Genomic DNA, 144,179 nt, shown 5'->3' on the forward strand with positions numbered 1-144,179 from the left:
CTAATCCATGACTGTTAACCAGGTACTTCCTCCCCACAGAGGCCGACACAAATCTCTAGGGAATTTACTTCATTTTTAAAAGTCATGTTCAATATGTTTCCATATTTGGAAACTTTAAAAATGAATAAGTTTAAAGAAAATTAAACTTAACATCTACTTGTGAAAGATGTAATGTTCAATATATGGGGTGAAAGAATATTTTATATTTAACCAAAGGGAGTATACATTAATTTAAACAGCTTAAAAAGTATGGCATCAGGAATTGAGTGCCACAGGCACTGTTAAGAGATACTATCTGTATCCATTGAGGTTCTTTAGAGAAACAGAACCAATAGAATATACATATAGGATAGATAGATAGATATAGATATAGATATATCATATATATAGAGAGAGAGAGAAAGAGAGAGAGAGAGAGATTTATTATGGGGAATTGGCTCACTTGATTATGGAGGCTGAGAAGTCCCATGATCTGCCATCTGCAAACCAGAGACCCAAGAAAGCCAGTGGTGTAATTTAATCTGAGTCCAAAGGTCTAAGAACCAGGGGAGCTGATGGTATAAAGTCTCAGCCTGAGGGAGGAGAAGATGGATGTCTCTGTACAAGCAGTCAGGCAGAGAGCAAATTTTCTTTTCCTCCACTTTTGTGTTCTATTCAGACCCTCAACAGATTGGATGATGCCTGCTCATGTTAGGAAGGGAAATCTGTTTTACTTAGTCCCATTCAAATGCTAATCTTACAGGGAAACACCCTTGTCTGGAGACACCCCAGAGATAATGTTTAGCCAAATAGCTGGGCATCTGTGATCTCATCAAATTGACAAATAAAATTAATCATCACACTACCCAATACCCTGAAAGTTATTGGAATGCTAATGGCCACATACAGAGATGGGCTGACCATCCTCTTTGTCAGCTTCAACTCCTCTATGGAAAAAGTCCAGTTTGTTCTCTGGATCTGTCTAGAGTCAAGTTGCAAGGTATCAGTAGTTTGGTGACTGTTATCTTTTTCTAAAGTGCAAGGGAGATCTGTAAGGGTAGGGGAAAAGGGAGACAAATGCTGCCAACCATGGCCAGGGCTAGCTGACTTGTCTGGGCATGTTTTCCCTTGGGGTCACTTGGCATACAGAGTAGTCAAGCTCAGGTAATTTGAGGAAAAAGATCTTCCACTCCACATGATTGCTAATTGCCCAAGGAGCAAAACACAGTAGACATAACAGGGAGATATGAAACTCCAAATGTTGGTGATAACTGTTCTTAACCTTCCTAAAGGAACATTAAGGAGGCTTTCATACTCTGGTAGGGGAACATGAGTGTGTGAAAAACGAAACAGCAGTTGCTGACAGAGTCACTTTCCACCTGAAGGAGCTGTGCCAGAATCAATTTCTAATAGGAGGGAAGGGTAATGAGAGTGCATTGTGGATTACAGTCACATTCTACATCACATTCTACATCTCTAAAAGCTTCTCTGGACAGATTGTAAATTACACTGACCTTAAAGAAAATGTTCACACTAAGGTTTTGGTTTTTATGAACATTCCACCCGGACAGTCTGACCTGGCTTTGGATAAAATAAGAAATGAGCCAAGAAACCAACTGAACCACATAGAGCCAAGGGTCAGGCCTGGTTTTATGATTGACTCTGGTTATTTTCTTGCCACCCATACATCTAGAGAGAAAGTATTATTTCCATAAGTGGTAACCTAACCCAAGGCCAATTGGGGATGGTTACTTGCTCTCCCAAACTTGCTTTCGCTCTTGTTTAAATCAGTGTGATTATTTGGGTCTTTCCTTCAGGTTTCAAAATTACTGTTGAGCCCATCATATCATCTTTTGTTTGTGAGCAGGCTATTGGACACCGCACTAAGCAGGGCTCTTGGTTGAAAAGAACAGACACCAATTCTAGCATGTATCAGAAGCACACTGGCTGGGGAAGAAGGCCTAACCCACCACAGAATCTGTTTGCTCATCACAGTACCATGGCCTCTGCAGGCACCATGGGTATCAGGCCTTTGCATCTTCTCCATGGGCTCTGCTGCATTGGTCATGCTCTCTATGCCACCGGACTTCACCATGAATTACCACCAGCTGACAGCCTCTCAAGATTCAGCATAGACAGGAGCACCTTATAAATTGTACGGAAGCCACATGGCCATGCTTGAGCTCAAGCTGCCAGAGGATGGGGAATACAGGAAGGGTATACAGAGGAATAGGAAGGGTATACAGACAGCCAAAACAACAATGCCCACTGTACATGAGTTAGAAAAAAAAATGAAAGTAACTACTCCCATGTGATATCTAAATTAAAAAAAATATATATATATATATACACACACACATTAATATATACTATATCATATAATACCATATTCAAGTATTTTTGGGAAATCAATCAACAAATATTTATATATAGTAGGTTTGGATGTCCCAGTGAAGATCTTATATTCAACTCCTCAGAAATTGAAGGCCAGCTGGAAATATTTTTTTTCAAGTTTTCACTCCTTTTTATTGAGGTATAATTATCATACAACATTGTATTAGTTCAGGGGTAGAACATAGGGATTTGATATTTGTATATATTGTGAAATGATCACCACAGTAAGTCTAGTTAACATCCATTTCCATACATAGTTACAGAATTTTTGTTCTTGTGATGAGAACTTTTAAGATCTACTCTCTTAGCAACTTTCAAATATATAAGATGGTATTATTAACTATAGACATGATGATACACATTACATCCCCAGGACTTACTTATTTTATATTTGTAAGTTTGTACCTTTTATCCCCTTCACCAATTCTACCCTCCACCGCATTCCCTGCCTGTGGCAACCACCAATCTGTTCTCTGTATCTATGAGGTGGAGCTTTTTTTTTTTTTAAGATCCAACCTATAAGTGAGATCACATTGTATTTGTCTTTCTCAGTCTGGCTAATTTCACTTAGCATAATGCTCTCAAGGTGCATCCATGCATCCATGTTATTGTAAATGGCAAGATTTTATTCTTTTTTATGGCTGAATAATATTCCACTGTGTACACACACACACACACACACACGCCACAGCCACCACAATCTCTTTATCCATTCATTTATTGTTGGAGACTTGGGTTGTTTCCATATCTTGGCTGTTGTAAATAATGCTGCAATGAACATGGGGATGCATACATCTTTTTGAGTTAGTGTTTTCATTTTCTTTGGTAAATACCAGTGGAATTGCTAGATCATATAGTAGATATATTTTTAATTTTTTGAGGAACCTTCATACTGTTTTCTATAGTGGTTGCACCAAACCACATTCCCACCAATAATGCACAAGGGTTTCTTTCTCTCCACATCCTCGCCAACACTTGATGATAGTTTAATAATAGCCACTCTAAGAGGTGTGAGGTTGCATCTCATTATAGTTTTGATTTGTGATGATTAGTGATGCTGAGCATCTTTTCATGTACCTGTTAGTCATCTGCATGTCATCTTTGGAAAAAAGACTATCCAGATCCTCTGCCCATTTTTAATTGGATTGGTTTTTTGTTTGTTTTTTGTTTTTATTTTGCTATTAAGTTGTATGGCTTGTTTATGTATTTTGGATATTAACCTCTTATCAGATATATGACTTGCAAATATTTTCTCCCATTTGGTAGGTTAACTTTTCAGTTTTTGATGGTTTCCTTTGCTGTGCAGAAACTTTTTAGTATGATATAGTCCCACTTGTTTATTTTTGTTTTTGTTGCCTTTGCTTTGGGGGTCAAATCCAAAAAATTATCACCAAGACCAATGTCAAAAAGGTTACAGACTATGTTTTCTTCTAGAAGTTTCATGTTTTCAGGTCTTACATTCAAGTCTTGAATCCATTTTGAGTTACTTTTTTTTTTTTTAAGATTTTTAGTTTATTCATTTGAGACAGAGAGATACAGAGAGAGAGGGCACTCATGAGCAGGGGGAGAGGCAGAGGGAGAGGGAGAAGCAGGCTTCCCGCTGAGCAGGGAGCCCAATGCGGGGCTCGATCCCAGGACCCTGGCATCATGACCTGAGCCGAAGGCAGACGCTTAACCCTCTGAGCCACCCAGGCGCCCCTTGAGTTACTTTTTGTGTGTGGTGTAAAATAGTGGTCCAGTTTCATTCTTTTGCATGTGGCTGTCATGTTTGTTCAACAGCATTTATTAAAGAGATTGCCCTTTCTCCATGGTATGTTCTTGGCTCCTTTTTCATAAATTAATGTGTGGGTTTATTTTTGGGCTTTCTATTTTGTTCCATTGATCTACGGGTCTGTTTTTATGCCATTATCATACCATTTTGATTACTATAGCTTTGTAATATAGTTCGAAATTAAGAAATGTGATGCCTCAGCTTTGTTCTTCTTTCTCAATATTGTTTTGGTTAGTCAAGGTCTTTTGTAGTTCCATGAAAATTTTGGGATTGTTTGTTCTATTTCTGTGAAAAATGCCACTGGAATTTTGGTAGGGATTACATCGAACCTGTAGTATGTTTTGGGTAGTATGGACATTTTGACAATATCAATTGTTCCAAACCATGAACACAGAATATCTTTCCATTTATCTGTGTCTTCTTCAGTTTCTTTCACCAATGTCTTAGAGTTTTCAGTGTGCAGGTCTTCCACCTTCTTGATTAAATTTAACCCTAGGTATTTTATTCTTGTTGATGCAATTGTAAATGGGATTATTTTCTTAATTTCTCTTTTGATAATTTGTTATAAGTGTATAGAAATGCAACAGATTTCTGTATATTGATTTTATTATATCCTTAAAAATCTTTACATGGGATTTGCACTGAGTCCACTGACAAGCCCCAGTGATTTGTACCATTTTTCCTGCCCTACACAGCTCAACCCATCCTCCACCCACTTTTTTGGGGGCCTTTTTATTAAACATTTGCTTCTGAGCTAGGTGCTATAGAGGGATACAATATAGGCAGAAGGGAAGATAGTTAATATTTACTGAGTGCTCATTTATTATTAAATTATCTAAGAACCTAGTTAACTTAACATCATCCTTATAACAGGCAGGAATGTTACCTAACAGTACACACCTAGTTTGAGGCCCGGCTCTACCACATATTGTGTGACCTTAGGCAAGTTATTTAACTTTTGTGTCCACCAGATTTTTCAACTTTAAAATGGAGATGCTTTCAGAGTTATTGGATGAAAAGCACCAAACTCTGTGACAGATGGTTAACTGTGAAATAATCTGGCTCATTCTTAAGTGCCTCCTCCAAGAAGGTCTTTCAATCTACTAAGGCTGATGGTGTGCCACCCTCCTTCTTTTACCTTGAGTGCTCCTTTTGTCTTTGGTTTGCACCTTCTTCATGGTGCAAACTACCTTCAATACAGGTAGTGAAGATTATTGGACAGCAGGGATTTTCACTGTATCCGTAGCAGCACCTAATAGCCCAACACAGCCATTTTCCCCTTTGATCACTGCTTCCTGGGTTAGTTCTAGATAACAGATGTATCTCATTTAGAGGGGTGGGGTAGGAAAATTACCTAGACTCTCCTTCACTGAGGGAACTGTTCTCATTGTGGGAGATACAGAGGAACTGAGGTGTTTTGAAGGAATAGCAGATTCACTTCTAGTTTGTGTTCATTCCAGGAGAAAGAGAGAGGTACTGCTAATATTATTTAAGCTCTCTTTATTTCTGAGCTCAAATAGCTGAATTTGCATAAATGAGAGCGTATGATGTAATGCCACTGTGTAGCCACAGGCTAAGGAACTTACCCCATCTTAGCTCACTAGTGACTCTCATTCAGGGTGGTACCATACACCCTAGCTTTTCAGTAAATTGCAAATGAGATCATTAGGGGATGAGACAGGGGGAACATATCCAATCTGTGGAAAATGTTCTAATGCTGCATTAAGATATTAAGAGCCCTATTCACAGAAATCTTGACTGTTGGAAAATGTAGTTACTTTTCTGCTGTTTTTGCCTACTTTCCTAATGCTGAAAGTAAAATTTATGTTCCGCCTTATCCAGGCAATGTGCCTGGTAGCAACGTGCAGTTTGCATTTCCCTTTGGTGTCCCATGGATGCTCTCTTACCACTGCCAGTGGTCCCAACTTCTTATGGGAGCATGGCCTTCCATGACCAGGGTACAGAGGGAGGGGGCTCTGTGTAAGTGCTCCTGACACCTGCAGAGTGATCATTATATTGTGTGATTCATTCTTCACTTGTTTGACCATGTGCCTATAGGCCACTAAAACCTGTAGCTAGGCCCCTGCTCCTTTTGCTGTAAATGGAATTTACAGTGCATCCAATCCCTGCTTTTTTTAAGCAGGCAAAATAATTTTTTTTAAAGATTTTATTTATTTGTCAGGGAGAGAGAGCACAAGAAGGGGAAGAAGGAGGCAGAGGGAGAAGCAGGCTCCCCGCTGAGCAAGGAGCCCGATGCGGGACTCGATCCCAGGACCCTGGGATCATGACCTGAGCCGAAGGCAGACACTTAACCGACTGAGCCACCCAGGCATCCCCAAGCAAAATAATTTTATAAAGTCCCTTTGAAGCGTAATCACCCTGGATATGTTTGTGAGGACAATGTTTTTAGTATTTTATCAAAATAAGCTCAAGCAGTTTTAGGATAGGGATGTTGTCTTTTTTATCTAGCTTTAGAACTCTTCATGACTTCTGGCATATAAGAGGTCATCAGGAATGTTTGTTGAATTTAATTGCAATGTCTACATCATAGATAATGGAGGTTGGGTTTTTAACATGGATTCCATGAAGTGTTGAAATTATATGAAAAAGTATATATGTATGTACATTTTTTGCCTTTGGGGGAGGATCCTGCTCTAACCTGGGAATACTGGTGACCGCTGTGAACCTTTTCCTCATATTTTGATCCAGGTGAGGGAGGCGGCAGTGGTGGAGAGAATGGAGGGAGAATTTGAGACAGATGATTCAACAGAGGCTGTGGGAGAGTCAAAGCTGAGAGATGCTGAAAGAAAATAGGCATATGAAGAAATGTGGGGAAAATTCTTGCCAAATCTGTCAAAATGTTACCCTGCCACATCACCCATAGATGAGGTCAATTTTCAGGGGCACTGGGAAGGGCTCTGGCTCACCTCCTTTAAAAATGTAGCTTTGGGGGATGCCTGGGTGGCTCAGTCAGTTAAGCGTCTGCCTTCGGCTCAGGTCATGATCCCAGGGTCCTGGGATCGAGTCCCGCATCGGGCTCCCTGCTCCGCGGGGAGCCTGCTTCTCCCTCTGCCTCTGTCTCTCTCTCTGTCTCTCATGAATAAATAAAAAAAATAAAATAAAATCTTTTTAAAAAATGTAGCTTTGGGGGGCACTTGGGTGGCTCAGTCGTTTGAGCATCCGACTCTTGATTTCTGCTCGGGTCATGATCTCAGGGTCATTGAGATTGAGCCCTGCATTGGGCTCTGAGCTGAGCAGGGAGCCTACTTAGGATTCTCTCTCTCCTCTCCCTCTGCCCCAAACCCCTGCCCCACCACTCACACACGTGCTCTCTCTCTCTAAAAAATAAAAATAAAAATAAAAATGTAGCTTTGGTGTTACTGTTATACAGGTTTCAGGTAATAGTGAGCTAGGTTATTCAGATCAACACTCTTGCTGAAAACACGAACAAAAAATACTGCTCAAATGGATTTAAACAAACACTACTACTTTAAAATAAGCAAAGACCTGAAAACACAATAAAGAATTTTCAAGTCAATATCTGGATGCTACCAAATGTTAAGAAGACTACTGTGTGATCAAAACCCCTAATGGTGTCTGTCAACACTGTTGTGACCACTAGGAGCTGGGTGGATACCAGGTAAGACCTGGGGCCCACAGAAACTGATGAGTATTACAGAACAACTTCCCCAAATTAATGCACATGCAGATTAAGGATAAACCAGATCTCAATCTGCCTCCCCTGCCCCTCAACCTCAGGGGGCTGTGGAAAAGCTTGCCTTAGCAATTAGTAAAGCAGGAGAATTAAAAAGAAAAGGAATAAAAAGTCTTCAAGAAGTTGTAGCCACAGACCACCCTCTTGTGGGTTTGTACAATGTGTACACTTAGGCTGGGTGAGCCAGAAACTTATAATCCATGAATTTGGTGTGAAGAGATCTCAATTGTTATTGCTCCCAGGTGCCTGGCAAAACCAAAATAAAGGCTCTGGGGGTAGAGAGAGGCACACCCAAACTAGGTTTTGGACAACCCCCATAAATAATTTAAGGACAATGACCAGTTAATTCTTCAATCAAAGATAACCAAGCATCAAGGGAATAAGAACCAGCAAAACAAGAGAGAAGAAATAGACCCATACAGACTTCAGCTATTAGACCCGGGTTTAAAAACAATTATGCCTATATGTTTGTGGAAATAAATGACAATGTTGAAAATAACTAAAAGGAGGCTATAAAAAGTTATACCCCATATCTAAAAAAGAACCAAACTAAAAATAAAAAGACAGTAATTGAGATAAAAACTCGATGATCATATTTGTGACATATTGACAATATAAGGGAGAAATAATGAACTGAAAGGTGGGGCAGAAGACCTTATACAGAATGCAGTACTGAGAGAATGAAAAAGAAATACACAAAAGTGTGTAGGAGATGTGGAAAATACAGTACAAAGTTCTAACGCTGCCATGCCAGGAAGAGATGAAAGAGATACTAGCACAGAGATTGAGAATTTCTCAGAACTGATGAGAGATACTTATTCACAGATTTAAGAGACTCGCTGGATTCTAAGCAGAATAAAACGAAACCCATGCCTAGACAACTCATAATGAAATTGCAGAAAACTAAGACATAAAGAAAATCTAGGAAAGCAACCAGAGAAAAAAGTTATCTTCAAAGGACCAACTGATAATGAACTTTTAACAGCATATCAGACTGATAGAGCTTTGATGTGCTCAAAGAAAATTAGTGCTAACCTGGAATTCTACACACATTCACACATTCGAAAATGAATTTAATCCTTTTTCTTAGTCTATGGTCCCCTCGAAAATTCTGGACAATCTGAGAGAGGCATGAAAAACCAGTATTGATTGATTGCACTTTAAAGTGATGGACTAGGAGAGAAGTTCTTCAGACCAGTATTTGAGAAAGTTACAGAACAAGGTCTGTAGTGGCACACAGAGTTGGTGGGAAAGGATAGGGGTACTTGAGAGGTTGAAAGTGGCTGTCAAAGACCAACCAAGCCTGCCTTATAATTTGCCCTACCATGAATATAGCTTGTTGGTGGAAAACACCTGCTTTCTCCTTTCAGTGATTCCTCATTTATTGATGCATCAAGGACCAGTTCCTTATCCTTACCTTACAGGTAGGACTGATACTCAGAATATTTGACAGTACTCAAAAGCCCCAGCACTCATCAAACAGAAAAGATTCCCAGGATCAGACCAGATGCTGGCTGTTGCGCAAGACCGGGGTCCTGGGACCCCTTGTATAAGTTGTTACCCCTTTAGTGGCTAGAATGTGGAGAAGCCCAGGGGAGGGACCAGAACAGCTAGGATGGTGGAGACATTCAAAGTAGCAGCTATCCAGCAACTCGTATTTCAACACATGTGTTGGCAGTACTATTACATACCAGCTGAATACAAGCTCTGCTTACAGCCCTTCCAATGGGCTACCTTAAGCAGCTCTCATCCCTCCTCCTTCTTGATCCCTGCCTCAACCTTACTCTTTTGCATGTTTATTTGTTTTTAAAGATTTTATTTATTTTGAGAGAGAGCAAGAGCAGGGGAAGAACAGAGAGACAAGCAGACTCCCCTCTGAGCGGGGAGCCCAATGCGGGGTTCAATCCCAGGACCCCAAGATTATGATCCGAGCTGAAGTCAGACGCTTAACTGAGCCACCCAGCCCCCACCCCGCCCCTGCTGTTTAAATCTTCCAACACAGCTGCTTCCTTGTCTAGTTCTACCAGGAATACACCTTAACAAAAAATCCATAGGATAACATCCTTTTGCGAAACCTGGTTCATACTTCCCCTGGAATACTCAGGGATTGTGTATTCTCTTTTGGCAAACTGTTCATTCCTGATATGACTGTATCATTTTGTTGCCCTTAAATAGGCTTTATAAAATGAAAATCCAGGTTTATGCAGAAAATAAGAGGTATTTCTTTGCTTTATAGTCAGATTCAAAATAGGCTTCCCTCAAATGACAAGCTCCTTTGCTATATATTTGCATTAAAATTTTTTTACACAGTATGTTTATAGTAGAAAAAAGTTAGAAAATACAAATAAAACCACCTGTAATATATGTGTGTGTGTAAATAAAATGTATATATGATCCAGTTAGCTAACATTCACTTTATATATAAACTTTTTCAAGATAAAGTTATATCTGCATTCTTTGTCAATGTAGATATGCCAAGATATAGCCATGTTTAGCAAAAGAAACAATTTCTTCTTCCTAGTGACGATACCTTTATTTGGATTTTAGTGATGGATCAAGCACTATCAATGTGAAGTTGTTTTGACATCAAATGAAAAGTCCTATAGGAGTGCAGCTCAATATGATTTGGATTATCACCTTCAGGTACAAAAGCATATCAGGAGCTCAGAGCCCAAGGACTTCATTTTTTTTTAAAACTTGGGCTTGAACTACATTTGAATTCAAATTCAGTAATGCCCTTAGATCAACTTGAACTGACAAATTCTTTAGAAGAAAGTGGAATAAGGCAATTTGATGGAAATTATACTGTGCAGTGCCTTGTCACTCCAGATATTTCACTTTTACGTTAAAATTTTTTTTCAATTAATTTAAAGGTAACTGCTACACACCAGATATCCAGGCTATTTGTCATTATTATTCATTTATTTATATCCAGCACTGTCATTTACAAGGACATAATTCTTAAGGAAACATAATTGCTCTAAACCTATCAACTTGCTTATGTAAAACTTTGTAAAATCTTTTCTCTGGAAAGAAAGTTAAGTATTGGTTGTCAGAAAATGTTCACCAAGGACCTCTGCATACCATGCATGCTTGGGCCTCTGCTCCTGGTCCCCTCACATCCGTCACGCTCCTTGCCCTAAACCCTAGGACCCTCAGGTTTGTATGGTATTGTTCAAAGAATAATGAACCCTCACCCAAAATTTGCTGATCAAAGGTGGCTTCCAGAGAAAAAGAGCGATGCGTGCTGTGAAATATGTGGGAAGAATTACTGCATTGATGCATGAAGTAAAAACACAAGTCTACTAATACATCCTGTATCCCTTTGCCCTCTTTATTTGACAAGAACACAGAATCACACTCAAAAGTAGGAAGAAGCTTAGAGTAGGAAGGGATTTCAGAGTTCATTTTGCCCAACACTATTTCGCAGGTAATGTACCTGAGGCCAGGAAAGGTCACCTCACAAGACAACCCTGAGACAGAGAAGTCTCCAGAGCCTGTTGGTCAAGACTTAACATTGGTGGTCTTAGCGCTCCGACTGTGAAGAATGGGGTATAGAATGTCCTGGCATGTGGAACACTGTGGAGGTCACTAAACAACGAATTCCCAAAATTCTACTATACTTACAAAGTCTAGCAATTCCAATTTTGCAGTCACCTCCTCCATTTCATTCAAAGCTCATTTTAAACTCTGCCTCCTCTAAAAATTTTTATTAAACATGAAGTTAATGCATTCTTTTAAAAGGTAAAATTTATACCCACACCAAAAACAGGACTAAAAATTTAGATTTTTATGCTTTCAGGTAGACAAAAGTGAGCATTCCTTTATCCCCAAGCCCACATCACATGGAGTAAATTTGTTTTAACAACTTTTAAATTCTTAAAAGGTGATCATATGAAATGCACAGCACATTATAGTTAATCGATGCTTTTGTAATCAAAGCTTTTGCCTCTAGTGTCGTGCGTCCATAAGCTTCATTCTTGGAAGATAACTCAGTGGTTCTTGGACTCAATTTAGTCTGCCAATGGTTGGTATGTGATTATGTGGTCAAAACTCTTCTTATTCACTTCATGCAGAAATCCAGCTGATAACCTTAACATTTCCTTTAATAGGGAAAGTAACTGACATGCAATGATGAATCGGTAATGGAGCATGAGGATTACCCTACTTAACATTCTTCAATGGTTCCCTAGAGCCTTCTCGATAAAGTCCAGACTCCTTAAACTGGCAATCATGGACCTTCAAGATCTGAGCTTCATCTATCTTCCCAGTACCATTTCTCAATCCTCCCCCTTCTTACTATCTGGCTCAGACATGCTAAACTACTTTTAGTTCTCTGGAAAAATTAAACTCTCTCTTTCCTCCACTTAAAAGGCTCTGCATATGCCCTCTTGACATTTGTCTGGCTAGTTCCTACTCACACTGCAAAGGTCTGTTTACTTCCATACATCATTTGGAGTGTTATTATGAAGTAATGTCAACTACACCCTAGATACAAAAACAACCAATTCACTTTCAGTGAGACATCAACATTTGCCTTTTCATACTACTCTTTTGGTAAAATAGATTATATTCACTACTTCCACTTCCTTACCATCCAATCATATCTTAATCCCTTGCAAACCTGCTTCCCTTCACATTACTTAACTGAAAACACTTTTTTGAAGACTTCCAGTGTTCTCAATCATTTAATTCATTGGCAATAGTTGTTTTTTTTTCCAAATACCAAACCTCCTTAAGTTTTCTAAAGCCATCTAGACTGCTGGTCACCCTATTATGTTCTCCTTCTCTTTTACTTTCGTGGCATAGTTTTCCTAGGTGTCTTATTCTGTTTCTTCTCTGTGTCATTTACTGGCTCAATGCCCTCCTAAACAAATACCAAGAAAACTGGACTTTTCGTGGTTCTCAAACATACCACATACTCTTTACCTCAAAGTTCTGCTCAAATTATGCCTCCTTTATGAAACTGATACCCCTGGCTAGATATTTTATTCCCAGAGTACTTTATTGGTACTTCTTAGGGTACTCATATTTGGTATATTATTTCATTATTTGTACATAACTGACCTCCTTTTGAAGAGAGAAACTAGGTTATTATTCATGTGCCTACTCACCACTTTGCTAAGTGATCTCACACACACACATACATGCGTGTGCACAGAGGGAGAGGGAAGAAGAGGAAGAGAGAGAGAGGTTTATTTTTTCAAAATACCAAGTAGACTTTTCCTCAAGGAATTATTTTTCACTTCAACTTTTTATGAAGAGGGGAATAGAATGGGGAGAGCAAGGTGTATACAGAGTACTGAGGCATTGCTGGCTGAACTTCCATTTGGAATTCCCCTCGACCCCTCCCCCCCCCCCCCCCCCTGGAATGAGGACCTGTTGAAACAGTTATCCTAGAAATCGACCAGGTAAGACTTTAAGATATATTGATCAATTGCAACCAACCTCTTGGGAAACCCTTTATCAATTTGCTAAGCTTGTCCATATTTCTTTTCCCCAGAGCTATTTTCCTAACTTTCCAGTCTCCTCTAAACCACAGAGCAAACAAGAGATTTAAACCCACAGTTGAAAACATAGGAATATACACATATATTTAATGTTATTTTATGTATTAGTTCATATGTGAGAATTTTATTTCTTTAAAATGGGATTTCTTTCAACCAAATCCAAGACTAAATTTTTATAAGTCTAATTTTCAGGCAGCACCTAGTATAGTGCTTTGGATATAATACAAATTCAGTACGTAATGGTTGAAAGAAAAATGAATTTATAGTATACAACCGCAGGACTTAATGTTGGTTAACTGCAGTGGGAAAAATGAGAAAAGACATAGTCAAAGTGAGTGTGACACTTGGGGGCTCAACTCTCATCAATACCAGCTAAATAAATCCTTGGGTGCCCAGTGGTACATAAGGATTTAAGTATCCCCAACTGAGTGCCTTGAAAATAGAGATGATGTCATTTTATTTTGGATTACTTGGCAATGTGCCAAGTCTGAAGATACTTTCTCAACTGCAAGAGTATCCAGGAAACAGAAATATTGGCAGCTCCACTATTCAAGTAAATTAGATATAGCTTGCATTTGTAAAATTTTCAACTAACTCTTGTGACCCTCAATCACTCCACAGAGTAAGCAAAGTATTCAATTATTAGTCTCAGCTTACATTTCATAATATAAAACTCCTGGCATTAAAATCCAGTTCCAGACCCACTCTTCTACTATTAAATATCACAGAATATTAGAAATGGAAAGATCTTTAGAAATTATTCAACCTAATTTTTTTTTTTTAAGATTTTATTTGACAGAGAGAGAGCAGAGCAGGAACAAAAGGGAAAAGCAGGCTCTCCGCTGAGCAGAGAGCCCATGGCCGGGCTGGATCCCAGCACCCTGGGATCATGACCTGAGCTGAAGGCAGAGGCTTAACTGAGCCACCCAGGCGCCCCAACCTAATTTTTTTTAATACGAGGAACTCTGAGGCCCATAAAGAGATCACATTAGCAGCAAAGCTCCCACTAAAAGCCAAATTACCTGATGCAGAGTCCATGTCTCCCTCTGAATATCACTTTCTACACACATAGACCCAATTTTAGCTTTTCTGAAAATACAGAGGTCTAAAAAAGCCAAGGCTTCTCTCAAGCCAGAGGTATTGGTTCATATGTAACAAGTTTTATTTGGCCCACGGGGTTTAAAACAAAATAAAATAAAAGCAGGAGTGTAGGAGGATGGTGGCAGGCAAATGCTCTTGCAGTTTTTTTCAACCCCTGTGGCTCAGGTCCTCATTCCAGAGCTCAACTACCTTAACGAAGAGGTACTCTGATGTAGTAGAAAGAGCACGGGACTTTGAGGACGTAGGAATCTGAGATGAAATCCGGTCTCCAGCACTTACTACGCGGCCTTGGCCAAAGCACTTCTTTGAGCCTTAGTTTTCTCATTAGTGAAATGGAGATAATTCAGATTTGATGTGAGGATTTGAGAGGAAAGTACTCCCGGCACACAGCCGAAGATCGATAAATATTTGTTAAATAAATGAATAACACAGTGGATGCTCAGTAAAGAGCGATCATGCATGGTGGGGTAGTCCCCATCTCCTGGGGGCTCCAGACTGAAGGCTCTTGGCCTCCTTCCAACCTCAGAGGCCTGAAGCTCAGCCCCGAGTCAGGCCATTTCTTCCCAGCCTCACTCGGCGCTTGGTCCAGGGCTCGCAGAGATCTCGCTAGGTCTCGTTCTCTAGCCTTGAGGCCTTGGAGCCTTGCTTCACCCTACCCTCTCTCCCCATCCCTCCCCTCAGAGTCGGAAGGAAGCCAAAGGCGCTCCTCAAGCCACAACTCCACTGAGGGGGAGCTCCCCCTGCCGTTAGCGTCCAAGGGGACTAAGCATTTCGTTTTTCTCATATTTTTTTCTTTGTTTTCTAGTCCTCGTCTTCTTTCAGGAGCCCGAGGTCATTTCGCTCGGCGGAAAGACCACACCCCACCTTCTCAAGCGGCCCCGGGTCGGCTAAGGACAGTTTAGGAGGCCGCGTTGCCTGGGAAACCGGAGAAGTCGTTGGAAAACGTCAGCCCTGCGTCGCGTTTGCGCAGGCGCTAGGACCCTGGCCTCCACTATCGCGAGAATTGCCTCCCGGAAGTTCCACGTCAGTCAGTCGGCTCGTCAGCGGGTCGGTGGGTCTCTGAGGGACTGCGTCGCCGGTGGCAAGTGAGGGCTCCCGGGCTCGGACCAACGGAGCGATGGTAGGTCCAGACCCTGCAGGAAGGAGCGGGGCCTCGTTGTCTGAGGCCAATTCTTGGGCTTCTGGACTGGGGGCTGCGGTAAGCAGCGGCCTGCGGTGCCGCTGCGGCCGCCGCCTCAGGCCTTGTGGGGTCCTGGTCCAGTTTGAGTTCTGTGATCGACAAGATCTCAGGTCTCTTAATTATAATTCTGCCTCCTGTTACCAGTGATCTGTTCTGGTCTGGAATCTGCTGTGCTCTCAGTAATGGACATTTTATAATGAAATATCCTTCATTCTTTAATGTATTTAAAATTTTTTGTATAAGATACAAAACGTGAATTTATTCACTTGTTTACCATAGAGTGTTTATGTGCCCATGCACTTTGCTAAACATTTGCCTCCTAATTCTTATAGCAGCTGGGAGAATGAGTTATAAATAATGTTTATGGAGTGGTTATGATAGGCCAGGCACTATTCTAACTGCTTAACATTGAATTTAATTCTCATAACGCTAAGATGTAGATAAAAGCATTATCCCTCTTTTACTTATGTCAGACCTCAGAGAAGTTAAGTAAACTTGTCCAGTATTGAATATTTGAAATGAGTGGTGGAGCAAAAATTTGAATTCAGCATAATTCTCTAGACCTTGATTATACCATCTGTCCTTAAATCCCCATATCCAAATATATAAGATGCTGTGGATATAAAGACATGAATAAGCAATGACTCGGCCCTAAAGAGCATCTACTCTATAAAGCAAAAAGAGATGTGTATACAAATATTAAAATTAGCTTCTTTAAGATCCCTTAGGAAAGGATAGTTCTGGCTAGGGTAATCCTAAAGATTATATTGGTGGCAATTTAAGCTGAGTCTTAAATGCATCCAGCTTTTGGAAAATGGAGGGAGACATTTAGAATTAAGGGTACAGTATAAATATCTTTGTATTTCAGAATATCTACTTCATTCAGAGTAGTCACTTAAATGTTGGGAGAAATACAGCAAAAGATCTCGGCTGTGTTTTTTAAACTGGAATTTGTGAACTGGGGGTATTTGGAGGTATACTAGGGTTGCTTAGTCCCCCAGCCCACCTTTCCAGAGCATCACTTTTACTCAGTAATCATTAAACATCCATATGGTAAAATATACACAATTTATAAGTGATGAATTTCCTCATTTGCTAGAGGAAAAGTATGAGATGTGCTGGCCTACGTGAAAGCCTTGATTGTGGTTTCTGGCACACAAAAGACGCTTCATGTTTGTTCACTCTAAATTAGAGACCAGTGGAAGGAGTTGAAATTTGTCATGCTAATTAATGAGGCAAAATTAAGAAAAGGATGAAGTAAAAGGTCCTGCTTCCCTGAATGGCCAAGGAATGTGAGGGTGGTGGTTTGAAAGTAGAAAGTTTGAGATGGAGAGGAAGGCATGGCAGTGGAAACACTTTTTTGGTGATTGTGAGAGAAGAGCCAAAGAACTCTGATCTTTTCAAATAAAGAGATATAGGTTATTGCTAAAAGCGGAGGAGGCATGTACAGAAGTAGTAACAAGGTTGGAAGTAGTAGATGAATAAAAGCCTTGTGAGGTGTTTGCTATGTCTCAGGAAATTATGTCTGCTGAAATTATCTACTGATCTTCGTTTTGTGTTGAAAAGTAACCTTAAATTTCTCTTCCATTCATGATCATCGTGGAAGATCACAAAAATAAAGATTCAGTGGTAACTTGCCAAGTAAACTTTTAGGTTGTGTTTAAAACCTGTTGAAGGGGAAACATACATTTTTTTAAAAGATTTTATTTATTTGACAGAGAGAGAGCGCACAAGCAGGGGGAGCAGCAGGTAGAGGGAGAAGCAGGCTCCCCGCTGAGCAGTTTGCCCAACACAGGACTCGATCCCAGGACCCTGAGGTCATGACCCGAGCCTAAGGCAGACTCTTAACCGACTGAGCCACCCAGGCGCCCAGGGAAACATATTTTAAATCAGTCTTCCCTGATCTGTGGCCAAGAGAGAATTAAGACTACTGACCTAGGCATCATTGTTTATAATGAATTCTTTTCTCTTAGAATGGTATCCTTGGGAGAATTGAGAATATACTTATTCACATCATTTTCTTGTCTGTTTAGATGAATCTAGATTGAAAAAAAGCAAGTTTAAACTATTAGCATTTTCTGACTTGAGAGTATTTTAATTTTTGTTTAAAATTGTTCTAATTAAGTTAGAATTAGGTTCTTGTATTAGATTACTGAGTAACTCACTAGTTAGGTTCCCAATTAAGTTACATTAGGTTCCGGTAACTGAAATCCATTAAAATGCTATAAACATTCCTGTTTGTCTCCAAAGGCCTTCATGGACATGGATATAACCCATATTGATCACACATCACATTCACCTACCATTTACTAGTATTATTGCCAAAATACTTTTCTCCAAAGAAATAAATTTTTTTTTTAAAGATTTTTATTTATTTATTCATGAGAGAGAGAGAGAGAGGCAGAGGGAGGAGCAGGCTCCCAAGGAGCAGGGATCCTGATGCGGGACTCAATCCCAGGACCCTGAGATCATGACCTGAGCCGAAGGCAGACGCTTAACCATCTGAGCCACCCAGGTGCCCAGAAATCAATTTTTTTATTGAGGTATAATTGACATAATGTTATATTAATTTCATGTGTACAACATAATGATTTAGTATTTGTATATATTGTGAAATGATCACAAGAGTAAGTAGTTAAGATCTATCACCATATGTGGTTACAGTATTTTTCTTCTTATGATAACTTTTAAGATCTACTCTTAGCAACTTTCAAATATGCGTCACAGTATTATTAACTATATATTATATCCCCATGACTTAATTATTTTATTACTGGAAGTTTGTACTCTTTCACCTCCTTCATCCATTTTGCCCATCCCCACCCCCTGCTTCTGGCAACCACCAGTCTGTTCTCTACATGTATGAGCTTGAGCTGTTTTGTTTTAAGATTATACATATAAGTGAGAGGGCACCTGGGTGGCTCAGTCGTTAAGTGTCTGCCTTCGGCTCAGGTCATGATCCCAGGGTCCTGGGATCGAGCCCTGCATTGGGCTCCCTGCTCGGCAGGAAGCCTGCTTCTCGCTCTCCCACTCCCCCTGCTTGTGTTCCCTCTTTCGCTGTGTCTCTGTCAAATAAAAAAATAAAATCTTTAAAAAAAAAAAAGATTATACATATAAGTGAGGTCATTTGGTATTTGTCTTTCTCCAACTTATTTCACTAGCATAATACCCTCAAGTACTATCCATGTTGTCACAAATAGCAAGGTTTCATTCTTTTTTATGTCTGAATAATATTCTTGTGTGTGTGTGTGAGAGATAATATTTTTGTGATCTTCCACGATGATCATGAATGGAATAGAAATTTAAGGTTACTTTTCAACACAAAATGATAGTTTTGTGTTGAACTAGATAGTTTCAGCAGAGATAATTTCCTGAGACAAAGCAAACACCTCACGAGGCTTTTATTCATCTACTTCCAGTGTATATATAATAATATGTATGCAAATAATATGTATTATTACATATATGCATAAAATATATACATATATATAATGAAATATTATGTATAATATGTATAATATACATTTTCTTTATTCATTTATCAGTGGACACTTAGGTTGTTTTGATGTCTTGGCTATTGTAACTATTGGTGCAGTGAACATGGGGGTGCACATATCTTTTCAAGTTGATGCTTTCGTTTTTCTTTGGATAAATACCCACAAGTGGAATTGCTAGATCATATAGCCTGTTCTGTTTTTAATTTTGAGGGGAACCTCCATGCTGTTTTCCACAGTGGCTGCATAGATTTACATTCCAAACGATAGTGCATAGGGGTTTGCTTTTCTCCATGTCCTCACTGACATTTGTTATTTCTTGTCTTTTTGATAAAAGCCATTCTAACAGGTGTAAGGTGACATCTCATTGTAGTTTTGATTTGTGATGATTAGTCACAGTGAACATTTTTCATGTACCTATTGGTCATCTGTAGTCTTCTTTGGGAAAACGTCTATTCAGAACCTCTGCCTATTTTTTACTTAATTTTTTTGCTATTAAGTTGTATGGGTTCTTTATATATTTTGAATATTAATCCCTTATCCAGATATATGTTTTGCAGGTATTTTCTCCCGTTCAGTATGTTGCCTTCTCATTTTGTTGATAGTTTGCTCTGCAGAAGCTTTTTATATGATGTAGACCCACTTGGTAATTTTTGCTTTTATTGCCTTTGCTTTGGTGTCAAATCCAAAAAAATCATCAAGACCAGTATCAAGGAGCTTATCGCCTATGTTTTCCTCTAGGAGTTTTATGGTTTCAGGTTTACATTCAAGTCTTTAATCCATTATGAATTAATTTTTGTAAAATTAACTATGATTTAAGATAATTGTCCAGTTTCATTCTCTCTTCTCTTTTTTTTTTTTTAAGAGAGGGAGGGGGGTGCAGAGAAGGGCAGAGGGAGCGAGAGAATCTTAAGCAGGCTCCACACCCAGTGCAGAGCCCGACATGGGGCTCAGTCTCACAACCCTGAGATCATGACATGAGCTGAAATCAGGAGTCAAGACACCCAACCGACTGAGCCACCCAGGCGCCCCCCCCTGTTTCATTCATTTGCATATTGTCCATTTTGCCTAACACCATTTATTGAAGAAATCATCCTTTTCCCACTGTATATTCTTGGCTCCTTTTTTGTAGGCTAATTGACCATGTATGCATGGGTTTATTTCTGGGCTCTCTATTCTGTTCCATTGATCTTTGTGTTTTTATGCCAATACCATACTGTTTTGATTGATACTATAGTTTAGGATTACTAAGACTTCATGAATAACGCTTCTTCAGAATATTTTCTGATAGGACACTAATGACATGGGCACAACATTGTGATTTAGTAGATATTTTATATTTACTTACTAGATATTCTGGTAAACCAGGGATTCTCAAAGTGTGATCTACAGTCTTCTAGGAGTCCCCCATACTCTTCCAGGAGGTTCACTATATTGATAATTTGCACTGTTGCTGTAAAACTAATAGAAGGTAAAACTGAACTGCTGGTGTAATGTCACCAAATTGAACTAATAGTATATTTATATTCTTCATTACCACACATTTTTTTTTTAAATCCAGTTTCACTTAAGAATGTCATTGATGAAACAAGGAAAAAATATTAGTTTTATTACATCTTGATACTTTAGCATACTTCTTTTAAAGATTCTGTGTAATGACATGAGAAGTATGCACAAGATACTTCTGTTGCATACTGTTAAATTGCAGGCTTACTTGAAATAGTGACCGACATACTGTGTTTGTTCAGACTTGATTATTTGGCACACATTTTCTAAAAACAAATAAGTTAGCTGGTCCCGGGCAGTATTTGTTCCCAATAATAAAATTGGTGCTTTCAAGTGAAAATTAGAATTTTAGAAAACTTCTATCATTGAACTGGGTAAATTTCTAATACTTGAAGATGTATCCATTGAGGTAGATGGTGATATTAATGAATGTGACTTTTTGTTACTATATAATGAAATGTGTCAAAATTTTGGAAGATCTGCATAATTCACTGAACCAAAATTTTCCAAATAACCAATGCATGATATTACAAAAGATGCATGGGTCAGAGATCCATTCAAAATACATAATAGGCCAAGAGATTTTTATGTAACAGTATAAAAAGTTCATTTATGTGGTTTCAGATTTCACATTGCAACTAACCTTTAGGAAACTACCACTTGTCAAGTTTGGGTCTGTATGAAAGAATGTTCACAACTATTTAAAAAAAGTTACTAGAGCACCTGGGTGGTTAAGCGTCTGCCTTCAGCTCAGGTCATAATACCAGAGTCCTGGGATCAAGTTCCACATCAGGCTCCTTGCTCAGCGGGGAGCCTGCTTCTCCCTCTGCCTACTCCTCCCCCGCTTGTGCATTCTCTCTCTCTCTGACAAATTAAAAAAAAAAAATCTTTAAAAAAATAAAATATCTCTCTTTCCAACGACATATCTTTGTGAGGCCATTTTTCCCCCATATACATCAACCAGAACAACATATCACAACATATCGAAGGCCAAAGCAGATATGAGAAACCAACTGTCTCTTATTAAGACAGAATGTTAAAGAGTTTGCAAAAATATAAAACATTGCCACTCTTCTCACTAAATTTCCTTTGAAAATGTAGTTATTTTTCATAAAAATATGTTAAGTCAGCATGTAATGGGCTTATTTTTGTTAATTGAAAATGAATTAATACATAAATATTTTTAAGTTGTTTCAGTTTTAATGTTTCACATGATAAATATCAATAGATATAACCTACATAAGCAAACGCTCTTTAGGAAATTTTTTTGAGTGGAAAGAGGTCCTGAGACCAAAAAGTTTGACAACCATTACTGTAAATTTAAAAAATTTAAATACTCTTATGTTAGTATGAGTGAAGAAGTAGGTGCTGGTAGAGTTGAAACTGTGTCTTCAGTTCAGCAAAGTAAAAACTGAATTGTTTTGAAGGCCTGTTAATGCACTGTTTTTAGTTAAGATCTCAAACATGTTTTATTTGGCATAGCAATTTAATGTTTTGAGGATTTTTTATGTTGTTTCTCCTTAGCCTCTGCGACTTGATATAAAGAGAAAGCTAACTGCTCGATCGGATCGAGTTAAGAGTGTGGATTTGCATCCTACAGAGCCATGGATGTTGGCAAGTCTTTACAATGGCAGTGTGTGCGTTTGGAATCATGAAACACAGGTAGGAATTTTTAAGGACTTTTTAGAAACAGTGTGTTAGACTGTGTTTATAATGCAAGAGAAGACATAGAGTCCAGTAGGTATGCAGACTGCTTTCTCAAATAAATTAGTACAGAGTATTTTCAGGAAAGAGGAACTAACAGTTATGGGGGTATAGCTTGTGAGAGAAAATGTTTGGGTCTTGTTATATACAATACTTAAATGTTAAATTCTGATATAGGTTAGTATTTTCTTTGAAATGAAGGAAACTGCCACCAATATAAGGTCACTTGCTCTAGATAAAGTATTGTATAGTACATAATTTTCTATTCAGTCAGTATTCTTAAGAATTGGATTTTTAATTTTATTTTTTCCCAAATCCTTGATATTATGATATGCAGATAACTTTCAATCAACCATTCAAATTATAGAGTATGTCAGAGAAATATTTGTAGTCAGCTTTTGATTACACATACGAGAATATGCATTATACAGATTATCTGCCTTAAATGCTTGTTTTGCTCTTTTTTTTTTTTTAAGATTTTTTATTTATTTATCTGAGAGAGAATGAGAGAGAGCATGAGAAGGGGGAGGGTCAGAGGGAGAAGCAGACTCCCTGCTGAGCAGGGAGCCCGACATGGGACTTGATCCCGGGACTCCAGGATTATGACCTGAACCGAAGGCAGTTGCTTAACCAACTGAGCCACCCAGGCGCCCCATTGCTCTTTTTCATCTGAGTAAATCATTTATCCTTCAAATTGGTTTATCTCATATTTTCCAGTCTTTTTTGGTGGTTCTTAATCTTTTTCCTTCAAAATACAGAACATATAATCAGCACTACCCCATACAGTTTTGTGTCTACTTACACAATCATTATCTTCAACATCCAAGGTTAAGTACTTCATATCCAGACAAAATTCACGTTGAGTAATTTAAGATGGAAAAATAGGCTTGGGGGAACCAAGGTCAGGAATAAACCTAAAAACACCTTTACAGTCTTATGTCCCTATAATGGTACAGAACGACTGCACAATAAACCAGGACCCCATCAGTGACATTTTATAAACATTAACACTTTGTTCTCTGCTTTATGCCAGTGCTGATAACATTGTCTGACACATAGTAAGTACTCAATAATTATTTTTTGAGCTAATGAATAATATTCCATTTATCACTATTTCACTATCAGGATTTCTAACCTCTGCAATTTCAAATCTTGATCTTGTGAATCCATTTGTCTTAATGCAGATAGTATGCATGCTAACTGCTTTTTTTGATCTACTTCTGCTTTCACAGGTTTAATATCTTTGTGATTTTATGCTTATCAGATATGTTGGTGCCTCCGCCAACCCCCACCACACATCCTAATTCTTCCTAGGGATCCCTTCTGTCAACTCCATTTAGCCATTTCTCAGCTCTGTCATATCACTGAAGTATGTTCTAAATCCCAGCTGTATTTCCCTTACCTTTCTCTGGGTTTTACTGTACCGTAACTCTATCTAGTTCATCCACTTTGCCTCTGTTTCCCTATTGTGCTTTTCTGTGACCTCTGGCAGGGCCACCTACTTCCACTTTCAAAATTCATCTTGTTGGTAACTTCTAATTTCCTTCTTTCCTTCAAGAATGGAGGTCCTGGGATGGACAGTGATTATCCTAGTCCATAGTGCATATCTGACAGCCAGACTTATAGTAGATACTGAGTAAGTCTTTGTTCAATGGTTGATCTATTTTTGGTTGTCCCTCTTTTTTTCCCTGTATTTATCACCAAAAGAAGTTACTTGCCACTCATGTATATTAAGAGCAAAATTCTTCAAAGAGGCAAACAGTTTTTGGAAGTAATTCAAATGTACTTGAATTTCAATTAAGTCTTTGAGGTGGTGAGTGCAGTGGTTAAAAATCAGTATGTTCAAATTTGAAGCCATCCTGCTTAATTAAATGATGTGGGCAAGCCTCTTAACCATGTTAAGGCTCAGTTTACTTATTTAAAATGAAGATGATATTGTTGCCTTCCCTATATCACAGGATTGTCAAAAGGATTAAATCAAACTAGATAATATTGTGAGATTTATAAAGTCCCATCCAAGTGTTAGTCATTATTTTCCTAATTTACATTAAGTGTATATTGAGTGTGTAGCATTTCCTCCTCTTTAGATTGTTTAGCTTCTAGAATGTGGAAACCATCTCTCGTGTCATTTTTATCAGCCACAGTACTTAACATGGACCTGAACTGTGACTGTTCTGCAGCTGCTTTATTTGTACTGCTCAGCAGATCCCTGGATTTGTTGGCTCCTTATGAGCTTTCGTGGATTTGTCTGTCATCTTACAGATTGTATGTTGTGTTTGCTCTCAGTGTCTGTATTGTAGTCAACTGGTAGTTGTACAGGTTGGAGCTGATGCCCCCATTTATTGTCTTTGTGTGAAGAATCTGTGAAGTCTGGCTTCAGAAGCCAGAGTAGGCTCAACAGTTCTTATGAACCAGTCTATTCTTTTTTTTTTTTCTCTTAAAACTTTTTTTTTTTAGTATAGTTGACATACAATATAACATTAGTTTCAGGTGTACTAGTTTCTATCCTTTTTATTTAGTGCACATCGTTCATCAGTAAGATTGTGCTGTTTTTCACTACTCTGGTATAAAAAGAGAGATTGCAAAATGATAGTTTGATTCTCAGAAATTTAAAAAATAAAGCATCGAAGTGGGAGGACAAAGAGATGCATTTATCCCTGTTCTTTCTAAGACGGTCTTTTAGTTTTCTGCTTTTATCCTGTATATATTATTCCATTTTGAGCAGCTTGACAAGACATTTAAATCACCGTGTTTTCATGCTTCACTAAAGAGAGGTAAATAGCATTTATATGGAAACATATTGCTAAAGTGTTCAAAGGAATTGTATCTTGTTTATGAGTTTATTTTGTGAGTTGATAGGTTTAATTTTAAAAAGAAAAAACTAAGAGCCAATTCATTCAACAAATAGTTATTACACACTGGTTGTTTGCCAGCCACTGTTCTAGGCTCTGGGAATACAGTGTGAACAAGATTCTTGCCCTTGGGAAGCTTAGTAGGAAAGATTGACATTAAACACATAATTATGAAAGTGCTATGTTATGAAAGGGGAGTATAAGGTTCTGTGTGGGTTTTCAGGCAGAGGGAACAGGAGGAGCAAAGGTAAGGCTGGGAGTAGCCAAAGATGAGGCTAGGGAGATAGGAAGGGCAGGCTGGAGCACAGAGGATCTGAAATTCCATCTTGTGGACATTTGCTTTCTTTTATCCTTTGTAAGTATTTTAATTTTGAAACTGTTAAAGAAAAGATGGCCTGTTTTTTTCATTTGATTGTTGAGCTTTTGTGTTTTAGCCTGAGAATATTTTTAAATTAAGAGTGATCTAAATAATTGGATGTTTTAAATATAACACAGTAGTTTTTTCAGTTATTTTCTCATAACTCAAAGTGTATATTCTTATTAAATTTTAAAGACATTGGTGAAAACATTTGAAGTGTGTGATCTTCCTGTTCGAGCTGCAAAGTTTGTTGCAAGAAAGAATTGGGTTGTGACAGGAGCGGTAAGTAATTCTATGAATTTCTAATCCCTTCAATTCCTTAACTGGTCAGTGATTATGTGAATGATTTTGATTCTTGATTTGTTCATTAGTGTAATGTTTTGAAGCATGGACTTTATACCTTGACCCTATAATACACTTTTTTTTTTTTTAAGATTTACTTATTTTTAGAGAAAGTGAGGGGCAAGGCAGAGGGAGAGGTAGAGGCATACTCCCTGCTGAGTGCAGAGGCCCATGTGGGGCTCCATACCAGGACCCTGAGGTCACCGCCTGAGCTGAAATCAAAAGTCGGACACCTAACTGACTGAGCCACCCAGGCGCCCCTACACTATTTTGCACAGTTTATAACAATAATAATGATTTCTAAATTTCCACTTCTAGGATGACATGCAGATTAGAGTGTTCAATTACAATACTCTGGAGAGAGTTCATATGTTTGAAGCACACTCAGACTACATTCGCTGTATTGCTGTTCATCCAACCCAGCCTTTTATTCTGACTAGCAGCGGTAAGAAATGACTCCTTTTGGTCATGTGCATCTCTTTGAGTAATTCATTTTCATTCAGTGAGACTTGGAGTTCTTTCTCTGCTGTTACATGTAGAGTTCTAATTCCAAGCAGCCTTTAAACTATGTACATCCATTATCGTGCTATCAATGCTGCTTGCTTTCGTATTTAATGAAATATCAACTGTACTTGGGATTTGTATAGCAATTGTGCTCCGATTCCTGTCAGGGAAGGCCTGAAGGTCTAGATGATTAAACATCTGCTGAACAGAAAGCTAATTTACATGCTGGTGGGTGAGTTTTTGCCAGATTGCTGCATACCCTTGTCAGTTTTATCTTTATATTCAGGCTAGTTTGCTCCTTGGTATTATATCTAAAACAGTGGACTTTTGGAGGGTAATTAAAACAAGTTGCACTGATTTGGTAATAGCTCTTTGAAACATTTTTAAGTTAAAATTGAGAAGTAATTCAAAGCTTTTTTTTTTTTTTACCATTTTTATAAGAGGAATGCTTATTCCCTAGTCACTGTCATCATTATTCAGTCATACTTAGATTCTAATCAAACTTGTGTTACTCTTCTGTAATTCTGTAAAGCCCACTGAGTCTTTCTTAAAATTTTTCATGAAATTTTTGTATTTGCTAGTAGTAATTTTTCTATTTTATCTCCACTCTTCTGTAGAGAGTTAAGTTTATTCTTAGGATAAATAAGGATTTTGAAAATCTGTTCAGTTCTGATTCTATTTCTTTAAGTCATGGAATGTATGATTTCTCTTAGATTTGCTGCCTTTAGGCACAAAGACTGCATCTTAGTTCTGAATGAAAGAAATATAAATGACAACTAACTTGAGACTTTCTTTTCACCTAGATGACATGCTTATTAAGCTCTGGGACTGGGATAAAAAATGGTCCTGCTCACAAGTATTTGAAGGACACACCCATTATGTTATGCAGATTGTGATCAATCCTAAAGATAACAATCAGTTTGCCAGTGCATCTTTGGACAGGACCATCAAGGTAGGATGTCTACTATTTGTATCTGTTTTAATGGTGAAATATAGTTGTTTTAGATATTTTACTACTGGCTGCCCAGAAAGTTATTCTTGCTTAGAAGTTTCTCTTACAAGCTCATATTGAAATCAAAATAGGACTTCTCACTTTGTTAGCTAATGTATAGTACATCATTAGATTTTGATGTAGTGTTCAACGATTCATTAGTTGCGTATAACACCCAGTGCTCATCGTGACACGTGCCCTCCTTAATACCCATCAGCTGGTTACCCCATCCCCCCACTCCCCTCCCTTCTGTAACCCTCAGTCTCCCGGAGTTCAGAGTCTCTCATGGTTTGTCTCCCTCTCTGATTTTTTTCCCATTCAGTTTTCCCTCCCTTCCCCTGTGGTCCTCCGTGCTATTCCTTATGTTCCAGATATGAGTGAAACCAAGGACTTCTCACTTTGGTCCAAAGGGACATACTCTGTTTAGAAAAATATTGTGGCAACTTGATGCTCTTAATGGGAGGAGTGTTTTTCCATGTCAAAGCAATATATTAGAAGACTTTTAAACTACTGTAAACCCAGAATAAGAAAGATGCCAGTATGTCCTCTTACTTCTGTTTCCTCTCCTTTTTGTGTATTTCCTCTATTTCTTATTTCCTTTCAGTGTATTCATTATTGACATCTGCTGATTATTAATGATTTACATTAAAATTTCCTCTACCTCCATTCTCTTTTCCTTACTGCATTTCTCTGTACTGCTGCCAGGTATCTTTCTAAAACATGGATTTCACCTTTCTTTTCCCAATCTAAGGATAAAGTTCCACTACCTTACTGTTAAATATGAGGGTTTCCAAGACTAGCCACAGCTAATATTATGAGATATCTCCTATAACCCTGGTCTATCCACCATTCTCTAGAGATGCCATGAATGTTCATAAAACCTCATTCAACTGTTAACTCTGCTTGCAATACTGTTTATTCTCCCTTTTTTACTTTTTTCCCTCTGGAGAACTACTCACCTTTCAAGGCTTATTAGCACAATTACTTACTCTGAGAGGCTCTCTTCAGACATCCATTTCACCTCTAGACAGAGCCAATCATACTCATCCCATTCCTTCCATTCCTTTGTGTCTCTATTCCCTTCGTTTTGAATGATAACTGATGTGTCTCCAGAAATGTTTTATCTCCCAAAATGTTGATGTTTGGGGCAGAAGCTGGGTGTCACCCCCAGTTTCTGGGGGTGACAAATAAATACTCCCTCAAACAAATACTCGGTAGCAAGCAACACAATACCTTGCTTGTACTAAACACTTAATACATGTTGCGTGAGTGTAGTCATACTCCCTTTTCCATTACAATACTTAAAATGTCTTTATATACATAGATTTAAAATGGTATATTGCATTAACGTTTGCTTACGTGTGTATGCTTACATCTTATAATATTCCTTTAATTAATATAAAATGTTATATGTTATTTGTCTGATAATTTAGTATTAAATGATATCTGTCTAAATCTGTTAGGGTTTTGACCGTACTTTTTTTTCCATTTTGCTGGATTGTCCTTGCTTTTGACATAGGTTGGAAACTTTGAAATTAGTTTCCAACTTTCTTCACTAAAAGGTGTATCTTGAGACCATAAATTGTCTTATCTTTGGCTCTAGTAAAGTTTGTTGTATATAGTAGGTATTTACTGAAGTATTTACATTTGTTTATGCATCTTTATACTTCCCAGAGGGCCTCCTATGTAGGAGGTGCTCAATAATTATTTGTAAAGTTAAAGCTCAATACTAGTGCTGTGGTAATGTTTGACTACTTTTCCATACTTTACATTTTTTAGTTATGTGGTCATTTTCTCTTTTTAATATACCTTACTAAACCCACTTTCATTATCTTTATATTAAAATTCTCATAAAATCATTTCTTACCCCTAAAGTATTGTTCTTTAGACTATAGCCTGTGGATCACTGGGGTGTCTATTAAAAATCTCTTTAAAAATTTTAAATATAAATTTTTTTTATTTTTTTATTATTTTTTATTCTTTTAAAAATAAAAATGTTAAAAATTTAAAAATAAAGAGAAATCTCTAGGGATAAAGCCTGGAAATTGGCATTTTCAGAGAATACCATAGTTATTCTGCCCCCTGGAAAGTCAAGTAAAGTGAGAAAGAACAGAAATAAATGGGTGAAAAAAAAATGTACATTCTTTAGTTTTCCTCTCCTGGGCTTTGGCACTTTATATGTCAGAAGTGTGGTGGAGCTGCCTTCTGAAAAGCAAGGCGCCTTACTGATGGGCAGATGCTGTTGCTCTCTAAAGGTGTGGCAGTTGGGTTCTTCCTCACCAAACTTCACTCTGGAGGGACATGAGAAAGGCGTGAATTGCATCGATTACTACAGTGGTGGCGACAAACCATACCTCATTTCAGGTGCAGATGACCGTCTTGTTAAAATATGGGACTACCAGGTACAGTTTTTTCATAATGTTACTTTGTCATATGTTAGACATGGATTTCACTGTTTCTTACAGGACAGTTAAAACTTGGGTTATTGAACTCTGTTCAAAGCATAATAACTTAAGGCTTCAGTATTTGCCTCTAAATAGTAGTCCCAGAGTTCGCCATAAAAATGAAAACAAATGCTTATCAAGATTTTAAAATAAAACGCCATTATGTTTATTTTTCACTCAATAGTAGAAATTAGAAATTTAAACATTTTGACTAAAATGAAGTATTACACCCTCTAGTATTCTCACTGGTAGACTTCTGTCTATATTTGAAAACTAGCAGATAAATGAATAATATCATGACACAGCCATGGTACAGACATTTTGGCACATAGGTTTTGTAAACCTAGTTATGACTTCTTGTTACTATGTTTTTTCTCTCTCAGAGACAGATTGAGTTTCTGTTTTCTGTTTCTCACATCAGAATTTCCATAAACAGTTAATAAAATGAGGCCTAGAAAACCAGTGTTACTTAGAGGCTTATTCACATTTGCGTTTAAGTACAGAATAAAATTATTAAAGATACTATCTTAGAAGTTTGGGAGAGAAAATATTCATATGAAAACCAGATCTTTTGAGGTGTGTGTGTTTTCTTCTTTAAATGTGATAGTTACAATTACATTTCCCTATATTATTAAAGAATTAGAGAAAATATGCAGATAAGATAATTGTGTTTCAAAAATTTCTGTATCGAAAATTATTTAGTTGCAATAATCACTCTCATTTATAATGTATCTGTGCACTGGAAAAATTAAGGATGAGTTACTTGTTTTTCACTAAAAAAATATATATATATTTTCTGTGTCTTGATTACAGAATAAAACATGTGTACAGACACTGGAGGGACATGCCCAAAATGTGTCTTGTGCCAGTTTTCATCCTGAGTTGCCAATCATCATCACAGGTTCAGAAGATGGTAAGTTCGAAATGTATGTTTATTCCTGTGCTTGTAATTACTAAGTGGATATTTAAGCTAGGTAGTGCCCTCCATTGTAATTGGAGGTTTCTGAGAATTTTGCTCTTTTTATTAGAGTAGAATACTTGAGCTGTAAGAGAGCGAAGGGGCATTGTTATCTTCATTATCATCATCATCCTAATGTGTTTTGACTTTTATTAAATAAGAGGACACCCAGAAGTCCTAGAGAAAAACTGTGAAAAAGCCTGTCGGTGCTTTGGGAGTCTAAAAACCTGGGGTCATATTCAGGTGCTTCCACTTCATGCATATGTGGTTTAGGCAGATTATGAAATGGGAACAGACATATCCACCTCATAGGATTATAGTGAAAAGAAAAGATCGTGTGTAAAGCATCTGCAGGTACCTAGTAGGCGCTATGCTGAGGAAATTCATTATTTTACATGGAAAATCACATTTCTTAGTTTCTTATAGTTTTCTATTAATTTATTTATGTTGCTTTATAAAATCACCTATAGATAAAAAAATTAAGCTGCCAGGAAGCTAATAAAAAAAGACTTCCCTATGGCCGGTTCACCTGACACAGTTCATTGTTAGATGTTCAAATTAAAAGGGAGTGTTCACATTGTTCTTTTTAGGAACCGTGCGTATTTGGCATTCAAGCACGTACCGCCTTGAGAGCACTTTGAATTATGGAATGGAGAGGGTGTGGTGTGTGGCCAGTCTGAGAGGGTCCAACAATGTCGCTTTGGGCTACGACGAAGGGAGCATCATTGTTAAGGTAATCTCTAATTATACTCTCTGAATAAATGAACATAGTGGAAGCAGTTTTCCTTGTATCTTAGTACAGTCATCTTCTAAGTCGCCAATTTTATTACACTGGCTCTTCTTTCATTAAGCACAAGAGATTAAGCACTAGAGATTTAAAGTGGAAGAAAGGAGCCTTCTGTTAAATGAAAATAGAAAATGTTTATTTTGCGGTTTTATTTTCTTTTATTGCTAAAAGCCATTTGTCATTCTTCCAGCTTGGTCGGGAGGAACCTGCCATGTCCATGGATGCCAATGGAAAGATAATTTGGGCCAAGCATTCAGAAGTCCAGCAAGCCAACCTGAAAGCAATGGGAGATGCTGAAATTAAAGATGGAGAAAGACTGCCACTAGCCGTCAAGGATATGGGCAGTTGTGAAATATACCCCCAGACTATTCAGCACAATCCTAACGGGCGGTAAGCCATCACCAGAATCTCTCCTGAGCTTCTGTGTATGTTAGAGCAGGGTTTGCATATCCACAGTGTATACCACTTTTATTCTGTGGTGGGCTTCCCTCATGAGCTTTTGCCCTGGAATCCTCAACACAGCTGCAGGCAGCATGCCAGTTGATCGAGTTGGCATGCAAGGTGAAAGCATATTTGCCTTTCTGGTTTTGTCCCACCACACAATTTTGAACAGTTAAATAGTTTTGTATTTATTCATTTTAAATGTACTGGGTTTGTGTTCTCCTTTGAGGGCAGGTATCATATCTTACCCTGAGACTCAGTAGGTGCTCTAAATACTTGCTAACTTAAGACGAAAAGGTGACTCTGAAGTAAGTAAATGTCCTTTGAAAAAACTGGGAGATTGGTAGTAATTCTGCTTATTTGTAATTTGAACCATCATTTTTGTTTCTTAAGATTTAGAAAGCACCAAACATCTTGAGTTTCAAGCATGAGTTTAAACCCGTGCACCTTTAAAAGTTACTTTACAGTAGATGTGGGCATCTTATAATTCTGTGCTGAGTATTGAAAAAGACAAGCTGTGTAAACCAAATGTACTACTTGTTCAGTAAATGATATCCATAGTTACTTGTAATATAATTTTCTTAGGAAGATTAAGAATGCATTATATATTTTTTCACTTAATGTCATAAAACATTTTTTTGCTGCAAGTTTTGCATTTTACCATTGGCAATCTAATAGCAGCCAATACAATATATAAAAAATTAAAGATTTTAATTATCAGAGAGAGAGAGCACAAGCAGGGGAGAGGCAGGCAGAGGGAGAGGGAGAAGCAGGCTCCCCACTGAGCAGGGAGCCCAATGCAGGACCCCAGGACCCTGGATCATGACCTGAGCCGAAGGCAGACACTTAACTGACTGAGCCACCAGGCACCCCAAAGCAGCACCCTCTTATGGTGTAAATGTAATGAGCAAAGTGCTAGGCATCTTGGTGCTCAACAAATACCAGTCAAGGGGTGCCTGGGTGGCACAGTCAGTTAAGTGTCTGACTCTTGATTTTGACTCAGGTCATGATCTCAGGGTTATGAGACTGAGCCCCACATCGGGCTCCACGCTAGGTGTGGAGTCTGCTTAAGATTCTCTCTCTGCCCCTCCCCCTTAAAAATTAGTTGGATTATTAGAATCTTTTTTTTTTTTTTTTTAGATTTTTTATTTATTTTCTGACAGAGAGAGACACAGTGAGAGAGGGAACACAAGCAGGGGGAGTGGGAGAGGGAGAAGCAGGCTTCCCGCGGAGCCAGGAGCCTGATGCGGGGCTTGATTCCAGGACCTGAGATCATGACCTGAGCCGAAGGCAGATGCTTAATGACTGAGCCACCCAGGTGCCCCTGGATTATTAGAATCTTGGCCCCTGTGCATCTCCAGCCATTCTTATCTTCCTGCCCCAAGTCTCCTTTGTTTATAAGAGAAAGCCACTGCAATAAGATTTTCAGCAAAACCCCATCTTTATGTTTTTGGAATTGTTGGGTAGAATATTTATGTCTTGCTCTGTGTTTGAAGAATTGTGTAACTTTAAAAGATACTAGATTCAATTGTAACAGTCAACTGAAGTAGCATTTGTTATTAGAAGTATTTTATTATGAAGATGAAGCATTGTTTCATAACTTCCACATTTCATTGGTCCTACTTCTCTCCCTGGCTTCCATAATTTCCAGGTTTGTTGTGGTGTGTGGTGATGGTGAGTATATCATCTACACAGCAATGGCATTGAGAAACAAGAGCTTTGGGTCTGCTCAGGAGTTTGCATGGGCCCACGATTCTTCAGAGTAAGTTTTGGCTTGTGCTATCCAGCTGGCCCTGATTGCAGATGGGTGATCTATGTGCAGCTGTATGAAACATGTTCCGAACGCTCAGTGTTGGCTGTGCTTCTTCGTGTTCAAGGACAGTTCTCACCAGTGCTACCTTTGCCCTCTCTGTATTCCGTATTCAGCAAATTCACTCCAGCTCATCTAATAATCCCATTAAACTGGGGGCCCAGCACCCATTTCCTTGCTGGAGCCTGTGGCAGGGCCTGGTGCTTATGGATGGGCTCAAGACAAAGTAGGCTCTCCCTGTGACCTGTGTCCTGAGGTGCTGCCAAGTCCTAAGCCAACTGGGAGAGAGTGCGGTCTGATGTCTTTTTTTTTTTTTTAAGATTTTATTTATTTACTTGAGAGAGAGAGAACATAAGAGGGAAGAGGGTCAGAGGGAGAAGCAGACTCCCTGCCGAGCAGGGAGCCCGATGCGGAACTCAATCCTGGGACTCCGGGATCATGACCTGAGCCGAAGGCAGTTGCTTAACCAACTGAGCCACCCAGGCACCCGGTCTGATGTCATCTTGATGAGAATTTCATTGAATCTTTTTTAAAACTCATTTTCTGTGATGTTACCCAACCCCCATTCTTAAAACAAATTCTGTCTGAATTTAGAGTATTCATAAAATACTCTCATTAAAAAGAGGAAAAATCATTTAACTCTGAATTATCATACTAGGTGCTAATTCTTTATAATTCTTTATAGTAGGTACTGGTTACCGAGTGGTTCCTTCTTGATTCCTTTTTGGTGCGTGTAATATAAAATATTGGGGCTTTGGTTTTTTGTGACCGCACAAATGAATTACATCTTCATTTTTCTTAGTTTTGTTTCCTCCATATTTTGTATTGCCCCTGCCCTCAATAGTAAGTAACCTGAGCCTCAGTTTTGCATATAAGGTGCATGTTTTTAAATTTTTTAACAAGATATACTGAGAGAGAAGAATTTGTTTCGATCTTTTCATAAATTTCCTAAATACATTCATATATGCAGTTCCAAATACTAAAATGTACTTTGATATCTTTAAAAAAAAAAAATTATAGTTCATGGATTGCCTTATCACTCTTAACATACCTCTGTTTTGATAATTTGCTTTTTTTTTTTTTTTAAGCTTTATCCAGCTAAGGCCCTATTCAGCATCTTTCCTATCTTGATAGGAATGCTCATCAGATCACCTCCTTAAATACTCTTGATTATCCAGCAACAGCCACAGTCCCTCTTTTCAGGAGGCCTGAATATACACAATGTTCTAAATTGTTGCCAAAAATGGCTGAGCCACATATAAAAGTTTTTATTTTTAAGTACCTTTATTGAGTTGTAATTTATACAAAATTAAATGCACTATTTTAAATGTACATTTCAGTGAATTTAGGCAAATATATACAATCTAACTACTAGCACAGTCAAGACAACATTTCTGTCATCCCCAGAAAATCCCTTTGTTTTCCCTTAACAGTCATTTCCTTGGCTGCAGACAAACACTGATTTGCTTTTTGTCACCATGTGGATTAGATTTGTCTTAGAGTTTAATATAAATGGAGTCCTACAGTATCCACTCTTGTGTCCGGCTTCTTTTGCTCAGCATAATGTTTCTGAGATTCATCCTTATTGTTGCGTGAATCAGTAGTTGGTCCCGTTTTACAGAGTAGTGTTCCACTGTATGAATATACCATAGTTGATTTAATCACTCACCTTTTGAGGGATGGTGGGTCTTTCTCAGTTTCTAAGATGTTTGTAAACCCTAATAATGTAATAGTGTAAAACCCATAATTCATTACTCAGATACATTTGAAAATATTTCTAACATTTGATGCAAGTATGGTTTGGTATATAATATGCTATGTTTTCCCTTCCTTTCCCCCCCAGATATGCAATTAGAGAGAGCAACAGTGTTGTAAAGATATTTAAGAACTTTAAGGAAAAAAAATCATTTAAACCAGATTTTGGAGCTGAAAGTGAGTGCTATTTATTTATGACACAATTTTAGAAGTTTTGCAGCGGCTCAAAAACATCTAAGCCAAAATCTTTTTTCTTTTTAGGTATTTATGGAGGCTTCTTACTGGGAGTCAGATCTGTAAATGGCTTAGCTTTCTATGACTGGGACAATACAGAACTCATACGCAGAATTGAAATTCAGCCCAAACACGTGAGTTTTCCCTCCATTGTTACTTTTGGAATGTGCACCTTTGTGAGGAGCTCTGGGTCCCTGAGGCAGAGAAATGTCCTTGTACCCAGCTGTCCCGGTTCCACTGTGTTGGACACAATACCATTTACTTCAAGATTGCTTAGAAAATCAGAATTGTAGTATATGAATGAGGCAGTAGACATTGGGTATTTTGAAAAGCATCAGAAGCTATACAAATGCGAAGTGCTATTCATGTCTTAAATGGCGTTTGACAGAATATAAAAAGTATGCTTTGAAGACAGGAAGTCAGGGAGCTCTTAACTTGGAAAGGCCTAGGAGCTCCCATACCATTCAGAAAGCCTTCTCATACTTTACCAGATGATGGCTGTTTAAACTTCAGGTAAATGTCTCCAGTGACAGAGTTTTCTACCTTTGGAACTACCTGCTTCTTTGACAGTTTTCATTGTAACAAAATTCTTTGGAGACAAATCCACCTCCCTAGGGTCCTGGTTGTGTCTTTTACAGCGTGCAGTCTGAGTGGGCACTAGTGCCCCAATGGGGCAAAAATTGGTTACTGAGGGTGAGGAAAATTCACTCTTTATCTATAAAGCATATCTATATGTATATATATATGTTATGTATATATATACACCATATGTGTATGTATATGTGTTGCATATGTATAAGCATATGTACATACGTGTATATATATAGTATCCATGGTATTAAAGTTTTATAGGAGAGGTGAGGAAAAAAATGTCTAAAATGGTTCCTGGGTGGGCATGATAATGAAAAAAAAAAAGGCTGAAAAACACTTTTCTAGAGCAATAGGGACTAGGCCGATGCTCCTAAATTACAGCACGTACTGACAGCTTTCCTTCCTGTCTGTCTCCCTTGGGTCTTTCCATTTCTAGGCTAAATAGTGAGGCACTGCCCTGTCCACCCTCCAAATACATACATACACATACGTACATATGTGTGTGTGTATCTACATATACACACTATGCACTACATAAAATTGTTAAATGCATACTTATTATCCTAACGTAAGAAGACAAATGTTAGAAACAAAGTGTATGCAGTTTGTCATACCACTCAGAAATCCGACATTGTTTGTGTTTTGTTTGCCATGTTGTAGATTTTCTGGTCTGACTCTGGAGAGCTGGTCTGTATTGCCACTGAGGAGTCATTTTTTATCTTGAAATACCTGTCGGAAAAAGTCTTGGCTGCACAGGAAACACATGAGGGAGTTACTGAAGATGGCATTGAAGATGCCTTTGAGGTAATTGACCAACACAACTTCAGCTTTGTTTTTAAATGATTTGTATTCGTATAACAGAACTTCACTGATTTTAATAAGTTAAGTTTAGGGAAAGTAAACATTTAAGGAATTCCAGTGAAATCTAAAAATTAAAGTCTTGACTGAAAGATCAGAGTTTGAAAGTATGTATGTTTAAAAGAAATTTGTACTTTTGATTTTAGGAAGTCTTTAGATTCATTTTGGTATCTTTCAATAAGGAAATTAGAAGGTGTTTGGTCTTCAGACAGTTTACCCAGTGATTTACACGCTTTCAAATGGTAAAGTTAAATCATCTGTTGTGGAGATGGTCCTGAAAGATTTTATGAAATACCTCCTTTTCCAGTTTCATGTGTGTGAGTTTAGATCACCACTTTTTAGATCACAGCTCTGATGCAGCAGTGAGATTCTGCATTACAGATATACTCAGCCAGGAATCTGTTTTTAAATAGAGAAAGAAGATAGAAATTCCAAGGAAATATTTTTTCTTTTAATTTTTTATTGTTATGGTAATCACCATACATTACATCTTTAGTTTTTGATGTAGTGTTCCATGATTCATTGTTTGTGCATAACACCCAGTGCTCCATGCAGAACGTGCCCTCTTTAATACCCATCACCAGGCTTACCCATCCTCACACCCTCCTCCCCTCTAGAACCCTCAGTTTGTTTTTCAGAGTCCATCGTCTCTCATGGTTCGTCTCCCCCTCCGATTTCCCCCCCTTCATTTTTCCCCTCCTGCTATCTTCTTCTTCTTTTTTTCTTAACATATATTGCATTATTTGTTTCAGAGGTACAGGTCTGTGATTCAATAGTCTTGCACAATTCACAGCGTTCACCATAGCACATACCCTCCCCAGTGTCCATCACCCAGCCACCCCATCCCTCCCACCCCGCCCCACTCCAGCAGCCCTCAGTTTGTTTCCTGAGATTAAGAATTCCTCATATCAGTGAGGTCATATGATACATGTCTTTCTCTGATTGACTTATTTCACTTAGCATAACACCCTCCAGTTCCATCCACATCATTGCAAATGGCAAGATCTCATTCCTTTTGATGGCTGCATAATATTCCATTGTACATATATGGAAATATTTTCTTTCTTGAAGTAGGATTTTACTTTGCATTCCTTATTCTACCTTATCACCCCCAATCATATTCAGTTTTTGTTATTGACAGGATTTCTAATACTTAATAAGGTAATAATAGACTATTTTCTCTCTGCAGGTTCTTGGTGAGATTCAGGAAATTGTGAAAACAGGGCTGTGGGTAGGCGATTGCTTCATTTACACAAGTTCTGTGAACAGATTAAATTATTATGTTGGAGGAGAAATAGTCACCATTGCCCACTTGGATAGGTAACTGAGTATTGTTTTGCTTTTGTCTCAGGCATCCTAAATTTAGAATTATGCTTTTAAAACAAAACCTCTTGCTGGCTTGTAGCACTGATAGGCTTGATTTTTCAGTGTATAGTTTTAGTAGGTTGGCTATTGTTGATCAAAATTGCATCAAAGTGGAAAGATTTTGAGCAAGAGGCAGGTGTGTGTGTGTTTACCTACTGATTTGGGCCTACTCCTAAATTAGTTTCTATTTGAGCAAGAGGCAGGTGTGTGTGTGTGTGTGTGTGTGTGTTTACCTACTGGTTTGGGCCTACTAAATTAGTTTCTATTTGAGCACGAGGCAGGTTGTGTGTGTACTGATTTGGGCCTACTCCTAAATTAGTTTTTATTTCTGTTATAGGACAATGTATCTCCTGGGCTATATTCCTAAAGACAACAGGCTTTATCTGGGGGATAAAGAACTGAACATCGTTAGCTATTCTCTGCTGGTTTCAGTGCTGGAATACCAGACAGCTGTCATGAGAAGGGACTTCAGCATGGCTGATAAGGTTCTTCCTACCATTCCAAAAGAACAGAGGACCAGAGTTGCACACTTTCTAGAAAAGCAGGTAAGTTTTTTGGTCTGTTTTTTTATTTGCTTCTTTTCTTTTTGGGTTTTTTTTTTTTTTAACCAATTTAAAAGAATGTTAGTATAGATTGGAAAACTCTTTATTGCCGCTTAATGGCAATGGAATTTCTCCTGTAAACTTAAGTCACTTATTAGACTCTTCCTTGTCCTTTCTTAATGCCCCAGTACCTTCTTTTTTTTTAAGATTTTATTTATTTATTTATTTGACAGAGAGAATGCGCGCACATAGGGAGAGGGAGGAGAGAGAGAATCCTAAGCAGACTCCACGCTTAGCCAGATCCTCATGCAGGGCTCAGTCCCACAGTCCTGAGACCATGATCTGAGCCAAAAGCAAGAGCCAGATGGCCAACTGATTGAGCCACCCAGGGGCTGCAACTCTTAGTACTTTCTTTAAATGTTTGAAGCAATTATCAGTCTCTTCTTTCTGTAGACTTCTTTTCCATTCTGTCAGTATTTTCATTTCTTTTTTTTTTAAGATTTTATTTATTTATTTGACAAAGAGAGACACAGCGAGAGAGGGAACACAAGCAGGGGGAGTGGGAGAGCGAGAAACAGGCTTCCCACTGAGCAGGGAGCCCGATGCGGGGCTTGACCCCAGGACCCTGGGATCATGACCTGAGCCGAAGGCAGAAGCTTAATGACTGAGCCACCCAGGAGCCCTTGACTTAATTTTCTTTGAGGGACTAGACTAGATGATCTCTAAGCCCAGCTTAGTGAGTAGACTATGAACAGCTAGGTCTAGACCACTGTGCCTTTCTTTTGAAATGGCTTTTATTCACTCAACTTTCCAAAATCCTTTTCTTTTTGACATTGGTTTGCTTTTGCATTTCTGATTTTACTAGTTTTACATGAGTTTGTGTAGCACCAGTTATCTCCTACTGCTTAGAAAACAGCATTGTGGGACAGAATTTTGTCTGCTGGTTTGTTCTTACCAATTAATTTAATGAATGACTCCTTAATTTTTCTGTCTTCACATACAGACTGCACATACACTGTTACATCTCTTCTCTGTTTAGGGCTTCAAGCAGCAAGCTCTTACAGTATCCACAGATCCAGAGCATCGCTTTGAACTTGCTCTTCAGCTTGGAGAACTGCACATTGCATACCAGTTAGCAGTAGAAGCAGAGGTATGTACTAAGTCATGATTTTTCATAACTGATGCAAAGATTAGAAGGTACTTCTTTGTGTTTAGTGTAAGTTCTCATATTAAAGTTTTCTGAAATGCAAATCAGTAACTCTTTGGTGAGATTATTGCCTTTGATCATTTAAAAATGCATTTTGTTAGTCTTTACGTAAATTAAATGGCTTATATATATTGGAGATATATTCTTAGTATTCTGATTTAAGAAAAAGTGTTTTGGTTTTTTTTTTAAAGATTTTTATTTATTTGACAGAGAGAGACACAGCGAGAGAGGGAACACAAGCAGGGGGAGTGGGAGAGGGAGAAGCAGGCCACCCGCGGAGCAGGGAGCCCAATGCGGGGCTCGATCCCAGGACCCTGGGATCATGACCTGAGCCGAAGGCAGACGCTTAACGACTGAGCCACCCAGGCGCCCCGAAAAAGTGTTTTCAATAGCTTATACGAGATCTATTTTGTAAGAGAAGATGTAAGATACTAGATATAGTAGTCTGGGAACTCTAAGAGTACAGACAGACAAAGCAGTAATTTGCCAGTATCCCAAACTAGTGAGAAAGTTGTTGGTTTTAAAGAAAGATTTTAATATTTTGACACAATTTAGTGACATTTTAATGAATTGTTATCTATTGAGGGCCCCCCAGCTGTGGTTTAAGGCTAGCATTTATTGGTAAATTCATTTCAGATGTGCTAAATAAATTTCAGCTATGTTAAGATCATCCAAATGTGTAGCATTTTGATTTCTGAGAAGCTGCAAATGACAGATAATATTGTTAAATATTTAAGGATATAAAAAGCAATTTTCTGCTCTTTCAAAAAATGGTATTAAATCACTCATTAAAGTAACTGCAATCTAATTACCTTAAAATTCCAATTAGATAGTATTACTTTTAGTTTTACTGTGTAATTACAAAATCAAAATATAATGGATTGATGATTATACACGCATCATTAAAATTGATTTGTGTTTGAATTAATTTTGTATATGTGAATAACTTCCATTTTCTCATTACACATTTTGTCATTCCATTCTTATTTTGATTGATAGAACAACTTAATAGGCACAGCTCAGTACATGTATGAAATATCTCCCATTGTCAGCATCGTAATACTCAGGTTAACAGAAGAGTGTTGATGTTGACAATTCAAATGTTTATTTCCATAGATGTTTTAACTTGGAAACTCTTTCTTACAGTCAGAACAAAAGTGGAAACAACTTGCCGAACTTGCCATCAGTAAATGTCAGTTTGGCCTTGCCCAGGAGTGCCTGCACCATGCACAGGATTATGGGGGTCTGTTGCTCTTGGCCACTGCCTCCGGAAATGCTAGTATGGTGAACAAACTAGCAGAGGGTGCAGAGAGAGACGGCAAGAATAACGTGGCATTCATGAGCTACTTTTTACAGGGCAAGTAAGTATTTATCCTAGGTCTAAGAGAGGCGGGCATAGTAATTTAAAACACTGATTTCTGCACTGACTTTGAGGGTGGTTTAGAGAGGAAGAGTGAACCTGGAAAGAGAATGGACAGAGTTCTGGCCTAGCCCCTGGCTAGTGGGGGCAGTCAGAGGACAGTGCTACCTTGGTGGCATTCGCCTTCAGCAAGGGATGCTCTTTACACATTTGGTCTAAATGAGCAAAATGAGCTGTTTAGGGAGGCTTGGACTGAGAGAAATGTTAAACCCCTTCCTCAAAAGCCCTGCTTCTCCCTAGCTGAGCCATCTTATTTTACCATGGCAGGAAGCTATTGTGCTGCTCCCGTAGTACCCAAATGGCAGGTAGTTTTACCCAAATTGGGTAGTTCTGACCTGTCCATGACAAGAATAAAGGGGGTTGAGGATGTCAGGTAGTTCTAGAACTGAGTCCAATTGTAAAGCATAAAAATACCATATACTTCTAAAAGTTTAGCAGTTAGTGCAAACCAAATCATCTCAACATTAGTTGACCATATTATGAAATAAAACACAAAAGTCTTCAATAACCTTGCCCTAGTGACGTTTTTAAACCTCACACTTTATTATAGAAACTTAGTATACCCCAGTGTGTTTCTGTATGTATTTATAAATTTGTATACTTGTAGGAATAGGTCCGTAATTTAAAAGCCAAAAAATGTCCTGAAAATAGTTTCTTATAACTTATTTGATGGCAAGACCTGAACTCTGAAGTACTATTTTTATTAGTTGCTTTTATGCCACTCATTTTATCACATTTAGTATTCATGTATTATTGCAGAATATTAATGTTTATGACTTTTATTTGATGCTGAGGATGTTAGGTAATGTGTAGTATATGTACTGTATTACCTTTCTAAAACCCAAAACCCTGGTTTTTTTTTTTCACCCAAAAAACCTGTGAATTCTAAAACACATTATCTACTTAATCAAACTTAGAAAAAAAAGAAAATTGAAATTAAGAAAACAGATACTAGGACATTTTCTGGCTGGGCATCACTGGGTTGCCAGCACAGCCCACATTGGAGACACTGACCTCGATGATCCCACTTGTGAAACTGAGTTTCTGCTCCTGTATCTCCTGAAAGCCTTTAAAATGTGCTTATCTAAGCTGCCTTAGCTGGTCTTGAAAAGCCCCCTTAGCTGCTTCTTAGGAGTTGTTTAAAACAAGTTATCAGGAGATTGAAAATGATCACAAACCTGTCCTATCCTTCATGCTCATGGCGTCCTTTGATTTTGTAAACACACTGGTGATGACAAGTAAATGGTTCAGTGACAGAAATGAGCTGTATGTGTGGAAGTTGGGGAAAGAATACTGACTTTGCAACACTAAATCTACATTTCTTTGTCTATTCTTGGTAATAGTGCCTCTCCTTTTTAATCTTTAGGCTTGATGCTTGCCTGGAACTCTTGATCAGAACTGGCCGACTGCCAGAAGCTGCCTTCCTGGCCCGGACTTACTTACCCAGTCAGGTTTCAAGGTACAGACTTCTAGTTTTAGGAACAAATGTTTCAGATAAAAACTAGAGCATACTTACTCAGTCTCCCTTTGGTTCCATGTTCTCTACAATAGGGTGGTGAAACTCTGGAGAGAAAATCTTTCAAAAGTCAATCAGAAAGCAGCAGAATCCCTTGCCGATCCAACAGAGTATGAAAACCTTTTTCCTGGATTAAAAGAAGCCTTTGTTGTGGAAGAATGGGTGAAGGAAACACATGCTGATCTGTGGCCAGCCAAGCAATACCCACTTGTCACGGTGAGTCTCCAGGCAACCAGACCTCATTTATTGTGACTAGAGGGTAGAAGTGCATTCATACTTGGATTGAGAGCTAATATCTGGTATTTGGGTCAAGTTCATAAATGAATTATGATTTCAGAATATTTCATCATTGCTTTTATTCTGATAGCCAAACGAAGAAAGAAATGTTATGGAAGAGGCAAAAGGCTTTCAGCCCTCAAGATCTGCAGCTCAACAGGTCAGTAGAATACTGCATGAGATAATCTGGTTAAGATTTGTTCATTTTAAGTACCATCTCCCACTTCCTAATCCTAAACAGCTTCCCTTGGGGGAAAATTACCTGAACAAATTCCTTCATCTTTATCTGTGTCTCCACTTGGGCTTTCAGGAATGTGATGGGAAACCTGCTTCTCCTACTCCAGTTATTGTGGCCTCCCACACAGCCAACAAAGAAGAAAAGGTACAGACATCATACCTAGATTTTCCATGGGAACCCCAGGCTCACTTCTTCCTCCCCATGAATGGTTGCAGGATGGGCAGGCCTCTGCATTTCAAGTGATGTCATCACTTTCAGAGCAGGGGCTCTGAAATGAGAAAATGCCCCTTTTGACTATTGCTTTGGTTCCCTTTGGATCATGAATCAGAGGTAACTTCAGAAGGTTATCAGAGATAACAAAGTGCTATATAACTCTTCTTTGCAGAGTTTACTTGAACTGGAAGTAGATCTGGATAATTTGGAATTAGAAGATATTGACACGACAGACATCAACCTGGATGAAGATATTTTGGATGATTGAGCGTAATGTTTCTTGAGAACCCAACTTCACAGATCATTATTATGGACAGGTATTGATTGCCACCCTGACCACAGTGCTTTGGACTCTGAGAAACTCCTTAGATTTTTATATGAAAAGGCTGTGTGTGGCCCACTGGGAGTACAGTGCTTTTCTCATCTTAGGCGTGGTTTATGTGCAGCATCTAAATCACTGTTAACTTGTTAAGTAAACCAAATGTGGGCTTTGATTTTTTTTCATACTGTCATTAGACCGTATCTCATAAAATCTTTTGAATTAATGAAAATACTTGAAAGTTTCCTTTCTAAATAATTCTAAATAATGAAAATAAGCTTCTAGTTTTAGAAGGCTGAGCCAAACTACACCTCACCTACGGATCAGCTCACATTCATTCTCTTAACCCTTTTTCTTGCTCACGTTCACCCTCCCCCAAGTTTATATACTTGGGTTTTTATGCCTCACCCTGATTTTGGAATCTGAAACCCAGGTCCTCTGATCTCGTTAAGCTGGGCTCTGTTTAAACTGTTTGGTAATACAGAAAGATACAAGTACTTTTTTTTGGTCTTTGACACTGCACCTGTCTGATTAGGGACATTCATAACCAGGCACTCAAATACACTTCTCAATTATCCCCTTGCAGCCTAGGAAAATGAGTGGAGTAACAAGGTTTTCTTTGTATTTCTGTTAGAGGCACTGTTAAAAAAAACAATTTTATATAGGGAATTCGCATCAGTACTTTTAATTTTGACAGTCTTAAACATTCAGCTCAACATTACCAGAGAAAGCAAGTTATAATTTAGTAACATGAAATTTATTCTAAAAAATGTTTTCAGGAAGCTGCAGAATGGCTAATGAATGTTTCTTGGTAAGCTTGTAGTGTTAATTCTATATATGCTCCCTTCTGTGCTTCTGTTTTTGCAAAGACCTGTTTAAAAAAAGAAACTCTTTTAAGCAATAGGACACACACTATTTATAAAGTTTTCCATTTCTGCATTAGCAAAGTCCCAGTTTAAAAAGTCTTCCAAGGTTCACGATATTTTTTTTTTTCTGATTATAAAACAAGCATACTACATGGACCAAAAAAATAGTATCTGACACAGTTCAAGCCACAGTAGTTCTAAACACCAGAAGAATCCTAATATGGCTGCCAGCTCTCTTAGCCTATTTCCAGAAAAAAATTAAAACCTGACAGTGCACCTCCTGCTAGATCAAAATGAAAAACATTAGGTTTCAAGATAAATTTGGAGGATGAGTCAACAAACTAATTTTTCACTTTAGAGAATAGTTACAGAATATTTTCCCCAAAAGCATTTTGCTTTATCTGGCCTATCACAGAAAACCAAAATTAGTACCATAGTTTCTCTCTACTCCTAGGGGGTCATCACTGGTCATTTTTATCCTTAGAACTGCTTTGTAGCAAGCATAAAATAAAACGGGGAGAGAAGCCAGAACAACAAAACCATGTCTGTTCTGAGCATTTGAAAATACACAAAAAAAGAGAAATCCGTGTAAGCTCATGGTTCTGAGAGGTATGCACTTCCAAAATGATAATGCAACTAAGGCTGAGTAATATACAAGCACCACCTTCTCCCCTTCTGGACAGGAACATGACTACACTCTAGGACAAGAAGGTGCACTGGGAACATGTGCTTACCTCGTCCCTCCACCCTGCCCTGCTGGTGACTTGATCATCTCAAAGAACAAGGGGGCTGCTGCCCTACTATCTGAACTACTTGGACTCCAGCTGCAGCTCCCCCCACCCCCCTCCCATCTGTTTCTGTTATCAGATGAAGAAATATGGGACTCCAGTTCCTATTTGAAGATCACAAATTTTCTGTATATGTGAAATCTGTTTAGTTACCATTAGATATGACCCACTTCAGAATTCTTCCCAACTAATTATCACCATACAACAGCCAGTGTGGGAAAAGTCCCTTTACCTTAATTAAATGTAATCCCTCAGCAGCCTGCTCCTTAGCCTCCTGAGCTGACTGGCCATCCGGATGGAGGAGGTGATACAGCTGGATCAAGCTTGTGGCATCACCAACTCTAGAGTGAAAGGATTTACTGCTATCAGTGGGTTTTCTTCATTTGCTTCACAGTCCTATAAAAATGTGTGCCAACTTAAAACTAAATTACACTTCAAACTTTCCTTGGGCCAGAATTTTTTAAGCCTTTAGTTTTATATCTTCAAAGGCATTTTAAGAAAATCACCTAATTTAAGCTTCATATCCATACTGAGGTAGGCAGGGCAGGAATCAGCACAGGCAGTGCCCCATTTATGAAAATGAATATATTCTATATGTGACTGTATTCTTTTTGGGAACGGAGCATCACTTCTCATAGAAATAACATTCTTAATAGTAGGTGGCTGCCAGGTCAGCCCACTTCACCAGCAGATAATAACGTAATCCAACTCAGAGGGCAGGAATATTACCTTCATCCCACATAAGCTGGAGGCTGGTGATCAGGGGACGCTCAAAGCCACCTGCCTTCAAGTTCATTAGCAGTGACATCTCCTGCTAACAGATTTTCATTAAGACTCTGAATCTGTGAATAAATGCCTCCACAAGAGGCCTCGTAGGAGTCCAAGGAAAGACTCCAGGCCACCAGTCTATTCATGGGAACCATTAGTTAAAAATGAGCATCCTAGTGAAGTAAATCTGAAATTATGCTCCCTGAGTCAGAAGGAATGTCAGGTTCTACTTCAGCAATCTAGAATTCAGTTCTTCTGGTGTGTACTTACCTTTTTAGAAACCTCTAAACAACTTTTATCAGCATAAAAACCTCCTTGGCCTTCCCCAAACCAGTCAATCACTATCTTCTCACATAGTCAACACTTGCCCACCATTTGCAACCTCAAAGCTGAAGGGGTAAATATCCTTTCTAAAATGCTTGTGCTTTTGAGGTTGTGCTCTGTATAGTGAGTCACTAGCTTCCAGCTGGGGGGGTAAAGGGGCGAAGACATCCTAATTCAGTGTTTCCCCAGCTATCTCACTAATTTTCCCTGTTTTCCTATTAAACCTGGGCTGGGGGATAAAAAGTGGGGTGACAGTGGGAGTAGGTAAAGAATTTCTCAAGCCATGGTGACCTTAGAGAAATGCTCTAGGCTTATCCCAAGGCCCATCCACTCTTAAGGCCATCTTCTGGGAGAACTGAGAAACCAGGGCTGTTCATATAGTAAAATTTTTCAGGGAAAAATACTGAAACATGTTCATTACAAATGTATGTGCTTGTTATAATCTAACAAAGTCCAATAAACTTGGCAACAAAATTCCCCAAATAAATAAAATTCCCTGTGGAGCTTTGGCATGTGGTAACTGGGCTTCTATATTTAGATTCCTGTTTAGGGCTTCATTACATTCATGCTAAAGTATAATGCCTGCATCTTACTGAACAAGTTAGGTTAACACCCAGCCCATATTTGAAAATAAGAGCAAATAAATTTAGATGTTCAAAAAGATTTTAAAAGAATCTCATTTAAAAACCACTGTGAACTGGGTTAAGACTGATGAATCACAGACCTGTAGCCCTGAAACAAACATTATATGTTAATAAAAAAAAATTAAAAACCAACAGTGGGACTTGAGTCTGAAATAAACATGCAGAATCTCAGTTCTGCCCTGGGTTCCATTCATGAGGACGTGCACCCTCTACTGTCTAGTCTGGGATTTGCAGCACGCTGTCCTGGTCAGAAATCCCTCAAGAATAGTTGTATTTAATGCACAGCAGGAAAAATTAAGTACTCAAAACTCCCTCCCAGTATACAAGTAAACTGCTTCGGATGTAAAACTTACATGAGGTAATGAGTATTAATATAATATCCTATATTAGTACACTTTGACAAAGAACTTTAACGTTCAAGTTATACATTTCTTATTCTGTTTACAAAAATGTTACGTCTTTATAATAGAATCATTTCAGAATGAGTCCATCTCAAAAACTTTATAAGAAAATTTATTCACAGGAGATGTCACTGCTAAATCACCTGAAAGTAGGTCCCTTTTTTGGACTATCCTCATGACCGTCACCCAGCCCCTACTTATGTGTGATGAAGGTATATATCTGCCCTCTGAATTGGACTACACTACACTTGCTGGTGAAGTGAGCTGGCCTGAAGACATCTACCATTAAGAATGCTGCTTCTATGAGAAATGGTGCTCTGTTTCCAAATATGGAATGTATTTCTTAGATAATACCTGTGGAACCTTCTATTTCCAAATGCCTTCGGACCTTTATGTAAATGGCTTAGATCAGATGACATGGAGGATATGCTGAATCACAGCTCCTTATAGTCTGAAGGTGGCAGTAATCACTAAACCCTCCTGTAATTCAGACTTTTGAGTCAGTCAAGGACTTTTTGTAGAAAGTTGACTTTTTTACTACAGCCACGCTGGTTTCTTTTCCTTGTCATTTTGACATTTCTAATCCAACTGGTAGATACTCAAGAACAATTTTCTTTTCAGTTTCATCACAAGTTGTAAAGAACACTATTGTTTCAGCTAGAAACCTGGAAGCACACCAGTTAAAATACAATAGATACTCCTTGTTTCTTGCAACTTTGGAAAAAAATCTAATTTTTTTTTCAGTGCCTTAAAAATCTTGCAAAAGCAAGGGATATCAAAAGCAATAGTATTTTCATAAATTAAATGATGACTTTTACTGAAAAGCCCCAGTTCCCCCAGAAACCAGGCACCTGCCAGAGCTTATGTCTTTACATTTCCCATTTAATCCCCTTTGAGTGCCTGGGAAGTTCACTGATACCAAGGAACACTGGTGAGGCCCAGGATAAGTCAGTATCCCAGGTATATAATACAGATCCACAGCCACTTACTCTTTCAAAGAATCTCGCCCTATTTAAATAACACAAAAGCAAAGACTGAGAGAAGTGGGTTACGCTGGAAGAACCAACCCACAAATAAAAGAGGTAAGTGAAAGGTATTTATCACTGGACAATACACTGTCATCACTTAGTGTATACACAGAAAAAATAGCTTAAATACAGATTTACCATACTAGTAGTAAGAATTTCTTTTACTTATTAAGATCATACTTACAAATCTCTCTGAATCTGGTCAATCAGTAAACCATCAATCTTTTTCTTATTTACAAAATACCAAGCCATTCCACCAAAGTGTCTTGTTGAACGTAAAAGGTCATACTTTCCATGTTTATCTATGTCTTCATAGGTCTGATGATGAATCTATTCACATAAAATGCAATTTTTTTCAGGAACACGAAAATAAAAAGTGAGCATTACTGGATACACATTTACTTGCATGAGTGTTGCCCAAGAAAGGACCAGTAAACCAGGTCTATTTATACCTGCCTCTACTCTCATTAACCAATAGGTATGGTCTAGATCAATCCTGCACTTAGAAGTGTGCGGCAGCCCAGAACAAGTCTGCCACACATTTATAGCCATATCAATTACTTTTCAGCAGCCAGCCACTATTTATGAAGCACCTATTACATATATGTAGACCACTAGAAATAATGGACCACCATTATCTTGGTCACTAGGGGATTTAAAAAAAAAAAAAAAAAGTATTTTTTCACTCCTCCGTTTTTCCCCTATCCCATCAACTACCCCATTCCACCTTATTAACTAATGTTCCTTCAGTTCTTCCAGACCGATCCTGCAAACTGAGGACTATGATAAGGGCATTCCTGTGTTCAAAAGGCTTTCAAAGCCCTGCTGACTGAAGTCCAGATTCTTGAGCCTAGCATCTGAGGTCACCTGTGACATGGCCCCATTTACTTTTCTAGTTTAACCTTGAACACCTCCCATACATATACATTGCATGTACAAGCAAACCAGATGACTGGCCATCTGCAAGCACACTTTGTTTCCTGCTTGTTCACACTGTTCCTTCTCCCTGCCTGAAACACCTCTTCTCATCCAACTCCACAATGTTCCGTGCCCCTCCTGCCCTGCCCTCTTCAAGAATCCTATGAAACCTTTCCTGAAAGCGCTCTGTAGTCTTGTCTTAGCACCTAACATCTCAAACCTAAGGTGATAATTATCTGCACACTTATCTAGCACCCTTCCCCACAATCATTTCTGGACTGCAAGCTTTGACACAGCACACCCTGTCCTAGTTCATATCGTCGCCTATACTATCCGCAATACTGTATGTAGAAAGCACTACATGATTACTTATTAAACTGAATTGTAAGATGCATACATTACATTTTGGCAAATTTTACTAAATGACTCTTCCTGTATGATAAACTGAAAAGAGAAGCAGCTCTGCCATCAAGTTTGGGTCCTTAACACTACCATTTACTAGCTGTGCAACTTGCCACAAGCTACATAAACTCTCCAAGCGTAAATTCCCCCATCCTTAACTCAAAGGCTGCTGTGAGGATAAAATATCTGATGTACATCAGGTACTTAATAGATGTTCAGGTATTTCTCCTCTCTTCCCCTGTAAAAATCTTACTCATAACCATACTTAAGTCCATCTTAGAAACTATAAAATATACTCACTTTGATATATTCAGTAGAATCTGGCTCAAACTGGGCAACGCAGAGATTGAGGACATCAACATGCCGGTCCTGGCTATACATGGTCTAAAACCACACAGAAGAGTTGGAATTCGATGAGAAAAACAGAAAGCTCAACACCTGTCCTGATGCCATGACAGATGTGCTCATCCACTTCTGTGCTAAGTGGGAGGCAGAAATAACACAAGCTTCCTAATTGTCACACCTAGATTCAAATCCCAACTAAGCCAACTGCAAGATAGAGAACAGCAGATAGAGAACAGCAGAGGAGTCACCATCAGAAACACGTATGTGTGTTTATCAAAGCGGAACGCCCTACAACGCCAGAGCCAACTTGTTTCACGAAAAAACCATCACCACTGACTCTAGGAAACCAAAGTCACCTTACCTTAAGATTTTCTTCCTTGAAAATTATTGGTGTTAAAACTCTACGGCCTTCTTTTGGGAAATAAACTTGTATCATCCTGTCCCGTTCTTCCCAAGAGGCTTTGCGTAGCCTGCCACTTGGTTCTCTGACAACAATAAAACGCTCCTGAAATAGAAAACATAATCAAGGATGGGTTTGTGAAGACTTATTTCTAGTTCCAGTTTTCCACTAAGCACCATTATAAGAATAATTTGCAATCAAAATATAAAATGCAACTGGGAGATGCAAAATGCAGTCATATATGATTTCAATAATAATTTTAAACCTCAAACACTTGGCAAGATTTGATACTTCCTTCACTAATCACTGCTGTGCCTCTGACAATCAGAAATCTAAAATGAAAGTATTTACTAAGTGCCAACTACGGTCCTAAAGTGGGTTTAATGCATAAAATGGTTCAACTGAAAAAAGCAGGTCAGAGATTCATTTAAATCCATTTCAGAGGAAAGAAGTGCTATGAGACCTTTCAAACTGTTTCACTTCCCCATCCCAAAGTCTCACTGAAACAGACTTTACTACTTTGTGATCTACTTCTAAAGTCCCTGGGATAAAAGGAACAAACCCAGGAATGTGGAGTCTTAATTCTAGACCTCTATAATTCCCCAAATTCGCATGAGACATAAATGTGTCAGACTGTCCACCTGCCTCTGGTCTCTTCACTCTTCCAACTACCAAATTCTAGGCCAGGAGATTACTTCCCTCTGAATTCCACCTACTGTGCCATTTAACTGGCAATTTATCATGTGCAAGATTCTTGACACTGCTCAGATACTGTCAGCTGAAAAAGGGCAGGAACTGTGGATTATAGTTCTTTGCGATACCCAGTGACTTACACAGAATTCTGCACATAGCAGGTAACTGATACACATTTGATTAATGTTTAAATTAACCAGATGGTACTTTCTACTCTTCAGAGGTGTAAGAGTCTCTGAATGTGTTCTGAGGATATAATTAAAACTTTCATCAGGTACTGCAAATAGAAAAAAATAACAGATGTCTAAATTACACAATTATTCCTCAAAAGGACTGTGGCAATTTGAATTCTAAGTTCCTTTCTCCCTTTCAGGTTATAAAATGCTCCCATAAACACCCTTCAAAGCATTGCAACATATAGTAAAGCACCCCAGAGCAAAAATTTTAATTAAAATGAAACTCTGTGATCCCTGTTTATCATGTCAGGTGTACAGGTGGCTGATGTACAGACATGGACATTGTTCAAATCATGTCTTCTAACCATAATCATAGATGATAAAAAGATTAATGTGGGGTGGCCCTTCTCCCAACTGTAGCGTTACATAGTATTCTGCATTCTGTGGGCTGAATTGTAAATCGCTTGTTTCACTCTTAATTGAAAAGATTCAAACACAAAACTGATACATTTTATAAGTACCAGAGTGTTCTTTTGGAACTGGCCATCAAGGGAAGAGGAGCTAGAGAATAAAAACCACAACAGAAAAGCAAGTGGTGTCTGAAAATTATCTCCGGAAACCTGTCATTCTTTCTGCAGATTCTGAAAAGTGAAAATCCTTTGGGAAGTCTGGGTTTTTTTGGCATCCTCAAGAATTTATAAGAAAGAAACCATTTTTCTCAAAATGTTTCAGCTAAGGGAGTTAGTCTAACTTGGGCAGAAAGAATCCCCTTCTCCCACTGCCTTGAAGATTTCTGCCTATTTGTGGTTTGGGGGTGGGTTTGTCTGTAAACTCCTAGTTCTGTCTTAGCACACCTGTCTCTTTCTCTGCAGTCAATCTGGAATAAAGTGTGTCCATAATCTGCAGGGAAATGGTAACAGGATGATGTGGGGCTGATGTGCATTTCTCTTCTTCCTTATGCTGGGCTGGATCTTCCAGAGGGTCTCACCCAGTCACAGGAATTCTGGTTTGGAAGATTCAGATACAGCTGGGTCACAATAATGTTGACCCTCGTCCCTCAGACCCATCTCCACATATTTCAAATAAAGATCATTTTGCAATTAGACATTTACTCACCCGGTGTGGTATGCTGTATGATATATCAGTAAATACGTATTTGGCTGTTTCTGTTCCTTCCAAAATCTTATCTTCAGCTAACACGTCATTTATTGGTGCTCGTTCTTCCAGAACCGGTGGCATTTTTAATCGTACTTTAGCTGCCTCGATTGCCTTTCTTGTAGCCTAATGAAATAAAATATTTCTTAAGGAAAGCCGGAAGGTTGCAGGCCAGAAGGATCATCTGACAAAAGCAGAAAAAATGCCAAGAACTACAAAGAGAAGAAGCTCTAGCCCTGAATCAGTGAGTGAAAAGGCTCCTGGGCCCTGGCCTTTGCCAACTCTGTGGTGTGGCTGAGAGCACCACCTACAGGCTCAACTACTCTCACCGCAGCAAACGAATGCTCTGAGACCAAGGCAGGCCACAAAAGCTGCTTGAAATAGAATAAAGGATTTCACTTATTGTGTGTGTACTACGCACCATATATTGTTCAAATACTCTGTATTTGGCTCATTTGATGCCCACAACTACCATAGGAGCTAGGTGACATGGTTATTTCATAGAAGAGAAGATAGAGGCACACACACATGAAGTAAACTGCTAAGAATCTGCAGCACCAGAATTTGAACTCTGGCAACTCAACTCCAGAGCCTATGCTCTTAACCACTGACCACATTGCTCCATGCCATACTGTTAACAGTGATTACCTCTGAGAAGTGAAAATGGTACTTTTACTCCTCATGTGATATACGATTGCATATCTGAATGTTTTGCTATGACTGTAACTTATTTGAATTAGAAAAAGGAGCAATAATGCTTTACATACTCATACATCAGAGCATCTTCCACAAAGCACTCATACCCATGACTCCAGGAGGACCCTGGTGCCTAGAGTAGTCTGTGGTTCAGCAGGATCTCATAATCCCACCAAAGCATCATCCTCAAAGCAGCTCACAGCAGAGGTTTCTCCAGAAGGAAACTGAACCAGGCAGGACAAACGACAGATACTCAGGCAGGTTTGGGAGCAGAGGAGGTTGCATGGACATGTAGGCCTGACCCACATGCCCCAGTCTGCCTAAATTCAGCCATGTTCCCTGCTTCTCTCTGCCTGCCTGCTCCCATTTCTTTTCTCAGTCTGTGCTTGGAACTCCCCATCACGAGTGCCTATGGAAGAGCAGCTATGGGTATCTGGAGGGACCTCTAGAAATCCTGTTTAACCTCTTAAAGAAAGGTATTCTACCAGTATTTCTGCATTCACGTACCTCCTCCAACTGTGCCTGGGTCATTAGCTTATAGGTTGGTGGCTTCAGTTGTTGTATAGATGGCTTAAAAATCTTCTGCAAATTCAAGCCTGTCATCTTGATGAGTATGTTTTGGACTTCCTCATCCATAAATGTAGGTTTCTTGTTCTCTGAGCTACCAGATTCTGCTAAAATGGATTTTAGTAAATAAGATGGTAAAAATGACAAGCCAACAAGACCTCTAAACAGACAAGTTAACAATAGGAATGATTAACAAAATGTCTACCTCAATATGCATAATGTTAATACCTATGAAATCCTTCCATTCATTCCTTGATAAAATTTACTGAGCATTTACAATGATGAGAATATTGCCAAAAAGGCACTCAAAATCTAGTGGAGGAAGAAACATAAAAAAGTAATTAAGGGGCACCTGGGTGGCTCAGTCAGTTAAATGTCTGCCTTCAGCTCAGGTCATGATCTCAGGGTCCTGGGATTGAGCCCCACATCCGGCTCCCTGCTCAGTGGGGAGCCTGCTTCTCTCTCTCTCTCTCTCTGTCCTTCTCCTTGCTTGTTCTCTCCCTCCCTCTCAAATAAATAAATAAAATCTTAATAAAAAAAATAAGAAAGTAATTAAGGGGCACCTGGGTGGCTCAGTTGGTTAAGCGTCCAACTCTTGGTTTCGGCTCAGGTGGCAATCTCAGGGTTGTGAGATCAAGCCCTGCATCGGGCTCCACGCAGAGTCTGCTTGAGACTCTCTCCCTCTGCCTCTCCTGCTCTTGCTCTAATTTTTTTTTAAAGAGTAATTAATGTGGGGCACCTGGCTGGCTCAGTCAGTAGAGCACATGACTCCTGATCTCAAGGTTGTTAAGTCTGAGCCCCATGTTGGGTGTGGAGATTACTTAAAAATAAAATCTTAAAAATAAATAAATAAGGGGTGCCTGGGTGGCTCAGTCAGTTAAGCATCTGACTCTATTTCGGCTCAGGTCATGATCTCATGGGTCATGGGCTCGAGCCCCGCCCCCCCCCACGGGGCTCTGATTTTGGCGGGGAGCCTGCTTGAGGACTGTCTCCCTCTGCCCCTCACCCTACTCGCATGTGCACACATGCATGCGCATACACTCTCTCTCTCTCAAATAAATAAATCTTTAAAATAACTACTGTAATAGTATTAATAATAATAATAATTTACAGAGTTGTCTCCTAGATGCCAGGCATTACATACATTTTCAGGAATGTTTACAACAACCCACAAAATAGATATTGATATCTCAATTTCATAAATGAGGATACTGGAGCCTGCCTAAAGACCAACTAGCTGTTAAGTGACAGAGTCAGGATTTAAACCAAAGTTTGTTTCTAGAGACTAGATTAACTAGTCTACCCGGGTGCTCCCCAGTGCAAGTGCTATACACATATTCTTGGAGCAGAGAAGGCCAAGGCAGCAGGGTCAAGAAGGCTTCCCATGGGGCCTGAACAGGACAGAGAAAAAAAGGAAGGAAATTCCAGGCTAAGGGGCTGCAACTAGGAAACAAAGGCTTGGATCATGACGTGAGACTGAAAAGGCCATGTGGTGTCATGGAAGAGCCTTGGACAGGTGAGGACACCCAGATATCACCTCTGCCTTACATAGTTTGCCCATGCCTTTGCTTACTTCCTCTATTTCCATTTCCATTAGGAAAAGAAGGAGGGGGAAAAAAGCACCATTCCTTCCCAGCCACCTCTTCCTCTGCTAGTCTTATAAATGCTGGTGGCCCTAAAAATTCTGAACTATAGCCTTCTCTTCAGAACACATCAACTTTCTCCTGTCTCAAACCTTTCTTTTCCTATGGTTCCTTATCTTAGTAGCATGCAACAGGTCATGTGGGCCAGAAATCTTAGTCATTCCTGACTTCCTTTACCCTCCACATCTAGCCAACAGCAGTTGTTACAGTAACAGCAATGATAACATTCGTTAGATATTTACTATATGCCAGTACTTACTGAGCTAAGTACCTTACATATTTAGCACATTTAATCCTTACAACAACCCCGGAAATACTACAATTATCCCCATTTTACAAAGAAAGGACACTAACACACAACATACTCTCTATTATACCTCATAAATCTCTCTTTAGTCCTCCATTTCCCATTGCCACTACTCTGATCAAGGCCATCCTCATCTCTTCCCTTAACATCCTAACCAGTCTCCCTGACTCTATTCTGATGCCACTATAGACCGTTCTCCATAGAACAACCAGAGTAATCTCTTAAAAATGTAGTCAAAACAAAAGATTAACAAAACTAAGAGATGGTTCTTTGAAAAGATAACAAAATTGACAAACCTTTGGCTAGACTAAGCAAGGAAAAGAGAAGACCCAAATGAACAAAATTATAAATGAAAAAGGAGACATTACAACTCACACTACAGAAATACAAAGGATTCTAGGAGGCTAATATGAATAAGTATGTGGCAACAAGCTGGATATCCTATAAGAAATGGGAAAATTCTTTAAAACATGCAACATACCAAGACTCAGGAAGAAACTGAAAATCTGAACACACCAATTACTACTAAGGAGATTCAACCAGCAATAATAAATCTCCCAACAAAGAAAAGCCCAGCTGCAGATGGCTTCACAGGTGAATTTTACCAAATAATCCTTCTTAAACTCCTCCAAAAAACTGAACAGGAGGGAACACTCCCAAACTCATTTTACTAGACCAGTATTTTCTGATACCAAAGCCAGATTCTACAACCATACCACCCTGAATGCACCCAATCTAGTCCCTTACCAAAGCTAGAAAAGGACACTACCAGAAAACTACAGGCCAATATCCCTGATAATTATAGATGTAAAAATTTTCAGTAAAATACTTGCAAAGTAAATTCAGCAGCACATTAGAAAGACCATTTACCATGATCAAGTGGAATTTATCCCTGGGATGCAAGGATAGTTTGACATACACAAATCAATGTGATACATCACAATTAACAAACTGACAGAAAAAGATCATATAATCATTTCAATAGATGCAGAAGCAGCATTTGACAAACTTCAACATCAGTTCATGATAAAAGCTCTTAACAAATTATGTATGGAAGGAACACACCTCAACATAATATATGCAAAACCCACAACTACCATAAAAGACTAAAAGACTTCTCTCTAAGTTCAGGACTACGACAAGGTTGTCCCCTATTCAACATAATGCTGCAAGTCCTAGCCAATCAATTAGGCAAGAAAAAGAAGTAAAAGTAAACCAGAATTGGAAAGGAATAAGTAAACTTGTCTCTGATTAGTTGTAGACCATAGGATTTTGTATGTAGAAAATCCTAAAAACACCATCAAAAAACTATTAGATCTAATTGACAAATTTAGTAAGGTTGCAGGATACAAAATTAACATTTAAAAGTTGGTAGCATTTCTATACTAACAAATTATGTGAAAAAGAAAGCAATCCCGGGAATTTAGCTGGATAGGGATCAAACCATTCTGAACACCTACGAACTCAACAGGAGATCGAAGAAAAGAATAGCAACAACTCTCTGAACAGAAAAGCGAACACTTTCTGGAAGGTAGGACATGTGGAGAAGTGAATCCAAGGCAATATTCGGGAAGATAGACAATGGGGGAGGGGGCCTCCATCGGCCACTTCTGGCAAGTGATAGAGCAGCAGAGCACAAAATCGGGACTTGCAGAAGTCTGCTCCGCTGAGGGACGTCACTCTGGTGGCTAAGCGGGGAGTGGAACCCTTGCTGGGTCAGTGTGGTCTCAGGACCCTCGGGGTCACAGAAAGACGGGGGTGCCTGAGTGCGGCAGAGCTCCCAGGTATCGGAGTGGGGAAGCCGGCTGCAGAGACGGAGCCGAGGAGTGGGCTCTCAGCTCGGGGTTGCCATAAACCGTTATCCATGGCACAGTCGGGCCACTGCTCCTCCAGCAGGGACCCAACAAGCGGCAGATCCGGGGAGACTCCCATTCCTTCCCCGGGAGGAGTGGCGCAGGAGCGCACTGCAGGGATCTGCTGGGACTGGAGACTCCACACGGGGTCGGGTGTCAGAGATAGAAACACTCGGTCAGAGGCCGGGTGAGCACAGAGCACGGCGGAGACCGGGGAGATGGGAGTGATTGACTGATTTTCTCTGGGGGCTCACTGAGGAGTGGGGCCCCGAGTTCTCGGCTCCTCTGGGGCAGAGATTGGGAGGCCGCCATTTTCACTCTCGGCCTCCAAAGCTGTACCAAAAGCCTGCAGGGAACAAAAGCTCCCAAAAGCAAACCGGAGCAGATGACTTAGCCCGGAAGGCAAGGGTGGGGCAATTCCGCCTCCGGCAAAGACATTTGGGAACCACAGCAACAGGCCCCTCCCCCAGAAGATCAGTGAGAACCGCCAGCCAAGACCAAGTTTACTGATCAATCAGAACGGCAGAACTACAGAGCTAGGGGAATACTGCACATAGAATCAATGGCTTTTTTCCCATGATTCTTTAGTCTTTCAAAGTTAATTTTTTTAACTGTTTTTTTTTTAATTTTTCTTTTTCCCTTTTTCAACCAAGATCTTATCAATCCCTTTTTTAAAAAATTTTTATTTTTCATTTTTAGAGTCATATTCTATCCCTTCATAGTAGTTACCCTTATTTTTGTTACATATATATAAGTTGTTCTGGCTTTAAAATTTTGAGATACTTTCTTCTAACAGATCAAAATATACCCTAAGTCTCTAGTGTATGGCTTTGTTCTACTCTCCTGCCTGATCACATTCTCTTCCTTTTTTTAAAAAAATGCTCTTCTTTTTTCAACCAACTTCTTATCAATTCCTTTTAAAAAATCTTTTAAAATTTTCACCTTTACAGTCATGTTCCATCCCTTCATCGTATTAACCCTTATTTTTGTATATATATATAAGGTTTTCTTTCTTTAAAATTTTGGGAGGCACTTTCTTCCAACAGACCAAAAATCTAGTGTGTGGCACTGATCTATGCACCAGCCTGATCATATTTGATCATATTCTGTTTTTTGTTTTGTTTTGTTTCTGTTTGTTTTTATCTTTTTCTTTTTCCTTTTTTCTTTCTTTCCCTTTCTTTTCCCCCAGTTTCAGCTCTTTTCTGACTTGTTTAGTGTATATTTTCTGGGGATGTGTTACTTGCTAGCATTTTGTTCTCTCATTCATCTATTGTCCTCTGGACAAAATGACAAGACGGAAAAAACCACCTCAACAAAAAGAACAAGAGGCAGTACCGACTGCCAGGGACCTAATCGATACGGACATTGGTAAGATGTCAGAACTGGAGTTCAGAATGATGATTTTAAAGATACTAGCTGGGCTTGAAAAAAGCATGGAAGTTATTAGAGAAACCGTTTCTGGAGAAATAAAAGAACTAAAATCTAACCAAGTCGAAATCAAAAAGGCTTTTAATGAGGGGCAATCAAAAATGGAGGCTCTAACTGTTGGGATAAATGAGGTAGAAGAGAGAATTAGTGATATAGAAGACCAAATGATAGAAAATAAAGAAGCTGAGAAAAAGAAAGAGAAACAACTACTGGATCACGAGGGCAGAATTCGAGAGATAAGCGATACCGTAAGATGAAACAACATTAGAATAATTGGGATCCCAGAAGAAGGAGAGCGAAGGGCAGAAGGTATATTGGAGCAAATTATAGCAGAGAACTTCCCTAATTTGGGGAAGGAAACAGGCATCAAAATCCAGGACGCACAGAGAACCCCTCTCAAAATCAATAAAAATAGGTCAACACCCGACATCTAATAGTAAAACTTACGAGTCTCAGAGACAAAGAGAAAATCCTGAAAGCAGCTCGGGAGAAGAGATATGTAACCTACAATGGCAGAAACATTAGACTGGCAACAGACCTATCCACAGAGACCTGGCAGGCCAGGAGGACTGGCATGATATATTCCAGCACTAAATGAGAAAAATATGCAGCCAAGAATACTGTATCCAGCTAGGCTGTCATTGAAAATAGAAGGAGAGATAAAAAGCTTCCAACAAACAAAAACTAAAGGAATTTGCAAACACGAAACCAGCCCTACAAGAAATATTGAAAGGGGTCCTCTAAGCAAAGAGCCTAAAAGCAACATAGACCAGAAAGGAACAGAGACAATATACAGTAACAGTCACCTTACAGGCAAATTTACAATGGCACTAAATTCCTATCTTTCAATAGTTACCCTGAATGTAAATGGGATAAATGCCCCAATCAAAAGACACAGGTTATCAGACTGGATAAAAAAACAAGATCCATCGACATGCTGTCTGCAAGAGACTCATTTTAGACCCAAAGACACCCCCAGATTGAAAGTGAGGGCATGGAAAACCATTTATCATGCTAAAGGACACCAAAGAAAGCTGGGGTGGCAATCCTTGTATCAGACAAATTAGATTTTAAACCAAAACTGTAATAAGAGATGAGGAAGGACACTATATCCTACTTAAAGGGTCTATCTGACAAGAAGATCTAACAACTGTAAATATCTATGCCCCTAACATGGGAGCAGGCAGTTATATAAGCCAATTAATAACAAAAGCAAAGAAACACATCGACAACAATACAATAATAATGGGGGACTTTAACACCCCCCTCATTGAAATGGACAGATCATCTAAGCAAAAGATCAACAAGGAAATAAAGACTTTATTTGACAGAGAGAGAGACAGCGAGAGAGGGAACACAAGCAGGGGGAGTGGGAGAGGGAGAAGCAGGCTTCCCACCGAGCAGGGACCCCGATGCAGGGCTCGATCCCAGGACCCCGGGATTGTGACCTGAGCCAAAGGCAGACGCTTAACGAAGGCGCCCAGGTGCCCCGGAAATAAAGACTTTAAATGACACACTGGACCCAATGGATTTCATAGATATATTCAGAACATTCCATCCCAAAGCAATAGAATACACATTCTTCTCTAGTGCCCATGGAACATTCTCCAGAATAGATCACATCCTAGGTCACAAATCAGGTCTCAACTGGTACCAAAAGACTGGGATCATTCCCTGCATATTTTTGGACCACAATGCTTTGAAACTAGAACTCAGTCACAAGACGAAAGTCGGAAAGAACTCAAATACATGGAGGCTAAAGAACATCCTACTAAAGAATGAATGGGTCAACCAGGAAATTGAAGAAGAATTAAAAAAAATTCATGGAAACAAATGAAAATGAAAACACAACTATTCAAAATCTTTGGGATACAGCAAAGGCAGTACTAAGAGGAAAGTATATAGCAATAGAAGCCTTTCTCAAGAAACAAGAAAGGTCTCAAATACACAACCTAACCCTACACCTAAAGGAGCTGGGGAAAGAACAGCAAATAAAGCCTAGACCCAGCAGAAGCAGAGAAATAGTAAAGATCAGAGCAGAAATCAATAAAATAGAAACCAAAAGAACAGTAGAACAGATCAACGAAACTAGGAGCTGGTTCTTTGAAACAATTAACAAGACTGATAATCCCCTGGCCAGACTTATCAAAAAGAAAAGAGAAATGACCCAAATCAACAAAATCATGAATGAAAGAGGAGAGATCACAACCAACACCAAAGAAATATAAACAATTATAAGAACATATTATGAGCAACTCTATGCCAGCAAATTAGATAACCTGGAAGAAATGGATGCATTCCTAGACATGTATCAACTACCAAAACTGAACCAGGAAGAAAAGAGAAAACCTGAACAGACCTATAACCAGTAAGGAAATTAAAGCAGTAATCAGAAATCTCCCAACACACAAGAGCCCAGGGCCAGATGGCTTCCCAGAATTCTACCAAACATTTCAAGAAGAATTAATACCTATTCTTCTGAAACTGTTCCAAAAATATGAATTTTGCACTCGTTTTATGAGGCCACCATTACCTTGATCCCAAAACCAAAGACCCCATCAAAAAGGAGAATTACAGACCAATATCCTTGATGAACACGGATGCAAAAATTCTCACCAAAATACTAGCCAATAAGATCCAACAGTACATTAAAAGGATTATTCACCACGACCAAGTGGGATTTATCCCTGGGCTGCAAGATTGGTTCAACAACCGCAAATCTATCAACGTGATACAATACCTTAATAAAAGAATAAGAACCATAGGATCCTCTCAATAGACGCAGAAAAAGCATTTGACAAAGTACAGCATCCTTTCTTGATCAAAACTCTTCAGAGTATAGGGATAGCGGGTACATACCTCAATATCATAAAAGCCATCTACGAAAAACCCACAGCAAGTATCATTCTCAATGGGGAAAAACTGAGAGCTTTTCCCCTAAGGTCAGGAACACGGCAGGGATGTCCACTATCACCACTGCTGTTCAACATAGTACTAGAAGTCCTAGCCACAGCAATCAGACAACAAAAAGAAATAAAAGGCATCCAAATCGGGCAAAGAAGAAGTCAAACTCTCACTTTTGCAAATGATATGATACATTATGTGGAAAACCTAAAAGACTCCACCCCAAAACTGCTAGAACTCATACGGGAATTCAGTAAAGTGGCAGGATATAAAATCAATGCACAGAAATCAGTGGCATTCCTATACACCAACAACAAGACAGAAGAAAGAGAAATTAAGGAGTTGATCCCATTTACAATTGCACCCAAAACCGTAAGATACCTAGGAATAAATCTAACCAAAGAGGCAAAGAATTTGTACTCAGAAAACTATAAAATACTCATGAAAGAAATTTAGGAAGACACAAAAAAATGGAAAAACATTCTATGCTCATGGACTGGAAGAACAAATACTGTGAAGATGTCAGTGCTACCTAGGGCAATCTACACATTCAATGCAATCCCCATCAAAATACCATCCACTTTTTTCAAAGAAATGGAACAAATAATCCTAAAATTTGTATGGAACCAGAAAAGACCCCAAATAGCCAGAGGAATGTTGAAAAAGAAAAGCAAAGCTGGCAGCATCACAATTCCGGACTTCAAGCTTTATTACAAAGCTGTCATCATCAAGACAGTATGGTACTGGCACAAAAACAGACACATAGATCAATGGAACAGAATAGGGAGGTCAGAAATGGACCCTCAACTCTATGGTCAACTCATCTTTGACAAAGCAGGAAAGAATGTCCAATGGAAAAAAGACAGTCTCTTCAACAAATGGTGTTGGGAAAATTGGACAGCCACATGCAGAAGAATGAAACTGGACCATTTCTTTACACCACAGACAAAAATAGACTCAAAATGGTTGAAAGACCTCAATGTGAGACAGGAGTCCATCAAAATCCTAAAGGAGAACACAGGCAGCAACCTCTTCAACCTCAGCCACAGCAACTTCTTCCTAGAAACATCGCCAAAGGCAAGGGAAGCAAGGGCAAAAATGAACTATTGGGACTTCATCAAGATAAAAACCTTTTGCACAGCAAAAGAAACAGTTAACAAAACCAAAAGACAACTGACAGAATGGGAGAAGATATTTGCAAATGACATATCAGACAAAGGGCTAGTATCCAAAATCTATTAAAGAATTTCTTAAACTCAGCACTCAAAGAACAAATAATCCAATCAAGAAATGGGCAGAAGACATGAACAGACATTTGTCCAAAGAAGACATCCAAATGGCCAACAGACACGTGAAAAACTGCTCAATATCACTCGGCATCAGAGAAATCCAAATCAAAACCACAATGTGATACCCCCCACACCAATCAGAATGGCTAAAATTAACAAGTCAGGAAACGACAGACGTTGGTGGGATGCGGAGAAAGGGGAACCCTCCTACGCTGTTGGTGGGAATGCAAGCTGGTGCAACCACTCTGGAAAACAGTATGGAGGTTCCTCAGAAAGTTGAAAATAGAGCTACCCTACGATCCAGCAATTGCACTACTGGGTATTTACCCCAAAGATACAAATGTAGGGATCCGAAGGAGTACATGCACCCCAATGTTTATAGCAGCAATGTCCACAATAGCCAAACTATGGAAAGAGCCAAGATGTCCATCAACAGATGAATGGATAAAGAAGATGTGGTATATATACATACAATGGAATATTATGCAGCCATCAAAAGGAATGAAATCTTGCCATTTGCAACAACGTGGATGGAACTGGAGGGTGTTATGCTGAGCGAAATAAGTCAATAGAGAAAGACATGTATCATATGATCTCACTGATATGAGGAATTCTTAATCTCAGGAAACAAACTGAGGGTTGCTGGAGTGGTGGGGGGTGGGAGGGATGGGGTGGCTGGGTGATAGACACTGGTAGGGTATGTGCTATGGTGAGCGCTGTGAATTGTGCAAGACTGTTCAATCACAGATCTGTACCTCCAAAACTAATACAGTATATGTTAAAAAAAAAAAAGAAGAAGAAGATAGCAAGAGGGGAAAAATGAAGGGAGGGTAATCGGAGGGGGAGACGAACCATGACAGATGATGAACTCTGAAAAACAAACTGAGGGTTCTAGAGGGGAGGGGGGTGGGAGGATGGGCTAGCCTGGTGATGGGTATTAAAGAGGGCACGTTCTGCATGGAGCACTGGGTCTTATATGCAAACAATGAATCATGGAAGACTATATCAAAAACTATTGATGTAATGTATGGTGATTAATATAACATAATAAAAAAAAAAAAAAAAAAGAAAGCAATCCCACTGACAACAGCATCAAAAACAATAAAGAGCTTAGGAATAAATTTAGCCAAAGAGGTGAAAGATCCCTATACTGAAAACTAAAACACATTGATGAAAGAAATCAAAGAAGAGGAATGAAGGGAGGATGGTGGAGTGGGACGATCCTGAGCTCACCTCACCCCATGGCACATTGAGGCAACAATTACATATATGGCCACTAACTCTGAAAATAAACTGAAGATGGCTGAACAGATCCTCCACAGCTAGCCGTAGAATGAAGGCCATATCAAAAAGGGTAGGATGAGCAGAAACATATTCAGGAACCAAACCCCTGACTCAACTAACCAAAAACAAGAAGGACATCACAAGCACAGAGGAGCAAGAAGATCAGACCCCAAGACTAGACTCCTCCAGCCCTGGGACCCACACTGGGAAAAGGAGTCCCCATACGGTCTGGCTTTGAAAATGAATAGGGCTGATTTTAAACTCTGGGAGAGCCAGAGATTAAAAAACTGAGACACTGTCCATAAAGACCCAGCATGCTAAATAACTCACCCCAGACACAGCACAAAAGCAACAGTTTGAAAAGTACCTGGGGCACAGGTTAAAGAGATTTACTGAGTAACCTGAGGACATTTGCCAGAGAGACAGGAATCTGCAGGAAACTTCTTGGGAACAAAAGTGATGGTGGGCGCCATTTTCTTGCCCTCCCCAAGCCCAGATAGCCAGACACTTTTGGGAGCCAGTTTTAACACACTCCCGTCTACCCTGCTAGCGCCACGTGCCTTTCCTCAGTGTTGCCCTGTGGCTCGGTCTCACCCAAACCATCTGCCTTGGCAAGCACCCTGCCAAAGCAACTCCTGCCATGGGGACAGGGGGGAAGATAACCACACACACCAGCAGGCACTCAATTCCTGCAGCCAGGTCTTTTACCTGCCTGCACAGGGAGCAAACCTTGCCCTCTTCAGTGCGCCCACAGCTGTCACAGCAGCTAGCTGCAGACAGCCAGGCTACCCACCAGCAAGCCCACAGCAGCGGCAGCCAGGCCTCTCAATAGGAAAAACAGCAAACGCTGCCCGGTGTGCCTGCAGTAACCAAAGCAGCACGCTGAGCCAGCTGAGCTAAGTAAGGTGAGCTAACCCCACCCACCAGCATGCCCACAGCAACTGTAGCTCAGCCACAATATGAGAGTGCACACAGCCTACACAGGGGCACCTGGTCAGTGACAAGAGGGGATTGTGCTACAGGCCACCACAGGACCTCTTCTACACAAGGACCATACTTTCGAGACCAGGAGACACACCCACCTAACACATACAAACAAACAGTTAGAAAAAAATGAGAAGATGGGGCGCCTGGGTGGCTCAGTTGTTAAGTGTCTGCCTTCAGCTCGGGTCATGATACCAGGGTCTTGGGATCGAGCCCCACATCAGGCTCCCTGCTCCACGGGAAGCCTGCTTCTCCCTCTCCCACTCCCCCTACTTGTGTTCCCTCTCTCGCTGTGTTTCTCTCTGTCAAATAAATAAAACCTTAAAAAAAAAAAAATGAGAAAACTGAAGAATATGTCCACAATGAAAGACAAGACAAAATCATAGAAAAAGAGCTAAACAAAATGGAGATAATATGCTTAATAAAAAGATCAAAGTAACAATTATAAAGATATTCAACTGGACTTGAGCGAAGAACAGATGAATTTACAACTTTGACAAAGAGATAGAAAATATAAAAAATAACCAGTCAGAGCTGAAGGATACAATAACTGAGAGGACAAATATGCTAGAGGGAATCAAGAGCAGATTACAGAATGCAGAAGAATGGGTCAGTGATCTGGAACACAGTGTAATGGAAAGCAACCAAGCTGAACAGCAAAAAGTAAGAATAGGTTAAGGGACCTCTATAACATCCTCAAGCATAATAAATATTGTATTATAGGGATCCCAGAAGAAAAAGAGAGAGACAAGGGAGCAGAAAACTTATTTAAAAAAATAATAGCTAAAAATTTCCCTAATCTGGGAAGACATCCAAGTTCAGGAAACATGAAAATCCCCAAACAAGATGAACCCAAAAAAATGTCCACACTGTGATACATAATAACTTAAAATGACAGAATTTAAGATCAAAAGAGATTATTAAAAGCAGCAAGAGAAAAGCAAACAGTTACATACAAGGGAAAGCTCATAATGCTATCACCTAATTTTTCAGCAAAAACTTTGCAGGTCAGAAAGGAATGGCAGGACATATTCAAAGTACTGAAAGAAAAAAACTTAAAACCAAGAATACTCTAGGGGCAAATGGGTGGCTCAGTCTGTTAAGTGTCTGCCTTTGGCTCAGGTCATGATCTTGGGGTCCTGGGATTGAGCCCTGCGTTGGACTCCCTGCTCAGCAGGGAATCTGCTTCTCCCTCTCTCTCTCTGCCCCTCCCCAGCTTGTGCTCGCTAACTTGCACTCTCTCTCAAATAAACAAATAAAATTTTAAGAAAAAAAAATTATGCTGCAAGATTATCTATCATTCAGAACTAGAGTTTTTAAAGAGTTATCCAGATGAACAATAATTAAAGGAGTTCTTCACCACTAAACCATCCTTACAAGAAATGTTAAAGAGAATTCTTTAAGTGGGGAAAAAAAAAAAAAGACAATAACTACAAGTCAGAAAATTGTGAAAGGAAAAATATTTCACTAGCAAGAACAAGCATATAGTAATGGTAGTAGGTTAGTCACTTTATAAAGTCAGTAAGGAAGTTAAAACACAAAAGCAATAAAATCAATTATATCTACAAAAATTAGGAAAAAAATTAGGGGACATAAAAATAAAAAGATGTAAAGTATGACATCATATATATAAAACATGGAGAAAGGAAGTAAAAACTTAGTACTTTTAGAATGTGTTCAAACTTAAACAACCATCAAGTTAATAGGGACTGCTATACATTTTTGATGTTATAATATGAACCCCATGGTAACCACAAATCAAAAACCTATGATACACAGAAAATAAAGAGAAAGAAAGCCAAACATGGCACTAAAGAAAACCACCAAACAAGTTAAGAAAGCAAGAGAAGAAGAAAGGAACACAGAAGAACTACAAAACCCACCAGAAAACAATTAATGAAATGGCAATAAGTACAATACTATCAATAATTACTTTAAATGTAAATGGACTAAATGCTCCAAACAAAAGATATAGGGTGGCTGAAATGGATTAAAAAAAAAAAAAAAAAAAAAAACCCATCTATATGCTGCCTAAAAAAGAACCACTGCAAAACTGAAAACACACAGACACTCAAAGTGAAATGATGGGAAAAAATATTCCATACAAATTGATGGGGAAAAAAAAAAAAAAGCCAGAGTAGCAATACTTACATCAGACAAAACAGACTTTAAAACTAAGACTGTAGGGGCACCTGGGTGACTCAGTCAGTTGAGCATCTGACTCTTGGTTTTGGCTCAGGTGGTGCTCTCACAGTCATGGGATCAAGGCCTGCATCAGGCTCCCTGATCAGTGAGGAGTCTGCTTCAGATTCTCTCTCCCTCTGCCCCTCCCACTGCTCATGCTCCCCCCACCCAATAAATAAATAAAATATTTAAAAAAATAAAAAATAAAACTAAGACTGTAGCAAGAAACAATGGCATTACATGATGATAAAGGGGATCAATCCAACAAGAAGATAAAACAATTGTAAATCTCTATGCACCCAACATTAAGGCACCTAAATACCTAAAGCTAGTATTACAGACATAAAGGGAGAAACTGACAGCAATACAATATAGCAGGGCCCTTTCATACCCCTCTTAAATTAATGGATGGACCATCGAGGCAGAAAATCAATAAGGAAACAGTGTCTTTGAATGACACATTAGACCAGATGAACTTAGTAGATATATACAGAACATTCATCCAAAAACAACAGAATACACATTATTTTCAAGTGCACATGAAACAATCTCCAGGATAGATCACGTTAGACCACAAAACAAGTCTCAAATTTAAGAAGACTGAATCATATCATGCATCTTTCCCAACCATAACAGTATAAAACTAGACATCAATTAGAAGAAAAAAATGGAAAAAAACACGAACACATGGAGGCTAAGCAACATGCTACTAAACAACCAATGGGTCAACAAATAAATCAAAAAGGAAATAAAAAAATATATGGAGACAAATGAAAATGGTAACACAACAGCCCCAAATCTTTGGAGCACAGCAAAAAGCAGTTCTTAAGAGGGAAATATATAGTGATACAGGCTTACCAAAGAACCAAGAAAAATCTCGAATAAACAATCTAACCTTACATCTGAAGGAACTAGAAAAAGAACAAAGCCCAACATTAAAAGGAATAAAATAATAACGTTTAGACCAGAAAAAATTGAAACAGAGAATAAAAAAAAAAAATAGAAAGTAACATTGAAACCAAGACCTGGTTTGCTGAAAAGATAAAATTGATAAACCTATAGCCAGACCCATCAAGAAAAAGGAGGACTCAAATAAATAAAATCAGAAATGAAAGAGGAGAGGTAACAACACCAAAGAAATACAAAGGATTGTAAGAGACTACTATAAAAAATTGTATGACAACCTAGAAGAAAGGGATAAATTCCCAGAAACATACAATCTTCCAAAACCGAAGCAGGAAGAAATAGAAAATCTGAATAGACCCCTTACTAGTAATAAAGTTAAATCAGTAATTTTAAAAAACTCCCAACAAACAAAAGAATAGATGGATTCACAGGTAAATTCCACCAAACATGTAAAGAAGAGCTAATACCTGTTATCCTCAAACTATTCCAAAAAAATAGAAGAAGGAGAGCTTCCAAATACATTCTGTGAGGCCAGCATTACCCTGATACCAAAACCAGAAAGATACTGAAAGACAGACAGACAGACAGACAGAAAACAAAAAAAAAAAACAAACCACAGACCAGTATCCCTGATGAACCCACATTCACATGGTCAATTAATCTAAGACAAAGGAGGCAAGAATATACCATGGAGAAAAAACAGTCTCTTTAATAAATGGCGCTGGGAAAACTGGACACCTACATGCAAAAGAATGAAAGGGGACCACTTTCTTACACAATACACAAAAATAAACTCAAAATTGATTAAAGACCTAAATGTGAGCTCTGAAACCATAAAACTCCTAGGGAAAAAAAAAATAGGCAGTAATTTCTCTGACATCAGCCATGGCAACATTTGTCTCAATATACCTCCTCAAGAAAGGAAAACAAAAGCAAACAAACTACTGAAACTACATCAAAATAAAAAGCTTTTGCACAGCAAAGAAAACCATCAATAAACAAAAAGGCAACCTACTAAATGGGAGAAGATATTTGCAAATGATATATCAGATAAGGGATTAATATCCCAAATATATAAATAACTTAATAGAACTCAATGCCAAAAAAACAACTAGTCTGATTAAAAATGGGTCAAAGACCTAAACAGACATTCTTCCAAAGAAAACATACAGATGGCCAATAGACACATAGGATGCTCAATATCACTAATCATCAGGGAAATGCAAATCAAAATCACACTGAGATAACACCTTACACCTGTCAGAATGGCAAGACTCAAAAAGAGGAAAAGGAACTCAGCAGCATTATTTATAAAATCCAAGATATGGAGACAACTAAGTGTCCATCAGTAGATAATAAAGTTGTGGGGGGTGTGTGTGTGTGTGTTTGTGTGTGTGTGTGTGTATAATAGAATATCATTCAGCCATAAAAAAGGAGGAAATCGTGCCATTTGGGACAACATGGATGAACCATGAGGGCATTAAGTGAAATAAATCAAGCAGAGAAAGATAAATATTGTATGATCTCAACTTTTTGTGGACTCTTAAAACAAACAAACAAGAACTCACAGAAAAAGAAATCAGACTTGTGGTCTTATGGTTACCAGAGGAGGGGTAATTGGATGAAGGTGGTCAAAAGGTACAAACTTCCAGTTAAAAGATAAAGAACTAGGGATATAATATACTACATGATGAAGATAGTTAACACTGCTGAATGGCATAGATGAAGGTTGTTACGAAAGTAAATACTAGGATTTCTCATTATAGGGAAAAAAATTTTTTTCTATTCTTTGTATCTACATGAGAGGAAAGATGTAAACTAAATTTACTGTGGTAATAATTTCATGATATATGAAGTCAAATCATTGGGCTGCACACCTTAAATTTATTCAATGTCATATATTAATTATATCTCAATAAAACTGAAAAATTTTTTTAAATGTAATCAAGATTCACGCTTAAAATTCACCAGACTTCCAACTTCATTTATAAGAGAAACTAAGGTAGTCTGCTTACTTCACTGTGTCCCCCACTAAACAATGTGCTCCCCCAAAGGCCAGAACAGGGTCTTGTACTTCTTGTACTCAATACCAGGCACCCAGGTCAGTTACAGTGCCTGGCAGACAGTTTGTGCTCAGCCCTACTCTCTCTTCAATCTCACCCATTCCCCCAGGTTGAGTTATCACTTTTACCCAATGTTTCTCTCTTTAGATACGACTGCGTACTGGGTACCTACACTCCAATTTCAAAAGCACCTCAAATTTAATGTGTACAAACAGACGTTTACTTCTGCCTCCCTTCCAATCTCATCTTACCTACTCCTGCCTTTTCTTCCCTCACCTCCCCTCTTCCGCGCCCCCGCCAAAAAAAAAAACAAAAAACAACAACAACAACAACAACAACAAAAAACCTGTTCCTAAAATTAAGCTTCTCTGTCTTGGTATAAATGGGACTACTCTCCTCCACTCAACTGCTCAAGCCAGAAACCTGAGAAGCAACACTGATTTCTCCTTTTAAACTTAAAGCCAAAGCCGTAACCAAGCCTATCAATCCTACCTCAAACATGGGTTTCCAAACTACATGTGTTCAGTCTCGTTTCTGGACTTTTGCTTATATTGTTTCCTCTGCTTGAAATGTTTCCTCACTAGCATGGTTAGCCAGGTCTCAGCTCTGGTCCTAATTTCCAGGAACCCTTCCCTGTCCTTGCCACCAAGTTTGAGTGCCACTCTTATGTGTGTTCCTCTATCGCGACCTGGGTCACACTGCATTGCCACTTCCCCGCTGGGCCATGAGTTCCTCAAAGACAAACCCGTTTAGTTGGCCGTATCCCCTAAACGTAGCACTGTGCTTTGCAAGGAACCGAGCTCAGGCCCTGTTGGTTAATTGAGTGAACCAATGACAAAGGAGGGCGATGACCCCGCAGGTACAAGGTACAGAAGGGAGCCGGCTGGCCTAGGGCGCACTGCTAGAGGAGCCGGGGACGGAGGTGCACGATGGGGTCCGCGTGGTTCTCGCCAGCCAGAAGCAGGCTCTAGGTCTCCCAGGAGAATGTGCCAGCGGACGTCTGGCAGGTCACTTACCCGCCTCAGACGCAAGCCGACGGCATGGCAGGCCCGCCCCGCAGGGCCCGGGCAGTGGCTGGAGCAGGGCGCGGAGCTGGGGCTGACTTCGGGCCCGGACACAAACCCGCTCCGTGCTCCGAGAACCTGTCAGGAGGCTCCACAGCGACGCAGACGCTCTGAGGGTCGCCATGATTATCCGGGGCCACCTCCGCCGGAAGCGGCTGTGAAAGATTTCGGGTCTCGCGAGGTTCGCGCAGCATTCTGGGAAATGTAGTCTGGTTGAGGGAGGAGGAAGGCAGGGCTACGCAACTTCACAATTTTCTTGTAAACCTCTTCTTCACACGTGGAGGATGTTCGTGTCCTCTGTATGCGTAGAGCCAAAGATAAAACTCCACCATTTCCCTTAAATGCTCTTTTTTCCTGGACCTTTCCTTCGTTCCATGGCTCTAACAAATTTCCATTTCCTGCCCAAATCCTTTCTCCCAGCCACAGGTTTAAATCCAACTGCCTATTCGACTTACCCATTCAAACTTATCACAGACCCTCCCCCACGACAAATGTAACTTCTGATTCCAAAGCCTGATTGTCACCACCACCTTCATCCCCACCCACTCATACACCTCATTCTGTCTCAGAACCTTACTCCTTTACTTCCTTTTCTCAATTTATGATTATTTTGCTTATTTTTCTTATCCCGTGAAGACGATCACTCTACATATTTTATTGTACTGTCACCTAAACCTGGTACATCTCTATGCACAGGAAACATTGGTTGAATAAATGACTAAATGAATGATTTAGTGATCCTGTTATTTTTTTCCAGCTGTCCAGGATGTGTAGGTCTTTCTCTTCCCTATAGTTTGATGCCTATGCTAAGAACTCATCGCAAGGCCTAGCTAAAGGAGGATGTTAACACTTGTTTGAATTAGTTGGACAAGTAGACTCATTTCCTAACCTTTCCTCTTTTCCACCACTGCACATTAAGAGCTGTTTCTGAACACACTCCCTGTTTGGGTGGAGAAGGAGCGAGCCCTTGTCTTGGTGCTACATTCAGGCATGGCTGCTGCTCTGTGCCTCCCAACACTTCCTCTCACACCTACACGAGAGCAGGTGTCAGGGAGTGGTAGTGAGAGGCATGCAAGTGTCTCCCAGCCCATGCCCTTTCTCTAAGGATCGCCACCTATTTCGTTCCCATAGGCAATGCTGAAAGGATAGGCTTCACAGGCTGTGTTTTTCATATTAACATCCCCCTGGATAATACTGTTTGAACAATGAGTGGACACCTAATGCAGGAGGAATGAATCCATTGACTGCTGTATTAGTCCCCTGTAGCCACTGCAACAAATTACAACAATCTGGTGGCTTAAAACAACATGAATTTATTCTCTCACGGTCATGGATACCAGTAATTTGAAATCAGTATCACTGTGCCAAAAGCAGAGTATCAACAGAGCTGTGCTCCCTTCAGAGGCTCTAGGGGAGAATCTGTTGTCTCTTCCAGCTTCTGGTAACTGCAAGCATTATTTGGTTTATGGCTGCATCACTCCAAGCTCTGCCTCTATCATCACATAACCTCTTCTGTCTGTGCCCAATCTCCCTTTGCCTCACTCTGATGAAGATATGTATGATTCCATTTAGAACCTGCCTTGATAATCCAGGATCATCTCCCCATCTTAAAATCCTTAACTTAATCACTTCTGTAAAGACTGTTTCTATATAAGGTAACAGTCTCAAGTTCTAGGAATTAGGTATCTTTGGGGAAGGAAGGACATTTTTCAGCCTACCCCAGCTGTCCAAGCACCGAACAGGTTTTCTCTTAATATTCAAACTAAGAAACACAGAAACTATAGTTGAAGGCAGAACCTTGAAATTAATTACTATTTAAAGTTAAGTTTGGAGCTCCCTTTCTCAACAATATACTCCCTGATGAGTGAGCAGAGAAAGCCAGTTCACAGAAAAAGGCAGGAAGACGGAGCAGAAGCAGAGATGGCAGACTATGTGCTTTGAGAAAGAGAGAGATGGGGAAAGGCGCTATCTTGGCGAGAGACCCTCCCCTGTTCCTTTCATTAATCTCCTTTACTTGGGGCCACACTAAGTCTTACTGACATGTATCAACCAAGATTCCTGGTTCTAGCTGTAACCTCGGACAGATGCCCATATCTTTCAGAGTCTCAGTTCCTCACCTACAAAATGGGTATAATGAGAGCACTTATCTTGCAGACTTTGAGGATAAAGGATTTTCAGGATTTGATGCCTGGTATTTCATAAATGGGGTGGGTGCAAGACGATTGGGTGGCAGCAAGTCAGCACCTTTCTGAAGATCTTCAGAAGGAAAATTTCAGAGAGTTACATGTTCGTCAGTTACGATTACCCGGTGATAAGCAACAGAAATCTTTCCTGTCTAACACAGAGATGGAAGTGATGGGAAAGATGTTGACTATCTCACAGAGTTCAAGGGAAAACTGAACAGCCAAGCCTCAGGAAGGCCTTGAAGGATGGAAGCTCCAGGGTCCCCAAATAGTTCTAGAGGAAGATGGAAAACATTTTGCCTGGAAGCCTGTGCAATTCTACATTGGAGCAGAAACACCCTGAGCAATGATGAGGATGTTGAAAGATGTGACAAAGCACAGCCACTGTCCCTGTCACTTGGAGTGTACTCTTTTCATCAGTCCTGCTGGTCTTAATGGCAAATTGGTGAGGCAGACAGGACAGGCATCAATATGAGCATCTTCTCTACGTGTAAGCTGAGGTTCTAAAGTTAAGGGTATTGCCCAAGGCCATCCAATTTATTCAAGGCAAAGGCAAGGCTACACTCTGGGGTCCCTGGCAGCTATTATGGTAGAAAAGCTGTTTCACGTGTGTTTCATGGGGTAAGGAAAAAACACTGAGACTTCCAGAAATGATACAGACTGTCTTCTGAGCCCAGAAGGTGGCCCAAAAAGAGCAGGCAAGAAGACTGAGACAATGGGGATGTCTCCATGAGACAATGGGGATGGATGAGTCACTTCCTCCAACCCTGCAGTTAATCCGTTTATCTCCAATTTTCCACATGACACTCTGTCTCTTTACTTTTGACAGCACCCACCAAACTATAATTCTACCCCAAACTGAACACTCAAAAGAGAAAATGATTGCCAGAGGCCAGGGCTACATCTGTCTGCGCTGATAGGCAGACTCTGTCCTCTAGCACAGGACATAAATGTCAAAGGCACTTAGACCAGCTCCTTCCTGCTATCCCAGATGCCCCCAGAATGACGGAGGCCCAGAGCAATCACCTCATGTCACAGGCTTCATGGATATGATCTATAATAGCTGACACTTGGCTCCCTTGCTCCCAAGAGCCGGCTGCTGTCAGGTTTGGTATGTGGAACATTTTGTCGGAGGGACATGCTGGCCTGGGTTGAAAGTAATTCCCATCAGCTCAGAACCGGGTGGTCTGTCACAAGATTTTTTTTCAGTTCGATCTGGACTCCGGAAGTCCTTTGGACAGAGAGCTGGTATTTTCAAAGGTTAATAAGCCTGTCAGAAATCTCTTTCATGAGAAAATGGGATGCATCTGATTGCCCTGACTTGCATGCAGCCCCAGATCAGGGGTCTGAGCATAATCTCACTTTAGACTCAGGACTGCAGCGTCCTGAAGATTCCTGGGGCCTGGACTGGGAGAGGTTGGTAGTGGGATTCCGTGGTTGCTGCTGACAGGAAGCCAGAACCAAAAGAGTAGAATATAAATTCTTAGGGTGTTCTAAGTGTGTGTGCCTATGTGTATGTGTCATGAAAATGTGTGTGTGTATATGTGTGGCTTCAGGAGACATATATATGTGCATGTGTGTATGCATCGGTGGCCATTTTGTACGCATGTGAATGTGCATATGTGTTCAAATCGTATGCACATGCATTTAAGTCCACGTATGCATATACACACACGTATATGTAAAGTGAGCGTGTGTGTGTGTGTTTGTGTGGTCTTGTCTGGGTTCAGGGGAACACACATGTGTTCACATGTGTGTACTGGCCTGGGAATGGGGGTAGTTTTATGGTAAGAGCTTGGGGATCAGATAAGATATGGGTTAAAATTCTAGCTCCACAACTCATTAGCTGTCTGAGCCCTTGCTACTCCCCACCTTCATTTCCTCCTCTCTAGGGTGACATGATAGCAGCTTCTACACAGGGTAAGAGTGAGGGTTAACAGACATGAAGCAATTGACGCTCTGGCTCACAGTCAGTGCCCATCCAGTGATAGAGAGCATTATTACCATTGCTGTCAACATCAGCATCGTTCTGGTCTCATCTCATCTCTTTCCATGGCCGTGCAGGATTCCTTCCGTCTCCTTTAAAACCCATCCACGGTTGCAAACATTTCAGATGGAAATGAACTGACCTGAACTAGCAGTCCAGAGACATGAGTGACCAGACCAATTCCCCTCCTGCCCTGGGACTTTGGCTACATCAGTAAGTCACAATTTCCCCGTCAGCTGCATGACACCAGTAAGCAGCCTTGCTCAACGAGTTTTCTTTCTATGCCAGTATGTCTGGTGGAGATGAGAGTAATCCAAAGGTGGTTGGCCACCTTCTGCATACCCAGCTGATTTTTTAAAATAAATAAACAAGTAAACAGGCTTATTTGGGTATAATTGGCCTACAATAAATGGCACATATTTAAAGCATATAATTTGATAAGTTTTAACCTGTGTCCACACCATGTAACCATCACCATATCAAGATTACAAACGTGCCCATCACCCCCAAGGTTTCTTCATGCCCCTTGGGGATCCCTTCCTTCCACTCAGTCTGTGCGACTTCCTTCCCCCAGGCAACCACTGCCCCCCTCCCCTACACATTAGCTTGCCTTTTCTAGAGTTTGATAAAAAGGCATCTTAAGAACGTACTCTTTTTCTGTCCGGCTTCTTCCACTCAGCATAATTATTTTAAGGTTCACCCATGTTGTCATGTGTATCAATAGCCTGTACCTTTTTATTGCTGACTAATATTCCATTATATGGATGTACCAAAATTTGTTATCCATTCACGTGCTGTGGGACTTTGGGGTTGTTTCCAGTCCTTGGCTATTAGAAATAAAACTCCAATTAGCATTTATGTACAAGTGTTTGGACATGTGTTTCCATTTCTCTTGGGAAAATATTTAGGCGTGGGACAGCTGAATCATATGATAGGTGCATTGAACTTTTCAAGAAACTTCCAAAGTGTTTTCCAAAGTCATTGTACCATTTTAAATCTCCTCCAGCAGCTATGAGAGTTTTGTTTCCTCAGTATCCTCTTGATGCTGGCCAGTCTTTTTAATTTTTGCCTTTCTGATACATGTGTTGTGTATCTCATTACGGTTCTTAGTTTTCATTGGCCTAACGACTAATGATGTTGAACATCTTTTCATGTGCTTATTTGCCATTCACGGATCTTCTTTGGCAAGTTGTCTATTCAAATATTTTCCCTATTTTTAAAGTTGGGTTGTTCTCTTGTTACTGAATTTCAGGAATTCTTATATATTCTGGATACAAGACCTATATTAAAAATATGTTTGCAAATACTTTCTCCCAGTTTGTGGCTTGCCTTTGTATTCTTTTAACAACATCTTTAAGAGAGAAGTTTTTAATTTTGACGAAGTTCAATTTATCAGTGTGTTCTTTCATGGGCCTAACCTAAGGTAACAAAGCTTTTTCCTACATTCTCTTTTAGAAGGTTCATGGTTTTACATTGCACATTTAGGTGTATGGTACATTTTGAGTTATTTTTTAATATAGTGTGAGGTATGGATTGAAGTATATTTTTGTGTATGTATGCCAATTGTTCCAGAATCATTTCCTGAAAAGACTACCCTTTCTGCACAGAATTGCCTTTGCACCTTTTAAAAAAAATCAGCCGTCTATATCTGTGTGGGTGTACCTTTGAAGTCTCTATTCTATTCCAGTGACCTATTTTTTTTTTAATTTTATTTATATATTTGAGAGAGAGAGAGCACAAGTGGGTGGGAGGGGCAGAGGGAGAGGGAGAAGCCGACTCCCCGCGGAGCAGGGAGCCTGATGCAGGGCTCGATCCCAGGACCCCGGGATCATGACCTGAGCCAAAGGCAAATGCTTAAGTGACTGAGCCACCCAGACACCCCATCCAGTGACCTATTTTTATATGTTTATGCCAATATTCCACTGTTTTTTTATTATTGTGGTTTTATAATAAATCTTGAAATCAGGTAGTGTTAGTTCTCCAATTTTGTTCTCCTTTCCTTTTTTTTCAAAGCTGTTTTGGCTATTTTATGTCCTTTGCATTTCCATATAAATTTTAGAATCTGTTTCTACAAAAATCCTGCGCCTGGGTGCCTCAGTCAGTTAAGCATCCGACTCTTGGTTTCGTCTCAGGTCATGATCTTATGGGTTGTGGGATCAGCCCATGGGGGCCCCACCCACCCGGGGTGGGCTCCCCACTCAGCAGGGATTCTCTCCCTCTGCCCCTCCCTGCACTGGCACGTGTGAGCATGCACTCTCTCTCTAAAAATAAATGAATCTTTTTAAAAAATCCTGCTGGAGTTTCAATTAAAATTATATCAAATCTCAGATCAAATCTAAGATCTCCAATTAAATCAACTGTATTTTCTCCAAATAAATCCATTTGGAGAGAATTGGTATCTTAACAATCCTGAGTCTTCTGACCCATTAACGATGCTTATCTGTCCATTTATTTAGGTCTTCTTTAGCTTCTCTAAGCAATGTTTGGTAGTTTTCAATGTACAGATCATATCTTTGGTCAGATTTATCCCGAAGAGTTTCATATGTTTCATGCTATTGTAAATGTTATTTTAGTTTCAATGTATGATTGTTGCTAGTCTAGAGATAGAACTGATTTTGTGTATTACTCTTGTATCCTGCAAACTTGCTAAACTCACTTTTTAGTTCTAGTAGCTCCTTAGTAGATTCCATCAGATGTTTTACATAAACAATCACACTGTCTGTCAATAAAGATAGCTTTTAATTCTTCAATCTGGATGACGATCCCCCCCCTTCTTTCTTGCCTAATTATACTTGCTAGAACCTCCAGTACAATGTTGGAGAGCGGTGGTAAGAACAGACATCCTTGTCTTGTTCCTGATCTTAGAGGAGAGGCATTTAGTCTTTCACATTAAGGGTAATGCTGTTTTTTTCATAGCTGTCCTTTGTCAGGTTACAGAAATTCATTTTATTCCTAGTTTGCTGAGTGTCTCTCAGGGATGGATGTTTAATTTTCATCAAATGCATTTTTAGAATCTGTTGAAATGACGATAGGGTTTTTCTTTTATAAAAGTTTGTTAATAGGGGAATTACACTGATTGCTTTTCAAATGTTAAACCAACCCCACATTCCCAGAATAAACCCCATTTGATAAGATATCTCTTTTTAACACATATTGTTAGATTGATTTGATAACATTTTTAGAATTTTTTACTCTATTTTCATGAAGGATTAGTCTGTAGTTATTTTTCTTATAGTTTTTGTCTGGTTTAATATCAGGTATTGTTGACTACATAGAGTCAGCTGGGAAATCTTTCATCCTCTGCAATTTTCTGAAAGAGTTTGTGTAGAACTGGTATTGCTTCTCCCGTAAATGCTGGAAGAATTCACCCATCAAGCCATCTGAGACTTGAGTTTTCACTGTGGGAAGGTTTTTAACTAAAGTTCAATTTCTTTTGTAGATATAGGGCTATTCAGATTACCTTTTTAAGTGAGCTCTATCTAGTAGTTTGTATCTTTGAAGGAATTTGTCCATTTCATCTAAGTTGTCTAATTTATTGGCGTAACACTGTTTGTGGTATTAACTAATTAGCCTTTTAAATCTGTAGATTCTATAAAGATATCACTTCTCTTATTCCTGATATTAATAATTTGTATATTCTCTCTTCTTTCTAACGAGTCTAGCTAGAGGTTTATCAATTCTATTGATCATCTCAAAGAACCAGATTTTGTTTCCATATTTTTTCTCTGTTCTTGTGTTTTCTATTGATTTCTGTTTTGATCTTTATTATTTATTCCTTTATTCTGCTTATTTTTCTAGTTTCTTAAGGTGGAAGCTGAGGTTATTGTTTTGGGATCTTTTTTCCTCCAATATAGGGGTTTCATGCTATAAATTTCCCCTTAAGAATTGCTTTAGCAGCATCCCACAAATTTTTATATGTTGTGTTTTCATATTCATTCAGATCAAATATTTTTACATTTTCTTTATCATTCCTTTTTTAACCCATGGGTTATTTAGTTTCTCCATATTTGAGGATTTTCCAGATATCTTTGTTATAAATCTCTAATTTAATTCCATTGCAGTCAGAGAACATGTTTTGTATGACTTGAAACTTTTTAAATCTATTGAGACTTGTACTATGGCCCAAAGTATAGTCTACCTTAGTAAATCTCAGTGTGCACCTAGCTATCTTCCTGTTATTGGTTTCTAGCTTAATTCCACTGTGATCTGAGGGCAGACACTGTATGAATTCTGTTCTTTTAAATTCGCTAAGGTGTGTTTTATGACCCAGAACATGGTCCATCTTGGTGAATGTTCCATGTGAGCTTGAGAAGAACGTATACCCTGATGTTGTGGGATGAAGTGGTTGACAGATATCAATGACATCCAGTTGATTGATGGTGCTGAGTTCAACTGTCTCCTTACTGATTTTTTGCCTGATAAATCTGCCCATTTCCGATAGAGGCCTGCTGAATTCTTCAACTATAATTGTGGATTCATCTAGTCTTCCTTGGAGTTCCAAGAGGTTTTGCTTCACATATTTGATGTGCTTGTTAGGTACACACACATAAGGATTATTATGTCTTCCTGGAGAATTGACCCCATTGTTATTGTGTAATGCCCCTCTTTATCCCTGATAACATCCCCTGCTCTAAAGTCTGCTCTGGCTGAATATAGTGACTCTCTTTCTTTTGATTAGTGATAGCGTGGTACATTTTTCTCCATCCATTTACTTTTAATATATATGTGTCTTACTATGCTCAGAGAGTCTTTCTTCAGCCATGTCTAGGCTACTAATGAGCCCACCAAAGGCATTCTTCATTTCTCCTGATACCAACTTTTTACATCTTTTGCTTGTCTGACAAAAATCTTTATTTCTTGAAAGATATTTTTTGCTAGGTATAAAATCCTAAATTGTCAATATTTTCTTTCAGTACTTTAAAGATGTGGTTCCAATGTATTCTTGATTACATTTTAATGACAAGAAATCTGTTGTACTTATTTTTTTTGTTCTTCTGCACATAATGTGTCTTTTTTTCTCTGGCAGCTGAGATTTTTCTCATTATCTTAGGTTTTGAATACTTTGATTATGATGTGCCTTGGTGTAGCTTTATTCACGTGTCTTGTGCTTTAGATCTATTGAGTCTCTTGGATCGGTAGGTGCATAGTTTTCAGTGAATGTGGAAAATTTTTGTCCATTACGTCTATAAATGTTTTTCTGTCCACTCCCTGACCCCCCACTCTCCAGGGACTCCAATTACATAAGTATAAGGCCCCTTAAAGTTGTCCCTTAGTCTACTGATCTTCTATCCTTTTTTAAAAATCTTTTTTTCTATGTGTGTTTCATTATGAATAATTTCTATTGCTATGGCTTCAAGTTCACTAATCTTTTCTTCTGCTGAGTCTAATCTGTGGTTAATCTAACCCAGTGTACTTTTCATCTCAGACATTGTAGTTTTCATCTCCAGAAGTTCAATTTAGGCCTTTTTTCGTATCTTCTATGTTTCTACTTAACTTTCTGAATAGATGAAATACATTTATAATCACTTGTCAATGTCTTTTTCTGATAATTCTAATATTTGTGTCAGTTCTGAGTCAGTTTAGATCGATTATTCTTGTTATTAATCATGTTTTCATGCTTCTTTTTATGCCTGTTAATTTGCTTGATTGCTACACTTTGTGAATTTTACTTTGTTGGGTGCCAGATATTTCAGTATTCCTATACATATTCTTGTGCCTTGGTTTGGCATTCAGTTAAGTGAGTTGAAAACATCTGATCTTTCTGAATATTCTTTTATGATTTGTTAGGTGGGTCTAGAACAGTGCTCCACATAGGGCTATTTATTTCACATTAATCAGACAAGACCTTTCCAAATATTCTACCCAATGCCCCATAATTTGTGAATTTTTCTTGCTGGTTGGAACCGTCACCATTTCCAGCCTTTTGAGTGTGCTGTCCACTGTTCTCTATTCCTTTCTGATGTCTTCCCCCCACTTCAGGAAGTATCTTCATACATATGCACTTCATGTATGTGCTTCATACACCAGTACTCTGCTGAACACTTGAAGGGAACTCCTTGTGGACCTTCAGAGTTCTATGTGTAGCCCTCTGTATCTTTGGTACTATATTTGGCAAACTCTCACCACCTTGGTCTCCCTGGACTCTCAGCTCCATCTCCTGAACTCAGGGAGTTTTCTGGGCTCTGGCTGGGCTCCCCTTCTCTACATTATAGCCTGAAGAACTTCTCAAGTCAGTAAGTTGTGAAAATTATAGGACTCACCTCATTTGTTTCCCATCTCAGAGATCACTGTCCTTCATTGCCTCGTGTCTATTATTTTTGAAAACCATCATTTTATATATTTTGTATATTTTTTGTTTATTTCTTTCAGGTAAATCTAGTCCCTGTTCCTCTGTCTTGAGTGGAAGTGGAGTCCTCCTCAATGGAGTCTGAAGGACACAAACACCTGTATGATGCCATTAGGGAGTGATTCAAGATTGTAGAACATGAATTTTCTGAACCCAGACTGTCAAGGGATGTTTTTCTTCTAATTTAAAAACTACAATTCATGAAGACTCACAAAGTAATACAACCTGTGAGACAACTCAAAAAAGCAATGAAATCCCAGGAAACAGGACATGTCACTGAGTATCCAGGATGGAGGGCCCTGTGGCTGGAGAACTTCCTCTAGTGCACAGTCAGTGTGGGCTGGAGGTTGTGAGGCAGGCTGCAGAGAAGGGGGCCCCCAGACTAAGGCAGGGTCCCATCACATGCTGTTGTAATATCCCAGTCCTGCCTTCAGAGTGCTTATGAAGACTGTCATCAAATACTTGTTCGCTTACTTGGTTATTATCTATTTATCTTCCAGACTATAGGCTCTGTGAGGGCCTTTTGGCACTATATCTTTAGTATTCCATCACAGTGCCTGACACGTAATAGGAGCTCAGCAAATATCCATTAAATATATGAATGAATAAGCACATGAAGAAGCATAATAAGTAGAATTAGAATTAGAAGAGTCCAGATCTCCAGGCAGAGATGAGAAGAGCTCACCCTAATCGGAGCCAGAGAATAGCAGTGATGGTGACCTTGAGGGCAGAGAGGGGCCATGATTCATGCTGGACTCCCGTAGTGACAGTGACAGGGTTCATTATATGTTTGTGGAATACGTGATGTTGATGATGGTGACAATAATGATGCCCATTTTCATTTAAGCCATGAAGAGAAAATGGATCTGAATTTGGTAGAAAACTTACTGTTTTATGGGGTTTTTTTTTCCTTGTTGCAAATTTTTTTCTTCCACCACAGCAGAGGCTGCTCTAAGACACTGATGATAAGAGCAAGGGGTCCTCCCAGGGAACCAGGGACCTAAGGGCTTTAGGGTATGAATCCCAGTTCTGTTTTGTATAGCAGGGTGAATTTGTATGCATCACTCCACTTCTTCGAGATTCAGTCTCTCTTCTATAAAATCTTTCAGTTTACTGTGGGGCTTAATGAGAATACTCAAAAAATTCTAAGCAGCCTCAGGTACAGAGCAGGTACTCAGAGAGTGACACTTACTACTTTTGTAAGACATTTTATATTTGCCCCTGAAATGACTTGATGGGAGAAGAGTGCAAATAATCATCCAGGAGGCAAGTAAGAAGCAGGGGCAAGGGGACACAGGTGGTTGTGGGCTAAGGGCACTGGAGGTGGACATGAGGAGCCACTACAAGGAACCAAGTTCTTCTAGGGCCACCTACTCTCTCTGAGCCCGGTCCCTTTCTCCTGCCAGGCAGAGCTGGTGGAAGGATTAACAAGGTGAGCCAGCCACTTAATGTGCAGAAGTTCCTGGCCCAGGTTCTGACCCTTAGGAGGTGCTCTGGGTTCTGCACGGAGCCCCACTCCACGTTAGGGCACGCGTGTTCTTCCTGGCTGCCACTAGATGGCGCTGTGGGATCGCCGTGGGGACCCAGACCCTGGCGAGTCTGGTCCTCTCGGCGACGCAGCCCTGAGGGTGCCTTTCCCCTCCCCACGCGGACCCCTCCGTGGTCGGCATCTCTGGAAAGGCAGAGCATGTCCCTCTCATGCAGTTTTTGGTTCCTTCCCCACCGACCCCGCGGACAGAGAGCTAAAGAGGCAGGGGATCTCCCAGGATGCAGGGGCAGTGGGGAGCAGACAATAGGGGGAGAGAGAGAGTGCCTTGCCCAAAGACCCCATCTACCTCCTAAAAGCCAACAGCCCACATCCAGGCATGCAAACCCCTCTTTCTAATTCTGGAATTGATGATAAAGCTCTGCAAACCCTGTCTTTGGGGAGACTTACTTTTCTAAAAGGGTTTAACAGAGCCAGAAAGCCATGTCCCCCTCCCATCTAGTACTTAGGAACCCCACTTTTGCCTGCAAAATTCCTTTGCTATGGAATTTTCAACGTGGGTGGAGGAGAGAGTGTGAGTCAGGAAACGTCAGACCTGGAAAGCAAGCCCAGCTTTCAGGAACAGGGGGATTTAGAATCAGAGTCCAGAGGTAACTTCTCTGAGCCTTATTTGCAAAGTGGGGTGAGTGCCCCCTGCTTTGTAGGGTTGCCATGAGGAATACATGAGTGTATCTTGTGAACGTGCTTTGTCTGTTGGAAAGTTCTAGGCACCTGTGAGATGTGATTATCACAAAAAGATAACAAACTTGGACAGCCTTGGGACATCTACAAAATGGCGGGTGTGGGCAGGGCCAGGGAGGCCAGGGGAGGGTGGAAGGGAGAGACAGACCTTGAGCCAGGCCAGTGGGATTAAGGGTGGAGGGGGAGCGGGTTCACAGGAGCACAGGGACTGGAAGGTGTGGGGTGAGTGGAGCCTGGGGCACAGGCTGGAAGGAGAGGACAGAGGCAGTGGGGCGGGGGACTTAAGTGGCAGACTGCTGCATCTGAACCCAGTACCCAGCCATCAGGGAACTTCCACGCACAAGGGTCAGCCCTTGGAGAGATCCCTCTGGCAGCAGTGACAAGGGAACAGCGAGAAGCCAGCCTGGAGGCTGTTGTAATCCGTGTGCATTTTAGCCTGTTTTTGTTTCTGTTTTTTTTTTTTTTTTTTAAGATGTTTAAACTGCAACTATTTTATTCTACAATTTTGAGAGTTAGGAATTCAAATAGGGCTCAGCTGGGTGATCCTTCTATTCTCTATGGATCAATTGAGATTCCTTGTGGTATTCAGCTGGTGCTTAAGCTGGGCCTGAGGGATACAAGATGACTTTACTTACATGCTGGCACCTTGGAGGGGATGGCCAGACATCTGGGCTTAGCTGTTGATCAACACACCTACATGTAGCCTTGTCACTGTGGCGGTCCACCCTGTTCTTAATCGTGACTCTGGAAGACTGCTCTCTCTAACTTATCCTGACAGTTGAAATGCGCTTGAGAGTGGAGACTCATGTGTCCTTTCTGTCTGAGGAGGACAGGACTGTCTAGGTGACAGCGCATGTGTGTGTGCGCGCATGCACGTGCACACACACACACACACACAGATGTGTTCCCATCTGCACTGATACCATAAAATGTGTCTCTGAGGCTTCACCTCCTGCTTCCCAGCAAGGCAGGGAGCCCAGCTGCGGCCCGTCTGAGCTGTCTCAAGGAGAGAAGCTGGTTATGGTACCCATGGCAACACCACCCCCCAACACACACCCACACACAGATACACTTGAGGAATGAAATGTGTGGAGGCCAGGACCACCTCTGCTCTGAAGGAAAGCCGTACAAACCACATGGCCATGTGGTGTGCTGACGGGGTTGATCCCCTCTCTGCCACACACCAGAAGAGAAGGTGCTGCTGCTGGGAGGCCCCTCCCATGCAGTGTGGCATCTCCCCCCCATGGCAACCTTATCACCAAGCCTTGGGACTGCTGGCCAGAAGACTTGGGGTGCGCAGAGGGCTGGGGCAGGGGCTCTTCTGTTAGAGGGTACAGTAGCACCCAAAATTGCTTTCTTTTCTCTGCCTGTAGCTGATAATCTTTCTGAAGTATCAGTGCACACAGTTAGCATCATTGCTGGTGGCTTTGAACGTTAACTCTGAACCCCAGCAACAGAGAGCCCACAGAAGAAGGAGAAGAGCAAGACAACAGGAGGGGTTGACCTGTCCTGAAGACATATGTGGGGACCACCTCTTTGGAGGAAAAGTTCAAATCTTAGTTTACTTCCATGCCCCCTGATACCGCCTCCTTCACAGAAAAGGCAGAGGAAGAAGGCAGAATCTGGGATGACTTGGTTTGTTGGGTTCTGGCTTAGTGAGATTTACATTCTGAGATCTGGGAGCCACTCCCCGTATCACATAATTTTCCCCTCGCTGTGGTGGCCCAGCGAGACCTTTGAACCAGAGCCAGCCCTGTTCTGTGCACCCTGGACAGCCCCCAGAGTGCTCCAGTTTCAATGATTCCATCTGCAATATGGGGACAACAGTACATGAAGGCATTTCATGGGGTTGATGTGAGGATGAATGGATCCCCGTGAAAGAATTTGGAAAATGGCCACGCACCATTTAGTGAAGGTGGTACTTTCCCCCCAGTGGAAAAAAGAAGCAATATCTTCTCAGTACATACAAGTAAAACCTCAGTCCCCAGAGCCAAGTGAGTCCAAGAAATGAAGCCAAAAGCAAACCTGGAAGGCTGTAGCTGGAATTCTCAGCGACACGGCCTTTGAAGTTACAGTTCTCCCTCCCTCCAAGGGCTCCGGCAGCTCCCCCGGCCGGGCCTGATGAAAGGGAAGACAGGCTCTGTTGTGGTCTGACACATGCCCCAGATGTCAGGTTGCAACTCCATGCAGCAATTAGCTCTCAGAGGTGGCAGCTGTGTGGAGTGGAAAGGGCCCAGGCTTGGGATCAGGGTGCATGGGGCCGTGCCAGCCACGCTCCACACAACTTATCTGTGCCTCCATTCCTTTCCAGGCAAAATGGGGACACCAGTCCTGTCCTTCTTCTTAGGGCTGCCAAATTTAGCAAAATGAAAATACAGGATGCCCAGATCGATTTGAATTTCAGATAATCAACAAATAATCTTTTCCTACAAGTATATTCCAGGCAATACTTGGGACATACTTCTCCTAAAACATTATTTGATGTTTATCTGAAATTCAAATTTAACTGGGCATCTTGTGTTTTATCTGGCAACTCTACTCCCTCAGACTTTATGAGGGGTCATCTGCGTGAAAGGGCTTCAAAACTGTCCACACTTTGAAAACGCACACTGGGAGGTACTCTAGGAAGATGGTGGACAGTAACCTTAGCAACCAAAATGGTCTTTCACTTTGAACCCCCGAATGTCCCCCCTCCAGTGGAATCTCTTCATCACTCAAGGGCTCCCTTGCTCTTCCAACCACCACCCCCCAACCCCCGCTCTCACACCTGCCCCCCTCCCCCCACCCACTCTCCGGACTCTTGACAGGTTCGCTTGGTTCTTGGAGGCTGATGAAGTCATTCTCTGCTCTGGGTCCTGCCCTCCGTGGTTCATGTGGCTTAGGTTTGTTGTGGCTTTGCCTTCAAGGAGCATGTGCTGTAGTGGGAGGGTCTTAAGTCCACGCAGCAGCCCTGGCCGGAGTGTGTGCCTGCTGCAGAAGCAGAGCCGCAGACAAACTGCTCCCAGTCTCTGAGCCTCGGGGTCCTCATCTGTATAATGGACATGAGGCCAACCCTAGCTTTAAGACAGGAAAATAGGATGATGCCAGTAAAGCACCTAATAGGGTGCCAGGCATACAGTAGGCACTGAGTAAGTGCACCTGCTAGTTACCACTACCGTCTGCTGGGCCCGCGCTCCACCAGGCCAGGCGGGCCCACTGGCCGTCACCCATGCATTCTGTCTGCGGGGAAGGCTCTCCCTCACTGCTGCCTCTCTCCTTGTTCCCACACTCTCAGGATTCCAGGCTACTGGCCTCAGTAGCTTCTGTCTCCCTAATGCCCATCTGTCGGCCCCTCCCCAAGACTTCCTGGATGGGAAATGACAGTCAATGTCATTGTTCCCCAAATGCAGTAGAGAAAGAGGCAAACACAGCCTGCACTGCAGCTGTGTCTCAGTCACACCACGGGCATAGGCCCTCCCTCTCCAACCAGCACCTTCCAGAAATCCAGCCACCTCAGGGAAGTAGGGCAGGTCCCCCCCCCAGCCTGCCTGCTGCCTCCCCGTTGGGACCCCAAGTGGCTTTCAGGACAAAGTGTATTTGGGAATGGGGGTGGGTAGGGAACAATAAGAAGAAGGAAGACTCTAGCACCTTTTTGTTCTTTCAGCCCAAGTAGCAGTTGGGGATGGGGGAGGGCTGGGGCATGGGACTCACTGGAAAACACAAGGTTAAGAGCCCAGAGCCTCTGCCTGCCTCCCCACAGAGCTCTGGGCCCGTGCCTTGCCCCACTGGGCTAAGCTGCAGTTTCTCCTCTTATCAGAAGGAGAGGCTAATACATATGTGGATTCCCCCCCCCCCAACAGAATTATTCATTCATTCGTCCAACACACAGTCTGCTGGGGGGCTTGGGGGACACAGACACATCCCTGCTTTTGTGGGGCTCCCAGGCAAGAAAAACAAGGGACTGAAATGAGGCAGATACAATGCAGGCAGAGAGAGCTAAGTCAGAGGAAGGCTCCGATCACTTGGGATAGCATGGGGGGTGGGGGTCAGGCTCCCAGTGGTGCGCAGACAAATGGGGTGTGAAGAAGAACATAACCCGTGCACACGCATCAGTTGACGAATGTTTAAAAAATGGTCATCTCAACTGTTGGCAACGATGTGAAACAATAGGAATGTTCACACCCTGCCAGTGGGAGGCTGATTTCACACAACCACTCGAAAAACAATGTCCACTCTCTGTGACCCCTCAGAGAAATTCCACTCCCTGGTATATGCTCTGAGGAAGCACACACACGTGTGCACCAGGAGAGTGGCAGGCGCACGCGCCCCGAGCCCTGGCTCAGCGCAGCCCCCCCGCTGAAACGGCCCAGGGCCCGCGGCGCCAGAATGCAGAAGAGCCAAGCGTGGCATGTTCACGTGCCGAAAGGCTGCGCAGCAATGAAAACACACGGCAGGCGACTACACGCAGCGGCAGGACGCAGCCCATCCAGACTCAAGAGCACGTACGTGTGAGTCCATTTCTACCAAATTTTAGAACGAGCAAAATAAAACCATGTTGCTTTAGGGATGTGCCCATGGGTGTTACAACTCTAAAAATCAAAGTCCCAACTGTCACCAAGTCACAATGGTGGTTTTCTCCACGGGAGAGCTTCGCCACTGGGGTGATTCTGCCCCCCACCAAGAGATATTTGACAAGTGTCTGGAGAAATATTTGATTGTCACAAATGTGGGGGGTAGGAGTGTGCTACGGGCCAGGGATGCTGCTGAATATCCCACAATGCACAAGACAGCTCCCCACATGCTCCCCTGGGAATTATCCTTCCCCAAGTGTCCTAGTGTTGCTTGCTCTTAAGACACCCTAGTCCAAGGGATAAGGGGTGGCTACTCACATAGAGCTTCTCAGATCCTGGCAATGTACAAGGTGGTCATTCTATATATATCCTGTAAACTCTACATAAATGTTTTATACACTGCAAAAGTAAGCATAGAGTATGCAGCTGGGCATTTGGGGGGTCAGCGGGGAGGCCCACGAGACAAGGTAAGCCTTGGCCACCAGCTGCAAAGGGAGCCCGGGGACCAGTGCTGTGGCTGGGGCATGCTCACAGGGCGTTTCAGAGACCTGGGCAGCCCGACACATGCCACCAACGCCCCTCCATGAGGAGCTCCCGCTGCCAAGGACGAGTGCCCTGTGCAGTGAGAGTCCCCTGGGCTCTGTCCCACTGTGGGTTCTGACGGGGCCCTGGGGGCGAGGGCAGATGGAGGGATGGCCTGCCTCCCCTCCTCTCTGCTCAGCGAGGCCCGGGGGTCGGGGCTTCGCTGCGGCATTTTGGAGGGTGCCAGAAAATTGATCCTTTGGGTCCTTGGGTTTTACGGGTGGGGGTGCCACCATACAAGCTGTGAGCTTTCATATCCCAAGGTGAGTAAGGAAGGGCAGCAACAAGGTGTACTAGGAGTCACACCAAGGAGGGAGAGCTGGGTTCGAAGCTAGGCTTGCCAGCTGTAAGCAGTATGCCCCTGGACCGGTTACCTGGTTTTGTTGAACCTCCGTTTCATCTTGTGCAAAAGATGGAAACGGTAGTGTCCCAGCCACGCCGGCATGAGCAGAAGATGCAGTAGGAAAGGCGCTCATGCTAGGAGCGCACGGTAGATGCTGCGGAGAGGCAACCAAACAGCGGCTCGACCCACCGGCGCGGTACTCAGCAGCGCGCGGTACTCACTCAGCGGCGCGCGGTACTCACTCAGCGGCGCGCGGTACTCACTCAGCAGCGCGCGGTACTCACTCAGCAGCGCGCGGTACTCAGCAGCGCGCGGTACTCAGCAGCGCAGGGCGCCACGGGCAGTGGTTGCTGTGGGCCCTCTGTGCCACCTGCGTGGTGCAGGCCTCGTGTGTCCATCCCCTCTGTCTCTCTGCCTGCTACGGTCCGTTGGAATTGACTAAAGAAGACTCATCCCTGTAGGGCACCAAGGGTAGGAATTTGTCCAGGCCTGGGCCAGGGCTTTGGAAGAGGACTGTGCCCCCCGAGGCCAGCTCCCACAGGCGATGGCGTGAAAGCGCGTGCAGTTGTGGGACATGGCGGGGCCCCTTGGCCCTGCTTCTGCCACCCCCACCTGTATCCCAGATTCTCCTGCCAGGGTCAGAGCCTCTGTTTTGTTTCACCAAAAAGAGTGTGTGCTCTGTCCGTTGGGATCCCCGCCAGCAAGAGGTGCCACATTCGAATTAGGAGAATTCGAAGGGGGTTTCACCAACGGACGGCTCAGAGAACATGGGCTGATTCGGCACAGTGCAGGCTCAGAGAGGGTGGGACGATGGGAGGGTTACCACAACCCAGAAGGGAGAGCCATCCAGACAGGGCTGCCTTGAGGGGGCTACGTCCTTCAGTCCAGGGACATTGGCGGCCAGCAGTAACTCCCTGTCCTCTCCCTCGGACCTCCTGCTGGTGCCTGCTGCTGGCGGATCTGACAGGAAGACCACGGGCAGGGCGCCATCCATGCAATCCCCTCCGGTGAGCCTCTTGGACACAGAGCAGGATGGAGGGTGGGGGAGCAAACAGAGATACCCAGCACAGGGAGCTGTGAAGGGGGTATAATCCGAAGGGGGCCCCATGTGGGGGATCTCTCTGGTGATGGGTCCCTGCCTCATATACATTGTCAAGACTCTCTGCCTCATGTCTGAGTGATATCCCTGAAGTCAACTTTATTGAGGTATAACGCCACTCAGTAAAATAACATCCATGTTAAGTCTACGTTTTGATGAATCTTGACAATGTATATACCCATGTAACCATCGCCACAATCAACATAGAGAACGTTCTCATCTCTCTGAAGGACTCTGGGCCCCTTCCTAGTCGAGACTCCCTTCCACCTCTGCCTCTAAACAACCACCAGTCTGTTTGTCATCATTATATGTTCCACTTGGCTTTTCTAGAGATTCATATACACAGAAAAATAGAGTATGTACTCTTTTGTGCCTGATTTCTTTCCCTCTGCAGGATTTTGACGTTTGTCCATGTGCTACTGTGCACACTAGGTGTTCGCTGATTTCACTGCTGAGTTAGTATCCCACTGCACTAATATGTCACAATGTATTCGTTCCTTCACTTGCTGATGGGCATTGACGTTGTTTTTAGGCTTTTGCTATTATGAATAAAGCTTCTATGAGGATTTGCATACAAGTCTTTGTAGAGATACCTGTTTTCCTTTGTCTCAGGTAAATACCTGTGGGGGCATTGCTGGATCATTGTGCAGGTGTTGTTTCCCTTTAGAAGGACCTGACAAACTGTTTTCTAAAGTGGCTCTATGTTTTTGCAGCCCACCAGCAAAGAGGCAGTGCTCTGGGTACTCCATATCCTCACCAACGCTTGGTATTGTCAGTCTTTTTAACTTCAGCCATCCGAGTGGGGGTGTAGAGATATCTCACTGTGGTTTAATTTGAATGTCTCTATGACAAATGACACTCAGCATTTTTTCATGTGCCTGGTGGCCATTCAGATGTCTTCTTTTGTGAAGTAGCTATTCAAATCTTTTGCCCTTTTTTAGTCATTAGTATACTTATTATCGAATATAGTATCTGCCAGTCTGTGGCTCACCTTTCTGCTTCTTTTTTTTATTATTATGTTCAGTTAGCCAACATACAGTACACCGTTAATTTTTGATGTAGTGTTCAATGATTCATTAGTTGCGTCTAACACCCAGTTTGCCTTTCTGCTTCTTATCAATGCATTTGGGAGATCAGAAGTTTTTGATTTCTTATTAAAGCCCTCTTAAACTCAACCACTCTGCTTCTCCCCTCAGCTTAAAACAGACACAAGGCGCTGTACTGGGAGCCCCTGGCTGGGGCCCTCCTGCCCGAGTCCTCCCTGGGTGCCAGATCTCAGACCCTGACGCTCTTCACGGGCATCTCCTCACTGAGTCCTCACAACCACCTGGACATGGAGTCATTCTCCCCATTGCACAGGTGGGGAGTCAGGTATGAACAGGTGTCTCCATGAGGAGAGGGAAAGCATCTTCTTGTCAGAGCCCATTTCACAGAAGCACTGATAACCAGCAACTGGTTATAGAACTGAAAAGGCAAGGGAGCCCTGAGATACCACAGAAGTAGTGACAGCAAGAATATGTAAAGAACTCCTACAACTCAATAATAAGAAAGCAATCCAGTTCTTCGAAATAGGCAAATGGTTTCAACAGACACTTCCGAGAAAATATAGGACCAGAGTGGCCTGATGTCCTAAGACATCCGGGCTGTCTGAGCCAAGGAACCGGAAAAGCAGAGTCCAGGAAGCTGTGCAATCTTGCCTCTCTCCTAGACACAGCCCCTCTTCTTCACCTGAAGTCTTCCCAAGGCAAGGCCATTAGGATCCCAGATGGTTCATTCCCAAGCTGATTTGCAGCTTTCTTCTGAAACTAGCCTCTTGGTTGTAATGACCATAAGCCACCCACCACTCACTTCACCTCTGAGTCCCTTTTTCTCAGAAGTTTGCAGAGAATGGGGCCACACCCCAGACTCAAGGATGTCAGGAAGGGTGATGAGATGGAGAATATGGGTTGCTCTTCCCTGGCCCTGCCAACCCCCCTGGCCATCCCCAGGCAGATCCAGGCTGGGACCCATGCCCTTGCCCCCCCCCCCCACCCAAACCGCTCTAATCCTCTTTCCATCTCTAATCTAATCTTTCCAACTTCCCCTGGGTGTACAGCTGCTGAGCTGGGGTTCTCCACACATGGAATTCCCCTGTGCCAGCCTCCCACTGGGAAGCTCTTGTACCCCCAAGCTCTCAGCCCCCTGACCATCACCTTTCCTCTGTGATAAGGCTATGTCTGATCTGATCTCTGGGCAGTGATACAGTCAGGAATTAGGGGCTCCAACTTTGGGTTCACACAGTCATGGATTCAAATCCTAACCGTGCCACAAGCTAGCTGGGTGAAGTTGGTCACAGCACTCAGTCTCTGCGCTTCATTGTTATCTGTCAAATTGAGAGGCACTAGTAAGCCCGCCCCCAAGGCCTGGTAGGAGGACTGCACGAGGCTCAGCATGACAGCTCTGGCATGATGCCAGGCGTATGGCGGGTGCTCAAGTAAGGTGGCTGTTGTAGAGTTAGCTTCAGATTTGGGGCTTCCAGGATCTCCTCTGGTCCTCTGCCCACCTCCAGCGAACAAGCACCATCTGGTTTTTTCCCACCTAGCTCCTGCAGGGATGGCCCCTCCCCATCCAGCCCTGCCAGACTCTGATTCCCTGGTCTAGCGCAAGCTGCTGTGATCTGGTTTTGGACATGAGTAGTCACTGATCCATCTCGGATACCTTGGGTCCAGGGCCCGCCCAGGTGCCTAACTGGTCAGCAACACATGGACAGCAGTCCCCCACCCCCAAAAGCCATGACTAGCAGGGCTGTCAGCCTGCGGTCCCAGCTGGCTCTCCCCACGTTCTGCTCTAGCATCCATGGGCAGCGGGACGTCTGCCTTTTCTGCTTTGATCAGGACAGGGGGGTTGCTCAGCAGTTGGTTTGGGACCATCTCTGTGATGCATTTTGACAGCCTTGGCCAAGCAAGCATATGCTTTAAATCCTCAAGAGAAAGGGTCTTTTTAAGTGGAGAGGGAGCCCACAGCAGCCTTCAAAGGGCTCTCTGGACATATTAGGGTGTATGAAGAAGACCCCTGGCTCTGGATCACCCTGCCGCCCCATATGCAAGTTCAATGTGGCTCAAAGGAGAAGACTCTTAGCCTGTCCTTCAGTCTGAACAGTGACAGTCTCCCCTCCATAGAGTTCAACATCCTGAACCATTTCTCCAGGTTTCCCTCAGGCCCAGCCTCCCGACAGTCCCTCTGCCCTGGCCCCCTTGGCTCTCTGTTGTAAACTGCCTCAAGCACAACCTGCATTCCTTCTAATGGCTGCAGAAGGAGTTAGATAATTTGTACCTGACGCACATGGAAAAACTTAATGAGACTTCAGTTCGGTACTTCTGAAAGATCAGTGATATCTAGCCACGAGGACTTAGAGAGTAGACAGAACATTCCAAACAAAAAGATTTCTGCCTTTTACTTGTCTTTTGTTACTAGCCTCCCTGTTCCAGTCAATAGGAACACGTCATCTCGATGCAATTGCCACCACAGGGTCATGGCTCTCCGGCTGACAGCAGGGTCAACCTTTCCCCCTGAAGGTGCTCAGAGTCGGGCTGAGCCTCCAGGAAGGCAGGGAAGGAACCTTCCCTGGAGCTGGCGTGTCCTTCTGTGTTTAATTTTCCCGTAAGTCAGCTCTGATTAAGGGGGACGGCCTCATGTTTCGTGTATTCAGAGTTGAGTTCTGAGAGCACCTTGCGAGGGTGGGGGAGGCCCCCTGGCTGGCGGGTGGGGGCGGAGGGGTAGCTGCTCACCAGGTCACCCCCCAGCACACATGTCTGCTACCTATCAGATCTCATTGTGGGAATGATCTGCCGGACGCTGAGATCATCTGACAGTCTCCTCCTAATGAGACCCAGGGCTGCTCCCAAGCTTGCATGGGGAGGCCAGATCGAGAAGAACCCCCAACACCCTGGAGAAATGTCTCCCAGGGAAGAAAGATATTCCCAACCAAGCCTGCTGCACTGTGTGAAGTGGGGGACCCCAGCCCTTCAGAGAAGCAGATGACTTCATGCTCACTCCCCACCCAGGACAGCTGCCATCCGGTCCCTTCGGGCGAAGATAGGAACTTCCAATATGTACTCATGGCGTCGGCTTCTTGGTCACTAGTTCGGTGCTGATGGCTTCTCGCAGGTGCAGGAGGACGCACTGTTCTGTTCTCACCTCCAAGAACTTGCAGCCCACCGAGAGAGACATGACCAATGCCCACGGGGCAAGGAGGGTCAGTGTGCCCCACAGAAAAGGGAGAGCTCTGTGCGCAGGAGTACACGTCCAAAAGCATAACTCAGATTAGGCATTCCCCCGCTGATGACGCTCTACTGTGTCCCATATCACTTGGGAAAAAAATCCAGACTCCTCTCCAAACACTCTCAGCCCTGCCCAGCCAGGCTCCAGCCAGGGTGGTTTGCGTTTGTTCTTCAAATGCTACCAACAGCCCCCACGCCTGGCCCCTTGCTGTTCTTTTGCCTGGAATTCCCTTGCCCCAGATGCTCAGGTGGCTGTATCATCTCACACTGAAGTTCCAACGCAATCACCTTCTCCTCAGAGAGCCCTTCCCAAACCAGCCGGTATACACGGGGCTCTCTCTCCAGGCACTCCTAGGGGCACCCTCTCGTCACAGTGTCCTTACTACAGCGTCTTTCTTGTTGACTGACTGACTGACAATCTCCCAAGCTTCCCACCGGAATGTAGCTCCATGAGAGCAGTGACCTTGTCGATCTTGTTCTCCAGTGTGTCCCAGAATGTGAGGACCCTTGTGGAGTCTAATGGAGGAGACTCCTTAAGTATTTTTAAGTACGTGATGGGAGAGGGAAGAAGGAACCTACGCACAGCTCCCAGCATCCCACACCAGCAGCCAAGGTGGGGTGCAGTAATGACACCCCCCCTCCACTAGCACGCGGAGTGGGCCTCAGTTCCCCTGTCAGTAAAACAACAGCATTGCTGTGAGGACGAAGCGTGGACTGCTCAGTGCAGAGCAAGTGTGACACATGGTAAGGGCTCCAGAACTTGTAGTTCCATCCCTACCGCCATCGTCATCATCTACACGGCAGCTCAGCAGTGACCCACTCTAAATCCTCTTTTTTGTCTCCTCTTAGCTTTTGCCTCATGAGGCTTCCTGTCCTGGCTCTGTTCCTTGCCTGGCCTTACTTGAACCACCGGCAAACACTGTTGGCTTTCTGGACTAAACACACTGCAATCTTTCTAAGAGACCCTTGATTATCTGATAATAGAGGTTTTGATCTAGGGCAGATGGGTGTAGAACCTAGTCTGGGGAGTGGGCATATGAGCCCCCTACCCTGGTCAGGAAGTCTTCCTACCAGAAAAGAGAGGCATTTGAGCTAAATTTGAATACACTTGTATGAGAATGTGATGTCTGGAGTTACAGCAGCTATATTGTGACTGTGAGGCAACATGCATGGGGGTCAAAATGCTGATGTGCTAAGGATAGGAAAATAGCTGGAAAGAGCCTTGGTACTTGATGACATCTTCAAGCCACTGAACTAACTCTGGAGCCACCTTTCTTCAGTCTTCCTGTTAAGTATGTATTTTCTAAGCTATCCTTATTTGAGTTGCTACTTGCAGCCAAAAGCTAAGATAGTAAATGTGGTTTCAGGCTACAAAGCTTAGATCTGTCACTCCTTCTGGCAATCTGCACTCCAGCTGGCCAGGTCCCCTCCCTGTGGGATACCAGCTAAGCTGGGCTGCTGGAGAACACATCCCCACCCTCACTCCTCTCCCCCATAGAAGGGACGCACACTGGAGCATACACAGGAACTGGGATGGAAGAGGAAGGGAGTACAGCAAGGACTTTCCCATTTGAAGGGAGGAAGAAGTGGGGTATAATGGTCTTCAAAGGCCTCTGGTTCTGGGTATTGCAAATAATAAATGCTAATAGTACTTAAGATGATAAATGGTAAATTATCTGAGAGAGAGAAAAGATTTCTCACATGTGAGATACTGTGCCCTCAGCATAAAGTTATGGCCAAACCTGAGATTCATCTTGTTTCATGATCAAAAATTTCACACACTGGACTAAGCCCCAAACTGAGACTTCCTTTTATTTTCTATAAATTATCTCCTCTATCTGGATAGCGGAGGGAGGCGGGTGGCCACTTAGTTTAACAACAAAAAGAATCCCAGTCCCTTCCAGGTAAATATTCCGTCTTTCTCCCGCTTTCCTCTTTTTCTTACCAAAACAGCCTCTAAGAGTAGGTGAAGCTTATGTGGCCCTTTTTGGTGGGGGATGGGTCTCAGGAAAGTGAGAGATGAACCTTGGAATCGTTCCCTCAACCCACTCCTGACATCCTCTGATGGCACTTGGGGCTGAGAACTCATGGTCTTTCCTTCAGTATGGCCTGTGTCCCCTGGGCTCCCCCTCCTCACCACCTAGCCCCATCCTCAGTGATACTGCACGCCCTGCGTCTCAGCCTCCCCGGTCCTGGTCTCTATTCTGGGACCCCGTGACCCTCACCATGGTAGTCCCCCAGCTGTTCTGCTCCCTTCTTCCCAGTGGGAACTTGGGGACAACTCCAGATTCCTCTAGAGGAAGACCAAAGAAGACCGTCCACTATTCGTATCGGTCCCTGTCCAGCCATTTCTGACTCTGTCCTCTGGCCAGTGGCACCGTGTTGGATGCAGGACTTCTCTAACAGGAATCAAAATGCTCTGTCTACCTCCATGGGAACCATAAATAAGCCCCCAAATCAGAAATATCCCCAGACTTCTCTGCATCTTCTTATACCACATTTCTCTTGGGTTTCATGGTGGGGAGGGCTTATAGGGGAAACTGGAGGACACAGTCAGGACCATTTCCCCTACCTTCTTTCTCTTCCCTTCTCCCTTCCAAGACTAAGAGAGGTTTTCCTCCCCCTTGGAGCCTGACAGATTCCTCTCAGCATTTCCTCCTTCCCTGACCTAGGGAGCACCGTCTTCTAGTCTTCTCCCCTGGAACACAAACCCTATGGCTTTGCCTCCGTGGGTAGGTGGGATTTCAGAGAAAAAAAGCCAGCTTACTCATTTTAGAATGTATGTGCAGAGGCATTTTAAAAATAGTATGCTGGTTAGATTCGCATCTGCACACTCTTCAAGGACCTGCTTAGTTGCGGCTTTTTGACTAGAATTTATTTCCACACGAGAGACCACTGATAGTTCCCCACCACTGCGTTTGTTCAGCAGATGACAATGGCTCATTGCCTCCCTTCCCTCTCCATTTTGGCAGGCCAGCTTTCCACTGGGCCTCCAGGCTGTGGTGTTTCCACCACATTGGAGCACCCAGCTTGGGTCACAGCCCTCTCGCACACAGGCCAGGGTGGGACTGCCCTGGGGTTCTGATCAACATGGCTGGACTAGACAAGCAAGGCTTCCTGGAGGAGGTGGGCCTGGAACTCAGCCCCAATAAGTGGATAAGAATCAGACTGAGGAAAGGAAGGGGAAGACCAGCTCAATGACTCAGAAGCAGGATGAGCTTGGTGAGAACATGCACTTGCCCTGGGGTCTCCCTGGTGAACCCTTACTTGACCTTCAAGACTCAGATACAAAGCTCTCCAAAGCTCTGTCAACATTGCTGACATACTCTGTGCCAGCACTGGGAAACATAACAGTGGGAAATGCCTCTTGATCAGAGGCATTGGGCACTCCCACTAGCTTAGACTTGGCAGCCCCCCAGGAGGGCTGTCAGCTTCAGTCATTGGAAATCAGACCCACCCTTGTCCTGATTCATGTTTCCATATTCATCGGTCTGCTGTGTGGACTTGGCAAGCCTCTTAACCTCTCTGGGCCAGTTTCCTCATTCATAATGTACCTCTTGCAAGGGTATAAGGATTACATACATTCATGCACATAACACACTTAGCACGTAAGAAGTGCTCAGCTAATGGCACTTATTATTCTATTTCTTCACACCTCATCATTAAGCAGGTCCTGCTTTTGTAGGAAGCTTGTCTTTTTTCCCTACGGGTCTATACAAGTCTGTACCAGGCTGCCTGGAAGCCATGGCCAAGTAGATCATAGAGGAGTGTGTCTGCCTCACAGAGGCCTTGTGCACCCTGGGGCTCCAGGCTCTGCACCCCTGCTAGGCTCCCCAGGCTCCCTCTGCTCTTGTCCCCTGTGGTGTGCAGCAGAGAGCCCTGGGAACACGAGGCCCCCTCTCATCTCCTGGAGACCTGTTCTGTCCTAAGTGCCTTCCCACTCCTCTCTGTTCTTGTCTCTCATCTCTGCCCACCAACACACTCATGCACACATATGCGCACACACAATCACAAGCACGCATGGTCTCACATGCGTGCACAGATGTGCATGGGCACAGGCTCACCCCTGCAAAGAACGACCCTCCAGAAGCCACATGCTGAGGTCTGCCCATGCTAAAATGCCTTACACACACAGTGAAAAGCTGGGTTTCAATGGCACTAGGAGAGGAAGGGGCCAGAGCCCTCACCTGGGAAGCCAGGGCTGATGAGATGGGCCCAAGCTGGTGGCAGCCCAGGGGAGGGCAGTGACCCTGTGTGAGGCGGCCTACAGACGAAGAGCACAGGCACTGGGGACGCTGGCTCCCCAGTCACACAGATGCCACATTCAGATGGCTGCCATCGCTTCCTCGCTGGGTGACCTCTGGCCAGTTCCTTAACCTTCCGGAGTCTCCGCTGTCTCATCAGAGAAACGAAGACAGTGGGACCCACCTCTTGGCAGGGTTGCGGAGTTAGTTAACCCAGAAGCACTGAGTAAGCAGGACAGCTTTTTATGATCATGGCCAGGCGCTTAGAGACCAGGACATAAACGGAGGCCAGAGGAGCCAAAGCGGGCTGTGTGCAGGGGGGTGGATGCCGCTCTGAACTTGGAGGGGGTCAGGCAGTTGGAGGAAACAGTGTGGCCCTGGGCAATGGAACTTATACATGCGCAGTCCTGGTTGGCAGAGGGTTTGTCCGGCAGATTGGAGGGCATTCAGAGAACACCCTAAGCCTGGGGTGAATCCTATTTAAAATCCTCTTACCCCAAATTCCCTTGGAACTAGTTCGAGAGCCTCGGTATCACTGAGTGTCCTTGGGCATGTTTCAATGAGCAGCAATCTGCCGGTGAGGCCGTTCAGGGCTAGGCTCCAGGTCACAGCCCTACTGAAAGGCCCAACCCTGCCCAAATCACAGTGGAATATGGAACAACAGGCTCTTTGGAACCAACAAACCCAGGTTTGATCCCAGGTCCCTGCTTACAGGCCACAAGACCTCAGACAAGACAATCCACCTCCTCTGTGGGATGGGCAAACAGCAGGTGCTCAATGATGGTTGTCAGCAACCACAACTCGGGTACCGGCCCACCTCCCAGTTCTGTTTCCTGCCCGAGTTTACACCCCCTCTCGGGATCCAGGCCCACGTGGTCACTGTCCATGATGTTCCTCCCCTCCATGTGAATGCTAACGTTCCTCTCCTCTCTGGAAGAATTCAAAGGGCCCTGGAAACTTGTTTATTAGGAAAAGCTGTGGGAGTCTGTCCTGCTTGGTGGAGGAGCTGACCTCTCCCATCCTTCCTGCATATTTCTCCCCAGCGACATCTTTTCATGTTCCCTGGCTCACTTGGGTGAGTCACAGATCTGTAAATCCTGACCACAGAAAGCTTGGCAAAGTATGTTAGGTGTTTATTGGAAAGGGAAGGAGGCAAATGATCAAAACACTGGCTGTGTCTCTGGTCTCTGAAATTTGCTAGAGCAAGTTTTAAAATCTATGTTTGAAGCATCTAAACAGATTCATGGAGCACTCTTTTTTTTTTTTTAAGTCACAATGAAAATAAGATTGTACATACTCCTCAGTTGCAGCCGAATCTCTGGGCTGCCTTTGTAGGGTGCTAGACATCCGAATAAAAACTGAGAAATGCACATCAGTGTTCAGTTTCCCTATTGATACAGAACACTGTGTGGACACAGCCCCACCGATGTAAACACAGGCTGTAGTTTTCTTATACCCCCATGTTGATTCCTGCCTGCCTCCATGCCTTTGTACACGCTGTTCCCACTGTCTGCAACTCTGTTCCACTCACTTCAGGGAGCATTTGTTGTCACTCTATGCCAGGCCCTGGGCTGGGCACTAGGACACAGAGATGAGTCAGACATAGGTTCCGACCTCAAGAATTAGTGAGGAAAAGAGGCGAAGAGAGGAGGAGGCCCAGCTGGGTCTTGAAGGATGAAGAGAAGTTCTCCAAACCGACAAAGAAGGGAAGGCCCTTCCCATGCGAGCACATCTACTCAGCCTTGAAGACCCAGCTTATGTTTCCTCCTCTGGGAAGTGTCCCCACCTTGTCGAGCTGGCGATCCCCTCCCTGTCCACACTGTACCAGGTACACGCCCTCCCCTCCCCACCCCCATCTCAAGACTCATTTCCTGGGTTACAGAGCTGCCTGGTGGTCTAGGCTGGGTGCTTGGGAGAGTGGGCCTTACTTCCTCTCTGCGTCTCCAATGCCAGTGCTGGACCTGCAGCGCGGTGGTTTCGGGGGGCGTCTGCCGGTGTGTGCAGGCTGAGCTTCCCCGGCAGCAGCAGCCGGAACCGAAGCAACCACAGGGCGCTAGGAGAATGCCCACCACTGCTCTGTCAGAGAATCCACACCTGAACCCCACCTGCCAAGCCCTGTCGCTCGAAGCATCTGAGCCCTGAAGGGGTCTGGGTGGGATTAACCCCTGGATCCCAGCCTCATTCCAGCATCCGGGTTTGGTGGTGGTAGTGCAGGGGCCCTATTCAATCAAGGAAGAAATATGCTTTGAAATGAAAACGCTTCTCTTTCTGATCTGCCTGGCTCTTGGTTCTCCTGCCTTCTTAGTATGCATGAATTCAGCCCCCATTTCAAGACTTACCCTCAGCATCTTCTCCACACTGATGGGGCTGGAGCGGGCTCCCTCCCCGCACCCCCCTCCAGTCCTCTCCAAAGACAAATTGCTTACATCTGTCAAGGCTTTTCTGATTAATAGAGGAATACGCCATGGGATGTCATCAGGGGTTCAGAGGCTTTTGATCAAAGGGGGAGGGGGGCCAGGCCACACATCCCTATTGGTTCATTTATCAGGTCAGTTCGGCACCTTTCCTCCTGAGTGCCCCTGGCAAAGGCGCACCCAACAGCCCACCATCAGCTCCCACACTCCCCCCCCCGCCCCCTAGGGAGGGGAGCAGGGAGGAAATGCCAGGAAGAGGGCAGTGGGGAGCCAGAGGCAAGGATCCGGGAAGAGGAGCAAGTTCAGGAGCCTGGCCTAGACACGGATCCTCGGATCCTCGAGGCATGAGGCCTCAAGTGCTTTTCATTTCTGGCCAGCCACTGGGATGAGCATCTCCCAGGCAATTCCTCAAAGGTAGGAATAAAAGGAGGGAGCGAAGGAAGAAAGAAGGGAAAGAGGGAAGGAGGGAGGGAGGGAGGATAGGAAGAGTCAGAGAATGAATGAGTACATCAGAAAGAATGAGGAGGGAGAGGGTCTAAGAAAAAACGAATAACGGAGGGGAGCAATGGTTGAATTAATGAGTCCCTAAGTGTCTGAATGGGCGAAGGAATTAATGATTCACAGTAGTCATTACAAAAGCACAGATGAATCTGTGTTTTATAGCAACTACAGCCAATGCAGTGGGCTAACATTGGGCAGTTGCAAAATGTTTTATAGCACAGATTCATCTTGCACCCGTTCGTTCTCCCATTCAGCCACAGGTTGGTGTTGACGAGACACAGTTCTCAGCTCAGAGGAGCAACACTAAGGTAACTCTGAGGAATTCGTTGTTCCTGTTCATGTTGCTAATGGCCCCTGTGAGCTGGGCGAGCACAGACAAGGCCTGGGGCGGCTAGACACTGGCGCAGGGGCAGGGCCAGCACAGGAACCCCGCCTGCCCCGCAGCCCAGGCCTCCTCCTGCACAGCCAGGTCCCTGAGGAGCAGCTGGTGTCCGTCACAGCTTTGTGTGTCCTCAGGCCGTGAGGTCATTGCCCACTGTGTCCCCCGAAGCTCCCCTCTGCCGGGGACACTGCAGTGGGAACTCCAAAGAGCCATGTAGGGTAAGGCTTCGGTTGGCCTTGGAGGCTGCTAAATTAGGCTCTGAGGATTTAGATTAGCCTAATTTAATGACACGGATGGCTGGCTGGATTGAAGTTCCTTGCTACGATTTTTTTCTTTCAACTCGCTCAACAATTATTTCCCTCAAGTTGGTTGCAGATGCAGCTTGCCCAGGAATTATAATCCGTTCCTTACTGAGCAGCACGGAGACCAGGGAGATGTTGGCCATGTCTACACGCACACCACCCAGGCGGAGGGGGTGGGGGTGGGGTGGAGGGTGGGCAGGGCCATGGCTGCGTCTGTGTCACATGTCCTAACTTGGAAAAGAGGGCACAGAGTGTCTTGCTGGGCTGGCTGTCCTGGGAGGCTGGCAGGCAAAAGACTCCATGAAGACATAGCTGGCTGGCTCCTGACTGGTGACTGTTTCTACCCCCCGCTCTCAGCCCCACACAGGCACGCAACACACAGGCATGCACTCACAGAAGATACATATGGACACATCCAGGATTAGACACACATGGACACTTAGAGACACAGGCCAGTACACGTACCTAGACAGGACACATGGACCCAAACCACAGGACACTTACAGACACCCCAAGCCCACCTACTCTAATACCCCACCGTCCTAAGCCTAGTCAGGGAGGCCCACGGGTAAGCAGGCCAGAGCATCACCACAGCTCGGGGCTGTGACAGAGGGGGCGGTGCAGTCCTAAGGAGCCTGAGAGCACCTCGAGGTCCTCCCAGAGGAGGGGACACCTGAGGTGAGGGATGAGGTGAAAATGGCAGGAAGGACAAAACCCAAGAAAATTGGGGAGAAGCGATGTTCAGAGAAGGGTGGTTCACACGGTGTGGCTGGACCATGAGGAGTGGCTGGGAGCATCTGAAGGAAGTCAGATCATTGATGCTGCTGTGATTCATATTAAAAACTCCTCCCCCCACCCCCAATCCCAGGAGCAGGGCACCATTTTGCAACTACCCAATGTTAGCCCACTGCATTGGCTGTAGTTGCTGACCCTCCCCACTGCCGCCGGTCTCCAGTCCCTTCAGAAGCTGGCCCTTCAGAATCCGGGAGGAGGCCCACTGCTGTCAGTGGTGCCGCCTGGCACCTTGCCAGGGCCCAGAGCGTGGCTGGGGACAGTGTTCTGGAGCCGCTGTCCTGATGTGCCCTGGCAGATGCCAGGCCCTGTGCCAGGTGCAAGGCCCCACACTATGGTCAGTTCGTGGAGAGACCAGTCACTTGTGTACTGAGTGAAAAAGCCAGATGACTCCCTGACAGCCATTTCCCAGGGATTTCTCCCCCACTCTTCCCCATTTTCCATCCTCCCCCTGGCTAACTTTTACCTACCCTTCCAGACCAAGCTGAAGTGTCGCCTCTTCCAAAAAGCCTTTCTGAGCCCTCACCCCCATGGCCCCAGGGGAGTTTGACAAATGTCCTCAGTGCTTCTCTCTATCTCGCCTTATCAAGCAAGAGAATTGCTGTCTGTTAACTTAGACATCTCCCTAGAGACCCTGACAGCACTCCCATTCTGTGGGCCCAGCCTCTTCACAGAGCCTATGTATTAGCAATCTATTGCTGCATAACAAACTATCCCGAAAATCAGGGACTCAAAACAGCAACAGTTGTTTATTGTGTCCAACATTTCCAGAGGTCAGGAATCTGCCACAGCAGGGACATCATACCCACAGCATCTGGGGCCTTATCTAGAGTCTAGAACCATCTGAAGGACCATTCACAATGGCTGGTGGTTGATGCTGCCTACTGACCAAGCACTAGCTGGGCCCCTTGTTGTGGCCTAGGCTTCCTCTGGGTGGTTGGGTGCCAAGGGCAAGCAACCAAGAAGAGACAGAGAGTCAGACAGACAAACACAAGAGGAATCTGTATCATTTTTATGACCTAAAATTCTAAGTCATACAGCATACGCTGTACTCTGTTGGTCGAAGGAGCCACACACACCCTTCCAGACTGAAGGAGAATAAACATAGGTACCCGTTTCTCAGTGGAAAGAGCGACAGTCACACTGTAAGGAAAGCACGTAGGATGGAATAAATATAGATGTCTGGCTATCCTTGGAAAAGACGGTCTGCCACAATCAGTTACGAGCAGCTACTCAATGAAGGGCTGGTGAATGAATGAATGAATGAATGAATGAATGAATGAATGAATGAATTGTTCTTGTTCTGTACTGTCCATCTCTCCTCTGTCCTCACACAATTTTTCTCAGTTACGACTCCAACCAACTCCAAGAAACACAAGTGGCAAGTCACCTGGACTCCTTGCCTGCCCACTCCCACCCGGAATTCCTTTCTGGTGGCCCCTCCTGTTCTGGAGGCCAAGGGCCCCGAAATCCCTTCCAGCTTCAGAGCTCCCTGAATTGTCCCCAGAGTTTCAGCAGTGCTCACTGTGGTTTTGGGACAAGGAGTGGCAAAGGGAAGTAGAAAGTCTGCCGGAGCTGGCCTAGGGGGGAGAATTTCCCTTGCTGATCCACAGACACCATTTCAGGAAGCAGATCGATGGAACTAAAACATTAGGGGCGTTACTTATTAAAAGTTTTCAAGGTTTGCTGGAGTGGAGGGGGGTGGGAGGGATGGAGTGGCTGGGTGATAGACATTGGGGAGGGTGTGTGCTATGGTGAGTGCTGTGAATTGTGTAAGACTGATGAATCACAGACCTGTACCCCTGAAACAAATAATACATTATATGTTAATAAAAAAATTTTAAAAAGAAAATAAAAATTCTCAAGGTTTAAATAACGGTTTTCAGTTATTTAATATTTTTAGGAGAAAAAGTACTATTTGAATTAGCTGATTATATTTTTGAGCTCCAATTTTTGAACAATTACTACATGCTTTCACAGTGTTTCCTATTTTTTTAATTTTTTAAATTTTATTTATTTATTTTTTAAACTTTATTATGTTATATTAGTCACCACACAATACATCATTAGTTTTTGATGTGATGATCCATGATCCATTGTTTTCGTATAACACCCAGTGCTCCATGCAGTACATGCCCTCCTTAATACCCATCACCGGGCTAACCAATCCCCCCTCCCTCCTCCCCTCTAAAACCCTGTTTGTTCCTCAGAGTCCATAGTCTCTCATGGTTCATCTCTCCCTCCGAATTCCACCCCCCTTCATTTTTCCCTTCCTTCTCCTAATGTCCTCCATGCTATTCCTTATGTTCCACAAATAAGTGAAACCATATGATAATTGACTTTCTCTGCTTGACTTATTTCACTTAGCATAATCTCCTCCAGTCCCATCCATGTTGATGTAAAAGTTGGGTATTCATCCTTTCTGATGGCTGAGTAATATTCCATTGTATATATGGACCACATCTTCTTTATCCATTCATCTGTTGAAGGGCATCTCAGCTCTTTCCACATTTTGGCTATTGCTAACATTGCTGCCATGAACATTGGGGTGCATATGGCCCTTCTTTTCACTACATCTGTGTCTTTGGGGTAAATACCCAGGAATGCAATTGCTAGGTCAGAGGGTAGCTCTATTTTCAAATTTTTGAGGAACCTCTATACTATTTAAGATTTTATTTATTTATTTATTTATTTATTTATTTATTTATTTGACAGAGAGGAAGAGAGAGAGTGAGAGCAAGTGCACAAGCAGGGGGAGCGGCAGGCAGAGGGAGAGGGAGAAGCAGGCTCCCCACTGAGCAGGGAGCGCCATATGGGGCTCCATCCCAGGACCCTGGGATCATGACCTGAGCAGAAGGCAGAAGTTTAACCAACTGAGCCCCCCAGGCACCCCCAGTGTTTCCTATTAATAACAGAATGCATTGAGGTCTTAAAGAGCCAGGCTCTGTGCTAAGTGCTTTCTAAGCACTATTTCTGTAACGATGCAAAAAAAATAGTGTATGAGCACTCACAGGCTCCCTCCACTTGCCGTGTCATGATGCAAGTCAACTAATCACTAGAGAAAGAACAGAAAAGCCCTTTGGTGAGTGAGGATTTCTGTGGCAGGTGCAGGAGAATTGAGGGAAAAGGAGAGTGACTTTGGGACTCATTCTGGAGAGTTACAGAATGACTCTCCTATGAGGTTCTTCAAGACATGCATGAAGACTGAAATACTTTTTAAGTTACTTTTGGCCCTCAGACTGGGCTTCCTTGAATGTGACTCTGCACGGTCTGAGCCACCTAGACACTGGAACTTTTAGCGTTATATCTCACTTGATCCTCACAACAATTGGGTGAAATAGAAGTTCTCACCTCCTTTAAACAGCTGAGTGAAGATGCAGAGAGTCTAAACAATATGCCTAAGGTACAGCACTGAGAAGTAGCTCAGCCAGGACTAGAACCCAAGTCTCTCTGTTCTGGAGGCTGACCTCATAGCCACTATGTCATCCTACCTCTTGTTTTGTTTGCTTTAAAGATTTTATTAATTTATTTGAGGGAGGGAGGGAGAGAGAGAGAGAGAGCGAGCACACAAGCAGGGGGAGGGGCAGAGGGAGAGGGAGAAGCAGGCTCCCCACTGAGCAGGGAGCCCGATGTGGGACTCAATCCCAGAACTCTGGGATCATGACCTGAGCCTAAGGCAGATATTTAACCGACTGAGCCACCCAGGCGTCCCTGTCATACTGCCACTTAATCTTTGTAGGTAATTGGAAGAGCATGGGCAGTTCACCAGCGAGGGATTCCAGGTGTGATTTTCCAGGTGGGAGTAGGTGGCAAGAAATTCAAGACAGGTTTTTTTTCTACTCTCCAGATTGGACCTGGGACTCTGCTTTTCCTTCTCAGCTGGAACATCTTAGATTAAAGCTTTTAAAGAACACAGACCCCATATAATCAAATTTTTAAAAGGGGAAAGAACTAACGAGATAATTTTCTCCCCTAAAAAAGATATACGAACGGCCAAGAGGTTGGCCATTAAAAGGTGTTCAACACCACTAATAATTAGGAAAATTATCGTGCCTGTGAGAATGGCTGCCACGAAAAAGACAAGAGATAACAAGTGTTGGCAAGGATGTGGGAAAAAGGGAACCCTCGTGCACTGCTGGTGGGAGTGCAAACTGGTGCAGCCACTACGGAAAACAGGATGGTGGTTCCTCAAAAATTTATAAATAGAACTACCATAGGATCCAGGAATTCCACTTCTGGAAACATAGCCAAAGGAAATGAAATCACTATGTCGAAGAGATATCTGCACCCCCATGCTCACGGCAGCATTATTTACAACAGCTAAGCTATGGAAACCACTAGGTGTCCATGGACAAATGGATAATGAAGTTGAGGTAGATACATACAACGGAATATTATTCAGCCATAAACAAGAAGGAAATCCTACCATTTGTGATAACATGAATGGACTTTGAGGGCATTATGCTCACTGAAATAAGTCAGAAAAAGACAAATATTGTATGATCTCACATGTGGAATCTTGAAAAAGGAAAAATCAAAGTCATAGAAAAGGAGATCAGACTTGGAAAGAGGCAGGAGTGGTGGGCGGGGCATTGCAGGAAGGTGGGCAAAAGGGACAAACTTCCAGTTAGAAGATAAATAAGTCCCAGGGTGGTAATGCACAACAAGATGACTATAGATGACTATATGCTGTATGGTATATTGGAAAGTTGTTAAAAGTTCTCATCACAAAGAAAAAACATTTTTTTCTTTTACTTCTTTTTTTTGTATCTATATGAAACGATGAACATTAAATTTATTGTAATAATTTCACAATATGTGTCAGTCAAGTCATTATGCTGTCTGTACACCTTAAACTTATACGGGGCTATATGTCAGTTACATCTCAATAACGGGAAAGAAAAAAAGCACACACACCCTCCTCCACTCCTTTCAAGCTAGACCCTGGCCTGCAACAATCATGCTTAAAACGGTCCCCTCCATTCTCATGCTGGGCTTTCTCCCTGCGTGTCCTTAGCTCTGTCTCACCAGTCTAGCTCCTACCCTACTTTTAGGGCCCAAGTCAGGGGCCACCTCCTCTGTGGAGTCATCTGTGAGCTCTCCAGCCCATGGCGCATGGAAACACACGTTGGTCTTGTCACCTCTGCCTGGGCAGTAACTCCCTGCGTGCAGGCTCCACACTTGCTCGCTCTCTCTCCCTCCCTCCCCAGAGCGGCAGGCCGAGGCCCAAGCACCTGGTACGTGTCCACTAAGACCTTTGGATGGAAATGTGGACTGGGAGTAATCTGAGGGCTTACAGGGAGTTTTAAGAAAGTCAAATCTAATAAAACAAATTTCATGACTTCAAATTCAGTCTCAGTTGTTCCTATGCTCTCAGCTCTTCCTTTTGTGTTTGTTCTGTTCAGTGAAAGTCTGGGGAACCTGTACAATGAACTGGGCTCATCTCCAGCAGACCTCAAGCTCATCAATCAGTGCTTGTGTCCTCTTCCAGAGCCCCACCCCTTCTCAATAAATCATCACACACACGCACACACACACCTGCTGGTTCAAAGTCATGTTCCTAAAGGTCCCATTCTCAGCAGCAACCCCCAACTCACCAGTCTGACACACACAGGCCTCCCTAGAGCTGGGCCCAATCCTGCCAGGCCTCCCTCACCTCCTTTCATTCCTTGCCTTGAGCGCTTAGGCAAGTTACTGAGCAAGAGGCTCAGCCTGGGTCGCTGCACTATAGGGGTGGTAAGAATGCCTGACGGACAGTGAAGACTACTCCAAGAGTTGTGGCGTGAATGAGTGATCCACAAACACCTACTCTGTAGGGTTGTCGTGAAAATTAGGGGAAACATGATGAGGGTGGGCGGAGTACACAGTAAGCACTCAGTAAATAGTAGCTACTGTGATAAAGTAGGTGGGATAACTGAAGCCCTGCACTGTGAGTTTCCTTGCCGCCGACAGCCAAAAGTCCCTACTCTTTTTATGTAACCACATCTCCTTCTCATCCAAGCAGTATTAAGAAACAGTAACAGACAAAACGCAAAACCAAAATAACCAGCACCAAGTAACTCCGTAACTGTCCCGTGACCACGTGCATGCCAGGCATAGCTGAGCGGGCCAGTCCAGCCACCACGGAGAAAGAAGTCCCAAAGAGACCCAGCAAAGGAAACCCGAGACTGCTCCTGGGGGCGGTGAGTCAGACTCCAGCGCGGAGACCAAGGCAGCCAGGGCGAGTGGGGACAGCGGGGGGCCCATGCGCACATCTGCACAGCGCCAGGGCCAGCGACACCGCTCTGGCCGTGAGTCTGTGGGTGGGTGGAGAGGAGGCTCAGGAATGAGCAGAACACAGGAATCACATGAACAGAGGAGAGCCGTGGAGAGCTCAGGTTTCCACCCAGTGGAGCCTCACTGTCAACCCTGCCACGTGGAGAGTCGCTCCACCGGCTCCTTGGGGGCCTTCCTCAGCACCCTGTGGCTCTTCTGGAGGCCAATTCCTCCTCCCCACCCTGCCCCGCTGTTCATGCTTGATTCGCCCAGGCAGCAGACCAAGGGTTGGGGCGGGTCCCAGGCTGCTCCAGCTGTTCATCCAAATGACCCCTATGTAGACATCTGAGTAGTTTCTAGGGCAGGGCGCACCACAGCAAGGCAAGCACTCAAAAGACAGAAGATATGATTATTAATGAGGCAGCAGGACTTTTTGGAGTCCACTCTGCTGAGGGCCGCAGTCTCCTGTGTGTAGGCTCTGTCTACTCACTCCCCAAGCCAGTGGCCTGCCTGCGGGGCAAGTCATTTGGACCCTTAGTTCCACAGGAGGTGGGTATGCAGAGGGAGTTGTGGCATGGATTTGGTGGACCCACCCCAGCCCAGAGCTTTGGACCCTGCTGGGCATCCTGGACCATGTAGGAGGTTTCCCCTGACTCTCCAGCCATCTCTCTGGACTTCAAACCAGATCTAAACTCAGACCTCCTTTTGCCTGGAGGCTCTGCTTCTCCACACCCACTCAACGTGCAGCACTTTCCATGGCAACATGGATTTTGTTTGGCTTTGCAGAAGGGATGAAGGGAAGCCCAACAACAAGTCAACTCTTGGCCGGCCAGCTGGGGCACCCTCTCAGGGGGCCTGTTCCTTCCTGGGCACTCCCCAAGCAACAGGCAAAGTCGGCTCAGCTGGTTGCACGAAGGAGCCATCCCAACCCACCCAGGTGCGCACACTCCCCCTCCAGCGAGGGTGAGCTGGAGCACTACCCCCTCCCCCCAACACTGGGGCAGTGAGTCTTCCAGGTCAGTTCAGCATGGTGCTTCTGACAGTCCCTGAGCCTACCCCTCCCTTGGGTCCTGTGGGAGCAGAGAAGGCTGGGGCTGCCCTTGCCCTCCAGGTCTGGAGAGGCCCCAACCCCCCCGGAATGTTCACTTCTATTTATTGTTATGGCTGGTTGGTTGGTTTTTTCCAACTACACAAGTAGAGCTAAATCTGTAGAAAACCATACAAACAGAAAATTGCCAAGAGGAGCAATGAATATTTTTTTTTTAAAGATTTTATTTTTATTTATTTGACAGAGAGAGACACAGCGAGAGAGGGAACACAAGCAGGGGGAGTGGGAGAGGGAGAAGCAGGCTTCCTGCCGAGCAGGGAGCCCGATGCGGGGCTCGATCCCAGGACCCCGGGATCGTGACCTGAGCCGAAGGCAGACGCTTAACGACTGAGCCACCCAGGTGCCCCGAGGAGCAATGAATATTATAGGATTTTCCTTCCAGTCTTTTTTCCCTTTGTTCATTTTTTCCTTCCAAATAACTGAGATGCTATAGTATTTATCATTCTGTCATTCTGTGCTCGCCTTCCCTCTGCCCCCTCCTTTGGCTTAACCTTAAATCATCAGGATTTCTCTCATTCCATCAAACTCTCTTCGTAAATACCATTTTTAAAGGCTGCATGATCTTCCTTCCCTGGACTGAACCAGGGTTTATATGAGCATTCCCCTGAGTTTGTTTGTTTTGTGGTATTGCAAAAGTAATGATATGAAAAGCCTATATTTCAAAAGATTTCCCTGGGACAGATTCCTAGAAATGGCTCTGTTGGGTAAAGTGTAGGAACATTTTTAGGGTTCTTGGTCTCTGTTACCCAATCTTCTCTGGGAGGACTGAGCCAGTTTACACTTGATAAACGGAGAATTCGCTACCCCATGCTCTGTGCAAGTGAGAGAGGAGCCCTCAACCACAGACCTTGCTGCTCTGGATCCAGTTATCTTGCCACCACTATCAATCCTGGGGTTTCCAAGCACCAAACATTTCTCTGTCTCCCCCACCCCTCAAAGGCCATCTTCCCCACAAAATTAAAGAAAAAAAAAAAAGAAAAGAAAAACTTTAAACATGTTTGGAAAGCGCTCTGGGCCCAAGAGATTAGAAGCGCAGGTCTCAGAATCTCTGCCACCAGTGAGTTGAGTGAACGCGGGTCTTCACTGGTCAGGAAGGGCACTGGAATGGGGTACAAAGGCCCCAGCCCGGGGTAGAGGCCGGCAGCATAGGAGGCAGGGATCCGGACAAGGGTGTCAAATGGCCTCACCTCCTATCCCAGCCTTCCCACTTGCCAATAGCATGCTCTTGGGAAGTTATTTAACCGGCTCGTCTCAATCCTATAATCTGTAACATGGGAATGAAGGAAATTAAATTACCTCTATCAAGCTATGATGAGGATTAAATATAATTATATATTGAAACATTTGAAAAAGGTTGCCTGACCCAAAGTCAACAGTACACAAAAGGTCTGATGGATGGATCACTTGTGCTTGGTGTAGAACAGGAACACCAGCGCAATCAGAGGAGGTGCTCGGAGGCTGACACATGCAGCAAGGAGAGAGAGCACGGGTTATCTGGCCGCAGCCTTACCCTGTCTCCATCTGGCCCAGGTGGTGACCAGCACTCGCTCATCTGACATCTGACCCCCAGCTCTGGCCGTGCAGCTCCCCTCAGGCAGGCAGCTCCGAAACATGACACGAACCTTCCCCAGGAGGGGAGGTGAAGGCCGCTTCACCAGGTGGTTATCAAAGCCCCGGGCTGCGTGGAGGCTTGGGAACATAATCTCCGGAAAGAGATTGTCTGAACTCACTCGCGGGGGAACAAGGACACTGCACTCCGATAAGCCTGTGTAGTAGCCAAGAGAAACTATACCTGCGGGCCTCGCTGACTCAGAGCGCAGACATTTCCTCCGGGTCTCTGGTGAGCCGGGAGCCAGATCCCTGGCTCCAGGTGGTGGAGGCTGCCACCGACATCAGGACTGAATCCTCTCTCTGGGCTGAGGATGGAGAGAACAGGCCATGATCCAAAATGTGCCCTGTGACCAGCGGCCAGCCACTGGGCCAAGCCAGAACTGTCCGGGATGAATGGCTGGTTGGCTCAGGGGACACCTAGGCTCTCGGGAGGAAGGGGTCATGGCTCTAGTGAACGGGTGTCCTCAGCACCCCAGTTAGCCCAGCGGCGAGAGGAACCCCTCATTCCAGGGCAGGAGGTCATCCTGGAGGAGACTGCGTGGGAGAGCCCGTCAGCATTTCACAGATCTCAACCAGAAACCAAGGTTGAGAGTGGTCAGAGATGCGCCTAAAAATGACAAAGTGAATTAGGGGCCAAGCAGCATGTGAACATAAGTCTACTCCATCTCATTTTCCTGCGAAGGGCTCAGAGACTTCACCAGCCTGTCACAAAAGAGGTGAAGAATCCCAGAGCCAGTTACTGACGTGTTGAACCGAGTCACCTACCGAAACCAAGTGAAATTACGCTATGTAACAGGAATGAAGCAACAGCAGTGGGGAGCATCAGGAAGTAGCTGCTAGAAGGTAGTTCCCTTTCCTTGACAGCTTGACATTCAACATTCAGGCAACGTTCATAATGTCCACCAATTTGGTGGATTCTGTTACCTATTGGCACCCACTCCCTCTTTCTCTTTCAAAACAGAACCCGAATTTTGTTCAGATATTTATCTATGGTTAATTAAGAATGCTATAAAAAGATAATTCTTCTCACTTTATGTGCACTATTTTTTAATTACCACTAATTTTGCACCTTATTAGTTTGTACCTAAGTACTTAATAAGGAGAACCGTTAGATATTTCTTTTGGCCTACGATGCCATAAAACTTTCTGAGGCACTAAGGGTGCCGTCACTGAGGCAGTTTGGAAACCTCTGCCCTAAGCTAATAAGAACAAGGAACTTCCCTGATACTTGTCTGTGGTCCAGAGTGTGCCACTGTCCCTGTGAGACTGAGGATAGGCACAGATGTGCCATGGTTGTTTGCTTGTCTCACTCTCCTGCTGGCTGACAACAGAGCTGCATGCAGACCCGAGGGCCACCGGTGGCCACCTTGATCTCAGGGAACCGCCCCCAGCACAGCACCCACGCTGAAGACAATGGAACAGAGGGACAGGGAAACCCGGGTCCCTGCAGCCACCAGTGAGCTCCCGGATCTGTGCACCCTGCCTCTGGCCTTCCTTGCAGTGTGAAACAAGACATTTCCTATTGACTTAAGTAGTCTGAGTCATACATTCTGTCACGCAGCCCAAAGCATTCTAAGGTATAAACCAATTCGCGGTGATTGGGGCTGTTAGGAAGAGCTGGGGGGATGGGAGGAGCGAGCAGGAACTCCGCCCTCCAGGAGGCATGGGCAGGGGAGTCAGCAGGATGACCCCTGGCTGAGGTCTATACAAAGCTCTCCTGGGACAGGGCCAGGAGGACTGGCTCTTCCCAGGGTGGGGGTGAAGGCGGGCAGCACAGGAGCCTGCCAGGAGGGCACTCCCCTGACGACATGTCACCCAGGCCATCAGCTCTGCACTTAGCCCACTGCACCAGAGCTCACTGTCCCCATGTGTCCCCTTTACTCACACGAGCTCCCTGTGGGCAAGAACTGAGCTCCTGGGGACCCATCTAGTTTGGCTCCAGACACAGGTAGGCTCATCAGTAACACTGATTCAACCAAATTAAAAGGACACTAAGAATAGAGAACAGGGTGAGGCGAGAGACAGGGCTTCCGGAGGAGGGACCGACGTGGGTACAAGCAGAGCTATTTATCGACATAACAAGTGACGTGGGCCTGGCTCCTGCCGGCACTGGGCATCAGCCCTTCCCTGGGGAGCTCACAGCCCAGGCAGGAAGGCAGGCTGAATGAAGGTTATACAAGTAACTCCAAATCATGGGGAGAGAAGAGGATGCTCTGAAGCAGAAGAAGAGGGAGTCCTGCTTTAGACTGGTGGTCAGGGAAGGCGTCCCGGAGGAGGTGACACCCAAGCTGACATGTGAAGGACACAGAGGAGCCAGCTAGGCAGAGTGAGGGAAGAGCCCTGCAGGCAGAGGGAAAAGTGAAGCAAAGGCCCTGAGGTGGCACACACTCAGCAACTGGAGGAACGGAAAAAGCTGAAGCCAGAGTCGCAAGGTTTAATGGCACGTGCACATACACGCACGCACATGTACACACCCACAAAAGCTAAATCTGAATTTCAGAGAGCAGCAAATACTTCTTTAGTCTAAGTATGTCCCAAACCCCGCCTGAGACGTACCTCTACTGAAAAAGTACTCATGGTTTCTCTGAAGTCCAAATTTAACTGGGCATTCTCTATTTTATCCAGGAACCCTCTTCCAGGCTCACTAGAGCAGAATGAGCGAGACGGAAATGGCCTGAGAGAGATCAAAGGTGGGTCCCCGGGCAGATCCTGCAGGGCCTGGCAAGGGACGACTGTTATTCTAAGCTCAACGGGAAGCTGGAGATCAGCTTTAAGCAGAACGGAGGCATCAGCAGAGCTAGTAGGACCCAGTGCATGGACATCCTGGCTCTTCCACTGCTAGCTGTGTAGTCTCAAGGGAGCTATTGAACACCCATGCCTCAGTTTCCTTCTGTATAAAACGGGCATGAGGAAAGTGATAATGCCATCCCCCCCCGGCAGGTTGCTGCATGCAAAGGACCTAGACGACCATCCAGTCAGTCTCTCCTATTACTAGCATTGCTCTTAAATAGACCACCCTGGCTGCCGTCTGAAATGGTGGAGCAGGGGGGCCGGAGACCAAGAGAGGAGGCAGAGAGACCACTGAGGAGGCCGTTCCAGTCTTCTAGGAGAGATGACAGTGGCCACGGAGGTGAAGAGAGTGGCTGCAGCATGGCTGGAGATGCCAGGCTCAGCGAGGCGTGAAACCGGCTATTCACACGCCCCAGGCTGCTCGAGGCTTCTCTAGGTAGCAGAAGGCAGCTGCCCTTCCCTTCTTTTCTTTTTTTTTTTTTTAAGATTTTATTTCTTTATTTGACAGAGAGAGCACAAGCAGGGGGAGTGGCAGGCAGAGGCAGAGAGAGAAGCAGGCTCCCCACAGAGCAAGGGAAGCCCGATGTGGGACTCGATCCCAGGACTCTAGGATCATGACCTGAGCCGAAGGCAGTCGCTTAACCAACTGAGCCACCCAGGCGCCCCTGCCCTTCCCTTCTGAAGGGGCCGTGTGGAACGGAGCAACCCCACACAGATGCTGGGAGGTGGGGAGGTTGGCTGAAGGGTGGCCTTTCCTCTCCAGCGGCCTCCACACCTCTCCCGTTCCTGCAGAGACAGGACGCAGTTCTGGGAGCTGCCATCTCTGTAGATCAAAATTGGCTCGAAATGCAAATCAAGAAGGAAATTACAACAATGTGAAGCAGACTTGCGTTCTATTTCTGGCACTTTGGTAACTGTAGAAAGTCCTGAAAGATTTAAATGGTTTGTCCTTTTGGGAAAATTCCACCCCCCTTCCGAAGCGAGGCCAAGCCTGCCAAGCTCCTGCCCAAATAGTCAGACGCTTCAGATGTGCGTTGTTGCCAAAGAGGGAAACCACAACTCACGGCTGACTGCTGAACCTCGGACCCAGGGCTGCAGGGGCCAGCCTGCCAGCCCCAGCCCCTCTCCCCGCGGGCCAGGGCTCTGCGGCTGGATGCCAGGGCAGTGGCAGCTCTCAGACTCTGGTCTGGGGATCCAACAGGGGGCACCAGAGACTGCTCAGGACGGTGAACGCAGAGCAGCTGGGAGACTGGCGAGAAGGTTCCAGACCCAGAGTCTGTCCCGGGAGCAGCAGAGATGAAGATCATTGTACACTCACAGTGAGCCCTTTCTCCCCATGTTCTCAAGTAACTGAACAAATGCACACAGGGCACACCTCCGTCCCCCACACCCACAGACAATTACAGCAGCTCCCAAATTGTCTCCCGGCCTCCAGGCTGAGATTGATTAGTCATGTCTGCTATGGACAGAGGAGAGGGGGAGTGTGCCAGGTCTCCCCCGTTCATGAACTAGACACATCTTGGAATACAAACGTTATTTGTGTCCATTAGTTCAAAGAGCCACCATGGTCTGGGCTGCCTCAGAAAAAGCCAAGCTTGGCATTCAAAGCCCTTCCCAATCTGTACCCCACGTCCCTAGCAATCTTAATTCCTACCCAGTTACTCACTGAACCTTATGCTTCCACCAGACCAGCTGCCTCGCCGTGGGCTTCCAACATGCTTTCAGGGTTCCCAGCACACCTGAACTTGCTGCTCTTTGCCTGACTGAAATGCCCACTCTTTTCCTTTCCACAGTCTACCGGCCCCAGCTCAAGGCCTATGCCCCCAGGGACCCATCCCTGGTCCCCCAGTCCAAGCGGCCTGCCTCTGCTCAGCTTCTAAAGCACCAGCGTTCTTAAGGCCCAGCAGAATCAATGTGCTCTGTGCACATGGAGTATGTCTGCTCATCTAAACTATAAGCTCCCTAAAGACAGGATGCTGCCCAGCTCTTCCTTGGGAATGAAAGTGAAACCTCCAGTCTGTTCCAGGAACTATACTGAGAATTTTCATCCATTACTTTCACTCAAGTCTGACAATAATCTTGTGACGTGAGTATGACCACTTCCATTTCATAAATGGGATATATAGGCTCAAAGAGGATAAGCGACTTGCCCGAGGTCACACAGCTAATAAAGGCCAGAACTAGGATTCAGCCTCTGATCTGAATTCAAATCCAGTCTTCTCTCGCTCTGCTCCAGGACTTCTCCCAGAGAGAAGCACATTTCCATTGAGGACCCTGAAAGGGTCGATGCTGAACGCCGGTGGAGGTCCCTGATGCTTAGCAGGCACTCAAAAACTATCTGTGGTCAGACTGATAAAGCTCTAATGATGGGGTGTGACACATGGAGGCAGCTACGAGAACGGGATTTGCCCAGCTCCCCACCAACCTCGCCTCCCAGGTGACTGCGGATTCCACCTGTGGAAGGCTAGCAAGACCTGTAAGCCACACAGACCATGAATTTTCTGCCTTTTAATGTTATGCCTGCCCCCTCCCTCCCTCTACCCCCGAGCTTCAGACTCTGACCATCCCCGACGATTCAGCATTGAAATTGCTGAGGCTGCCACACGGATTGCCCTTAACCACACGGAGAAGCCAGAAATGTCCGTCACTTGTGCCCTCAGTTCATCTTTAGAAGAAGAGTGACTGAAAGGACCTCCACTGCCCAGGATGATTGTTTTGACAGGTTTTTATTGTGCATAAAATTGCGTCATTGTTTTGTTTAACATTGAAAGGAGTTAAACTGCTATGAACTTAATGCGCCACCCCCAGTAAACCATTAGGTCCCTTCTGTGTTCCTGACTTTATAAGTCTGTTTCCCTCAGAGGAACATCTGTTGTATACTTAAATGACCTTAGTTCAAAGGCACTATCAACAAAAAATTCTTAACTCCGCTAGGAAGCATTTGAGGGTATCCGTTACCCTGTGCTGGTCGCAGTATTAGGGGCTTCTCCATTAACAGCTGTGCACATCTGCCCAGGCAGGCAGAGGCCCCTCTCTTTCTGCACGTCATTAAAGATGCTCCGGCCTGCTTTTCAGCCTCATTCCCACTTTGCGCCATGCAAGGGAGTCTTGCCAAAGTCTCCATTTTATGGGCATCGATAGCCAGGGTTCTACTCAAGTATAATTTTTACCCCACGTGCGGAGGGAGTGTGGTGAAAGATGAGCAAGAGGTGTTCTGCTAATCCTTGGAAAGAACATGAATGAGCATTAGGAATTTTGAGCAACTCGACGAATGTAGGGAAAACACATTGTTCTTAGCCAAACACAGAGGAATTCGAGCAGAAAAAGGAGCCTGTGACAGAGAGACACTACAAGGAGACACCATCTTGAAGGCCATAAAAATCATATTGGAAACAGAGACAGCAAGATGGCGGGCTTTCTGGCTTTCACATCGATTAGCTCATCCTGATGTTATCCCCATTTTCCAGATGAGTCGACAGGCACTGAGTGCTCCTGACTTGACCAGGGGCCCAGGCATTTCCCTCCAGCCAGCCTGGTGCTAGGTGGCTCCCACTCAGGTTACGGGGAACCCAGGCCAATCTGGAGATGAGGACAGTGAGGGTATGGATAGTGATAGTGAGGTGCTTTAACTTCCTCCAGCTCCTCTGCTGTGGGCTGGGCTCCCCAGGGGCCTGGAATGGGGATTTTCAAGCGTGTTCTGGTGTCAGGCCCACCAAACTTCAGGGAAATGCAAAACTGAATTTCTCCAGGAGTTTGAGGAGGCTTGCTCAGGGGCCCTCACTGGCCAGTCTGGCTGGGGAGTTGTCCTGGGGACAGGGTGACTGGGCCCCAACTCATGTTTCAGGCTCTGTCCGGGGGCCCCAACTCTCGAAAGGGTGATTGGGTTATCATGGACATTCGAATCTTTAGGAGTTGTTGAAACTTTTCTGGAAGTTGGTGGGTTTGTTGGACCAAAATGCAAGACTGGTTCATGGAACTGTGCCTTCTTGCAGTCGAGAAAGTCATCGCTAAAAATAAAGGAAAGTTGGGTTTTGCCTTATTTGGAGAGGATTGGCCAGCACGGTCTCCCTCTTCCTATGTTATCTTTTAGTTGAAGAGCTTTATTCACGAAAAAAAAAGTGTTTTTAAAAAGTATAGGTCAAGTTCCATCACGGAGAGTTTCAGAGACTGCTAGAATCTGTTCATTGGGCCAAACATTGCAGCACTCTACAGTGTTAGCAGCACAGATGTGGACCCATTCGGGTCTGAGGAACTCTAAGGGTTTTGTTTGGTTTTGGTCATTAAAATTTTAGTTGAAACGGCATAGCCCTGTTATTCTTTCATTTGTCCATTCATTCATCAGTCAGAGCCAATCAAAGCCTAATCTGCGTCAGTCCCCATGATGGGCTTTAAGAATGCAGAGATGAATGAGTCAACATTCCACTCTGAAGGAGCAGAAGCCAAATGACAGGCAGTGCGGGTGGGGGCGGGGGTGACACGGAAGGTCTCCTCACCTGGCCTGAGGATAGGGGAGGGACTGCCAGAGCTGAGTTTCAGAGGCATTCTAAAGGATCCAGGAATGGAAGAAGGAAGCTGGGAGAAAACTCCAGGAGGAGGGGACAGCACTGCAAAGTGGTGCTCAGGGGATGCTGAGCAGCTATTCGGCCCCAGCTGGATGATAGAGAATGAGGCGGGCGCATCCAGACCCAGGGCCAGGACAAGGCCCACATAAAAGCAGCATCTGACCATGCCTTGCACAACTCACTGCTTCCCTCACTAATCCTGGCCCCGTTGGTCCAGGTCTTCATTCAAAATTTTGATAATTTATCACGGATTTTTTTGCATTAATTTTGATTCCAAAACAGACTCCATTAAAATATTACTTAACTTGGAGCGCCTGGGTGGCTCAGTCAGTTAAGCATCTGACTCTTGATCTCAGCTCAGGTCTTAATCTCAGGGTTGTGAGTTCAAGCCCCGCATTGAGCTCCACGTGGAGCTTACTTAAACAAACAATATTATTTATCTCGGTTACTGAGCTTTGGGGCACCCCCTTATATTTTGCACCGAAGATGAGTGTCTCACTCTCCTCACCCTAGTCCCAACTCATTCAAGAGGGGAGGCTTGGGAAGTGGGCAAGACAGGGGCCCCAGGAGTGGGCCTCTCAGCTCAGAACTTTGTCTTTCCCCCTGAAGACAATAGGGAGCCATGGAGGATGGTAAAGCAGAGAAGTAATGCCATCGAATATATTTTAGAAAATCTCCCAACAACAGCAGGGTGGAAGGGAGCCAGGAGGCAGAGGGATCAGAAGCAGGAAGACCCATAAAGAGTGAGTCCAAGAACCCCAGGTGAGGGCTGATAAGGACTCAAACCAAATCTAGGGAGATGGGGCCTGAGAGGAGGACCTGGACGGGAGCAACATACACTGCAGAGTCTCTCCAGCAGCCCTGGCACCCAGCCTCTCTGGGTTCCCTTTAGTAAAGAGTGGGGACAGCATTCCTGGGCCCTCTGCTGGGCAGAGGAAGGCCTGGGGGTCGGAGTTGCCAGATGACTCCATGTAGGGCTCCAGCTCCTTCCTTCCCCACCCCATTCTGGCCCAGTAGGACAACCCCGCCCCCCCCAGGGCAGCTTTCTCAGCTCCACGCATAGGCAGGCAGGTGGGAGGGCAGAGGAGGTCTGGTCCCCATTAGGGGCCATTTGCTTGTGGTATCGGGCTAGTGGGGCTGCAGGCTGGTTAACAGGCATGGCCGCAGGCTGCTGGGAAGGAAGCTGCTGCCTTGAAATCGCCTTGATTGGCTCTAATTTCCCTACTCCATGCAGGGGGGCCCGGGGGCAGCCTAATGCAAGGTGGCAGCCGTGGCAGCCCGAGACAGGACATCTCTCCTGACTAAGAAAACACAGGGGGTTTCTTCTCTCCAACTGGTTCTTTCAGATAATGCAATTGACTGTCGCTGAAGTCTCAGCCGATCAAATTCCACCTCCTCCAAGAAGCTTTCCTGCCCTGTCCTGACCCCTGGGCTCTGGCATCAAGCACATCTGGGTCCCTTCCTCCCCAGTCTCCGCCCGCTCTCCCCTACCACAAACCTCTTAGCCTCTCTCAGACTCCGTTTCTTTAGCTGCAGAATGGGCAGACAGATCCTCCCAGGCAGGCGTGTGGTGACAATGATGAGGTGACAGAGTGAGGGGGCACACTTCCCTTCTAGGAGCAAGCATGGCCTTCACATCCAGATGGCCACTCTGCCCCATGTCCCACGGCACCCTCAGCCCACCAGGTCTGGTTTTGACGCCCTTCTCTGAAGCTACAGAGGAGGATCATGCACTTCCTCCCCTGCAAAAAGAATCCAGACCTCCAGACCAGCCTTGACGTTCCCACCATCCGTTCTCAAGCCACCCACTGCCAAGGGAAAGTAGAGATAAAGCCTGCTGGGGGAGGGGCGGGGGGGGGGGGGGGGGGGATCTTGCTGGCGCTGGCCCCTGGGCATGCGTGGGGGTGGGCCATGGGTTCCCAGACTTTTGCAACTAGGCAATGTGGGGGCCAATCTCCCCTCACCCCGGGCCCTCACTGCCGACTGCTTCCTTTGGCTCTCCCCCCTTCTCTCCCTCTTTCCCTTCTCATCACTGACCTCCCCGGGGGGCACCTCACAGCCAGCCGGGCTCCCTACTTCTCCCTTTGGCATTTCTCTGGCTGCTTCTTCATCTTCTTTTTCTCTACCAACCCTGACCCCCAAGCTTCTAGCTCTTTCCCTCTTCATTCAACAATACCTATGAAATAGTCCATAAACATTTTGTAAGTGCCTGCTGTGTATCAAGGGCTCTGCCAGGCACTGGGCATGGAAGGGTTGGCAGACATAGGGGTATTCTAGTGGATGTCCTCCCATTCTTTCTGTCTTCCTTTAGGGGTCTTTCTTGGGCTAAGAGGGAGATCAGGGCTGCCTCATAACCACAGAGGGGAGCAGACAAAGCCAGGCCTTTGAAAGACCATCCTTTCCTCCCTCTCATGCCTGCCCTGGGATACAGAGGCCCTCCATGCCCCTCTCCATCCTCCAGCAGCTATTCCTTCCCCCAGAGGCTAGGGAATGAATGGGGAGGATGGAAGCCCCTTTCTCAGGCAACTGCACCGTGGGGATAGAAAGCTGAATGGCCAGAGAAGAGTATGAAGAGCAAGAGGCCAGGTCACCACCAAGGCAGGCCCAGAAAGCACTGCTTTACCCCCCACCCCCAGCTGCTGGCCTGGCCGGCAGCCCCCAACCATTTCAAAGGGCTTGATAAATAGCTTGGCAGCCTTGTCTCCCCCACACGATGCTCAGCAGCGCAGGCTGAGAGGAAGCCTCCTGGCCGGCAGCAGCACCAAGGGTAAGGTGTTCCTCTGCTGGGTCAAGGTGCTCCAGGCTCCTTTCTAGGCCCGCAGAACTAGCCGCCTTCTGGCAGCCAAACAGCTGCGATCCCTGCCTGGCCCTGCGAGGCACATCTGTTCACAGTTAGGAGCCAGTGCCCATCAGGGAAGCACAGAGAGGCAGCACGCGCTCAGACCCTCACGCGGGTGCACCCAGGCACACCACGACACCACCCTCCCCTGCAGAGACAGTCCCCCGCGTGTGTCCCCAGGCCCCCGTGCACACCCAGATATGCACACATACGCCATCATTGAGAATGTGTTCAGTCCAGGCATTATACAGCCAAGTAGACTGGAGGAGGCAGGAGGAGTGCTTTCAACTGAAAAATAAAATATAGGCTAAGGAGGTTCCGAAACAGCTTTAAAAGAAAAAAAAAGGGGGGGGGGAGCTAAGCCAACATCTTAGCACTCCTGATGCTATCAGATGGGACTGAGCTTGCAAGGGGCTCAGCCTTGTTCCTCAGAGAGTTGTTCTATCCAGAGGTACCCTGGCCCTCTTCTCTGGCAGGTCCCAGCCGTGTGGGATGCAGGGGGCATGCTGTGAAAGTCAGGGCCTGCCTGGTCTCTGTCCCCACTTCCTTTAAGGCATGGGGCCCCTGAGCATAAGTGGAGGGGACCTGACTTCAGAAGGAGACCCATGGGGGACCATGAACTTGACCAGGTTTAAGGTAGCTACCCTCTGGGTGAAGCCCCATTAGGTATTAGGGCAAGACGGGGCCCTTCCAGTCCCCTCATCACACAAATGCTGAGGCTGGCCCAGAGAGGGGCAGGGCCTGTCAGCGGAGCTCAGCAGGCCAGCAGCAGTTCTGGGGGTAATCCAGGCCTCCTCACTTCTCATCCCTCCCCTGCCCCCCACTTAACATAAGCCCCAACTCAGGCCAGTTGGGCTGGCTTCAGGGAGGTCCTGGCCTGGGTCCGCAGCATCAGGGGGCAGAGGCAGCACTGCCCTGGGGGCATGCCCAGGCCTACCCTGACCCTTCCACGAACAGGAGTTTCTCTAGGCTCCGAACTGATCCCATGGTCTTGGCTATTGACATGTCTTGAGGGGCCCAAGTATTGTAACACAGCACATGGCCTCTGGGGCCAGACTGCCTGTCTTCAAATCCTAATTCTGCTGCTAGTCAGAGGTGACTCAACTCTGTCTCAGTTTATCCTTCTCTAAAATGGGAGTGCTGCTAATCCCATTTGGCAAGGTCCTTGTAAGGATTCAGTAAGATAATGTAGGTAAGACTGAGACCCAATAAAACCTCAACAAATGTTCCTACTCCTATGGTTAACTCTGATACAGTGAATCTCGAGGCCCCCTTGGCTTCCTTCAGTGTATGCAGCCTGGCTCTGGCTCTTCTATTCCCCAGAGGGCGGGGAGGCCAAGGACTTCAGGCAGCAGCTCTAGAGCATGGTCCCCACACTAGGGCGTCACCTGGGAACTGTTAGAAATGCAAATCCTGGGCCCCACGGAATCAGACACTCTGCGGTGGGTTCCAGTATTATGTGCTTTCACAGGCCTTCCAGGCGATTCTGATGCAGGCTCAGAGTTTGAGAACCCCTGATGAAGGTCAGTACAGGCTACTTAGGCAGTAGATCCAACCCTTGCCTTGTGGTAGCCTTTTAGGAGCGCTGCCCAGCAATACCCCCACCACTTGGCTCTGGGGGTAGGCCCTGAGTACCAGTTCCGGTCTCCACACCCTGCAGCCATCTGACCCCCCCCCCGGTCACCATGCCTGCCCCCATCGTGCCGGCCCCAGCCCTGCTCCCCTCTCTCCTAGCACTTCCCTTCCCCACCCACCTCCACAGCCCACATCCTGGGGCCTTCGTTGCTCCTGCTTCCAGCCACGTGTACCCCAACCTCTGCCCTGCACTCAGCCCGTGTCCAGCTGGGCTAGGCCCAGCCTCAGAGGGAGAGATCAGGCACTTGACTTCAAAGCCTTGTCAGAGTGAGCCTGGTTTGCAGTGGAGGTCAGAGATAAACCAAGGAACAATTTGGCCAGAAAATGTGTGTGGGGGGAGACTGCCTGGAGCGCCAGGGGAGGAGAGGGGACTGAGGCTTGTTTCTGCAGACATTTCTGGAGATGCCTTTCCCATGGCTCGGCCCCACACTTTGGTTAGGCAACCTGAGGGAGGTATGGCCCCAGCTGATCTCATCCCACCCCACCCCTGCAGAGTTTGCTCTACATCTGTTCGGTCAGATCCCATGCATTTCCTCTCAATAGTCACCTGCAGTCAGAGCTGGGCCAATGTTTAACTTGACCCATGGGCCACTTGGTGGAGGTAACACAGCTGGATGGGAGTACAACAGAGTCCAGCTGGGCCCCAGGTGTCCAGTGCAGGTGTGCTGTCCACACTCACAGAGCGTGGGGCTGCCTGGGCCACTGCCCGCCCTCCTGGGCTTCAGGAGAGGTCTGCCTTTACATTTCCTGAGCATTCCAGGGGTCCCTGAGTTGTCTGTGGCCATGCCTAGACGCCAGGCCCCCTCCCATTTATGCCTCAGAGGTGCCCCTCAGGAGCACATGAGTGGGGGTGAAGTCGGTGAGCTCCATTCTGTACTAGAGCAGGGGCACAGTGGGTGGCACGGGGGAAGAACATGTTAGCGCTCTCCCCCAAAACCAGCATGTGTGACAATGACTGGGGGGCCTGCTGGGGGGGGCGCTACCAGGCAAAATAGGCCTGCCCCTCAACCATCAAACAACCATGGACTGACGCCACTGTGTGCTAAGCACGCCTACATTTCTTATCTTGCTTAACCCACAAAGCCTTCTGTCGAGGTAGGTGTTGCCTTCCCCGATCATAAAGAGGAACGAGAGGCTGTGTGGGGCCCGACATGCTGTGACTGGGAGGCAACAGTGCCAGGAATGGAAGCCAGATCTGACCCCAAAGCCTCAGTGCCCTGCGCCCCCAGCATCTGTTGTGGTCCCACAACAACAGAAGAGGCTCTGCTGGTAGCAGCACGCCTGCTCTTTGTCCTTGGCGGGTCACATGGGATCACTGGATCTCTGGTCATCCACAAAGCCCACATGTGACCTCATGTCCAAGATGAGCCAGTGCGGAGAGCTTGTCATCACCACTGCTCCCATTTTCAGACGGAGAAAGAGGTTCAGGGAGCTGCCTTCCCCAGCTCGGCCCCACTGGCAAGTGGGTTAGCTGGGCTGGGAGCCCAGCTCCAGCGCACAGTGCCCTGGGTTCGCACGTGCCGAGATGTGAGAAGGCAGGTGGGGGGCATGCTTTTGTCCTGAGGGTGTTAGCCACTGTTATTTTAAATACACTGCAAACTTCATTGTGCATCCTACAGCATAAGATACTGTGTTCCCCGCCCTCCCCATTCCATTCCCTCCCCAGAGGTAACCCCTGTTCTCGGATGGCTTGTGGCTCCTTCCAGAGCTTTTCTATGCACTTACAGACAAGCACCTCTACACTTGTTTTACATGGGTGTTGTTTTTTACAGAAATGTTTCATACTATACATGTTGTTCTTCTATGACTTGCTTTTTTCACTTAACATTTTTTAGAAAGAGTTCCATGTCAGTACATAAAACTCCCAGAAAATTCTTTTTCAAGGTTGTAGAGGCTATCTAGGAATCCAAGTCCTGTGGTCCGTTCACTCACAGAGGCCAACTTTAAGTGGTATGCCCTGGGGACCTGCCTTCCTGCTTGTCCAGCCCGGAATCCTGCCCTGTATGAAGGTGCCTATTATCCCCTGGGTCGGGCTTAAGCTTGTGGGATGGGGATGCTCAAAGCACCCCCAGTCTGGCCCAGGCTCTGGCAGGCGTGCCCATGCTCCCCTCCACAGAGGACAGTCTGGATGCAAGGACCCTCCAGCTGTGGCAGCTGCATACGCCAGGCTTACCTCTTTATCTTTCTCCCGCTCGGCTCTGGGATCATATAGCTGGGCTCTCCTGTACACAGCTTCTCTGACCTTAATGTTCCCTGCAGACTCCTCTGTGGCCATGCCTAGACTCTGCCTCTGTCCCTGCTGTTCCCTCCACTTGGACTACCCTCGCCTTTCACCAAGCTGGCTGAAATTCTACTAATGCCCCTTCCTCTGGGCCACAGGCCCAACAGCCACCACCAGCTCTCCCTACTCAGGCTGCTCTGGCATTTAGAGCCATCTGTGATGGTCACCAGCCACCCCCTGGTGGCCCTGTCAGCCCAGCTCCTATCCACCCCACCAGAGCGCATGTGCCCCAAGGTTGGGAACTGGACCATACTCACTTCCCGCCCCAAAGCCCAGGTGGGTCTGGCACAGAGCATGCTCCCTGCGGCTCCTTGGCCCGGTGACCTCAGCCACGAGGTCACTCCCACTCCTTCACCAACAGGAAGCCCCCCTTGAAACACAGGGAGTGCCTCGTGTTATAGTTTAAGACTGTCCAGATCACAGTGGGGGAAAGTCAGGGTAGCTACTCAGTGTTGCTTCCCTCTTTGGCTCCCATATATTTGTTCAACAAACATTTCCTACATAGCTACATGTCATAGACATCACACTGGTCAAACGACCATTCACTTCAAGGGGCTCAAAGTCTAGCCAGGAGGCAGATAGTATGACCTGACAGAGGGAAGCCAGTCAACGGGCAGGTGTGTGTGTATGTGGGTGTGTGTGTATGCATGCGTGTTGAGAAGGGGCAATGAGGGCACAGCAGAAAAGAGAAGTAAGGAAAGCTTCCTGGAAGAAGTGGTGAAGCTCGAGCTGAGTTCTGTAGACTGAGCAGAAGTTCTCCAGGAGGTAAGGGAACAACATGTGCGAAATTACAGAGACAGAGCAGAACAACATAAGCCTCTTCCCTCCGCCACAGCACTGCCCACTCGGCTGTGACCGTCTCCCCTGCCAGACCACAGTCCTCTAAGGACAGGGACCACCTGGGACCTGCCACACACCTGGCCCGTGCACATCGCTCAAGAGTATTTGCTGCACGAAGCTGAAGAGAGGAGTCCTGACTGCTTCAGTGCTGCCAGCTCTTCTCGACAGGGCAGGAGGGCACATCTCCAGGCTCGGGTGCCCACAGCTTTGCTCCACCTAGAAACTCAGGCCTTCAGAGAAGAGGGGCAGCAGCTGGGGGGACCAGTGGAGACAGCCAGGGCTGGGTAGCTCAAGCTCTTTGGTCTATGTTCAGCTCTTCTAGTTTTCTGGGTGGCAGTGTATATATCTTTCCTTCTGTGAACCCTAGTTCTGAAAAATCACAATGAAGTCCTTTCTGATCAGAGTCTCCCAGATATAATTGGTACAATGACCTGGTACCTTGAGAGAACATTTCTAGTTCCAACATTCTGTGATTCTGTGATTCTGTGATTCTAATTCCTTGGAATCCCGTACCACCTGCTTCCCTGGAAAATGGTCTGCCCTCTTCCCTCACTGTCTCTGCAAGGCAGAGCTGGGCAGGTAGACAGAGGGTTAAAGGGCCCCAAGCCAGGGACTGGGCTCCCTCTCCTCTCTTCTCTTTCATGCTGCTAAAAGCCATTCACTTGGATCTAACCTCTTCTGACCATGCCCCTTCCAAGAATGCACTTACACCCCCAGCACTTCCTCACGAGCCAGGTGACCTCTGACCAGTGGACAGAGCAAGGAGACCAGCTAATTGGCTCAGAGGCTGAGGTGGGGAGAGAACCCGTGCAAAGTCCTAAACCAGCTGGGCCTAGCTACCCAGCCAAGTGCCTCTCCCAGACCTGCCTGCGGTGGGCACTGCCCTTAAGATGCCCACAACCCATGGGAGAGCTGGGCCCACACACACATCTCCTATCCTGGCTGCCAGAGGTGCTGGCAGGAAAGCCATCCAGAGCAGATGCTGCACACTCAGAGCAGCGGCATCTGCCAGTGGCGTGACCTGGACCGCATTTCCCCCGGAGGGAAGAAAAGAGAAAGCAGACTCTATCCTCACCCGCTCTAATTGCCTTCCTGCAGCCTGGGAGAGAGAAATTGCATCGTTCTGCCAGAATCTCGCCTCCTGGAGGCTCTTAGGATCTTCCTCCAGGGGGAATGGCTTCTTCTGGCAGGACCTATGGGGCAAGGGTGTGCAGTGCACATCGGAGGCAGAGCGGGTGCCAGTGGGGGGGGGGGGAGCTGAGTGGAGACAGCTGCCGCCCCTCTGTTGTGGGGCCGGCGTTGAAGAGCCATCCCACACATAATTGGGGTGACGTCCTGGTACATTGACGAGACCCACTTCCATATGGCACTGAGGGACCGCTTAGAACAATTAGCAGGCGAGATGACTCTACCTGCTATTTTTAGAGGACACCACATCTGGAGGTGGTATCTTTCGGCTGGAGATGTCTACCCCAAAGGCTGGGGGATTTGCATCATCTTCCGTGATCCGCTCATCAAGATTGCTCCACCACATTTTCAGGTCTTCAGATGACAAATTATTTGGGTGTTTTGTGCACGGGGCCTGGCCCAGAAATATCCTCCAATCAGTGCTCAGTGCTGTGCTGAAAGGGGAGGAAAGGGCTCAGGCAGTCTTGCTTCCTGTAGCCATGTTATCCAGCTCTGTCCACAGAACATGGTGCTGAGGAGCTGCGGAACCAGGCCTCAGGCATGGCCAGGGGTGCTTCTCCGGGTTTGGGCATCTTTTTCTGGGGATACAGTGGATATGCTGTCCCAGGATATCCAAGGAGCAGACCACAGACAATGAGACCAAGGGAAAAGACGGGGACTTTGAAGTCACAGAGATGTGAGCTCAAGTCCAAGCCCAGCCACTTGCTGGGGCCTTGGGTAAGCAACTTCCTCTGCACCTCAGCTCCCTGTCTGCAGTACGGAGGAGACCTACCACGGAGCAGTAAAGCTAAACACACTGCAGAGGAGAGTGTGAATTTACACACCCAGACCCCAGTGGACAAACCTGTGCCTTTCTTTATTTCCCCACCTTGTTTAGCTCTTGAACCCTGTGTCCACTGCTGGCATTAATTTCATAGAAGACCCAGTGTCTACCAGACTTTCCCAGTGAATTCCCAGTCAATCCAGCACTCCTTCCCTTTCTCCACCTTTTTTTTCCCCAGACGGGAGATGGAAGCTGCAGGCGTTAGAGAAAGGGACCCCTTCCTCTCCCTCTAGTGGCCTCTGCCTAGTGCCAGTACTGGTCCTGGATGCCCCTTATCTGGCCTTTGTCCATTGGCCTCTGGCCATACTGTGGCTGCTGTTGCCATGTCTGCCTGCTTCCCATTCTCTGCTCACCAAGTGTATGTGGTCAATTGGTGTTCTTCCTGTTCTGATGCAAGATATCTCTGGATCTGCCTGTCCTACTCTCAGCCTCTCCCTCACCCCCATGGAGCCCAGCAAATTCACAGTCACTCCCCTGCACCACACCAGGAGGTTTTTGGTGTCCCCTGCCCAACGTTTCTTCCTTTTTGTCCTCACTACCCTGCCAACCCTCATCCCTCAGATCCTCTCTCCAAGTTTACTCCAACTAATGTCCCTTCTCTGTAGCATCCCCAGCAGCAGGCCCCACTTGGACCATGCATCAAGCACAGGACTTGGGTCATCTGAACATGTCTTATGTCTCACACTGATGGAGCCTGGTGTCTGCTGGGAAATCCCCAATGGTAACCACAGTGCTCTCCTATAATCTGCCAGGGCTAGGTCCCCATTCAGGCTTCCCCTATGCCAGGCTGTGCTCCCATGTGGTGAGGCAAGCATCATTTCTATGACCTTCTTTGTACTTTCTGGGGTTCTCTGAGGTTTATATAATCAACACAGAAAACTTTCTCAATTAAAAAAAAAGTCTTTCTGATTTTTCTTAAAGATAATGAAATCAATCTTTGATAAATAGCTGCCATTCTGCCTCCAGGCTAGAAAGGCAAGATTGAGGAGTGGCTAAAAGTGGGAGCTTTTACCAAAGTTAGTAGAAGGAGGGAAATAACAAAGATTAGAGCAGGGATAAATGATGTAGAGACTAAAAATATAACAGAAAATATCAAAGAAACTAAGAGCTTATCTTTTGAAAGGATAAACAAAATAAACAAGCCTTAGCTACACTCACCAAGAAAAAAAGAGAGGACTCAAATAAATAAAATTAGAAATGAAAGAGGAGACATTACAACCAATACCACAGATATACAAAAGATCATGAGACTACCATGAATAATACACCAATAAATTGGACAATCTAGAAGAAATGGGTAAATTCCCAGAAACATACAACATACCAAGAAATAGAAAATCTGAACAGTCTGATTACTAGCAATGAGATTGAATCAGTAATCAATAAACTCCCAACAAACAAAAGTCCAGGACCATGTGGCTTCACTGGTGGATTTTACCAAACATTTAAAGAAGAATACCAATCTTTCTCAAACTCTTCCAAAACTAGAAGAGGAGGAAATACTTCCAAACTCATTTTATGAGGCCAATATTACCTTAATACCAAAACGAGACAAGGACATTACAAGAAAAGAAAATTGCAGGCCAATATCCTTGATGAACACTGATGCAAAATCCTCAACAAAATATTAGGAAACTGGATTCAATGATACATTGAAAGTATCCTACACCATGATCAAGTGGGATTTACTTCAGGGATGCAAGGATGGTTCACCATCTATAAATCAGTCAATGGTATACACCACACTGCCAAAATGAAGGATGAAAATCATAAGATCATCTCAATAGATGCAGAAAAAGCATTTGACAATATTCAACATCCATTCAACAAATCGAATATAGAGGGAATATACCTCAACGTAGTAAGAGCCATATATAACAAAGCCACAGCTAACATCATACTCAATGATGAAAAGCTAAAAGCTTTTCCTTTAAGATCAGAAACAACACAAGGATGCCCACTCTTGCCACTTTTATTCAACATAGTCTGGAAGTCCTAGCCAGAGTAATTAGTTAAGCAAAAAATAAAAGGCTTCCAAACTGGAAAAGAAGAATAAAACTGTTTCTTTTTTTTTAAATTTTTTTATTAACATATAATTCATTATTTGTTTCAGGGGTACAGGTCTATGATTCATCAGTTTTACACAGTTCACAGCACTCACCATAGTACATACCCTCCCCAATGTCCATCACCCAGCCACCCCATCTCTCCCACCCCCTTCCCCTCCAGCAAACCTCAGTTTGTTTCCTGAGATTAAGTCTTTTATGGTTTGTCTCCCTCTCTGGTTTCATCTTGAATATAACTGTTTCTAATTATAGATAACATGATATTATATATAAAAACCCTTAAAGACCCCACCAAAAACTGTTAGAACTAATAAATTCAGTAAAGTTGCATGACACAAAATCAATATACAAAAAACGAGTTGAATTTCTATCCACTAACAATAAACTTCAAAAAGAGAAATTAAGAAAACAATCCCATTTATAACTGCATCAAAAAAATACGTAGGAAGGGGGGCACCTGGGTGGCTCAGACGGTTGAACGTCTGCCTTCGGCTCAGGTCATGATCCCAGGGTCCTGGGATCGAACCCCACATCGGGCTCCCTGCTCAGCAGGAAGCCTGCTTCTCCCTCTCCTGCTCCGCCCTGCTTGTGTTCCTCTCTGGCTGTCTCTTTCTCTGTCAAAAATAAATAAAATCTTTAAAAAAAAAATACGTAGGAAGGTATAAACTTGTCAAATCACTGAGTTGTACACCTGAAACCAACACAACATTGTGTGTCAACAATACTAAAAAAAAATACCTAGGAATAAATTTAACCAAGGTGTGAAATACCTGTACACTGAAAATTATAAGATAGTGATGAAAGAAACTGATGAAGACACAAATAAATGGAAAGATATTCCATGTTCATACACTGGAAGAATTAATAATGTTAAAATGTCCATACTACCAAAAGCAATCTATAGATTCAATGGCACTGAAATTCAAATTCCAATGGCATTTTACAGAAATAGAACCAAAAAATCCCTAAATCTGTATGGAACCAAAAAAGACCCCAAATAGCCAAAACAATCTTGCAAAAGAAGAACAAAGCTGGAGGCATCACATTTCCTGATTTCAAACCATATTACAAATCTACAGTAATCAAAATGGTATGGTATCAGCATAAAAACAGACACATAGTTCAATGGAACAGAATCGAAAACCCAGAAATAAACCCACACTTATATGATCGATTAACTTATGACAAAGGTGCCAAGAACATACAATAGAGAAAGGTTAGTTTCTATCCCACACCATGTAAAAGAAAAAATTCAAAATGGATTAAAGACGAACATAATACCTGAAGCCATAAAACTCCTAGAAGAAAACATAGGTGGTAAGCTCCCTGATGTCAGTCTTTGTGATCATTTTTTACACTAAATAAAGGCAACAGAAGCAAAAATAAACAAGAGGACTACATCAAACTAAAAAGTTTCTGAACAGCAAAGGAAACCAGCAGCAAAATGAAAAGGTAATCTACCGAATGAGAGAAAATACTCACAAATTATATATCTCAATAGAGGTTAATATCCAAAACATAGAAAGAACTCATACAACTCAATAGCAAAAAAAAAAAAAAAAATCTGATCAAAAAATGGTCAAAGTAACTGAGTAGACATTTTTCTGAAGAAGACATTGGACATTTCCAAAGGCCAAACAGGTACATGAAAAGGTGCTCAACATCACTAATCTTTAGGGAAATACAAGTCAAACCCACCATGAGATATCACCTCACACCTGTTAGAATGGCTACTATCAAAAAGACAAGAAATAATGAGTGTTGTGAGGGTGTGGAGATAAGGGGACCCTTGTACACTGTTGGTGGGAGTAAACTGGTACAGTCACTGTGGAAAACAGTATGGTGGTTCCTCAAAAAATTAAAAATAGAAATACCATATGATCCAGAAATTCCACTTCTGAGTATACAGCTGAAGGAAATGAAATCACCACCTCAGCAATATCTACACCCCCCATGTTCATTATAGCATTAGCCAAGACAATGAAATAACCTAAGTGTCCATCAACAGACAAATGGATAAAGATGATATGGTATTATACACATACAATGGAATATTATTCAGCCATAAAAGAAGGAGGAAATCCTGTCATTTGTGGCAATATGGATGGACCTTGAAGGCATTACAGTAAGTGAAATAAGTCCAGTAGAGCAAGACAAATACTGTATTACCTCATTTATATGTGGAACCTTAAAAACAAAAAACAAAACAAAACAAACCCTTCATAGATAAAGGGAACAGAGGCAGTGAGTTGCCAGAGGCAGTGAGTTGCCAGAGGCAGGAGGTAGGGGTGGGGGAAATGGGTGACAGTGGTCAAAAGGCACAAACTTCCAGATACAAGATTAATAAGTTCTGGGGATGTAATCTACAGCATGATGACTATAGTTAACAATACTGTATTGAATATTTGAAAATTAAGAGAGTAAATCTTAAATCTTAAAAGTTCTCATCAAAAGAAAAAGAATTTTGTAACTATGTGAGATGATGGATATTAACCAGACTTACTGTGGTGATCATTTTGCAATATATACACATATCAAATCATTATGTGGTACACTTGAAACTAATACAATGTTACATGTAAATTATAGCCAGTGCTTCACAGCTGTATTCAGAGACACTTCCAGCCACCTCCATTTAACCACATCTGTTCTTTTCAGAAGCTCAGAGCCACTGAAAAAATTTTTATTTTGAAATATACAGTAGGCCCTTGAACAACACATGGGATTAGGGATACCAACCCCATACATAGTCAAAACTCTGCATATAACTTTTGACTCTCCAAAAACTTGACTAATAGCCTACTGTTGACCAGAGCCTTATCAGTAACATAAACAGTCAAAAAACATTGTTTTGTATATTACATATATAATATATTGTATTCTTAAAATAAAGTAGGCTAAAGAAAAGAAAATATTAAGAAAATCATAAAAAGAGAAAATACATTTATAGCACTATTAATAAAAAAAAAATCTGTGTATATGGGGACCTGTGCAATTCGAACTCATGTTGTTCAAGAGTCAACTCAACATACAGAAGAGTATGTTAACATAAGTATATACCAAAAAGGAAAAATAATAAAATATATATATACACACTTAAAAGTAAAGTGTCTTTCAGTCTCTTCAACAAATGGTGTTGGGAAAATTGGACAGCCACATGCAGAAGAATGAAACTGGACCATTTCCTTACACCATACACAAAAATAAACTCAAAATGGATGAAAGACCTAAATGTGAGACAGGAATCCATCAAAATACTAGAGGAGAACAGAGGCAGCAACCTCTTCAACCTCAGCCACAGAAACTTCTTCCTAGATGCATCGCCAAAGGCAAGGGAAGCAAGGGCAAAAATGAGCTATTGGAACTTCATCAAGATAAAAAGCTTTTGCACAGCAAAGGAAACAGTCAACAAAACCAAAAGACAACCAATAGAATGGGAGAAGATATTTGCAAATGACATATCAGATAAAGGGCTAGTATCCAAAATCTATAAAGAACTCATCAAACTCAACACCCAAAGAACAAAGAATCCAATCAAGAAATGGGCAGAAGACATGAACAGACATTTTTCCAAAGAAGACATCCAAATGGCCAACAGACACATGAAAAAGTGCTCAATATCGCTCGGCATCAGGGAAATCCAAATCAAAACCTCAATGAGATACCACCTCACACCAGTCAGAATGGCTAAAATTAACAAGTCAGGAAATGACAGATGTTGGCAAGGATGAGGAGGAAGGGGAACCCTCCTACACTGTTGATGGGAATGCAAGCTGGTGCAGCCACTCTGGAAAACAGTATGGAGGTTCCTCAAAAAGTTGAAAATAGAGCCACCGTACGACCCAGGAATTGCACTACTGGGTATTTACCCCAAAGATACAAATATAGTAATCCGAAGGAGTATGTGTACCCCAATGTTTATAGCAGCAATGTCCACAATAGCCAAACTATGGAATGAGCCAAGATGTCCATCAACAGATGAATGGATAAAGAAGATGTGGTATATATACACAATGGAATATTATGCAGCCATCAAAAAATGAACTCTTGCCATTTGCAATGACGTGGATGGAACTAGAGGGTATTATGCTAAGTGAAATAAGTCAAACAGAGAAAGACAAGTATCATATGATCTCACTGATATGAGGAATTTGAGAAACAAGACAGAGGACCATAGGGGAAGGGAGGAAAAAGTGAAACAAGATGAAACCAGAGAGGGAGACAAACCATAAGAGACTCTTAATCTCAGGAAACAAACTGAGGGTTGCTGGAGTAGTAGGGGGTGGGAAAGATGGGGTGGCTGGGTGATGGACATTGGGAGGGTATGTGCTATGGTGAGCGCTGTGAATTGTGTAAGACTGATGAATCACAGACCTGTACCTCTGAAACAAATAATACATCATATGTTAAAAAAAAAAAGAAGAAGAAGAAGAAGATAGTAGGAAGGGAAAAATGAAGGGGGGAAATTGGAGGGGGAGACGAACCATGAGAGACTATGGACTCTGAGAAACAAACTGAGGGTTTTAGAGGGGAGGGGGGTAGGGGGATTGGTTAGCCCGGTGATGGGTATTAAGGAGGGCACGTATTGCATGGAGAACTGGGTGTTATACGCAAACAATGAATCATCAAACACTACATCAAAAACTAATGATGTAATGTATGGGGACTAACATAACATAATAAAATAAAATTTTTTTTAAAAAAAGTAAAGTGTCTTTGATGGTCTATAGTTCCACCAAAATATTTATGTGGCTGTGAATTTCTATTTATCTTAACTGAAATTTGTTGTACTTCTTAAATATGAGTTTTGGTGTCTTTAAAAAATTCTTGGTAAGTGCCAGCCGTTATTATTATTCTTTTTTTTTTTGAAGACTGCCTCTTCCCCATTCTTTCTACAATCATCTTCTGGAACTCCAAGTAAATATATATTAGACCTTCATGCCCTATTCTTCATGTCTCTTAACCTTCCTTTTTTGCTGCCCATATCTTTGGATATTAGATAGTTTTTTAAGAATTATCTTATCCAAAACAAAACAAAAACAACAAAAAACAACCAAAAACCAAACAAAAGAAGAATTATCAGTTCATTAATTTTTTCTTCAGCTGTATCTAACTTACTGCAAATTCATTCAGTAAATTTTCCATTGCAATGATTACATATTTTTTCCTAGAAGTTCTTTCTGTTCTTCTACAAATCAGTATTTTTAAAAAAATAGTGTCCTGTCTTCCCAGGAAGATGGCAGAATAGGAAGACCCTAAGCTCACCTCATCCTGTGGATACAAAAAGATGAAACCTACATCAGTGTAAATAACCCAGAAACAACCTGAAGACTGGCAGAAATCAGTTAAGGGATTCACAAAATAAGAGGATGTAAAGTATGACATTATATACCTAAAATATAATGGGGAGAGGAATAAAGGATGAGTTCAAACTTAAGTGACCATCAACTTAATATAGACTGCTATATGCATAAGATATTATACACAAACCTAATGGTAACCATAAATCAAAAACCAGTAATAGATATGCAAAGAATAAAGAGGAAGAAATCCAAGTATATCACTAACAAAAGCTAGAAAACCATGAAAGAGAGCAAAAGAAGAAAGGATCAGAGAAAAACTACAAAAACAACCACAAAACAAGTACCAAAATAGCAATATATATCAATAATTACTTGAATATAAATGGACTAAACACTCTAATCAAAAGACATAAGGTGACAGAGTGGATTAAAAACAAAAATTAAAAAAAAAAAACAAGACCTGGGGCATCTGAGTGGCTCAGTCAATTAAACATCTGACTCTTGATTTTGGCTCATGGGATCAAACCCCATGACAGGTTCCGGGCTAGGCATGGAGCCTGCTTGGGATTCTCTCTCTCCCTTTCCCTCTGCCCCTCCTCTCTCTCTCTCTCTAAAAACAAAACAAAAAACAAGATCCATTTATATGTGCTGCCTATAAGAGACTCATTTCAGACCTAAAGACACATGCAGATTGAAAGTGACAGGATGGAAAAACATTATGCAAATGGATGTCAAAACAAAGCCAGGGTAGCAATACTTATATCCGACAAAATAGACTTTAAAACAAAGACCGTAACAAGAGATAAAGAAGGACACTATATAATCATAAAAGGGACAATTCAATAAGAAGATATAACAATTGTAAATATTTATGCACCCAACGTGTGAGCACCCAAGTATATAAAGCAGCTAATAACAACATAAAGAAGGTATTCAATAGTAATATAATAACAGTACAGGGCTTCAACAGTCCACTTACATCAATGGATAGATCATCCCAAACAGAAAATCAACAAGGAAACAGTGGCTTTGAATGACACACACTGGACCAGATGGGCTTAACAGATATATTCAGAACATTCCATCCTAAAACAGCAGAATACACATTCTTTTCAAGTGCACATGGAACATTCCCCAGAATGAATCAAATATTAGGCCACAAAACAAGCCTCAACAAATTCAAAGACTGAAGTCATACCATGCATCTTTTCCAACCACAATGCTGTGAAACTAGAAAGCAACCACAAGAAAAAATCTGGAAAGAAAACAATACATGGAGGTTAAATAATGTGCTACTAAACAATGACTAGGTCAACCAAGAAATCAAAGAGGAAATAAAAAAATACATGGAGACAAATGAAAATGAAAACACAACAGTCCAAAATCTTTGGAATGCAGCAAAAGCAGTTTGAAGAGGGAAGTTTATAGCAAAACAGGCCCATCTTAAGAAGCAAGAAATATCAAATAGATATCAAATATCAAATAAGTATTTGATATCAAATATCAAATAACTCAACGTTACTCCAAAAGGAACTAGAAAAAGAAGAACAAACAAAACCCCCAAATAGTAGAAGGAAGGAAATAATAAAGATATGAGTAGAAATAAACAAAATAGAAACTAAAAAACCACAATAGAACAGATCAATGAAATTAGGAGCTGGTTCTTTGAAAAATCAATAAAATTGATAAACCTTTAGCCAGACCCATCCAAAAATTTTAAAAAAGAGAAAGCAAATAAAATTAGAAGAGAAAGAGGAGAAATAACCAGCACCACAGAAATGCAAACAATTGTTAAAAGAATATTGTGAAAAATTATATGCCAACAAACTGGACAACCTGAAAGAAATGAATAAATTCCTAGAAACATAAGACCTTCCAAAACTGGATCAGGAAGAAACAAAAAATCTGAACAGACCAATTACCAGCATTGAAATTGATTCAGTAATCAAAAACTCCCAACAAACAAAAGTCCAGGACCAGACAGCTTCACAGGTGACTTCTACCAAACATTTACCTATTCATCTCAAACTATTCCAAAAAATAGAAAAGGAAGGAAAACTTCCAAATTCATTCCATGAGGCCAGCAGTACCCTGATAACAAAACCAGATAAAGACACTACAAAAAAGAAGAAGAAGAACTACAGGCCAATATCTCTGATGAACATAGATGAAAAACCCTCAAAAAATAGCAAAATGAATTCAACCAGACATTAGAAAAGTCATTCACAATGATCAAGAGGGATTTAGTCCCAGGTTGCAAGGGTAGTTTAATATTTGCAAATCACACGTATTGCATGGAGCACTGGGTGTTATACACAAACAATGAATCATGGAACACTACATCAAAAACTAATCATGTAATGTATGGTGACTAACATAACATAATAAAATAAAATAAAATATTTGCAAATCAATCAACATGATATATCACATCAATAAGAGAAAAGATTTAAAAAATGATCATTTCAGAAGATACAGAAAAAGCATAAGACAGAGTACAACATCTATTCATGATAAAAACCCTCAACAAAGTAGGTTTTGAGGGAACATATCTAAACATAATGAAGGCCACATATGAAAAACCCACAGCTAACATCATACTGAATGGTAAAAACCTAAGAGGTTTTCCCCTATGGTCAGGAACAAACAGGGATGTCCACTCGCCCCACTTTTATTCAACATAGTACTAGAAGTCCCAGCCACAGCGATCAGAAAGCAAAAAGAAAGAAAAGGCATCCAAACTGGTAAGGAAGAAGTAAAACCTTCACTATTGGCAGATGACATGATAGTATATGTAGAAAACCCTAAAGACTCCACCAAAAAACTGCTAGAGCTGATAAATAAATTCAGTAAAGTCTCAGGATACAAAATCAATATACAGAAATCATTACATTTCTATACACTAATACTGAAGTAGCAGAAAGAGAAATTAAGAAAACAATCCCACTTATAATTATACCAAAAATAATAAATATACAGGAATAAACTTAACCAAGGATGTGAAACACCCATACGCTCTGAAAACTATAAACCATTGATGAAAGAAATTGAAGATGACAAAAAGAAATGGAAAGACATTCCATGCTCATGGATTGGAAGAACAAATATTGTTAAAATAGCTATACGACCCAAAGCAATCTACACATTTGATGCAATCTCTACCAAAATACCAACAGTACTTTTCACAGAACTAGAACAAATAATCCTAGAACTTGTATGGAACCACAAAAGACCTCAAATAGTCAAAACAATCTTGAAAAAGAACATCACAATCACAGATTTCAAGATAAACTACAAGGTGTAGTAATCAAACAGTATGGTATTGGCACAAAACACACACATGGATCAATGGAACCGAATAGAAAACCCAGAAATAAATCCATAATTATATGGTCATCAATTAATCTTCAACAAAAGAGGTGAGCATATGCAATGGGAAAAGACAATCTCTTCAACAAATGGTCCTGGGAAAACTGGACAGCAACATGCAAAAGAATGAAATTGAACCACTTTCTTACGCCATACACAAAAATAAACTCAAAATGGATTAAGGACCTAAATGTGAGACCTGAAGCCATAAAAATCCTAGAAGAGAGCACAGGCTATAATTAATGGAATTATTACTCAGCCATGAAAAAGAGTGAAATCTTGCCATTTGAAACAACATGGATGGAGCTAGACAGTATAATGCTGAGCAACATAAGTCAGTCAGAGAAAGACAAATACCATATGATTTCACTCATAAGTAGAATTTAAAAAACAAAACAAAGGAATAAAGAATAAAAGAGAAAAACCAAAAAAATAGACTCTTAACTATAGAGAACAAACTGATGGTTACTAGAGAGGAGGTGGGTGGAGGGATGGGTGAAATAGGTAAAGGGACTTAAGAGTACACATATCATGATGAGCTCCGAGTCACATAGAGAGTTGCTGAATATTGTACACCTGAAACTAATATAACACTGTATGTTAACTCTACTGGAATTAAATTTTTTTAAAAAATTAAAAATAAATAAATAATTTTAAAACAGTGTCCTTTGCTGTGCTCATATTATCAAACCTTTCTTTTATTTCTGAAAACACATTAGGCATTTCTATTTCCCATGTCTGATCATTTCAATATCTGAAGTTATAGGTCTGATTTTGCAGCCCATTGTTTCTGCTAATTCTCATTCATGGTGTCTCATGTCCTGGTATGATTTTATGATTTTTGAACTTGAACTGACATGTTCCTTGGAAATCTACATCTATGAAAAATCTCTGAGCCTGTGCTGACCTTGGCTTCCTGCAGAAATAATGTGTCTTTGTTTCTACCAGTCACCTACAGGAAGCACCAACTAGGGACCATTTTTAATTAGACTCTTTGCTTAAGGATTTCAGGCTACACATGAATTTGGACCATGTATCCATGTCAGAGTCAACTTTTGTTAAGTATTCTCAGAAGAGGCATTTTTTCCCCAGCCACACAGGGCCAAGTTGTCCTTATTCTCTCTTCCATGGAGTAGGGTTCATTTCTTGGTTACTCTTCGATTAAAGGTGTACCTCTTAGGGTCCCAGCTTTATGCAGGGGCCCTTTACTAACCTGCCCACTTGGGGAGCACCTGGGTGGCTCAATTAGTTAAGCATCTGACTCTTTATATTTTTAAGGATTTTATTTATTTAATTTTAGAGAGAGAGCACAAGCAGGGGGAGCGCAATTCCCCGCTGAGCAGGGAACCTGACATTGGACTCCATCCCAGGACCCCAGGATCATGACTTGAGCCAAAGGCAGAGTCTTAACCAAATGAGCCACCTAGGCATCCCAAGCATCCAACTCTTGATTTCAGCTTAGATCATGGTCTCAGGATCCTGGGATGGAGCCCCGTGTCAGGCTTCACACTCAGTGGGGGGTCTGCCTGGGATTCTCTCTGTCCCTCAAAATAAATGAATGAATGAATGAATGAATGAATGAATGAATGAATGAATGAATGAATAAAACAAACTGCCCACTTGGGCAGGCCCCAGTATTTATCTGTTTTCTCACATTCCCAGCCCAGCACAGACATGGAGGCTTCCGGTCACCAGTGATTGACAAATCCTGGATTAAAGCTAGCATTGTGCTCCATTCAAGTGTCCACACTCTCCATCCAGTTTCAAGTTCTGGGATTCCCTACTTTCTTGTCAACTCAGTGGCCTATTATAATTTTAGAAATATTTTATCTCCTCTATCACAGTTTTCATTTAGAAGGTTGTCCAGGATATTGAAGGCATCCTTGCTTCAGAAATGGGAGTCCTCCCACAGAAATTTGGGGCAAAAATACTAGGCATTTCCCATCTCAAAGCTACACTCAAGCAAGTCTGGGCTGCTGGTAAATATTCTTCTAAAATATCACTCTCCCGGGGCACCTGGGTGGCTCAGTTGGTTAAGCGACTGCCTTCGGCTCAGGTCATGATCCTGGAGTCCCAGGATCGAGTCCCGCATCGGGCTCCCTGCTCGGCAGGGAGGCTGTTTCTCCCTCTGACCCTCCTCCCTCTCATGCTCTCTGTCTCTCATTCTCTCTCTCTCAAAAAAATAAATAAAATCTTAAAAAAATAAATAAATAAAATATCACTCTCCCTTCTCCTTCTTCTTTTCAGTAACTCTCCCCATCCTTGAATGTACTTAATTCTCATTGTTGCACTCTCTCCTCGATACAAAGAAATGAGTAAACTAATTCATGTTAAAGTATTAATGACTAACAACAGCCTACCCCCTTCCCCTGGCCTGCTGCATAATGAGCCACCCCAAAACTTAGTGGCTTGTAACAATCATCATTAATTTTGTTTATGAATATGCACCTTGGGTAGTGCTTAATGGGCACGGGAGCTCATCTTTGCTTATCAGCTGAGGCAATATCCCAAGATAACCTACATGGCTGGAAAGTTGGTGTCATCTGTTGGCTTGGGCTTCTTCATAGCGTGGCACTTGGGTCCCAAGAGTAAATCTTCCAACATGTCCAAGCAGAGGCTGCAAGGCTTCTTATGATCTAGCTTCAGAAGTCCAGGACATCATATCTGCTACATTCTAAAGCTTATTTATTTATTTTTAAGTAATCTCTATACCCAACATGGGGCTCGAACTCAACTCCAAGATCAAGAGTTGCATGCTCTTATGACTGAGCCAGCCAGGTGCCCCATTTCTGCTGCATTCTAAGTCAGTAAGGCCAACCCAGATGCAAGGAAAAGGTGATCAG

General features: G+C 43.2%; 2 protein-coding genes across 3 annotated transcripts; one reads left to right on the forward strand and one right to left on the reverse strand.

Moving 5' to 3' along the window:
- Positions 1 to 15,498: 15,498 nt before the first annotated feature.
- Positions 15,499 to 44,603, forward strand: COPB2 (COPI coat complex subunit beta 2). The gene is made up of 22 exons (XM_021678868.2): positions 15,499 to 15,590; positions 22,175 to 22,312; positions 25,760 to 25,846; positions 26,225 to 26,351; positions 27,214 to 27,362; positions 29,657 to 29,803; positions 30,659 to 30,758; positions 31,394 to 31,536; positions 31,781 to 31,980; positions 33,683 to 33,793; positions 35,685 to 35,773; positions 35,858 to 35,964; positions 37,082 to 37,225; positions 38,469 to 38,599; positions 38,982 to 39,189; positions 40,226 to 40,336; positions 41,540 to 41,754; positions 43,180 to 43,272; positions 43,365 to 43,545; positions 43,697 to 43,765; positions 43,916 to 43,987; positions 44,229 to 44,603. The coding sequence occupies exons 1-22, from the start codon at positions 15,588 to 15,590 to the stop codon at positions 44,322 to 44,324; spliced, it is 2,721 nt and encodes a 906-aa protein (XP_021534543.1). The 5' UTR covers positions 15,499 to 15,587; the 3' UTR covers positions 44,325 to 44,603.
- Positions 44,604 to 45,047: 444 nt separating this feature from the next.
- Positions 45,048 to 72,588, reverse strand: MRPS22 (mitochondrial ribosomal protein S22). Of its 2 annotated transcripts, none has more exons than XM_021678745.1 (8): positions 72,408 to 72,581; positions 54,487 to 54,653; positions 53,245 to 53,409; positions 51,221 to 51,364; positions 50,815 to 50,898; positions 49,379 to 49,524; positions 46,262 to 46,370; positions 45,048 to 45,246 (listed from the first exon to the last, which is right to left on the reverse strand). In XM_021678745.1, the coding sequence occupies exons 1-8, from the start codon at positions 72,577 to 72,579 to the stop codon at positions 45,151 to 45,153; spliced, it is 1,083 nt and encodes a 360-aa protein (XP_021534420.1). In that variant the 5' UTR covers positions 72,580 to 72,581; the 3' UTR covers positions 45,048 to 45,150. The 2 variants fall into 2 exon arrangements, with proteins under 2 accessions (XP_021534420.1, XP_044771329.1); XM_044915394.1 differs by having other exon boundaries at positions 45,059 to 45,246; positions 54,487 to 54,650; positions 72,408 to 72,588.
- Positions 72,589 to 144,179: the final 71,591 nt, after the last annotated feature.

This window comes from Neomonachus schauinslandi, chromosome 1, assembly GCF_002201575.2.
Source record: "Neomonachus schauinslandi chromosome 1, ASM220157v2, whole genome shotgun sequence".
NCBI lineage: Eukaryota > Metazoa > Chordata > Mammalia > Carnivora > Phocidae > Neomonachus > Neomonachus schauinslandi.

Bases quoted from the DNA above. Each gene is read 5' to 3' on its own strand.
- COPB2 (XM_021678868.2), top strand. The intron at 22,313-25,759 runs GTAGGAATTTTT...TAAATTTTAAAG, and splicing joins TTTGGAATCATGAAACACAG to ACATTGGTGAAAACATTTGA. The intron at 37,226-38,468 runs GTAATTGACCAA...TTCTCTCTGCAG, and splicing joins GCATTGAAGATGCCTTTGAG to GTTCTTGGTGAGATTCAGGA.
- MRPS22 (XM_021678745.1), bottom strand. From the start codon at position 72,579: ATGGCGACCCTCAGAGCGTCTGCGTCGCTGTGGAGCCTCCTGACAGGT. The intron at 54,654-72,407 runs GTAAGTGACCTG...AATCCATTTTAG, and splicing joins TCGGCTTGCGTCTGAGGCGG to CAGAATCTGGTAGCTCAGAG. The intron at 45,247-46,261 runs GTAAAGGGACTT...TTTTTTAAACAG, and splicing joins AGGGATTACATTTAATTAAG to GTCTTTGCAAAAACAGAAGC.